Source organism: Musca autumnalis, unplaced genomic scaffold (assembly GCF_047663935.1).
Source record: "Musca autumnalis isolate F117 unplaced genomic scaffold, ASM4766393v1 scaffold_5, whole genome shotgun sequence".
NCBI classification, from domain to species: Eukaryota; Metazoa; Arthropoda; class Insecta; order Diptera; family Muscidae; genus Musca; species Musca autumnalis.
In genome coordinates this window covers 51,431,221-51,569,138 of record NW_027412088.1, presented here as the reverse complement: position 1 = coordinate 51,569,138, position 137,918 = coordinate 51,431,221, and the positions used below count along the sequence as shown (strand labels likewise).

At 37.4% G+C, this 137,918-nt stretch overlaps 4 protein-coding genes across 7 annotated transcripts; 1 reads left to right on the top strand and 3 right to left on the bottom strand.

Annotated features, from left to right (window-relative positions):
* Positions 1-17,037: 17,037 nt before the first annotated feature.
* Positions 17,038-114,725, bottom strand: Ugt50B3 (UDP-glycosyltransferase family 50 member B3). Of its 4 annotated transcripts, none has more exons than XM_073989652.1 (8): positions 114,184-114,725; positions 104,762-104,862; positions 39,748-39,888; positions 34,348-34,531; positions 26,597-26,893; positions 25,869-26,533; positions 17,861-17,983; positions 17,038-17,774 (listed from the first exon to the last, which is right to left on the bottom strand). In XM_073989652.1, exons 3-8 carry the CDS (start codon positions 39,885-39,887, stop codon positions 17,633-17,635), a joined length of 1,551 nt encoding a protein of 516 aa, XP_073845753.1. In that variant the 5' UTR covers position 39,888; positions 104,762-104,862; positions 114,184-114,725; the 3' UTR covers positions 17,038-17,632. The 4 variants fall into 4 exon arrangements, with proteins under 4 accessions (XP_073845753.1, XP_073845754.1, XP_073845751.1 ...); XM_073989653.1 differs by having other exon boundaries at positions 114,367-114,622; XM_073989650.1 differs by having other exon boundaries at positions 25,869-26,893; positions 114,184-114,562.
* A 4,955-nt stretch (positions 114,726-119,680) lies between these two features.
* On the bottom strand, positions 119,681-123,113 carry Yeti (yeti). The gene is made up of 2 exons (XM_073989251.1): positions 122,093-123,113; positions 119,681-120,207 (listed from the first exon to the last, which is right to left on the bottom strand). The coding sequence occupies exons 1-2, from the start codon at positions 123,010-123,012 to the stop codon at positions 120,114-120,116; spliced, it is 1,014 nt and encodes a 337-aa protein (XP_073845352.1). The 5' UTR covers positions 123,013-123,113; the 3' UTR covers positions 119,681-120,113.
* A 6,295-nt stretch (positions 123,114-129,408) lies between these two features.
* On the top strand, positions 129,409-133,401 carry LOC141405473 (transmembrane protein 170B). The gene is made up of 2 exons (XM_073989852.1): positions 129,409-129,775; positions 129,839-133,401. Exon 2 carries the CDS (start codon positions 130,333-130,335, stop codon positions 130,717-130,719), a length of 387 nt encoding a protein of 128 aa, XP_073845953.1. The 5' UTR covers positions 129,409-129,775; positions 129,839-130,332; the 3' UTR covers positions 130,720-133,401.
* Positions 133,402-133,788: 387 nt separating this feature from the next.
* Positions 133,789-134,792, bottom strand: mms4 (Methyl methanesulfonate sensitivity 4). The gene has a single exon (XM_073989851.1). It carries the CDS (start codon positions 134,722-134,724, stop codon positions 133,795-133,797), a length of 930 nt encoding a protein of 309 aa, XP_073845952.1. The 5' UTR covers positions 134,725-134,792; the 3' UTR covers positions 133,789-133,794.
* Positions 134,793-137,918: the final 3,126 nt, after the last annotated feature.

Sequence of the window (137,918 nt, the reverse complement as noted above, 5' to 3'; positions counted from 1 at the left end):
TGCTCCTATATACCCTTTCTAAAAGAAAGGGTGCTCCTATATACCCTTTCTAAAAGAAAGGGTGCTCCTATATACCCTTTCTAAAAGAAAGGGTGCTCCTATATACCCTTTCTAAAAGAAAGGGTGCTCCTATATACCCTTTCTAAAAGAAAGGGTGCTCCTATATACCCTTTCTAAAAGAAAGGGTGCTCCTATATACCCTTTCTAAAAGAAAGGGTGCTCCTATATACCCTTTCTAAAAGAAAGGGTGCTCCTATATACCCTTTCTAAAAGAAAGGGTGCTCCTATATACCCTTTCTAAAAGAAAGGGTGCTCCTATATACCCTTTCTAAAAGAAAGGGTGCTCCTATATACCCTTTCTAAAAGAAAGGGTGCTCCTATATACCCTTTCTAAAAGAAAGGGTGCTCCTATATACCCTTTCTAAAAGAAAGGGTGCTCCTATATACCCTTTCTAAAAGAAATGGTGCTCCTATATACCCTTTCTAAAAGAAAGGGTGCTCCTATATACCCTTTCTAAAAGAAAGGGTGCTCCTATATACCCTTTCTAAAAGAAAGGGTGCTCCTATATACCCTTTCTAAAAGAAAGGGTGCTCCTATATACCCTTTCTAAAAGAAAGGGTGCTCCTATATACCCTTTCTAAAAGAAAGGGTGCTCCTATATACCCTTTCTAAAAGAAAGGGTGCTCCTATATACCCTTTCTAAAAGAAAGGGTGCTCCTATATACCCTTTCTAAAAGAAAGGGTGCTCCTATATACCCTTTCTAAAAGAAAGGGTGCTCCTATATACCCTTTCTAAAAGAAAGGGTGCTCCTATATACCCTTTCTAAAAGAAAGGGTGCTCCTATATGGTAAAATTCAAATTTCCTTTACAATTCCATCGAGAAAAAATTTAAAAAAATTTTTACAAGCACATTCACGATTTTTGTTACATGGGTTCAGAAAAAAATCGTGGTTTCAAATATGTTCGCGTTCACAAAATTGGATGCTGCGCCCAAAAGTTATGGGGGGTTTTATTCCCTTATAAAGAAAAAATATTTAAAAATGCCCTTTGTGTTGTAATACCAAAATGTATATATAAATCGGTAACAACATTTAATATCTATTCGTAGACGCCTAAATATTAGCTAAATTTATTTTCATTTTCGCGGAAAATCAAAAAATAATGGAGGAATATTGGAGTAAATTTTATTTATTCTTACTCAGAGTCCATAAAAATCTCTAAAAAATAAATTAAAAATACGTACAGAATCTAGACAATGTGCAGAAAAATGTGATACCAAAATTTTATTGATTAGGATTTTAAATTGCATATTGCAGCTACAACAAAAGACAAAAGTTTATTGTTGGAACATTATTTCAAGAATATATTTTTTGGTTTAATACGAAAAATTTGAGAACATTTTTTGGAGTTATTCTACTATTTCGCTAAATTTCCTAACAAAACCTGAATTTCTTTGCTAAACCCTCTTCAAGGAAAATAGTTTATCATCGAGAAAGTATATTTGCATAGTGTGATAAGCAATAGAATTAGAAAATAAAGAGTGATATAGATATTACAATCAAAGAAAAAACATAAAAGTTAAAAACCGTATAACGCGCGAAATAGTTAAAATCAGTTGAGGCGCATGTGCTTTTCGCATAGAGCGAGTGCATCTCTGTCAATATGTTTGCATTTTTCCATGTTTCATTCAGCGGCCAAAGTGTGCCATCAGTTGCATCTTACTACACCAAAATGCTTCATGTGGGTAAAAATAACGCGATGTTCATATGATTATAAGGCGCATCCGATTTCAGTGACCCCCTGTTAAAAATACGTCAATAAGACAAATTTTATGCAGATTCGTCAAGAACCGCGGATGTGCTACCTGATTCTATTTTTGGTTAAATACGAATACTACTCCCGAATCTCTGAAATTCATGACACACCTTTTTGACAAATATTATAATCGTGTATAAAGGATTCCATTTATGTAAAAAAATTTAAGGGCAATCGCGGTTAAGTATGCGGATTAGTCAAAATAAAATTTTGCTTATTTTCCTATTTTCAGGGTATCTATATCAGCGGTTTTAGTGGATGGATTCGATCGCGGTAGGGCTCATTGAATCCGGCGCGGAAAAAAACTAAAATCACGCGGTGTTCAAGGGTACCTGAGTCACAGTTGTAAATTTTTAAGCCAAAAAATAGGTTTTTAAAGAAAAATTACGCACCAAAAATTCGACTTTGGACTCCTATTACTAGGGAGCTGTGGGGAGCACACTCATGAGATATACATCAAACGACGTGGAATCACGAGTTCTACAATCCAATAAACAGATTAGGTCATTATCTGGTTGCGCCCTCCAATTATAAGAAAAATTCAAAAAACCCCGATTTCAAAACTTCAAAATGTCAGCATCGATTTTAGGGGGATGCACTGTATATATCGAGAAGTCACACATTAGAATCATGTTGCCCAAGGGGTATTCTTCAATTCTTTCTTTGAGCTCAGGTCTGAATTTTCCCTGGTTTGACCAGAAATCAAGAAAAAACACAAAAAAGCTTGCTAACTTCAACACATTTTTACCCATTTTTTTATATTACCACCAACGCAGCTTCCACGAAAATTATTTGTTATGGTCCATATTATGAGATCGTGGCTAAAACACTTCAGTTAATATAAATATATTCATATTTTATAAAATATATTAACAGATCGCGACTTATTAAATGCTGAACCTCAACTTCAACGATTGTAAAACATTTTTGAATATTACCATATACCCTTTCTAAAAGAAAGGGTGCTCCTATATACCCTTTCTAAAAGAAAGGGTGCTCCTATATACCCTTTCTAAAAGAAAGGGTGCTCCTATATACCCTTTCTAAAAGAAAGGGTGCTCCTATATACCCTTTCTAAAAGAAAGGGTGCTCCTATATACCCTTTCTAAAAGAAAGGGTGCTCCTATATACCCTTTCTAAAAGAAAGGGTGCTCCTATATACCCTTTCTAAAAGAAAGGGTGCTCCTATATACCCTTTCTAAAAGAAAGGGTGCTCCTATATACCCTTTCTAAAAGAAAGGGTGCTCCTATATACCCTTTCTAAAAGAAAGGGTGCTCCTATATACCCTTTCTAAAACATAGGGTGCTCCTATAAACCCTTTCTAAAAGAAAGGGTGCTCCTATAAACCCTTTCTAAAAGAGAGGGTGCTCCTATAGACCTTTTCTAAACGAAAGGGTGCTCCTATAGACCTTTTCTAAAAGAAAGGGTGCACCTATAGACCCATTCTAAAAGAAAGGGTGCTCCTATAGACCCATTTTAAAAGAAAGGGTGCTCCTATAGACCCATTTTAAAAGAAAGGGTGCTCCTATAGACCCATTCTAAAAGAAAGGGTGCTCCTATAGACCCTTTGTGAAAGAAAGGGTGCTCCTATAGACCCTTTGTGAAAGAAAGGGCGCTCCTTTAGACCCTTTATGAAAGAAAGGCTGCGCCTATAGACACTTTCTAAAAGGAAGGGTGCTCGTATAGACCATTTCTGAAATAAAGGGTGCTCGTATAGACCATTTCTGAAATAAAGGGTGCTCGTATAGACCATTTCTGAAATAAAGGGTGCTCGTATAGACCATTTCTGAAATAAAGGGTGCTCGTATAGACCATTTCTGAAATAAAGGGTGCTCCTATCGACCCTTTCAGAAAGAAAGGGTGCGTTTAAAGACCCTTTCTGAAAGGAAGGAAGCGTCTACAGACCCTTTCTAAAAGAAAGGGTACTCCTATAGACCCTTTCTAAAAGAAAGGGTGCTCCTATAGACCCTTTCTAAAAGAAAGGGTGCTCCTATAGATCCTTTCTAAAAGCAAGGGTGCTCCTATAGACCCTTTCTAAAAGAAAGGGTGCTCCTATAGACCCTTTCTAAAAAAAATGGTGCTCCTATAGACCCTTTCTAAAACAAGGGTGTTCCTATAGACCCTTTCTAAAAGAAAGGGTGCTCCTATAGACCTTTCTAAAAGAAAGGGTGCTCCTATAGACCCTTTCTAAAAGAAAGGGTGCTCCTATCGACCCTTTCAGAAAGAAAGGGTGCGTCTATAGACCCTTCCTGAAAGGAAGGGTGCGTCTATAGACCCTTTCTAAATGAAAGGGTGCTCCTATAGACCTACAGACCCTTTCCAAAATTAAGGGTGCTCCTATAGACCCTTTCTAAAATAAAGGGTGCTCCTATAGATCCTTTATAAAAGAAAGGGTGCTCCTATAAACCCTTTCACAACGAAAGGGTGCTCCTATAGACCCTTTCTAAAAGAAAGGGTGCTCCTATAAACCCTTTCTAAAAGAAAGGGTGCTCCTATAAACCCTTTCTAAAAGAAAGGGTGCTCCTATAGACCCTTTCTAAAAGAAAGGGTGCTCCTATAAACCCTTTCTAAAAGAAAGGGTGCTCCTATATACCCTTTCTAAAAGAAAGGGTGCTCCTATATACCCTTTCTAAAAGAAAGGGTGCTCCTATATACCCTTTCTAAAAGAAAGGGTGCTCCTATATACCCTTTCACAACGAAAGGGTGCTCCTATATACCCTTTCAAAACGAAAGGGTGCTCCTATATACCCTTTCACAACGAAAGGGTGCTCCTATAGACCCTTTCTAAAAGAAAGGGTGCTCCTATAGACCCTTTCTAAAAGAAAGGGTGCTCCTATAAACCCTTTCTAAAAGAAAGGGTGCTCCTATAAACCCTTTCTAAAAGAAAGGGTGCTCATATAAACCCTTTCTAAAAGAGAGGGTGCTCCTATAGACCTTTTCTAAAAGAAAGGGTGCTCCTATAGACCTTTTCTAAAAGAAAGGGTGCACCTATAGACCCATTCTAAAAGAAAGGGTGCTCCTATAGACCCATTCTAAAAGAAAGGGTGCTCCTATATACCCTTTCACAACGAAAGGGTGCTCCTATAGACCCTTTCACAACGAAAGGGTGCTCCTATAGACCCTTTCTAAAAGAAAGGGTGCTCCTATAAACCCTTTCTAAAAGAAAGGGTGCTCCTATAAACCCTTTCTAAAAGAGAGGGTGCTCCTATAGACCTTTTCTAAACGAAAGGGTGCTCCTATAGACCTTTTCTAAAAGAAAGGGTGCACCTATAGACCCATTCTAAAAGAAAGGGTGCTCCTATAGACCCATTCTAAAAGAAAGGGTGCTCCTATAGACCCTTTGTGAAAGAAAGGGTGCACCTATAGACCCTTTGTGAAAGAAAGGGCGCTCCTTTAGACCCTTTATGAAAGAAAGGCTGCGCCTATAGACACTTTCTGAAAGAAAGGGTGCTCGTATAGACCATTTCTGAAATAAAGGGTGCTCGTATAGACCATTTCTGAAATAAAGGGTGCTCGTATAGACCATTTCTGAAATAAAGGGTGCTCCTATCGACCCTTTCAGAAAGAAAGGGTGCGTTTAAAGACCCTTTCTGAAAGGAAGGAAGCGTCTATAGACCCTTTCTAAAAGAAAGGGTACTCCTATAGACCCTTTCTAAAAGAAAGGGTGCTCCTATAGACCCTTTCTAAAAGAAAGGGTGCTCCTATAGACCCTTTCTAAAAGCAAGGGTGCTCCTATAGACCCTTTCTAAAAGAAAGGGTGCTCCTATAGACCCTTTCTAAAAAAAAGGGTGCTCCTATAGACCCTTTCTAAAACAAGGGTGTTCCTATAGACCCTTTCTAAAAGAAAGGGTGCTCCTATAGACCTTTCTAAAAGAAAGGGTGCTCCTATAGACCCATTCTAAAAGAAAGGGTGCTCCTATAGACCCATTCTAAAAGAAAGGGTGCTCCTATCGACCCTTTCAGAAAGAAAGGGTGCGTCTATAGACCCTTCCTGAAAGGAAGGGTGCGTCTATAGACCCTTTCTAAATGAAAGGGTGCTCCTATAGACCTACAAACCCTTTCCAAAATTAAGGGTGCTCCTATAGACCCTTTCTAAAATAAAGGGTGCTCCTATAGATCCTTTATAAAAGAAAGGGTGCTCCTATAAACCCTTTCTAAAAGAGAGGGTGCTCCTATATACCATTTCTAAAAGAAAGGGTGCTCCTATATACCCTTTCACAACGAAAGGGTGCTCCTATAGACCCTTTCTAAAAGAAAGGGTGCTCCTATAAACCCTTTCTAAAAGAAAGGGTGCTCCTATAAACCCTTTCTAAAAGAAAGGGTGCTCCTATAGACCCTTTCTAAAAGAAAGGGTGCTCCTATAAACCCTTTCTAAAAGAAAGGGTGCTCCTATAGACCCTTTCTAAAAGAAAGGGTGCTCCTATAAACCCTTTCTAAAAGAAAGGGTGCTCCTATAAACCCTTTCTAAAAGAGAGGGTGCTCCTATAGACCTTTTCTAAACGAAAGGGTGCTCCTATAGACCTTTTCTAAAAGAAAGGGTGCTCCTATAGACCCATTCTAAAAGAAAGGGTGCTCCTATAGACCCATTCTAAAAGAAAGGGTGCTCCTATAGACCCTTTGTGAAAGAAAGGGCGCTCCTTTAGACCCTTTATGAAAGAAAGGCTGCGCCTATAGACCCTTTATGAAAGAAAGGCTGCGCCTATAGACACTTTCTGAAAGAAAGGGTGCTCGTATAGACCATTTCTGAAATAAAGGGTGCTCCTATCGACCCTTTCAGAAATAAAGGGTGCGTTTATAGACCCTTTCTGAAAGGAAGGAAGCGTCTATAGACCCTTTCTGAAAGGAAGGAAGCGTCTATAGACCCTTTCTAAAAGAAAGGGTACTCCTATAGACCCTTTCTAAAAGAAAGGGTGCTCCTATAGACCCTTTCTAAAAGAAAGGGTGCTCCTATAGACCCTTTCTAAAAGCAAGGGTGCTCCTATAGACCCTTTCTAAAAGAAAGGGTGCTCCTATAGACCCTTTCTAAAAAAAAGGGTGCTCCTATAGACCCTTTCTAAAACAAGGGTGTTCCTATAGACCCTTTCTAAAAGAAAGGGTGCTCCTATAGACCTTTCTAAAAGAAAGGGTGCTCCTATAGACCCTTTCTAAAAGAAAGGGTGGTCCTATCGACCCTTTCAGAAAGAAAGGGTGCGTCTATAGACCCTTCCTGAAAGGAAGGCTGCGTCTATAGACCCTTTCTAAATGAAAGGGTGCTCCTATAGACCTACAGACCCTTTCCAAAATTAAGGTTGCTCCTATAGACCCTTTCTAAAATAAAGGGTGCTCCTATAGATCCTTTATAAAAGAAAGGGTGCTCCTATAAACCCTTTCTAAAAGAGAGGGTGCTCCTATATACCCTTTCTAAAAGAAAGGGTGCTCCTATATACCCTTTCACAACGAAAGGGTGCTCCTATAGACCCTTTCTAAAAGAAAGGGTGCTCCTATAAACCCTTTCTAAAAGAAAGGGTGCTCCTATAAACCCTTTCTAAAAGAAAGGGTGCTCCTATAGACCCTTTCTAAAAGAAAGGGTGCTCCTATAAACCCTTTCTAAAAGAGAGGGTGCTCCTATAGACCTTTTTTAAACGAAAGGGTGCTCCTATAGACCTTTTCTAAAAGAAAGGGTGCTCCTATAGACCCATTCTAAAAGAAAGGGTGCTCCTATAGACCCATTCTAAAAGAAAGGGTACTCCTATAGACCCATTCTAAAAGAAAGGGTGCTCCTATAGACCCTTTGTGAAAGAAAGGGCGCTCCTTTAGACCCTTTATGAAAGAAAGGCTGCGCCTATAGACACTTTCTGAAAGAAAGGGTGCTCGTATAGACCATTTCTGAAATTAAGGGTGCTCCTATCGACCCTTTCAGAAAGAAAGGGTGCGTTTATAGACCCTTTCTGAAAGGAAGGAAGCGTCTATAGACCCTTTCTAAAAGAAAGGGTACTCCTATAGACCCTTTCTAAAAGAAAGGGTGCTCCTATAGACCCTTTCTAAAAAAAGGGTGTTCCTATAGACCCTTTCTAAAAGAAAGGGTGCTCCTATAGACCCTTTCTAAAAGAAAGGGTGCTCCTATAGACCCTTTCTAAAAGAAAGGGTGCTCCTATCGACCCTTTCAGAAAGAAAGGGTGCGTCTATAGACCCTTCCTGAAAGGAAGGGTGCGTCGATAGACCCTTTCTAAAAGAAAGGGTGCGTCGATAGACCCTTTCTAAAAGAAAGGGTGCTCCTATAGACCTACAGACCATTTCCAAAATTAAGGGTGCTCCTATAGACCCTTTCTAAAATAAAGGGTGCTCCTATAGACCCTTTATAAAAGAAAGGGTGCTCCTATAAACCCTTTCTAAAAGAGAGGGTGCTCCTATATACCCTTTCTAAACGAAAGGGTGCTCCTATATACCCTTTCACAACGAAAGGGTGCTCCTATAGACCCTTTCTAAAAGAAAGGGTGCTCCTATAGACCTTTTCTAAAAGAAAGGGTGCTCCTATAGACCCTTTCTAAAAGAAAGGGTGCTCCTATAAACCCATTTTAAAAGAAAGGGTGCTCCTATAAACCTTTCTTAAAGAAAGGGTGCTCCTATAGACCTTTTCTAAAAGAAAGGTGCTCCTATAGACCTTTTCTAAAAGAAAGGGTGCTCCTATAGACCCATTCTAAAAGAAAAGGGTGCTCCTTTTTTTTTTTTTTTTTTTTTTTTTTGGTCGGGGAAAAAATCATCGAAAGACTCTGGCTACCTGGTTTATGGTTTCGCCAGGTGTGCGAGACTTTAACACGCTAAAATAACCCCTTTACTCTGATCCACCATCCCTGCGGTACCGCCGTACAGGCATTTCGTCGCAGGGGGGAATGTTCTATAGAACACTGCTATTTGTTATTCTTCTTCGAATATCGTCTTGCCTCCGTAATTCCAATATTATTGTCTTTACGTACTCACATACATACTCCCAATTGCTTAAAGACACCATCATAATTTCGATTATGTTTTCTACACATATTTCACTACCAACTTGCCGCTCTAAATTTGTCCTCTCTTCTCTGAATCGCGGGCACAAAAAGAAAGCGTGGTGTGGGTCTTCTACATGTTCCACGCAGCAGGGACAATCAGGGGAGCAGTCAAGTCCAAAACGGTATAAATAGGACCTGAAACAGCCATGTCCGGAGAGAAATTGGGTGAGATAGAAGTTGAGATCTCCATGTCGCCTATTTGACCAAGTCTCCACATTTCGTATCAGCGAATACGTCCATCTTCCTTTTGTTGAAGCTGACCACTTGCTTTGCCATTCGATAGTGCTACGTCTTCTTGCGACGTCGGGATTTATATCGGTTTCCTGCGAATTCCGTAAATTGAATAATAATTCAGCTTCTCTTGCTAAGACATCAATAGGTATCATACCAGCGATAACATAGGCTGCATCGTCAGACACAGTCCTATAAGCGCAGCATACCCGTAGTGCTGCTAGTCTATAAACTGAACCAATCTTTGCATAGTACGTTGCGTACTTCATGGATTGTGCCCATATTGGTGCTGCATAGAGAATAATATTTTTTATAACTCCTGCTAGTATTTTTCTTCTTAGGTATCCAGGTCCCCTTGTGTTTGGCATAATACGACACAGCGCTCTACATGTTTTTTCAGCTTTTTCCTTTACGTAATCTAAATGATTCTTAAAGGACAGGCGATTGTCTATCATAACGCCTAGATATTTAAGGCTTTCCGCTGTTGTGATTATACAGTCTCCAATTTTAATATTTATTCTTTCTACAACTCTACGACTTGTGATTAAGACAGCTTCCGTTTTTTTGATCGGCTCATGCCAGGCCTTTTGAAAACAGCCATGATTTAACCAAATGTATGCTGACTTCTGAGACTGTTCTTGCCTCTTCGATTGTTTTTGCAACTACAACTAGCGCAATATCATCCGCAAACCCAATGATATTAGCTTTCTCTGGAAGTTGTAGCCTTAAAACGCCATCGTACATTACATTCCATAGTAGCGGTCCAAGAACAGAACCTTGTGGTACTCCTCCTGTTATTTTGTACTCCTTCATACCTTCTTCAGTCTCATACATCAGGATTCTGTTGCGGAAGTAGTCCTGGAGTATAGCAAGAAGGTATGCCGGGACATTTAACCGTCGAAGAGCGTTTAAAATATTCTCCCAATTAGCTGTGTTGAAAGCATTTTTAACATCTAGTGTTATAACCACACAATATTCTTTCGTCCCTTTTTTCCAGCTTTGACCATGTACTGCTACCTTTGCGATGTCGGTTACCATTTTTATAGCATCAATCGTAGATCTCTTTTTTCTGAAGCCAAATTGACTTTCTGACAAACCTTCTGCGCGCTCGATGCACTCTTCGAGTCTATCGCGGATAATACTCTCAAGGAGTTTTCCGCATGTATCGATCATACATAGTGGGCGGTATGATGAGGGGTTTTCCAGAGGCTTGCCTTTTTTAGGCAGTAGCACTAACCTTTGCCTCTTCCATATCGATGGAAAAGATCCATATTCCAAACATGCGTTAAGCATTCTGAGCATCTGTTCACCACAGCATTCCACAATCTCCTTTAGGACATAGTTGGGAATTCCATCTAGGCCAGGCGCTTTAGAGTCATCGAATTTCGAGACTGCACGATTTATCTCCGCTGGTGTAACCCGGGGGTAAACAAAATGGCCACCAGGGTCCCATGTTTGCCATGATGTTGCCGCTTGGTGAGGAAAGAGGTGGTTCACAATGTTATTTAGTGTGCTAGCATCCGTAGGAGTGCTTGAGCCGAAGCATTTCAATTTCTTAGTTACAATTTTGTACGCTAGTCCAAACGGCTGGTTTTCTAAATCATCGCAAATAGAGAGAAAACATGCTCTTTTGCTTCTTTGTATGGCTTTTTTAAGGGCTTTCTTCTTCATCTTGAGATCTTGTCTATGAACTTCATTGTCTTCTCTATCACGAGTTCTTACAAAACGTCTTCTAGCACGAAGGCACTCTTTGCGTAGGTCGGCTATTTCAGCGTTCCACCAATGTACTGGGGCTTTGTTGACTCCTCGCTTCCTTTTTTGCATCGATGCATTGCATGCTTGTGTTGCCCGAAGAATGAGCTCTTCTGCCATATTTTCGGGAGTTCCTTGTAGATCTGTACCTTCCATACATATGGTGAATATATCTTTATCAAACGACCCTCTTTTCCAACCAGATATTTCAGGCGTTCGAACCGATCTTCTTGATGTTGTGGTCTCATTTTGGGTAATGAGTATTGCATTATGATCACTATAGGTGAATATGTCACTGACTTGCCAGTTAAATTGGGTATAATTGTTTGTACTGACAAACGCGATGTCGATTATGGAACTAGCGCCATTTCTGCTGAATGTTGGATTACTACCAGTGTTTAAAAGCTCCACGTCTAGTTGAGCAAACGATTCCAATAGTATTCGACCCCTTTCGTTTGTTCTTGGGCAGCCCCATTCTGTAGCCCAAGCATTAAAGTCGCCTGCTATCAAAATTGGCCTTCTGGATGCAGCATCATTTGCTAGATTGGTAATAATACTTTTGTACACTTCAATATCATATCTCGGGGGTATGTAACTGCTGTAGATTGTTAATCCGGCGACAGTAGCGCGTACAAATCCGGGTTCAGAATTCAAAACATTTTGTGCTGGTCTGTGTATAGACCAGATCGAGGTTGTGCCAGACGTATCACATAACCAATTTGGTGAGCTGATGTTCTTGTATGGCTCGCTAATAATTGCTACATCCACCTCTTGTTCTCGAACTGTCTGTTTTAATAAATCTTGAGCAGCTTCACAATGATTTAAATTAATTTGTAATAATTTCATAGAGATCATCTAAGTTGGCGTAGAGCTTCCTTGTATCTCGGGCACACAGTCGATCCAGTGATGTGACTACGGTCTAGTGGATCCTTACATAGCATGCACTTCGGAGGGTTTTTACAAGTAGCAACCCTGTGACCAGCTTCTCCACAGCAAATGCAGCGACCTGAATTGTCGTTCGGGTTTTTACATCTAGCTGCCGTGTGTCCAAAGTCTAGGCATTTATAACACCTTCTTGGTATCAACTTTTCACGTATTCGACAGTCCGCCCATCCAATCCGTACTATTCTTTTCTCTAAAAGAATATTAGCAAGCGGGGAGCTTAAGAAAACTGTAGCAGTTTGTGTACCTCTGTAGGCCTTTCTTAAAGACTTTATTGCATGTGGTTGAAATTCTTTGAACTCGTCCGAAATGCCGCTAATAGCTTGTAGAATATCCTCTTTAGTAGACACGCCATCTATATCTTTAATTTCTATCGGTACTTCCTGGGTTAAGGCACGCACTTCAGCAGCTGGGCCTAACACATTTTCAATGGCTTCCCTAAACTCATTTGTGTTCTGGTGGGCTGGTTTATTTAGCTCTAACAATAGCTCACCCTTCTCTGTCTTTCTAATTGCTTTCACATTTTGACCTAGGACAGCCAGCTTTGATTCACTCTTCACTTGCTTCAGAATGTCTGAATATGAGGAATCTCCACATGTTTTTATTATTAATGCATCTGGTTTATTGGACTTCCTTTTCTTTCTTGACCTTGGTTGGACTTTATTCCAATCAGCTGCCTTGTGTATGGTGTCAGATCTTCCCACGTTCTCATTGGTCACTTCTTCCGCTGTTTTTATTTCCTGCTTATTAGTTTTCGGTGGGACTTCTTTCTTCTTTTTTGTCTTATTCTCTTTAGGGCTCTGAGTTTTTGGACCTCTTTTCAACGCAGGTGTTGTTGGCGTACTTGGTTGTTTTGGTTTAATCCATGCTTCTGTTTGGGTCTGCTTATTGTCTACCTGACCCATTTTACGTATGTCAGCTTCTTTGTTCAGATCGTCAGCTACTTTTAAATATATCGCCTGTATCTCTCTCATCATGGACTGAATATCCTTGTGGATGTTATTTTTCGATTTAACGAAATCATCCAACTGGGCTATTTTTCTTCCGAGCCTCTTGAGATTTTCGCTTCCAGAAAATTTATTTTTAGGCATGCCTTCATCTGCATTGTTAGATGTCGCCATCACAATTACCGAAGTTCTTCCTAATGGGGAATCTACACCTCCCATATTTTCAACTCGTAGACCCGAGCATCTTCCCAGTGGGGTTTCTTCAACCTCTATGTTTGTTCTTTTGGTTTCTTGGTTTTCTTCGTTCATTTTAGGTTTCGTGGTCCCAACTCAAAGCCGCTATCTCCGCTCGCAAAATGTGCAGTCACGTTAAGATCCCATGGGTCCCTATTTCTAGGTCCATGCGAGGGTTGACGGAAGACCCTCATGAGATCTCCCGTTCAGAGCCAGATCCGTGTTAATCGGGAATGTACATCCGAACCTACACTGCCAACTTAATGGGACGAGCATTGAACGTACTTTGAGACTTGCCAGGTTTTAACGGGACGGAGGCAGCTGTGGCATTAGCCTGAAAGCCATTTCTGTAAGGTTCCACCCCGACATACTCAGGTTCCAGAATACCACAGCCGTCAGCCCAGGGTTCATCAATTCCAAATCGTAGTCCAGTAATGCCATAATCAAGATCGCGCTGGCTTGATCTTGATGCCTTTCGGCTGGATTCCATTTTCTTCCATGTATAGGGTTTGACTGGGGATAACCACGGAGTCGTCACCTCCTTTCCAAACCTCTCTTGAGGCGGTCCCCTACGGTGGAATACATAATTGTGGGCGGTATTCACTCGCCCCGACACAGGGTTTCTCAGAGCACTTGCACCATTTTGGTACGCTCTCCACACCTGCCAAAACTAGGGTCCGCGGGGTCGTTACTCCCGTTATCCTCTCCTGAGGATACCCCGTTATCCTCTCCTGAGGATACCCTTGCGGGTGCTCCTATAGACCCATTCTAAAAGAAAGGGTGCTCCTATAGACCCTTTGTGAAAGAAAGGGCGCTCATTTAGACCCTTTGTGAAAGAAAGGGCGCTCCTTTAGACCCTTTATGAAAGAAAGGCTGCGTCTATAGACCCTTTCTGAAAGGAAGGAAGCGTCTATAGACCCTTTCTAAAAGAAAGGGTACTCCTATAGACCCTTTCTAAAAGAAAGGGTGCTCCCATAGACCCTTTCTAAAAGAAAGGGTGCTCCTATAGACCCTTTCTAAAAGAAAGGGTGCTCCTATAGACACTTTCTAAAAGAAAGGGTGCTCCTATAGACCCTTTCTAAAAAAAGGGTGCTCCTATAGACCCTTTCTAAAAAAAGGGTGCTCCTATAGACCCTTTCTAAAAGAAAGGGTGCTCCTTTAGACACTTTCTAAAAGAAAGGGTGCTCCTATAGACACTTTCTAAAAGAAAGGGTGCTCCTATAGACACTTTCTAAAAGAAAGGGTGCTCCTATAGACACTTTCTAAAAGAAAGGGTGCTCCTATAGACACTTTCTAAAAGAAAGGGTGCTCCTATAGACCCTTTCTGCTCCTATAGGCCTTTTCTGAATGAAAAGGTCGGTCAAAAAACCTCAAAATACCGAACTGGGAACCCCAAAAGTGTTGACAGTTTTAAGTGGAGATGTTTTGTGATTACTAGGAACCTCAAGTGTCAAGTTACAGGTAGTTCGGTGAAAAATTTTAGCTAAAATCCTCGAAAAAACAAAAATCGGGAGGTTATATGTGGACTGCACCAAATCATGGACCTATGTTGACAGTTTTCGGTGGAGATATTTTGTGATTATTAGGAACCTCAACTGTCAAATTACAGGTAGTTCGGTTAAAAATGTTAGCTAAAATCCTCAAAATACCGAAAGTCGGGAGGTACCGTTATATGGGGGCTATACCAAAACATGGACATATGTTGACGGATTTTGGTGAAGATGTTTTTTGACAACTGGGAACGTCAAATGTTCAATTGTAGATAGTACCAAAACATGGACCTATGTTGACAGTTTTCGGTGGAGATATTTTGTGATTACTATGAACCTCAACTGTCAAATTACAGGTAGTTCGGTGAACATTTTTAGCTAAAATCCTCAAAATACCAAAAATTGGGAGGTACTGTTATATGGGGGCTATGTCAAAACATGGACCTATGTTGAAGGTTTTTAGTGGAGATGTTTTTTTTTATTACTAGGAACCTTAACTTCCCGAAAATCGGGAAGTACCGTTATATGAGGGCTATACTAAAACATGGACCTATGTTGACGGATTTTGTTGGAGATGTTTTTTGACAACTGGGAACCTTAAATGTTCAATTGTAGATAGTTTGGTCGAACAGTGTAGTTGAAATCCTCAAAAAACCGAAAATCGGGGACCTATGTTGACAGTTTTCGGTGGAGATATTTTGTGATTACTAGGAACCTCAACTGTCAAATTACAGGTAGTTCGGTCAAAAAGTGTAGCTAAAATCCTCAAAATGCCAAAAATCGGGAGGTACCGTTATATGGGGTCTATACCAAAACATGGAACTATGTTGACAGTTTTCGGTGGAGATATTTTGTGATTATTAGGAACCTCAACTGTCAAACTACATGTAGTTGGGTGAATTTTTTTAGCTAAAATCCTCAAAATATCAAAAATCGGGAGGTACCTTTATATGGGGGGCTTTACCAAAACATGGACCTATGTTGACAGTTTTAAGTGGAGATATTTTGTGACCACCGGGAACCACAAGCGTGAAATTACACGTAGTTCGGTCAAAAATTGTAGCTAAAATACAAAAAATCGGGAGGTACCGTTCTAAGGGGGCTATATCGAAACGTGGACCTATACCAACGAATTTTAGTCGGAAATGGGGACAATATGAAGGCGTGGACCTGTGCAGACAAATTTCTGGGTAACAGTTTTATATCACCAACGAAGACTTAATACCAAATTGCAGACATTTTGGTGGAATATTAAAGTCACAACCTTCAAAATACCGAAAATCGGGTGGTACCTTTCCATGGGGGCTATATGAAGGCGTGGACCTATACCTGACAATTTAAAGGGGAAGTTTGAGTATCGCCAATGAAGTCTAAATAGCCATTTCGGAGGAATTGAGGCCACAGCCTTCAAAATTCCGAAAATCGGGAGGTACCGTTCAATGGGGACTATATGAAGGCGTGGACCTTTACAGACAAATTTAGAGGAGGGAAGTTGTATACCCCCAACAAAGACTAAATACCAAATTTCAGCCATTTCGGGAGGAATATTGAGGCCACAACCTTCAAAATACCGAAAATCGGGAGGTACCGTTCTATAGGGGATATATTAAGGCGTGGACCTACACCGACAAAATTCTGGGGGAAGTTGTATACCCCCAACGAAGACTAAGTATCAAATTTCAGCCATTTCGGTGTGATAATGAAGGTAAAACCTTCAAAATACCGAAAATCGGGTTGTACCGTTCTATGGGGGCTATATGAAGGCGTGGACCGATATATCCCATTTGCAATAGCAAACATCCTAGGAGTTATATAAACTTCTATAACAAATTACAAAGCTCTATTTTAAAAATTGTGAAAGATGTTTTACACTTTTTGTGCAAATGAAAAGCACCTCCCCATATTCAGCTTCTGATTTCAACAGACGGACGGACAGATGGACACGGTTATATCGACTTAGAATTTTACCCTGATCAAGAATATATATACTTTATAGGGTCTCCGATAAATATTTCGATGTGTTACAAAATGACAAATTTAATTATACACTCCATAATATGGTGGAGGGTATAAAACATGCTAAAATCCGATGTCTACTGATGACTGACATAAATGAGCGGCCACACTGGCAAGGAACCGATTATTTGAGCAAAACTGATCGTGTGTACCCCGCTTAAAGAAAACTTGAAAATCGACGAATAATCGATTTTCTGCCGTTATCAAAAAAGTTTTAGTACAACTGAAATAATCGCCAGACCAAAAAATCCCAATCCGATTTTCAATTTTTTTTAGAAATCGTTTTTCAGCCACAATAATGAACTGGTAAAGATCGTTGAATTTTGGTAAAAATGCGCCTTTGATTCCGTACAAATTACTATGGAAACAAAGATCGTAGGTTGGCACGTGTTAACCTCAACCGATCGCCAAAAATTTCATATATAAGGTCTTTGGATCAAATGGAAAAAATTTGGGGGTAAAAATCAAAAAAAATATTTGTTTTTGGGTCACTCTAATGAGCATAGTAGTAGGACTCCATTGTCTCTATTCTGTCTTGCACATTGAATTATATTCAAAACAAATGTAAAAAACATTTACTTTTTAAAAACATTACATTTATTGTTATTATTATTTTAAAAGAAACTTAATTATTTAATTACATTAATCAAGTTGCGATCGAATTATTTGACTTTGGTTTATTGTTTATTTGCATATGTGTGCGTGTCAGTGTGTGTCTCTCTCTCTCTTAAGAAACTAAAATATATTCGTCGTTCTGCCTCTATTTCTATATATTTTAGAAGCAACTAAACTATGGTAAATAATCATGACTTATAAAATAATTATTTAAACAAAATACATATTTACAAAATTATATTGTAAATTTCCTTATAAACTAAACATACAAAAATATATAGAACATATATTTTTTAGCTTTAAATAGAGGACATCAAACAAACAGTACAATTATTTAAAGACTCACATCAAAAAGCACATAATTTAACCATATTTAGAAAATAACAATATCACCCATTTACATTACAAAAAAGAAATAAAAGAACTCCAAATTATTTTTTTTACTAAAAAATACATACATACAAAATTGGTATTAAATAAAACTAAAAACTAGCTTCAAGCAGTGTTTCGTTATAAAATTTTATAGTTCTTCAATTAAGTCGTATTAAAATTAAAATATTTATAACTTCTTTGCTTTTGTGGGGGTATGCAGCGATCGTATCACATCGAAACGCAAGAATATGCGTTTAACAAGGAAATATATCAGATATAGGGAGACCAAGTACAAAACAGCAACATCAATTAGATAATATTGTAACCAACTGTAGGAGTCGAAGAGAAGAAATTATATTAATTAGTATTAATTAGTGGCAATTTGTTTTTTTTTTTTTTAATTTTCCACACTTACTTCAAATTACGCGCCGGTGATTGCAAATGATATGCTCCCTTGTGGCGTAATACATATTCTGTCCAGTATACAGATGTTTCCAAGGGTGTGGTGCGTTGATCCAATAATAAACGTTGACGGATTCTAAAAAGAACGGAAGATATGCGAGATATTTAGTTTATTTGTAGCAAACAAAAAATTAAATAATAAATAATAACGCCTGAAAGTATGCTTCACTACATGTCAAGAAAATATTGTAATTATGGATCTTCTTTCACTGTGATATTGTTTGTACAGTACAATTTCTGTTATAAATAAGGTTGCCGTATTTCGGATATTGGGCTAAAATCTTTTTATAGAAATTTGGGCATTTTGTGCTTTGAAGGCATATTTTCTTTTTTGAAAGCTATGAATTAATATATAGAAATAAAATGAATCTCTCCTACGTTCAATTTGTATACCCAAACCTACACTGCTGTAAAAGGTATTAAGTCTTCGTGCATGTGTACCCAGCAAAAAAGTTTGGAAGTAGTGCAATGCAGAGTTATGATTTCACAACATCTTTCGATGGAGTCCACACGGAGTTATGAATAATGCGTGTCTAAAATTCTAAGAATTTGTTTAAAAAAGTAGAGAAATACAAATTAAAGTTGCGAACATTGCCGTATTTCACGAGACGGAAACTAGTTTTGGAGTGAAGTTGGTGTTAATTTCGAAATCTGAGTTGGAGTGTGAAGACAATATGTATGAAAACCCTTTGGATTATGAAGCAAAATCAATAAAATGCAGAGCAGAGGAAGTGAACTCAGTCACGATTAAATTTAATGGAGAGTTTTTATAATTTGTGTTACTGTAATAAAATTCTTAATAATCTTGTTTTACACCAATAATTAATGCATTTTATTTATTTTGGGATACTTTGCTTGCATTTTTATAGCATCTTTAGACTGCATTTAAATTCAATCCAAAACACTGCATCAAATCCAGTGATTTGGATCGAAAATGGCCGGTTTATTGCCATCTTTACCTCATTCTAGCCTGGCCGTCTTCTGGGGTTATCTATGTTGATTTCGTTAGTATTGGTTATCAACAGTTTGGAAAATGATCTTTCCATAACATGATCAAGCTACTTTGCTCGTCTATACAGGAAGATATGCCTGTAGCATAGCCTTCAGTTCGATGTTTTTGATAGAATTTTTGGACATTATTCTGGCTCCTAGATATCTCGATTTGTGTCATTCCTGCTTTTTCATTTCTTATTGAAAAGACTTGTCTTTCCACTCCTTATCTCCATGTGCAAATATTGGACCAAATCATAATAGCCAGTTAGTATGGACATAACCCCAATAAAAATTATACTGTCGTAATATGAGCCCAAAAATGGACATTTGCTAAAATTGTTGAAATTTTTGTTATGTTCCAGTACTGCAAGAATCTACTAATTTCCACTACTTTTTTAAATAACATAAAGGAAAAAATGTTATCGTAGTAAAAAATTGTAGCTTCTTGCAGGTTCTGGAACAGAGCAGTAGTGTGAGAGATACCAGGTTGGCAATCACACCTTTCGATAGATATCGTGCCATTAGGCACTTAAGTTACTCCATATTTTACATTAGGCAATTTTCCTTGTGGCAATTGTCAGTTTGTCGACGAGAGAGGGTGTTGAGAGGCAAAGGGTTACCATATGCTTCACCTCTCTCTCCACCAAACTAACAATTGCCGCAAGGAAAATTGCCTAAAATAAATATGGACTTATTCACCGAGATTTTTTAGAGCATTTAGACTATTATGTCAGGAAGCATGGACTTTCCTACGAAAAACATTATGTCGCCGTAAACAGGCGGAAAAAATACTTTCGGCAAAAATTTGTAAACGATCCTTGACTGCACTTAAGCTAAAATGTTAAAGATTTTCTAATATAGTGCTTCTTGCAACTTTATGTACATTTGGAAGACATTTTACGATGTGAAAGTCAGATACTCAATTCGTACGTTTTCGAGCTGATCAGTCATTTGAGTTGAGCCACAGGAAGTATGGACTTGCTCCCGGAAAAAAATTTTTACGGTCGTGAAAGGGACCACCAGCGCAAAAAATTCATGATGATCCAAGAAGAGTTCCTAAATTGCACTTGTGCAAAAAATTTAAATTTGGTGTGAGATGTACCTGAAGGAGTACGAGTATATAGTCCATATTTAAAACTAATTTATGCCTGGATGAAAAATGGCAATGTGCAAAATTTGGACCAAATCGGTTATTTCCTTTGAGAGTAATCGCACGCATCATTTTAGCGAACAGTTTTGAATTTTTGTGGGGAGTTACCCGAAGAAGTAAACTAATATGGCCCACCTCCAAAATGTAACTAAGTTTGGTTAACAAACAAAAAACAGGCTGTAAAAATTTCAAACCAAATCGGCTGACCCGTTCGGGAGATGAACACTGGGCAAACGGGCGGATCGGTAAGGATAATTATCTGAAAAGAAATTCTTCAAAATCTACTTGGGGTCCAAACATATTTGGTCTGTTCCAGATCTGCAAGAATATACTAATTATACCCTCAGCATTTATGCTAACGAGGGTATATACACTTTCATACGGGCAAAATGTGCCTCATCGAAATAATGGTTTTAGACCCCAAGAATGTTTGGACGAAATGTGTTTCAGACAATTTGGAGTCGATTGAGCAATGTCCATCCGCCTGTCTGTCCGTCTGTCTGTCTGTCTGGCTGGCTGGAGCGCACGATAACTCTCGAACGGATGAACCGATTCGGTTCAAATTTTGGCTTTCGTAATATTTTGCCAAAACTTAGTTTAGGTTCGAAGATGGGCTATATCGGTCCAATCCTTCCGGTACCTCCCCCACAAATGTTCAGGAAGTAACCGATTTGGTCGGTACTTTGCCTATCGTAAAATGTGTACCAAACTTAGACAATGTTTCAATATAGACTTAATCGGCCCACTCCTTCGGGTACCTCCCACACAAAATTTCGGAAAAGTTCAGTTTAGGGCCATCTCTCGAATCGCTCTGATATTTGTTTTAGCAACTTGTATTCACTGCCCTCCATACGACGGTACAAGTTTAATTAGGGGCCAGTCCATACTTCCTGAGAAAATAGCCTGAAAGTTGCAAAAAACCCCTATGACACCGTGTGAGGTGGTTGGAGCGCAAGGTAACTCTAGAACGGATCTGCCGATTCGGTCCAAAATTTGGCCTTAGTAATATTTTGTCCAAACATAGTTTAAGTTTGAAGATAAGCCTTATCGGTCCACTCCTAAAAGTTCACCCCATAAAAGTTCAAAAATGTTCGGAAAATTTGTTCATACGGTAACTCTTGAAGGGAGTGGCCGAATTGGTTCATACTTTACACATCCTAATATATCTACTAGATATAGATCAGGTTCCGGTACCTCCTACACAAAATTTCGGATAAGTTCACTTTAAGACCTGCTATCGAATCACTTTGATTTTTGTTGAAGCAACTTGCATTCGCTGCCTCAATTACGATGGTAAAAGTTTTTTCAGGGGTAAGTCCATACTTCTTGAGCAAACATCCCGAAGGGTGTAAAAACCCCCTATGGCACTATATGTAGTGGCTGGAGATCCACTTTCATAATGGTCAATGGAGATCCATTCCTTTTAGTATCTCCTCCGCAAAACTTTTGAGCTCTAATCCTAATGAAAATTTTTGTCGGTTCACATTCCCAAAATTTTTAAAAACCCCTAAATACATACGTTTTTTGGGAAAAAATTGTTTCAATATATACAGGCTGAGGGTATATCTCTGTCGGCAAAGCCGACTGATACTTTTTAACTTGTTTTTACTATTTTTTCCGATAACATAAAGGAAATAATGCTATCGTAGTAAAAAATAGTAGATTCTTGCAGGTTCTGGAACAGAGCAATTGTTTCAATGAGGTAAATTTTCAATCGTATCAAATTTATCCTAACAATTTAAATCGGTAATAAAGGGTATACCAAATGATTATGTATGTCTACAAATTTTGGCGGATACATTTTTGCAAACACCAACATTCAGCTAATTCCAGCATTCGGTCAGAAAAATTACCTAAATACTTTAACATACCTAACACTGGACGTTTCTGTTATATAGGATTCGTTTCCTAGCCAAAACACTGAACTGGTAAAATTTGTTCATCGATTGGACCATAAATGAGGCCATTAAAGATTTATGGTGAAAATGCACCTTTGGCTCTATACAAATTACCGATCGCCATAAAATGTCATATACGAGCGGAACTAGAAAATTTGCTGGCCTAATAATGAAAAAAGAGTTTTATTGTTTTCTTAAGTAGTCTCCAGCTTGATTTATACCCAAATAAACTCATTGGGTTCCAAGTCAGGCCTGTATGCAGATAACCCATCAATTTCACGTGGTCATGAAATATCAAGTGTTCGTTGGTGGAAGAAATGCACAAGGATGCCTCTATCTCACGGTATATAATATGACACAACGGCCTTTTTGGACGACCCACTACCTTCGTTTTTCGAGAGTTTCGGCCACGATTGACCACACATCTTTTCACGATGTGCGGGAATCAAATAAACTCATTGGGTTCCAAGTCAGGGCTGTATGCAGATCAGTCATCAATTTCACGTGGTCATGAAATATCAAGTGCTCGTTGGTGGAAGAAATGCCCAAGGATGCCTCTATTTCACGGTTTATAACATGACACAACGGCCTATTTGGACGACCCTCACTACCATCGTTTTTTCGCGAGTGTCGGCCACCATTGAATTTATTAAACCAGTTCATAGTGCTATGGGAAGGTCCTTTATAGATATACATAGATTTAATTTGATCCATGCGCTCGTGCCGTGCTTATCCACGCAGAAAGTTGTGAAAAATGATCGGACGAAAATGTCCACAAGTAAATTCCATTTTTTTAAAGGGTTGGATAAAGGGTTGGACTTTTCATAGTCGAACAGCTGGTGTGACACCACTACCTTGGTAATTGTGCCATGGTCGTATGTCAAACTGTCCGGAGTACGTTTACCCTGCGTTTACACATGACAGCACGTAGGCGTCCCGATAACTGCAAAAACAGTTGCAAAATTATGAATGAAAATCATCGATTTCTTTTCGTTTTCTGTTCACATATTTAGTTATTGTACATGTTCTTTTGTTTTCAACACATTTCAATTATTATATCACTTATTTTTGCAAAAATGTCAAAAATTTTTTAATTCTGTGAAATAAAATGATGGGCAACTGGGAGCCAGCCGACAAATGTATCTATGTGTTAGTAAATCAGAGTTGTATTTCAAGACAAATTGTGTGATGTAAACGCTTAGTTAGGCTAGAAACTGATAAAATTTCCAAAAAAAAATGTATAATGTTTTTGGATCAAATAGAACAAAAATTAGGGATATTTTTTTTTTCTGGAGAAGTTCAGTTTTTTCAAAATACCTCAAAAATATACAAAACGTCGAGCGAACATTAGAAATATCTATATGGACTCAGACTTTTGCAAGAATATACGTATCTATGTACTTTATAGCGTCACCCAAACATGTCCCAATGCGTTCGAAACGGAAAACAAACATAAGATGTTCGCGGGCACAGACAAATTCTGAGAGGTGCTAACATATTCACTTATACGCTATATACGGAGCCGAAACCATAGCGATATTTAAACGAAAGTTGTATCAAGTGGTTGATATAAATTCGGAACGAAATGTCGGAGCGAAATCGGATCGATTCCCGGAAGAAAATCCTTGGGAAATTCGGAATACGAATTTTTTCCTCCGAACTTTCGTACAGATTTCTGAACGATTTCGGAATAATGTCGTATGAAAATCTGAGGTACCTTCCGAATTTTCGTATAGATTTCTGAACGAGTTTGGAATAATTTCGTATGAATATCGAAGGAAAAACTCTTTCTCTGATGCCTCATTTTTATGTATCAATTTTTCTTTGTTATGTATCTAATGATTTTCACTGTTGTTTTAATTTTGTAGTTATAGTAGAACAATGTAAACTTTGTGTACGAATATGTTGAGTCTATCAACACTAGCTTGAATTATTATATGTTGCATTTATATTTAAAATATTTAAAAATTGTATATGCGAATTTTATAACCAACCATATTGTTTTTCGACAACAAACTAAAATGTTGCTTGTTAGATAGTATATACAAAAGGTGGTTGTTGAGCGAAGGGAAATTTGTTTCCGACATATCGATCCGAATTCCTACCGAAACCGGATAAAAAACATTAGCATATTTAAAGGGAAAATTAATTCCGATATTCTCTCCGAAATCGGAACGAAATCTGAACGAATTCCCCTACGAACAAGTAAGAAAGTATCAGTCAGCTGTGCTGTCCCTCAGCAAAAAAAAAAACACACACAACAATTATGCCGTATATAAAATACGTTGGTTTTGTATATAACGAGTTTGCTTTAAAATCTGTATGTACCGTATGTGGGGCTATACCAAATCATTGACATATACCAAACATTTTTAGTAACCAAACTTCTTCACGAAAGTCTCGAAATATTAAATTACAATGAACTAAGTTTGGAAGAAATTGTTGAAAAATTTTTAGAGTTATCTTGCGCGATAGCCATTTGAGTATGTACTGGCAGGGTTTTGGAGCTTGGACCATTATCTCAGGAAGTATTGACTTACTCCGGAAAAAGATTGTACCGTTTTAAATGAGGCCGCTAGAATAACCTACTGAAAAAAGAATCTAAACGATGCGAGAGGAGCTCTTAAACTTCACTTTTTTTTGGATTTTGTGTTGGAGGTACCCGAAAGAGTGGACCATAACCTATATTCCAACCTGATACATGACTGGATGAAATAATATTATGTGCAAGGTCTGCACGAATAAGAAACTCCCTGCGAGAATTATCTTGCGGATTTGCCATTTCGGGTGGTGCCGTCAGGGTTTCTTGGAACATTTTGCCCAATATCTCAGGAAGTATGCACTTGCGCAAGAAAAAATTGTACCGTCGTAAAGGGAGCCACATGGACAACTTACTGAAACAAATTTCAAAACGATCCGTGAGTAGCTGTTAAACTTCACTTTATCCTAATTTTGTGTGGGAGGTACCCGAAGGAGTAGACCAATATAGTCCATATTCGAACCAAATCTATATATGGAAGGAATAATACGATGTGCAAAGTTTGGACCAAATCGATTTCTCCCTTCGAAAGTCATCGTTCACACCATTCTACAGACAAATTTTGAACTTTTGTGGGGGAGGTACCCGAAGGAGTGGACCGATAAGGCCCATATTCGAACTCAAACTAAGTTTGGATAAAATATTAAGATACCCAAAATTTGGTTCGAATCGGTTGATCCGTTCGAGAGTTATCGTGCGCACCAGACAGACAGACCGACAGACGGAAGAACATTTCTAAAACGACTCAAAATTGTCTGAAACGGATATCGTCCAAACATACTTGGGGTCTAAAACCGTTATTTCGATGAGGCACATTTTTGGCCGTATCAAAGTGTACATACCCTTTAAGCCTAAAGGCTGAGGGTGTACAAATCGTATAGAAATCGGAACGAAATCTGAACGATTTTGCTTACGAAATTGTTCCGATGTGTCGGACATCCGACATTTGGTTTGATGGGTATAAACAAAACAACAGCAACTCTGTTTGTAATTTGTGTAATAATTCATATGAAAGACACGAACCAACAAACAAACAAAATCCAATTCATCCCTAAAAGTATGCTAACTTTACAGTCCGTAAAGTTCAATGCAGAACACTTTTGTCACTGCACCATAATTATTCGTTATAACAGTTACACAAACCACAAAGGTAATAGGTGTGTTCATTAACCCAAAAGTGTGTACAAATTTTTACCTACAAACTTTTACAAAATGCTGTTCGATAACAAACTTGTTCAACAAAAGAGAAATGAGAAGTAGTTAGTTGCAAGTACTGGCAAGAACTTGCAAATACTTTTTATCGAACAGGCCTATTCATACAGTCTCCGGGCAATAACATTGTTGCCAACTGAAATCACATCAACTAACTTTAACTACCTACCTTGCTGCATTCCGGTACTGAGGATCATGTATGACCTTCATAATCGACTTGTATAGCTGGCCAGCTGATAATGTTGCCAAATCCAATTTTATGGCATAACCATCTACCTCAGCTTTAGCAGAATTTACATCATGATCACAAAATACAGGCATTGTAACGACCGGTACCCCGTGATACACTGTCTCGTACATGCTCAACAGGCCACCATGTGTTACAAAGGCACGTAGCTTAGGATGGCCCAAAATGTCCTGTTGTGGCAGCCAACGGCTGATTTTTACATTTTCCGTGAGGCCATCAATTTCGCCGGCACTACCTTCATATTTCCACAAAACATGATAGGGCAAGCGGGCAAAAGTATGTACCAATAAATTGCGTAACGTTTTGGGCATATTTGCTGCCTTAACCGACGAACCCATGGAAACATAAATGAAACCCGACTCTCCAGCTGAGGCAATGAAATCTTCCAAATCTTTGGGTAAGGGTTTCGCAGGTTTGCAATGGATACACGCCACCTCGGCAACATTGGGGTTAAGTGTGCGTGGATAGGAGACCACAGCATGGCCATTTTGTAAAATGAAACTGACATTTTTGGAGATTTCACAGGGATGGGGTATTTGATGGCCCAGACGTTGTTTCATGACACGATAAACACAGGCCATGACAAACTGGAAGGGAACAGAAAGCCGAATTACAAAAACACTGACTTGAATAACATAGCTCGAACTTACCTGATGCATTAAATCTGTAAATATTTGTGCACCCGTATTTACCGCCCTCTCCAGCAGATTCATATTATCCGTAAATGTGGTATAGAAATTTGGTGTAACTGCATATGACCCAGGATTACCTGATATCGACAGACTTCCCGTATAGAAACCCACCGTATTTATATACATAAAGGGTATTTTGTATTGATACACCATACCCAAAGCACACTCCGGATAGGCGCCATCCAATATGGCCAAATCGAAATTACGATTCATCAGTGCTTGGGTTTCGGCATCTTCCAACATTGCATCGCAAGACTAAAATGAAAAAAACAAAAACAAATTGAACCACGTATGTATTTTCCAATTTCAGCAACTAGGCGAAAAATTGCAATTGACCATTAAAACAACAAACAACCTTGAACCGGCGTAAAACGCATTATGAACAACGAACTGTTGTTGTTGTTGCTGTTATTCGCAGTAAGCAGTTTAAACGTGTTTAGACAAGTTGTTGCCTAAACTTTTCGTTGTTTAGCTATAAATGTAACTGCTATCAGTCATATTTGGGTGGTAGTGAGCCATGATAAAACAAATATCTCATGTATAGGAATTGGAATTCCCCAGGAACATAAATAACTATTCGGAGTATTTTAAGGTTTCGAACGTATTCTAAGGCTGGATGAACACGTATCTGCAGTGGAATGGTGGTACGGTTTGTGGCGTAGATTTGATGTACAATTTCATCATTCATCCAATAATAGTCATTCTTATTTTTATACCCTCAGCATTTATGCTAACGAGGGTATATACAGTTTCATACGGGCAAAATGTGCCTCATCAAATAATGGTTTTAGACCCCAAATATGTTTGCACGAAATCCGTTTTAGACAATTTGGAGTTGATTTAGCCATGTCTGTCCATCTGTCTAGCTGGCTGGAGCTCACGATAACTCTAGAACGGATCAACCGATTCGGTCCAAAATTTGGCTTTCGTAATATTTTGTCCCCCCGCCGGGGATATCTGGACATCCTAAACCAGTTTTAGGCGGCGAGAACTGCTTTTAGACTCCGGGAGTCAGGGCGTTGGCGTGGTTCACACTTTGGACACTCGAATGTCCTAAAACTAGTTGATAGTCGACTTGAGTTAGGTGAAAATGGCTGCATAAGCGATTATATGCCTACCTCATTCAAGTTTGAATCCTTAACAGTTATCTTCCCAAGCAGAGCCGCATGGGCTGAGTGCATATCTCCTCTGGACGGTCTGGCAATTTACACAGACGGGTCCAAGATGGAAGAAGTTACTGGCGCTGGCGTCAATTGCGAGAATCCTCTAATTAAAAACTCATATAAGCTTGACGATAATTGTAGTGTTTTTCAGGCGGAGATTCTGAAGGATATACACAATATCGTAAAGCTATGTTGGGTTCAGGGTCACAGCAACATCATGGGAAACGAGGTAGTAGATGAACTGGCTCAAGGTGGCTCTAGGTCCATCGACTTATCAGTTGATTTGTCACTACATCGGCAAACTTTGGGAGATCTTCAATGAGAAAGCACATCAAAGATGTCAACTGGTTGTAGGGTATCTAAGACAATCTGCTTTGTAGGTGCCCCATGTTGCAAACAAGGAGATACCGTACACTATGCAGATATGAGATAAACACTCTAACCTTCCTGTCTAACATAGATCCCATCGTTCTACTCAACTTTGCTAGACATCTAGCATGGCTTGGCAAAGGTCCTTAACAACCCTTAATAATCAGACTCTTTTCACTTTTCCAGATAATTACTTGGCGTCAATCTCTACATCTCCCACACTCATCATCATCATATCATCAAGCTGCATCAACACTCTATCATCTCCTTCATCTTAAATCATCTCAACAACACACTTCCATCATCTTTAAATCATCATCGTTAAATAGCGTACACAGGATGAACACAATGGACCAACGGTCTCCGAGTGAAGCAGTCACCTATTGTAATAGAGGGCTACACATCCTTAAACCTAATCTAACCAAGTTTTAGTTCGAAGATGGGTTATATCGGCGCACTCCTTCCGGTACTTCCCCCACAAAAGTTCGAATATGTTCGGAAAATTGTGCGCACGATAAATCTTGAACCGATTTGGCCCATACTTTGCACATCGTGAAATTTCTACCAGATTTAGATGAGGTTTCAATGTGGACTCAATTGGTCCTTCGGGTACCACCCACACAAAATTTCGGAAAAATTCAAGCTCTCGAATCGCTTTGAGTTTTGTTGTAACAACTTGTACGCACTGTCCCCCAGGTTTCATCAGGGGTAAGTCCATACTTCCTGAGAAAAAAGCCCAAAGGTGCAAAAAAACTCCCATGACACCGGGTTTAGCGGCTGGAGCTCAAGATAACTCTCGAACGCATCTGACGATTCGATCCACAATTTGACCTTCGTAATACTTTTTCCAAACTTAGTTTAAGTTCGAAGATAAGACATATCGGTCTACTCCTTCAGTTACCTCCCCCACAAAAGTTCAAAAATGTTCGGAAAAATTGTGCGCACGGAAAAATTGTGCGCAGCCTTCAGGTACCTCCCCCACAAAAGTTAAAAATGTTCGGAAAAATTGTGCGCAAGACAACTGTTAAAGGAGAATGCTCGATTTGCTCCATACTTTACGCATCCTAATATATCTACCAGATATAGATCAGGTTCGAATATGAACTATATTTGTCCACTCCATCGCGTACCTCCCACACAAAATTTCGGATAGTTCACTTTAAGACCTGCTCTCGAATCACTTTTTTTGAAGCAACTTGCGTTCGCTACTTTAATTACAACCGTAAAAGTTTTTTTTAGGAGCAAGTCCATACTTATAGAAAAACAGACCGAAAGGTGTAAATGTAGTGGCTGGAGAGCACGATAACTCTCGATCTGATCAACCGATTTGGTCCAAAAATTTGGCCATCGTCATATTTTGACCAAACATAGTTTCAGTTCAAAGATGGACAATACCGGTCCACACTTTCCGGTAATTCACCCCAATATTAAAAAAAGTTTACAAAACTTGTAACCAATTTGGTCCAAACTTTGGATCTCCCAATACTCTATCCATACTTACATATACATATAGGTCCTCTCCTTAGGGTACCTCCCCCACAAAAGTTTAAAGATCCTTTGGAAATGTATAACAAATCCATGCTTCCTGGCATACTGGTCCAAAAGTTATACGATGGCCCCTGAAATGACTAGTGGGCGCGACCATTCCTTTAAGTACCTCCTCCGCAACACTTTTGAACTTTAATCCTAATACCTACCCAAGGTAATGCTTAGAATTCTAATGATTGTCAATGAAGCGTAGCTTTCACGGCGTCAATGTGTCCGCCTGAGCGGACCATACTGGTCCAAAAGTTATACGATGGCCCCTGAAATGACTAGTGGGCGCGACCATTCCTTTAAGTACCTCCTCCGCAACACTTTTGAACTTTAATCCTAATACCTACCCAAGGTAATGCTTAGAATTCTAATGATTGTCAATGAAGCGTAGCTTTCACGGCGTCAATGTGTCCGCCTGAGCATTACTTTTCCCCTGTCAGCCTTTGTTTATATTTTTCAAGGCCATTGGCAAAGGCCTGGCATTTTGAAGTTGACGAACTCCGCAAATATTTGAAAGAAGAGACGAATCCAAGTACCTGTATAAAGGCCTCAGTACATAAGAAGCCGGCTGACGTTCATGCTCCGCTTCATTTCTGACATAATAAAAACACAAGAATAAAGAAGAAAATTGCCGGCGTGGCTTATTATGTACCGAAGCCTTAACAGCACTTGGGCTGCAGATTAAGAAACTTTGTTGACCACATATGTATAACGCGATAGATCAATCTGTAATGCAAAACGCTGGGAGCATATTCAGACCTGTCAGAACGCTGCCCTGAGAAATGACGCAGGATACCATCTTATGTTTTCAGTGGATACGAACATTTTTCCGGTACGTCAGCATAATAATGAGCTTTCGTGGCAGTACCGGATTGGGCAGAATTGAACAGTAATCGCACAGATACAATCGCTGATGCCATAAAAATATTCGTGCGAATGACGTCCTCGGAATACATCACCCATTTATCGCAGTTGAAGAGCGTCAGCTGTCTCGATAGACCGGAGTACCATTGGCTCAAGCATGTTCTGGGTGGTGCAGGCGTCTCAATTCCTATAAGGCATGAACTTACAACGACGTACGAAACGTCTGCCCGACTTGCGGTACAGACAGACCTAATAAATAAACTCCCGAAGCCTCGTGGCTGGAGCACGTGGCAGTAGCCAAATTTTTAGACCTGGAGAAAGAGCAGAGTCGGATTACACCGACCCGAACACGGACTAAACCGAACCATAACACATACTGCCACAAAAACCACAATCTGTTCTAAAATCGTTTTGACATTTTCTACTAGGGTAGTTCTTGTGGTCCAGTTTCATATGATGTTGACCCGAAATCCCTAAAAATCAAACGACCCTAGCTGACCAACTAAAACTGGCTTATTGTTGTTTTAGCAATGTGGATGCCACCCAAGCCTGTCTAATAGATTCTCATTCTTACCTTTGGATTTCTATCTCTGGATCATGAAGATCTCTCCTAAAATGTCTGAGTGGAGGAAGCCTGTCCACTAGATTGTGACAGGGATGCTCATGGCAGCTTTCTGGCAGGTTTGAATATTCTTCCACCGCATACCACTGACAGTTGGATACCACACTGAAGCCGCAAAGCTTACAGCAGAGCGGTCAATTGCTTTATAAGAGATCAACATGATTTCTTTGTCAGCACCCCAAGTGCTGCCGGTCAGCGACTTGAGGACCTTGTTCACACTTCTGATTTTTTAACTGTAGCTTGCCGTTTAAAAATGATATCGAAGGTTACAACCAATATATTGTGGTAGTTAGTGGTCGGAATCAGGACAAAATCGACCAATATGTTCACAGAGAAATCTTATTTCAGCAGTGATGGTGGTGAACTGTCTTGCTGTAGATGTAGCAGCGGATATTTTCATATTCCTCAGGTTTAAGAGCTTTACTAAGTCAGCTGTGTAGATTTTTAGCCTATCACATATGTATGTCATCGACAATAGGACCCCACGTCAAGATCATCCGCATATATTACGATCTCTATGCTAACTGGAAGGTGTGGAATTTTAGAAAGGTAGAGGTTAAACAGTACCGAATATATCAACCCCTCTTGGGAAACTCCCTGTTTCACTCGACGTGTCTTCGACTTCTTATCCTTATGTGTGGATATGGCGTGTAATGCTGTGTGGTACTGCGGTACCGGAATGGGCCTGTACCCTTCCGGGGAAATGGGCCTGTACCCTTCACCTCCACTGAAATCTTTGCCTGGCTTCAGTAGCGGGTCCACCCTGCCAACTTTCCAAGCTGCTGGTACAATATGGTGGCTAACAATAAATTGAGGAGGATAGTTGTCAAATACTCAACTCCGGGTTCATCCAGTTGCTGAAGCATTACCATTAAGATTCCGTGAGACAAAGATTATAGAAAAATATGGTGATACCTCCTGGACTGATAGGGTTATTATACGACGTAGCACAATTGGAAAGTAATTTAACCGTTGCCCACAGTTTACGTACTGCTGTACCAATGTTGTTGATATTTCTTCGAGTAGTCTAGCCACATTTTCTGCTTATGCTCCGTCGTCTCTGCTGTGAAGTTTGGTCTAAATTTGGATATTCGACTAGCAGGAGGAGTGTCTTCGTTTACTGTGCAAAATACGGATGCTCGGTCAGCGCTCTATTTCTCTGCACATTGCCTAGGACGAAATGTTATATGTTATGATGGGCACTAGCCACCAGACGATTATTGCCCTCCAAAGCGCACTTATATGAGGCATATAACGCAGAGCATCCCACACTTTACTGATACCCTGTACATTCCATGTGGGGGTCATTGAGTCAAGCTCAATCTAGATAGGTCTGTACTGGACAGACTGCTGTATAAGGAAGATAAGACCTCTTACTCCGTTTATTGGATTATTCTTCGGGGAGTCTCCTATTCTGATTACGAATTAGTGGGGACACGCTGTGAGATGTAGCAGTAGTCCTGGAGGCGTCTAAGATCAATGCAGCCTCGTTGACATTGACATATGGTGGATGTGGATCTGGCAAATGAAACAGATCCATGTCATGGAGTTCTTTTCTATCCCGGCATGGAGCAAAAAAGCTAGGAGAAGGCATTCCGATTCATATTACCGCTCCCATGGTGAACAAATCCACGAATACAAACACATAATTGTTGAGGTGATAGTCCCTGGTCGAAAATTATTCCCAGTCAATCGACTGCGTTCGAGAGTTTCTACGACACGTGGTGCCGTAGGAGTTTTTTGTACCGTTCAGGCTATTTTCTCAGGATGTATGGAAATCCCCCTGATGAAAATTGTGCCGTCGTAGATGGGGCAGTGAATACAAGTTGTTACAACAAATATCAAAGCGATTTCAGAGCTGGTCCTAAACTGAACTTTTCCGAAATTTTGTGTGGGAGGTAACCGAAAGAGTAGACCGATTGAGTCCATATCACGATGTGCAAAGTATGGACCAAATCGATCACTCCCTTCAAGAGTTATCGTGTGCACAAATTTTCCGAACATTTTCGATCTTTTGTGGGGAAGGTACTGGAAGGAGTGGACCGTTATAACCCATCTTCCAAATTTTGGACCGAATCGGTTAATCCGTTCGAGAGTATCGTGAGCACTAGCCAGCCAGCCAGCCAGACAGACGGACGGGCATTGCTAAATCGACTCCAAATTGTCGGAAACGGATTTCGTTCAAACATACTTGGGGTCTAAAACCATTATTTCGATGAGGCATATTTTGCCGTATGAAAGTGTACATACCCTCGTATAAAAATACCTTTGAACTGATGAAAGAGTAATCTTCTTAGTGAACATAGACTGGTCTAGAGGGAATACAATACCCTGTCGTTTCTGCCCTCCATGCTCTATGTGTTTCATTATCCAACAACTTTCTTTATTTATAATTTTTTGTTCATCTCTTTCTTTCATCATCTTTTTAATCGCGTAATTTAATTAACAAATATTACCCAATAATTAATGAAACGAAACTGTGTTGGGACTGTCTATTGATTGAACGCTAAATGTGAATTTGAGGCAATATCTCTCAGGTGTTAAATGCATATAATTCCCGCTTCGGGGAATAGCATTTTATATGTTTGCCATTTTACAAATAAATGCTTTATATTAACTGGAAAAATTTGTCACAGTGGCATTTTTTTAAATGCACTCAAAAGAGCTTTATTTTTATGTCTATAATTTTAATTTAAGGATGTTTGGATGTAGAAATTATTGTCCACAATTTTGAAGTGTTTTCTGAAGCCACCAACAATTGTTTTTTATTCCTGAGTGTAGTGCGGTTTAAGTATGATTAGCTTTTAATTATACACCTGCATTGAAAAAAAAAATAAATGAATTTCAAAATTTCTGTCATATTTCCATTACAAACAAATGGCATTGTTTCTATGAAAAACCTGGCCAGGCACACGTGTAATTAAGAACAAGATTTCCTTTTCGCTAAACGTTTTCCCCTTTATTATTCTATTGAGTTTGTATATAAATACATATACTATATGTAAAAATAAATGTCATTTCATTCATTCATTCCTCGCATTTGCCAAAGTCATTCATTCACGTAAGCACTCTAATGACCATTTCAAGATTTTTTTAATTTTGTAGTTTTTTTGCTCGTGCTTTTTCATTTTTTTTGTCATCATCATACTACTCACCTGGAATGCATAACGTATACCATCCCAAACTGATATTGGCATTTCACCCGACATACGTGCTCCAACCAAATCCCAGTTGGTATAATTTTGTATATACTCAACGAGACCAGAAGGTGTTACCTCGTGCAGGCCATCTATGTGGAAATCTGAGGGAAATCCATTAAGGAAAGTAATGTTGTGACCCCTGTAAATTACACAGAAAGAGAGGAGGAGATGAAGATGGTTTTGGAGAGTTTAACATGAAAAACAATTTTATGAAACAGTTATAACATAATAAAAAAAAATAACAACAACGTAATAAATCTTATTAAATATGCCACTCGTGTACCTTAGAAATAGACACAGTCACACAAACAAAGACCAAATGTTAAGAAGATAATTGCTTAATTATGACATTTTGGTGTTAACTTAACAAACAAAACAGGGCAATGGCCAGTTGGTCGCATGCCGCCAGTAGTACACAGTTAAGGTGACTCATTAAGATGTCATGTGGTCTAGTGTGGGTTAGAGAGTATGACAAGTGAACTTTTCATATTGATAATCTAACTAAGCTACTTTTAAGGGATTTACATATGTAAAATTAGGAATATTTTGTGCGGAAATGGATTACTATTATTAAAAGAAATAATAAATAATCCAAAAATCAGTCCAATGTATGATAAATCGCATCACCATTACTACATAATCGCCATAGAATACTGGGACATTAGGCGGCCGGCGGACACCTGCTTACAAAAAGATGAAAAACGTTATCTCTTGTCACGTGCCATTTTCAATAACAATAACGTAAACAATAAATTTTATATTTTTATTATTTTTAAAATTCCATAATTTTTTTCAATATTCAAATCCACACACATTTTGATTTATTTCCTCGACACCTTTCATGATTTGATAATGGATATTTTGAATTGCATCGTTTCACAATGGACGATGTTTTATTAAAAGAATGAGCGAACGTCCCTTTGAAAGACATTCCAATTAAAACAATTGTCATACAGACAGACAAGAACTTTTTATATTTATTTGATTGAATTATTAGTGTGTGTGTTTTTCTTTTGAATTGTTTATATTCACCTTAAAATATGTAACCGATAAATTGTTTGTTTTTTCTTTAAAACAATGGGGAAAATAAAAAATTGTGTTTGTGTCTTAAGTCTTTTGTTTCTAAGGCATTTGTAGGAAATTAAATGATCAATGTTTTTATACCCTCAGCATTTATGCTAACGAGGGTATATACATTTTCGTACGGGCAAAATGTGCCTCATCGAAATAATGGTTTTAGACCCCAAGTATGTTTGGACGAAATATGTTTCAGACAATTTAGAGTCGATTGAGCAATGTCCGTCCGTCTGTCTGTCTGTCTGGCTGGCTGGAGCGCACGATAACTTTCGAACGGATAAACAGATTCGGTTCAAATTTTGTCTTTCCCAATATTTTACCCAAACTTAGTTTAAGTTCGAAGATGGGCTATATCGGTCCACTTCTTCCGGTACCTCCCCCACAAAAGTTCGAAAATGTTCGGAAAATTTGTGCGCACGATAACTCTTGAAGGGAGTAACCTATTTGGTCCATACTTTGCCCATCGTGAAACGTGTACGAGACTTAAATAAGGTTTCAATATGGAATCAATCGGTCCACTCCTTCGGGTACCTCCCACACAAAATTTGGAAAAAGTTCAGTTTAGGACCTGCTCTCGAATCGCTTTGATTTTTATTGTAACAACTTGTATTCACTGCCCCACATACAACGGTACAAGTTTCATCAGGGGCAAGTCCATACTTCCTGAGAAAATAGCCTGAAAGATGCAAAAAAACCCTATGACACCGTGTGTAGTGATCGGAGCGCCAGATAACTCTCGAACGGATCGGCCGATTCGGTCCAAAATTTGGCCTTCGTAATATTTTGTCCAAACTTAGTTTAAGTTTGAAGATAAGCCATATACGTCTACTCCTTCAGGTACCTCCCCCACAAAAGTTTACAAATGTTCGGAAAAATTATGCGCATGATAACTCTTGCAGAGAATGACCGATGTGGTCCATACATTGGCCATCCTAATATATCTATCAGATATAGATCAGGTTCGAATATGGACTATATTTGTCCACTCCTTCGGGTACCTGCCACACAAATTTCGGATAAGTTCACTTTAAGACCTGCTCTCGAATCACTTTGATTTTTGTTGAAGCAACTTGGATTCCCTGCCTCAATTACGACAGTAAAAGTTATTTCAAGGGCAAGTCCATACTTTTTGAGAAAACAGCCCGAATGTTGTAAAAACCCCTATGGCACCGTATTTAGTGGCTGGAGAGCTCGAACCGCATATTGCGTTCGTCCACACTTTGGGTATCGTAACATTTCTTCGAATGTTAAATGAATATTTAAAGGTGGTGCTTATAGGTCCACTACTTTCGGTACCTCCCCCAGAAAAGTTCGAAAATATTCACTACAATGGTACGCGCGATATCTCTTAAACGTAGGAACCGATTTGTTCCAAACCTTTGATCTCTAAATATTTTGTTTATGTTCAAATGTGGGCTCTATCGGTCCAATCATTGGTACCAATGTTCAACATTTTTGTGTGGTTAAGGGTATTTTCGAGGATCCTTTGGAAATTTTTTCAGAAGTTTTTCATAGTGGCCCTGTTTATAACGATATTATGTTATTCTTAGGCAAGTATGGTACAAAAGTCTTATCTATAGATATCCCCCGCAAATTTGTGAGCTTTAATCTAATCCATATTTTTGTCGGTTAATACGCCCAACATTTTGAAAAGCCCCATAAATGCATAATTTTTTTTGAAAAAAAAAACTGTTTCAATCCACACATGCTAAGGGTATATCAAGCTTTTTGTAGAAAATTAACTTTTGTTGAAACTGAGGTATGGGGTATTGTAACTCGCGATCAGTTTTACTATACCATAACTTTTGACCGCATTTCGGCAAAATAAACTGTTTTAGCCCGATTCACCGAGGGGTTTCTTAAAATAATAATTTGAGCGGAAGCTGTGGTCGTACTAATGTAAAAAAATCGGAAAAAATCGTTGAAATAAACGAGTTTTATTATGTTATTTTCCAATTAGTGGTTTTACAACACAATGTAGAGCTTAATGCTCAAAGGAAAAGTTAAAGAGCACACTTCAGAGTTGAAGTTTCTAATGTATGATTTTTTAATATATCCACTGTATCTACCTCAAACGGATGCTGACATTTTGAAACCTGAAAAATGGGGTTTTTTGAATTTCTGCTCTAATCGGGACGCGCAGCAGGATTTCCCTAAAAGCTTATTATTGGATTGTAGTACTCGCGATTTCGCATTTTTTAATGTATAACATGAGGGTGTAGCCCTCACAGGATCACAGTAATCTGCGCCTAAACACGAAATTTTTGTGCGTAAATTTTTCACAAAAACCTATTTTTTTGGTTTAAAATTTACAAACGTCATTGGATTTTCGTGGAAACCCGCGTAAATTTAGTTTTTTTACGTTCTGAATCTAACAAGCCACGACGCGTAAAAATCCACCCACTAGATCGGCGGATATGATACCCCTCAAATTTCGAAAACTTGCAAAAAATTATTTTGAAAATATCGCATATTAAAACGCGTTTTGGATGTGTCAGTTCTACTTAAATAAATAGATCGATACGCGTGTTTAAACTGCGCGAAAACAGATATTTCAAAACTATCGCTAATTCAGAGATATAATAGATTTTTTCTAAAAATTAAGTGCGATGCTACATCCACGGTTCTTGATGGATCGCATTGAAACGGCATAGAAGGATGTATTTTTTAATGGTGATTATTGAAATCGGATGCGCATAAAATGTAAATGAACTTCGCGGAAATTATGAGCATTTTACTGTATTTTGCACCCTTAAATGCAGCAGATGCTACATCGTGGCCGCCAAATAGAATTTGACAAACTGTACATCAAATAAAAGGGATTGATTCGCTGTGTTGGAAAATCGGATGCGCATCATGTCATTTTCATAATTACGCGGTTTATATGCGTCTCAAATGTTGTAATATTCAATATAACATTATTTTAACGTTATGCCACAATTGGAATTCCTTGTGGTTTAATATAAGGTTCTAATAATATTATCCAATAGGAAAACTATAAGCGAAAAATTTGTTACAACGGAATATCCTCATTATTGCGTGAAATTTTGACGAAAATGCCGAAGAACTCAAACATTTTTTCTCCAAATTTTCCTATAAAACCATAAAAAAATAAAATTAGAATAATATGATTTCAATTTTTTCGTAATATTTTCTTCGTATTTTTGCAAATAACATGAATACTATAGCTCCAACTTTCACAACTTAGGTTTCATTTTATTCCTCGTAATGTCTGGATGCTGTTATATTTTTTTTATATATTTTTCGTAACTATGAGCGCTATTTCTTCGAAAATATGTTTGTAAATACATGAAATTTGTTAACAAATTTGATTTTTCGCGAATCCATTGAGACTTTGCGATTATTTTTTGCATCATCGCAAAGGTTACGAATTCAGTTAATGATAATGGGATATAACAGCTAATTATATTAAGCCGCGTTTTTTTTAGAATTTTTTCTTATTATCATAATTAAAACGGTCATATCTTTTGCGCGCAACGATCAAAGTTAGTAACGAAAACAGATTTGGAATGCTGATTTTTTTCTTAATCTATGTACCAAAAATCATTGATGTAGTATCAAAAAATATTTTAGATTTTTTTGAAATGGAAAAGACAATTTTAGACATTTTTCCTGATATCTCTGTCGGCAAAGCCGACTGATATTTTGTTACTTGTTTTATATTGATATTTTATATTTTACATTTTATTTTTATAATTTTTATTTTATAATTTATATTTTATAATTTATATTTCATATTTTATAACATATCTTTTATATTTTATCTTTCATATTTTAAATATTTTAATTTTATGTTTGTTTTGTTTATTGTTGAAGATTCAATCTCATTTGATTGCTTAAGGTGGAGTATTCCCCCAATGGCTTAACTTCATTTATTACCCTCTGTTACAGAGAGTAATGTTTTTCAAAACGAACTGACAGTGTTGCAAAATTTTACTGATCGCTACCAATATCATGATTTCATCCCGGCGAAAGGGAATTCTCAATTGGCTTTTTCAGCTATAATCATGATATTGGTAGCGATCAGTAAAATTTTGCAAAACTGTCAGTTCGTTTTGAAAAACATTACTCTCTGTAACAGAGGGTAATAAATGAAGTTAAGCCATTGGGGTTATACTCCAGCTTAAGCAATCAAATTTTATATTTTATACTTTATATTTTGTATTTTATATATTATATTTTATATTTATTATTTATATTTTTTATTCTTAAAAGGTATATTTATAATATTCTTTTTCGTATAACTATTGTACTTACCTTTCTATCAGACCTTTGGCTAATTCCCAAAAGGGAATTTTGTGAGATTTGGTGCCACCCATTGTCACCATTAAAATTTCCGCAGAGAAACAACTCCCCACGCATATTAGAAATATTGAAGAAAAAATTAACTTATTCATTCTGCAAAGAAATCAATGAAAAAATATCAAAATATTAAAAAATTTATAAATTAAAATAAAATAATACGCCTTTAATACAATTTTCAATTACACAAAACAATGACAAGATATTCAAAAAAATTGCATAATGACCTCTTGAAAAATCGAGAAACGACAAGAAAAACTGAAAAATTCACACAAAACTTGTTTTCTTCTCCAACTTGATCATTGACCAGTCAAAGAATGATTTTAAAAGTTCCACTCTAGAGCATATTTTTTCTGTGAAAAACAAATTTTCTTTTATCGCTCGAAATCAATCTGAATTTTTGCCACACCATGCAGAGCAAAATAGAAAAAAGCGAACAAACAACGTTTTTAGTTAAATTGACCATGACCAATGTGATGGCGGTTGTTGCCACCACCACTACTGGTTTTGGCTCCATTAAACGAGAATTATAACCAAAAAACAACAAAATCAACTTGTTGTTATCAAATGGAAATTTTGTTGGTGTTGTTTACAATATTTTGGTAAATTGTTGTTTTTTTTTATTTTTGGCTTAATTTCAGTTTAAATGCATCCAAAAAATGCTAGTAGCAACAATAATAATTATATGTTGTTGTTGTTGTTGCTGCTGTTTTCTTTTTTGAAGCTATGAATGTGCAACATGTTCGTTACGTTTCAATTCGGCAGTTCAAGGGAGTCCATGTCTGTCTGTCTGCCTACATATGTATATGTACATATGTATGTATGTTCAACATCAAGTTGTAACTTTTCATATAAATCAAAAAACAATCAAGCAAACAACCTGCCACTAAATCATCACAGTGGGATGGTAATTCACAAATTGTAAAGTTGTCTTTAATTTTATTTAACAGGTTTAAAGAACTTTTAGGACAACTCAAAGGTTTATAATGGCAAAATGGGAACAGTAGACAGGAATTTGTTGTTGTTTTTTTAAGTGCAGAAGTTTATAAAGACATCAATGAAAATTTGAAAATGTTGGGATAATCTAAACTGAGTTGACACCCTTGGTGACAAATGTTTTTCCTTGCCTCTTCAAGAATGTCCATGGAAAAATATGTATGATATGACACAGTAAGTAGTCTCTAATAGATACCTTCTACTTTTTCGATCAAATCTTTCTCCCTTCCAATCATTTCATGTATTCAGTTCAAAAGAAATTATTCAATAACTCATTGCGCATATTCGTTTTATTTTTATTTTGTTCGTTTTTATTGATACTCAAAAATGATATGCTATGAGTGGCCTACCTACCCCAGCTGTGTGAACATAGTTTTGTAAAAGATTGCAAAACATTGTCTGCACGTCCATAATTACCACATATTTGGCTAATCGAAATTATAACTGACCATTGCTAATGTATTGGCATACATATTTACATACTCGTATGTACATATGTATATACAAACACAATGTATAATACACAGATTCGACTGACAATTCGGCGTTAACACACAAGACCAATCAGTTGGAGGAAAATAAAGAAGGGAGACATAATATCCGCATTGGTGGATATCATTATCCAGATTGTTGGATCAAATTAGTAGACCATCATTCGATCAATTAGTAGACCATTGATAGACAAAATTATCCACATTGGTGGATAACGTTATCCACATTGGTAAATAACATTATCCACATTGGTGAATAAAATTATCTCCATTGGTGGATAAAATTATCCGCATTTGAGAATTAGATTGTCAACATAAATGGATAAAATTATTCACATTGGTGGATAAAATTATCCGCATTGGTGGATAACTTTATCAATATCGGTTGAGAACATAATCTACTTTGGTGGATAATCCACTTTGATAAATAATATTATCCACATACCACGGTGGTGGGTTCTTTTTTACCGGATTGACATTGGCGAATAACGATATCCACATTGGTGGAAAACATTATCCACATCTGTGGATAACATTATCCACATTGGTGAATAAAATTATCCCCATTGGTGGATAAAATTATCCGCATTTGAGAATTAGATTATTAACATAAGTGGATAAAATTATTCATATTGGTGGATAAAATTATCCACATTGGTGCCTAACTTTATCAATATCGTTTGAGAACATTATCCACTTTGATAGATAGCATTATCCACATCCCACGGCGGTGGGCTATTTTTTACCGGATTGACATTGGTGAATAACGTTATCCACATTGGTGGATAACATTATCCACTTTGGCGAATAAAATTATCTCCATTGGTGGATAAAATTATCCGAATTTGAGAATTAGATTATCCATAAAAGTGGATAAAATTATTCACATTGGTGGATAAAATTATCCACATTGGTGGGTAACTTTATCAACATCGGTGGAGAACATTATCCACTTTTGTGGATAATCCACCGCCGCGACCGTGGTAACATTAGCCACATACCACACTTCAACAGCGTTCTGGCCAGCGGCTGCCACCTCAGTGTTCACTTGATGGTATTGATATCGTTTTTTTTTTTTTTGTTTTGTTGGCAGCAACATAACACCACTTTTGAACGTCATAGGCGACTAGTTGTGGGGGACTTTCTGAGAGTTCACTAATCACCGCTACCAAGATCTGTCCAAGCCTTCTGATATTCGGTTAGCAAAAATCACGTTCCGAGACATCATCGCTCCTACAGCCGCTCGTCATGTACTTGATGGTCGAATACCCGAAGTGAGAACAAATTTCCCAGTAGAGGCGACGGCATTAGCAAATGAACGTAATGAGCTGCTTCGTCGGGCCAAGCCCAGAATCAGGGAGATGACACCGGAAGTTAACAGCTTGGTCGGTGAGCATAGGCGGTACAAGTGGCTAAATCATCTGAAGAGTTGCAACATTGGAGCCGGAATAAGTGAATTGTGGACAAGGGTTAAGTCAAGGATTAAGTCACTCTCGAAGCCTGGACGGAGGCCACATTAATCGACAGTTTCTCGAGCACCCTGTGAGTGACAGGGCGAAGAGAAGAGAACTAGGTTGAGTACCACCACAATTTACAATGGATGATGTTGCGAATGCCATCTGGAACGCTAAATCATCTAAAGCGTTTTGCCCTGATTGAATATCCATGGTAATGCTGAAACAGCTAGATGAGCCGGGAGTCGGGAATCTCACCAAAGCCACCCGAAATCTAGAAAATGGACAGGCTTGTCCAGCTACTGAAGCCAGGCAATGATATCAGCAAAGGTGAAGACGCAAATACCCTTAAGGCTTTACTCTTTCCCAGCGCCAGAAAAAGGTATCCAGTTGCCTCTCATCAGCATGGGTTCCGTAAGCGGTACGACAACAGCGCTGTACGCCATCTGTACACATATTAATCGAGGACTCGACCGTGCGATAGAACAGTGATGGTGGCGCTTGACTTATTAAAAGCCTTTGATGCTGTCAAGCTATCCACACTGTTTGAGGACATTGAGCAGATTACCCTCCGACCAATTTTGAAACTTTAGATAATAAATTATATGTGTGGACGCCAGTCGTGCTTCGAATTTTTGAACAAGAAATCCAACCCCGAAGGGTGCCTCTCCTGCATGCCATCCCCGACAGACGGCATTTAGATCGTTTCAAATCCGGATGATTGTGCGATCATGACGTCGGGTACCTTCCCTGATGTCATTTGTGAAAGGCTCAACAACTATTTGACTGATATTACCACCTTTTTCCATGCGAGTAATATGTAAATATCCGCCACTAAATCCACGGTCACTCTGTTCACCACATGAACTACAGAGGGGACACTGAGTTAAATGTCATGGTCGATGGTAGCCGAATTCCGAGCACCAACTACGCCAAGATTCTAGGGGTGACATTCGACAGCATGTTCCAAACTACAACACTTGGGGCGCAAATAAAGTAATCTTGTTGACCACATACATATAATGAGAGGAGACAACAATTCTTCCAGTACAGCAACACAATGGCATGCTGTACTTGCTCGGGTGTTACTGTGAGAGCCATCCTAAACACCATATGGTACATAGGTTGATCTTCATGATCCAGAAATAGGTACAGCGTTACATGAGAGAACCCCAGGGCCAACAAGCCTATCTAGTAGGTTTAAATATTATTCACACAGACTCAGTCGCAGATGCCATAAACAACAATCGTGTAAAGCCGGATGATGTGCGTCAGCTGGCACGACAAACCAGAGTAGTTTTGACTCTTAATTCCTATAGGACAAGGATCGTTGTCGCACGACACTCTACATCTTTTCAACTGACCTGCTAAACGTACTCAACTAACTCCATTGGTTTTGTGGTTACAACCTATCGTAGCAGCCACATTCCTAAAGTATTCGATTTGGTCCGAACTTTGTACATAGTAATATTTTCTCCAAACATAGGCCAATCCTTCGAATACTTTGATTAATTATATTGATTAATTGCAATTTAAGGGCTTTTCCGCTTTGAATAATAATAGTTATGAAGACTCTATTTACAGCGATAAATTGTTTTTTTTTTCATGGCCAAGGGAATGCTTCCCGACATAATAGCCAAGTTTTCGGAGGCCAACTAAAATGGCTGGTAAACACAATAATTATTGAAAGGAGTGTCTGACATTTGTCCAGCCTTTGTACATTGTACACGAAAAAATGCAGCAAACAAATATATGTTTGAATCCAAATATATATATTTGTTTGCAACAGTTCCTAACATAACATATGTTTGGATGCAAACATATTTTTGTTTGCACCCAACATATATATTTGTTTGCTAGATTTTTTCTTTGTGTAATAATTCTCTCAAAACATAAATCGATATTGGAAAACTCATTGAAGTATATTTTAAGTCCACTTCTTAGATAGTGTTGAAATTTTAATAGCGGATAGTCCCGATAATCACAACTTCAACAATATGTTTTTTGTACCCTCAGCATTTATGCTAACGAGGGTATATACACTTTCATACGGGCAAAATGTGCCTCATCGAAATAATGGTTTTAGACCCCAAGCATGTTTGGACGAAATGTGTTTCAGACAATTTGGAGTCGATTTAGCAATGTCCGTCTGTCTGTCTGGCTGGCTGGAGCGAACGATAACTCTCGAACGGACCAACCGATTTGGTCCAAAATTTGGCCTTCGTAATATTTTGTCCTAACTTAGTTTAATGGCCTGTTTCACTAAGACGATTCGAATCCAAATTCGTTCGAACTACTAACAATTTTTTGACTCATTTGTGTTTTCAATCAAATTATTTTTTTACAATAACAGGAGTTTGGTCGTAGTTCGAACGAGTTTTAATTCCTATCGCCTTAGCGAAATAGGTCATAAGTTCGAAGATTAGCCATATCAGTCCACTCCCTTAGGTATCTCCTCCATAAAAGTTCGAAAATATTCTGAAAAATTGTGCACCCGATAACTCTTGAAGGGAGTAACCGATTTGATCCATACCCTACACATCGTGAAATTTTTACGGGAGAGTATCGGTCCACTCTTTCGGGTACCTTCCACACAAAATTTCCAAAAGTTCAGTTTAGGGCCTGCTCTCGGATCGCTATGATTCTTTTTGCAAACACTTATAATCACTGTCTCCATTACGACGCTACAAATTTTTTCAAGGCAAATCCATACTTCCTGAGAAAATTACCCGAAAGCTGAAAATGCTCTACGGTACCATGTGTAGTGCCTGGGGCACGATAACTCTCGACCGATTCGGTCCAAAATTTGGCCTTCGTACTATTATATTTAGTTTAAGTTTGCAGATGGACAATATCGGTCCACTTCTTCAGGTACCTCCCCCACAAAAGTTCAAAACTTTTTGCTAAAACTGTGCGCGAGATAACTCTGGAAGGCAATAACCGAGTTGGTTCACACTTTGCACATCGTAAAATTTCTACCTGACATAGATGAGGTTCCAATGTGGGCTCTATAGGTCCACTCCTTCGGTTACCTCCCACACAAAATTTCGGAAAATTGCAGTTAAAGACCTGCTCTCAAATCACTTTGTTTCATTTTGCAAGAACTTGTGTTCGCTGCTCCCTTTACGATGGTATAAGGTTTTTCAGGCGCAAGTTCATACTACATGATAATGATAGCCTGAATCCTGCAAAAGGCCCTATTCGATCCAAAATATTCCATCTTAATAGTTCTCCAAACTAAGTTTAAGTTCAAAGAAGAGCCATATCGGTCCACTCCTTCTGGTAACGTCCCCTCAAAGGTGAAAAAAAAATTACTAGAACCACGTACCACGCACGATTATCTTGAACGGATCAGCCATTTGGTCCAAACTTTGGATCTCCTAATGTTTTGTCCAAATTTACTTTAACTTCAAAAATAGTCCACATCGGTCTTCACCTTAGGGTACCTCTCCTTCAAAAGTTCAGCATTCTGTTCAAAGATCCTTTGCTTCTCTTTGTGGTCCCATTTACAGAGTTATTATGTTTTTTCGTCGGAAAGTCCATGCTTCCTGCCATAGTGGTCCAAAAGCTCTATATTATACGGAGACCAACTGAAATGACTGATGGGCGAAATGTTTATCGAAAATAATTGACTTCCAAAATCGGATCCACAAAATGGACTGTGTCGATTAGGGATAAGCAGTGGAATGTAATAATCGGTTTTTCGATTATACGGTTTTCGTGAAAAACTTAAAACTCGATTTTCGGTTAGTCGATTATTTGAGAGTGTACTAAAAGTCGACTTTCGATTATTCGTTAACCGCCGAAAACCGGTTATAATCGAATATAATCGACCATTTTCGTTGATGCGATGCATGATGTATTTATATATGAATAAAAAAGTACCGTCCACTACGTGGTTTTAGCACACGCAATATTTAACTACGACTAATAGTCGACCACGATTAATAGTCGACTACGAATAATAGTTGACTCCGCCTTTGGAAAGTCGATTAAGAAAAATCGATTATCCGGTTTTCGCACAGCCAATAGTCGACTACGACTTTTAGAAATTTTGCAGCTAATAATCGATTAATCGATTAACCGAAATCGATTTTACGTATCCCTAGTGTCGATCCATTCCTTCAGGTATCTCCTCCGCAATACTTTTGAGATCTAATCCAAACAGATATTTTTTCGGCAAGTTCATATGTCCTAAAAGTGCCATAAAGTCTGAAAACTCCCTAATACATAATTATTGAGGGAAAGGATGTTGGTTACGTAGCCGGTATTCGATTCGATATTGTTAATAGATAAACGTTTCAATGCACACAGGTTGAGGGCATGTCACTGTCGGCAAAGCCGACTGATACCTTTTTTACTTGTTTAATCTAGACGAAGCCTAAACTTCCTGAAATATTCCAATATGTAAACTTCTCGCACAAAATTTCAATTAAATTTAGGCATTTTACTAAAGGTCGTCATTGTGTTCCATATTATAACGCTATAAATTTATTCTCCATAATTCTCTCGATATTGGCCGAAAGTTCCTAAAACCCTGCCGAACACAGTCTAGTTCATTGGAATTATTTGGCCCACTGTTTTTGGTATTTATTCCACTAACGACTGATCGAAAACATCAATAATTTGTTATGAACTGTCAGTCCATTGAAGCCGTTCCTTCCCATTTTAACCCTACTAAATTTGAAGTATGTTGGATTACGAATTATCGGGATTCTACTGTATCCGGAAAAGAGATGCGACACAGTAGAAATTGTTACTATATGCCAGTAATCATTTCACAATACAATGACCTCTCTTTCTATCGCTCTCTCTCTCTCTCGTTACACGAAACACCCCTGGTGAATATGATACAAAAAAGCATTCATTTCTAGCATGCCCCTTTATTCTAAATCAATGTTAAGTTTTGAAATCCAATTGAAAATCAAAATTAAAAATTCTAAAACAAAATATTATGCATTTTTTGCGAAAATAACATAAAACGGAAATCTAATGAAATCGTAATTCTACAACACGTTTTCATTACAATAGCATTATCTATAACTAATACGAGTAAAACACTTTAAAACTCATGTTAATTCACAGCCCTTTTCCAATGTTTGAAAATTTTCCAAACATTAACATTTTAGAATGATAATCAATATAATAGCAAAATATCCAAACAACAAATAAAAAAAATTTTCGAATTGTTGAGGGGAGGAAAATTAAAATAACAACAACAAATAATGAAAAAAACAATTAAAAACACATTTAGAAAGCTTCATTGAGCGTTATGGCCAATGGATAAGTAAGTAAATAAATTGTAAAATAATAATAAAAAAACAAAACAAATAAATAAATGAGTGTAGGGTACACAATTAAATTCCCTCCGCTGCCGTAGTGGTTTTTTGATTATTATCGGAATTTTTTATGCCATGCTTCTTTGGTTTTTTTTTTATTTTAAATTCAAGTTCAAGGTTTCCATTAATGAATGACATAAATTCCCGTTGTTTTTTTGAAAGAAAATCTTTCTTCGATCTTTTGAAGCAAGACATCAAATAAAAAAACATTTGTTTCAAATCAAAGAAATGAGAAGTGTAAAGGGAAAAAGTAATAATTTTACCTTAGTACATAATTAAATTAATAACCTCAAGACAACTAAGAACAAAATTAAACAATGTTATATAATTTGTAGGTAGAAAATATATGTATGTATGCCTATGCATGTTGTATATGGATGTTTCCGCATATACATATTTTGCCTTTGGCTTAATTTAATTGAAATATGAATCCGAAATAGATCCATGTGTCATCATTGTTATGCCTAGGGCAGATCAATCTTTTTGCTAAATATTTTGAATGATGGATATGTAAATAATACCAGTTTCGAATAAGCAATAAGAAATATGTTTTATTACGTATGGCACAAGAACTTCCGTAAATGTATTAGAAGATTGTCTCTGAAGTCTTTCTTTGGCCTAACACAATATTGATACCCAACTATTTTTTACAATCTTACGGGTTATTTTCTTAAAAAGAGCCCATGCAATGACTCAAAAATAAAATAAATAATTATATAAATATGTAAAGCACCCCATACACTATCAAATTTTGATGTCAACATTTGTAGTAGTATGTGTACATTTTTCAAAATATGAGAATGTCTGTGTGTATTTTATGGATTGAGGAAAATCAAAATAGTTTTGATTTTCAAAATGAAACCCAATCAATCCAATTAATATGGTTTATTTTCAAAATTGTCAAAAGGAAATATTGAATAAAGAAAACATAGTGTTTGGAAAGAAATAAAAAAAATTAAGTTCATTCGTTTTTTGAGGAAAATTTGAAGATTTCGCTTGCAGATTGAAGGCTGATTGAATGCTTTGCTACACACTTATCAAGCACACACGTACAGAAGGAGTTCATCGGATGGACAAGCCAATTTGATAGTGTATGGCCCGCTTAAAACATTTGACATTTCAGTATACAAAATTATCCTTCATTGATATGAGAAAAGTCTCTCTTGTCCCTTCTGGAATGTTTGTGGAACAATTATTATTAAATTATTATTCCTCTCAATAGATATCGTGACTACCAGTCATTTATGTTTGTCATCATAAATCAGGAGACATGGACTTGCCCACGAAAAACATATTATCGCTGTAAACAAAGACACAACGAGTACCTTCGGTAATAATTTCCAAAGAAACCTCCAATAGACACTAAACCGCACTTAAACAAACATGTTGAACATTTGTTTGGGTGGTACCCCAAGGAGTGGACCTATTTTGGCCCACTTTTGAACATAAACTAAGTTTAGACACAGTATGCAAAGTGTGGCTCGAGAGTTGTCGTGCGCACCAGCCACTACACTTGCTGGTCGTATGTGGTTTTTACAGCTTTCGGGTCATTTTCTCAAGAAGTATGGGCTTGTCACTCAAAAAACTTGTACCATAGTCCGAAGTCCGAAACTGCACTTTTATCATGGTCCATATTATAACCTGATCTATGTATCGTAGAAGTATCACGATGTGCATACTGTTACTGCCTTCGAGAGCTATCGTCTAGGGAAAAGTTTTGAACTGTTGTGGTGGAGGTACCCAAGGAGTGGACCGATATGACCCATCATAGAACTTGATTTAAGTTTGCTCAAAATATTACGAATGCCAAATTTTGGATTGTTGGAGAATTATGGTGCGCTACATCCACTACACATGGTGCCTTAGCGAGTTTTGCAGCTTTCGGGCCATTTTCTCCCCTGAAAAAAACTTGCACCATCGTAATGGGGGCAGCGAATACCAGTGGTTACAATAAAAACCAGAACGATTCGAGAGAAGGTCTTAAATTGCTCTTTTCCGAAATTGTGTGTGATAGGTACCCGGAGGAATGGACCGATATAGTTTATATGTGCAAAGTATGGACCAAATCGGTTAGTCCCTTCGAGAGTTATTGTGGGAGGGAGGGAGTGTACCGATATGACCCATTTTCGAATTTAAACTAAGCGGGGGCAACAGTGGTGCAGTTATAAACAAGTCCACCTTGCACTCACAAGATGTGCGGTTCAATCCCCGACCAGTACATCAAAATTTTCGGCGTTAGCAAATTCCCTCAGCCATTGATGGCTTACATTTCCCGAGTAATTCAGCCATCCAAAACTTCTCTACAAGTGCTGTTCGACCTCAGCGATAATACGTAGGTCCCATATCATTCAGCCATTATGAATCGCCATGCACTCATTAATATGAAGAAACTCGCCAACATAGTTCATTCTGGAACTGGATCCAATTTTGGAAGCAAATCCTGTCGATAGTTATAGTCCAGTTTAGTTTGCATTTTAGGGTCTTTTTAGCTTTGGTGTCATGGACTACCTTCGATAACAATTTCAAAGTAATCCTCGAACAGCCCTTAAATTGCATTTAAGTGAAAATTTTTAAGTTTAGCGAGGCAGGTACCCGAAAATTTTGCCCGATATATGTAGGCCTTCTGGGACTTGATGTACGTTTGTAAGAAATTTTACTTATTAGAGTGTATAAACGCATGGTAAAAGCAACAGAAGCCGATGGTTTGACACCTAGTTAGCACCATTTAGCTGTGTAAACGCAAACCACAAAAAAGGAGATAGCACTGTATGCTAGAACTCCAAGGATATAAGTCTCCTCGCTATTTCTCTTAATATCGTATCCAGCCTTCTTGCAGAAATTTGTCGATACAGATATAGCCCCCATAGCCCCAATGGAACGGTACTTCCCGATTTTGAGGAATTTTCAAGCCACTCCATTATTTGGTGGTTGTGTGGGTTCAAATTTTCGGCTTTCCTTTTTCACTTGCAAGAAATCTTCCATCATTCAGCTCAACTCCAACAAGAATATCTATATAAATAAAAATCAAATGTCGTTCGTTGGTAATGGCTTCAGTTGAGAACGGCTGAACCGATTTGGATAATTCTTTTTTTGAAATGTTCGTCATAAACCAACTTAGGTTTTTATGCAAATAAAATTTGACCATGCCCACTTTTACGCCCTCTTTTTTCGATTTTCAATTTTAATATTTTCTACTAAACTGATTTTCTTGAAATTGTCAGGGAATGTACAGGGATGGGATGTGATAACCCGATTTCCATGAAATTTGCAGAAAAGCACAATTTTTGCCGTTGATATGTATATTTTATGAATTTCGGAGGAGATGGGGTACATTCAGCGTTGCCGACAGTTTTTGAGCGGAAATCGTCAAAAAAATCGTCAAATCGTCAACAAAATTTGGAAAATCGTCAAAAAATCGTCAACATGGTCCAAAACTCGGTTTGGCTACCGTTTAATGCGATTTTTCGCTGATATTTTTGTGAATGAGACTGACAACATAAAATATTCAACACTCAGCAATAAATCTAACCCAATATCACTTAAATACCGCTAAAAGAACAGCTCTCAGAAGATGATGGTTTTTCTATGGTTATCGTTTTTGCAGTAATGCAGCATGGTAGAGCTGGGTACACATTGTCATTTTGAATGACAGCTAAGCTCAAATATCGCTTGCTTGACAGTGTGACCGTCCACGTTTGTCGGTACACGTACATTTTTTTGTGGGCAGTCGTAAAGTCGAAACATGTCATGTCACATAGTTGTGGGTGTGTGGGTTCGAATCGTCGTCGGCTTTCCTTTTTCACTTGCATTATTGATTGATAATCAAGCTCGATTCGAACGAGAAATTAATTAAAAATTAATATTAAAAATGATCTTCGACTAAAAAAGGCAAAATTTTCAAATAAATCTAAAATCAGTTGAGCCAGGCTGGGGTTTAAACCCACGACCTTGAAAAACACAGGAAAAAAAGTGTTGTCACGGCGTGTTATCGTTCAGAGCCAAATTCATTACTTTCAAAGGCAGTGCTAATCGTTTGTCATAAAAGCACAACTAAAATGGGAAAACCCCCATTGTTGTTTTGTAAAAAACAAAACAAAAGTGCATTTGAAAAAAGAAAAGTTCGAGGACAGCGAAGCCGCTCCACATCCCATATGTCTGAGGAGACTTTACCAAAGTCAAAACATGTCATGTCACATAGTGGTGGGTGTGTGGGTTCGAATCGTCGTCAGCTTTTCTTTTTCACTTGCATTATTGATTGATCATCAAGATCGATTCCAACGAGAAATTAATTAAAAACATAAAAATTTTCATTCAAAACTGGCTGACAGCTTAAAGAGGTCATTAGTAGGAAGTTATGCCTATGTGCCTAAATATAGCTAATCCGTCTAGAAATTGCTATAAGACATTAAAACAGATCAAAAATCGAGATTGGAACATTGTTTTCCTTGAAATCTTTCGTAAAATTTGTGTCAAAATGTAGTTATCGCCTTTTATTTCATGCATTTGTGGCTTACGTGAAAAATCGTCATTTTGGACCACAAAATCGTCAAATCGTCATTTTTCAATTTTTGACCAAAAAATCGTCAAAATGACGATAAATCGTCAAATTCGGCAACACTGGGTACATTCCCACGCCTTTCTTTTAAACGCTATATCTTTAAGCCAAACTTATGATTATATCGGTTTCAGCATACATTTTGGGAGACAGTGGGGTTGTGTGGACCCAATGTACCCAAAATACCGGACCAACCAACCACACGTCAATTTTCACAGTAAATGATGAAAAGAGTTGTGAGTAAGATCGAGTTGGGCTGCGTATCTTATCATTTCATAAAAAGGGAAGAGTTTTTTTTACCAATTTCCATCGAAACATCCTGCACATATTTGACCTTTTCGTTTTTATGTGATATTTTATCTTGCAGATATGTACGGATTTTCTTTGATTCAGAATGTCAGAATATAATATAGGGTCACTTTGTGGGAATATGGACCGAAAAGACCCCATTTATGAGGGTTAATTTTTTTAATAAAAATATTGCTCGCATTCTAGTCAGTAAAGTTGACAAAGACACCATACACCTAAGGTGCAAGAATTCCAAGTGACCTTAAGTCAAATATTTCCAAAACTGTAGAAATGGTAGAAGCTTTAACCTCTATTTTAGTTTCTTGGTTTTTTGGCAAAATTGATGCCGATATTTCCTTGGTATGTTATGAGAACATTTTATTTTCTAAAATGATGTTTTGTATGACAATTTTCCAAAAAAAACACACATGAAGTACGCATTTAACCCTTAAATGTGTTTATAATTTTGCATATTTCTGGAGTTTAGGTAAGATATAGAGTTTTGGTGTATTCTAGGACCTGTAGTATGGATGGCGAACAAATTAGTAGAATATTTTGATCTGATACGTTCACATTTTATAGGAGAAGAGACCAAAAAGACCCCTTGAATGACCGTCTTAGGGTTCAAAAATATTAAAAAACAAGTAAAATAGTATCAGTCTGCTTTGCCGGCAGAAATATACCCTCAGCCAATGTGAATTGAAACTTTCATCTACGGTCAGATCGAATGGTCTTTTCATGATTTTGTGGCTTTTTTTTGCACTTTGAACTTGCCGACGAAAATATGGATTAATATTAAAGTTCAAAAGTGTTGCAGAGGAGGTACTTAAAGGAATGGAGCGATATAGTCCATTATGGAAGTGGATCTTATTTTGGGAGTCATATCTTTTCGATAGATATCGCTCCCGCTGGTCATTTCAGTGGGTCATCGTATAACTTATGGACCAGTATGCCAGGAAGCATGAACTTGTCCACGGAAAACATAATACCGTTGTAAGCAGGACAACAACGAACAGCATCGTCATACATTTCCAAAGGATCTTCGAACATACCTTAAACTGCACTTAGACACAAATGTTGAACTTTTGTAGAGGAGGTACCCTAAGGTACCTCCATTTTAGTAGTTAAACTAAATTTAGACAAAATATTAGGAGATCCAAAGTTTGGACCAAATTTGTTCAAGAGATATCGTGCATATCATTTAAGTGACATTTTTTAAATATTTGGGAGAAGTACCGGAAGTTGTGGACCGGTATTGCCTATCTTCGAAGTGAAAGTATGACAAGATAATCAAAGTGATTCGATAGCCGGTCTGAAAGTGAACTTATCCGTAATTTTGTGTGATAGGTACCCGAAGGAGTGGACAAACATAGTCCATATTCGAACCTGATCTATAACTGGTAGATATATTAGGATGTGTAAAGTATGTACTAAACCCGTCACTCCCTTCAGGAGTTATCGTGCGAACAATTTTTCCGAAAACTTTTTAACTTTTGTGGGGGAGGTACCGGTAGGAGTGGACCGATATGGTTTATGTTCGAACTTAAACTATGTTTGGACAAAATATTACGAATGCCAAATTTTGGACCAAATCGGTTGATCCGTTCGGGAGTTGTCATGCGCTGCAACTACTACACACGGTGTCATAGGGTTTTTTTGCAACTTTCAGGCTATTTTCTCAGGATGTATGGACTTGCCCCTAATGAGACATGTACCGTCATAAATTGTCTGAAAGGAATTTCATCCAAACATACTTGGGGTCTAAAACCTTTATTTTGATGAGGCACATTTTGCCCGTATAAAAGTGTATATGGTAAATTTCAAATTTCCTTTACAATTCCATTGAAAAAAATTAAAAATTTTTTTCCGAGCACATCCGTGATTTTTGGTACAGAACCATGTTGCCCAAGGGGTATTCTTTAGTTCTTCCTTTGAGCACAGGTTTGAATTTTGCGTGGTTTGGACAGAAATCAAGAAAATACACAAAAAAACTTGTTTACTTCAACACATTTTTCCCATTTTTATACCCTCAGCCTTTAGGCTAAAGAAGGTATTTACACTTTGATACGACCAAAAATGTGCCTCATCGAAATAATGGTTTTAGACCCCAAGTATGTTTTTACGATATCCGTTTTAGACAATTTTGAGTCGATCTAGCAATGTCCGTCTGTCTGTCTGGCTGGCTGGTGCGCACGATAACTCTCGAACGGATCAATCGATTCGGTTCAAATTTTGGTTATCGAAATATTTTGTCCAGATTTAATTTAAGTTCGAAAATGGGCCATATCGGTCCACTCCTACTGGTACCTCCCCCACAAAAGTTCAAAAATTTTCGGAAAAATTGTCCGCACGATAACTCTTGAAGGGAGTAACCGATTTGGTCCATACTTTGTATATCGTAAACATACTACAAGAGGAAGATGAGGTTTCAATATGGCCATAATCGGCCGACTCCTTCGAGTACCTCCCACACAAAATTTCGGAAAAGTTCAGTTTAGGGCCATCTCTCGAATCACTGTGATTTTTGTTTTAGCAACTTGTATTAACTGCCCTCCATACGACGGTACAAGTTTCATTAAGGGCAGTCCATAATTCCTGAGAAAATAGCCTGAAAGTTGTAAAAAACCCCTATGACACCGTGTGAGGTGGTTGGAGCGCAAAATAACTCTAGAACGGATCTGCCGATTCGGTTCAAAATTTGGCCTTAGTAATATTTTGTCCAAACATAGTCTAAGTTTGAAGATAAGCCACTCCGGTCCACTCCTTCAGGTGCCTCCCCCACAAAAGTTCAAAAATGTTCGGAAAAATTGTTCGTACGGTATCTCTTGAAGGGAGTGGCCGAATTGGTCTATACTTTACACATCCTAATATATCTAACAGATATAGATCAGTTTCAAATATGGACTATATTTGTCCACTCCATACGGTACCTCCCACACAAAATTTCGTATAAGTTCACTTTAGGACCTGATATCAAATCACTTTGATTTTTGTTGAAGCAACTTGCGTTCGCTGCCTCAATTACGATGGTAAAAGTTTTTTAGGGACAAGTCCATACTTCTTGAGCAAACAGCCCGAAGAGTGTAAAAACCCCCTATGGCACCATATGTTGTGGCTGGAGATCCACTTCCATAACGGTCAATGTCGATCCATTCCTTTTAGTATCTCCTCCGCAAAACTTTTGATTTTAATCCTAATCAACATTTTTGTCGGTTCAAACGCCCAACATTTTTAAAACCCCCTAAATACATACGTATTTTGGGAAAAAAATTGTTTCAATATACACAGGCTGAGGGTATATCTCTGTCGGCAAAGCCGACTCATACTTTTTTAATTGTTTTAAACATAAGTGGCATTTTATCGATTATTTTCCCTTATGCCAACTGACTAATTTTACAAGGCGATGAGCGCCTGAGTAGTAGTAGTATTGTCCAACGCCAGATAACTTTTTGACTGATAATGAACTAACTTTTTTTGCCTATTTGTAGTCAGTTTAAAACACAATGTGAAAAAAAACAAATTTTTTTCTGTGTGTTTTTTATTTTTGACTTTTCATATTTTCTCTCTCCCTCTCTTTGTCTCTCTCTTTTTTGTTAGAGAGAAGAAGAGGCAAATTTGTATATTTCCTTTGTGTTCCTTTTTAATTCCAGAATAATATGAGTAATATGTACGAATATGATCAGTCCATCAACACTGTATTCTATAACTGGATTCTGCATTTATACAAAGAATATTAAGAAAAAGCAAGAGTGAATTATTTATACATTTGTGCCTTATTTTTTCAAAAACACAAATACTTTGCAGAAGGTACATGTTTTTGTTTTCAGAGTGGTTAACTTAACTTTTTGACTAACTTTATATTGGTCGAAAAGTTATCTAGACATGGACAATAGCCGAAAATTTTTTCTGTTCAAAGTGGTTAGTCAGTTTAAAAATTATCGATCTATTATCAATCATTTTATCAACTGGTTAATAAAAGTCCGACAGGGATATTTAATCATTTATTGTTCTAGTTTGTAGTTTGTGTGATAGTATCGTTTTTGAAACGCTATATTTGTCAAAATATATGTAAATAGCAATATATCTGAAGTCATCACTTCATTGCAGTTTACAGTTAACGGCCTAGGCCAAGACCTAATTTTTGAAATAAGATTTACGCATCGCATCATCCCTTCAATCATAAAAAAACTGCATTTATAATAAATTATTACCTAATGACAACAGCTTATCTCTCATTATAAAATGATATGTTCACACCTTGTCATTGATATTTGATGTGGGAGTAACAAAATTGTTACCTTCAATGAAAGAAATAACAACGCGATAAAGACAGGCGAACAACCAACCACAAGCTCATTATTCATTTCTAATGTTATCGTTTAATTACACATTAAATGCTATGAATTTGTGAAACACACACACCACAATGTAAATTATTGTTGCCCACAAAGGCAATTGCATGTGGATTTTGTTTATGTTACAAGAAATAACATAAATAATACGGCAAAATTAACTTTAAATAAATTATTTAAAATTGTAGGATAATCATAAACCATGGCATGATTAATTATCATCAATCATTTTATGTCTAAAAGTATTCATGAGTATGAAGTCTTCTTGTTTCTACAAAAAAAAATTAATAAAAACAAAACAATAAAACCTTTGTCATTTAAAATTAACCTCGAGTTTAAGTAACATATATTTTTTTGTTAATTTATCTAAACGCACTTTATGATGTCAGTGTATTTTGTGCTTGTGGAATTATGAAATAATGTCATTATTTTCGGCATGAAACAAACAATTATTTTAAAACGTTAGATTGTCATATTTTTAATGCCGTTGCTAACCTCAAAATTCCTTTAGACTTACCAAAGCAAGAGAGGCACTCAACAAAAAAAAAAAAACATAAAACATATACCACGTGTTTAGAACTAATTAAAGTAACGTTAAATGGTAGCCTGTGTTTATGACCCTCCTCAACTTGGACATGCATAAAATGTATGTAATTGAAGACGTTTAAGAAAAATACTTACAAAGTTAACTTTTTGGTTTTATGCCTAGGCCAAATGCCACGCGTTTGGGGGGTTTTAAGTAGTGCTATTAGGGGATGTCTAAACAAAACTGAACAAATTACAAATTTAGAAAAACTATAACTTGTTTTGGATCAAAGGTTAGTAGGGATTCTTCTTTGTCCGTAAAAAATTTTAGCATTACTACTAAAGCTTATACTACAACAAATAAATGGATTTTTAATACGAAGTGTTATTTTTTTTTTTTTTTTTTTTTTTTGTATTCAAAGAAAACATTACATTTCTGAGATGAATGATCGGATATTTATTTTTAATAAAGAGAACGGTACGAGGGGTACTAAAAAACCTCCTGGCCTAGGCAACTCGCAGTGTCGCCAGGTGTCATTTGACATTTTTTTTTGGAAAGTTTGACAGTTTTTAGCCTAAGCGTACTCAGTTCAGTTTGACATATGACCATTTGTTGGGTTGTTTACAGTGACTTGAAAAAATTACTTTGCGAAAAAAATGGAATTTGCTTGTGAACATATTCGTCCCAAAATTTTTCACAACTTTCGACGTGGATAATTACGGCAAGAGTGCATCGATCAAACTAAATCTTTGTATGTCGATAAAGGACCATCCTATAGGACTATGAAAAACTGGTTCAATGAATTCAATCGTGCCGCACCCTCGCTAAAAAACGAAGGTCGTCCAAAAACGGCCGTTGTGTCAGAAAAAAATTAAGCCGTGTGTGAATGGATAATCCAAGATCGCCATGTTATATACCGTGAGATAGAGACATCCTTGGGCATTAATTTCACCAACTAACATTCGATATAGCATGAACACCTGGCCGGAAAAATGGATTTTTCTCGCTAGATTCAGCAAAATTGGCAAAACGCACAAAAAAGGCTCCAGTGGATTAGTGCAAAGAAATTGTGCATAAAAACAATCGCGGTGCTTCAAACGGCATTTATAAGATCGTCACAGATGACGAATCTTGGATATACGCTTAGAAGCCCGAAACAAAACAGGAATCGGCCGTTTGGGTCTTCGAAAGCGAGCCAAATCCAACCAGAGTTGTTCATGGAAATAGAACTTCGAAGCAAATGTCCGCCTGTTTCTTCGGCAATACTGACCGTGTGGCGACTCTACGGCTTGAGAAATGTAGGACGGTAAATTCTGAGCATTATACTACAATTTTTTTGCCTGAAGTCTCCTGAGAAATTCGAAAAACGAACAAAAGAAGACGAAACGTTCTGTACCATGACAATGCGAGCTCTCACACATCGATTCAAACCAGCGCCTGTTTGACCACACAAAACGTGGAATTGATGGGTCATACACCGTACAGCCCCGACTAGGGATCCAATGACTTCATTTGATTCCAGCACATCAAGAAAAGAAGGAGTGGTCAACGATTTTCGTCGCCAGAAGGTGTTGTAAAAGCGATCAAAAACCATGTTTTGGAGGTGTCTCAATCAAGCCACTGTAAACAACCCAACACATGGTCATATGTCAATCTGACCTGAGTACGCTTAGGCTAAAAACTTTCAAACTTTCCAAAAAATTTCAAATGACACCTAGCGACACTGCGAGTTGCCTAGGTCAGAAGGTTTTTTAGTACCCCTCGTATCCCGTTATTAATGTAAAACAATAGCAGCGAAACCACCACGAGTACGCTTAGAGGTTCATATCCTTTTCATGAAATTTTTGCATAGCTAAATCGCAAAGTGACTGGCCTATGTTCTCGATGGAGTCACGAATTCCATCTTTAAGGGTTGAATCGATGCCACCAAAGGAAGAAGTCGCAAGGTGTTAAATCGCAAAATATATAACAAGGTCTCGAAACTTTTCCCGTAAAAGGGAAAAGATTTCGTTGCTTGTTGAAAGTAAAATTTGTCCAGATACTTTCTATAATACCGTCCAACACCGACCATAAATTTAATTAATCATTTATCGATAGCCACAGTGCTCTTGAACCAACTTTAAATGAAAGGAGCTTACTTTTTAATTAATTTCTCGTTGGGAGGAAAGCCGACGATTCGAACCCACGGCGTGTTAGCGTTCAGAGCCAAACTCTTTACTTTCAAAGGCAGCGTTTGTCATGAAAGCACAACTAAAATGGGAAAATCCCCATTGTTGTTGTAAAAAACAAAACAAAATGCATTTGAAAGAAGAAAAGTTCGAGGACAGCGAAGCCGCTCCACATCCGATATGTCTGAAGAGCCTTTACCGAAGTCGAAACATGCATGTCACATAGTGGTGGGTGTCTGGGTTCGAATCGTCGGCTTTCCTTTTTCAGATGTATTTTTGATCAGTAAGCTCGATTCCAACGAGAAATTAATTAAAAGTTAATACTAAAAATTATCTTCGCCTAAAAAGGCAAAATTTTCAAAGAAAGGAGCTTACACCTGGGAAGTTTTTGCAGATTCTGAAACTTATATGTTCATAGATGAGAAAAATAAAAAAAACAAAAAAATCGCCGGAGCGCTTTATAAATAAATCGCGGTCAAAGTTCACATTTATAAGGTTTTTTTAGGTTTTCACGGTTTTGCTGGGAAACCTCAAGCCCTATCAAGACGGAACTAAGGAAAATGTTGTAGCAGTGAAAATTCTGTACAACATTGACCTTTAAGATATTTTCGTAGGTTTTACCATTTTTGAGATATAGATGTTCAAATTGGGACAATGCACTGACTGTATCGCTTCCCAGGTGTATGCTCCTTTCATTTAAAGTTGGTTCAAGAGCAGCGTGTAGAGCAATCAATTCACCCTAACTGTTGATCCAAACTCATATTTAACAAGCAAAAAGTCGTTAAGTTATACTCTCCACTACTTAGTTTCCTTTCACAATTTTAGGTGGAAACATTTTTCGACCATGGACCCCAAAACCCTAAATTATCTAATATAATCAATAAAATGTGTTCAGCCAGGTTAAAGGTACCACCCGGGTCGAACTATTTTACAATTTTGGTGGAAAAGTTTAATAGCTGCAGGGAACCTCAAAAGTCAAATTACGGGTAGTTCTGTCAAACAATGAGGTACTGTTATATGGGAGTTATACCAAAACATGAAACTATCTTAACGATTTTTAGTGAAGAATGTTCGTGACCACTGAAAACTTGAAATGTCAAATTACAGCTCGTTAGACTTCTGGTGGAGAAGTTTCGTGACCACAGAGAACCTCAAATGTCAAATTACAGCTAGTTCGGTTAAAAATTGTAGCTAAAATCCTCAAAGTGCCGAAAATCGTGAGGTACCGTTATATGGGGGATGTACCAAAACATGGACCTGTGTTGACGATTTTTCATGAAGAAGTTTATTGACCATTGAGGACCTCAAATGTCAAATCAACTAACTACAAGGTGGCGCGAAAGTAATCCTCCTATCAGAAAATGCTATAATTTTTGCGATTGGCCCTAATGTCAGTTCTGTTTTGACATTTGTGTAGTAAACACATGCGAAATACACGGTAATAAACAATGTTACGCTACACTGCTCCAGAACGCGGAATATTGGTGACTATTTATTTGACCAATAATCGGTCGGTGACTTTGGCACAACGTGAATTTCGTCGCAGACGTTTTGCCGCTCGCCTCGAAGAGACTGGCACAACACGAGATGCTGCCAGGCATGGCAGACCCCGGAGTATCCGTTCTGCAGAGAATATTGCTGCTGCAGGTGAGAATGTCATGGAAGCGTCGTCGACATAGACCAGACGACGTGCCACGCTAATGGGAATCAATTGACGGTCTTTACAGCGAATTTTGGTACAAGATTTGAAGATGTTTCCGTACAAAGTCCAGACTGTTAGATGCTGACCGCCAATCGCGTCTAACATACGATCAAGCCATCCTTAATCACCACCAAGAGGAAGATGATTTTTCATCAAAAATAATCATGAGTGATGGGGCGCTCCAGACTTCTTTTTGTGGGGCTTTTTTAAGTCGCGGGTTTATGTCAACAATCCTCAGACTCTTTCAGCTCTTAAGACAATATCCGCCAAGAATGTGAGGACCTATCGCCGGAAGTTTTGGCCAAAGTGATGGAAAATGCCATGAAAAGGGCTCAAATGACAATAAACTTTGGCGGCGGCCATTTATCTGATATCATATTCTCGACTTGATGTAAAAAAAATTAAAAGACCAAATAAAAATAATCCACAAGAAAAATCAAACTTTTTCATTTTTTTTTTTTTAATTACAGCCAAAAAACATCGGAAGATTACTTTTGCGCCACCTTGTATATGGGGTCTGTACCAAAGCATGGACCTATATTGACGGAGAAGTTTCGTGGCCATTGGCCACAGCTAGTTCAGTAAAAAATTGTAGCTAAAATCCTCAAAATGCCGAAAATCGGGAGGTATCGGTACCGTTTTATGGGGGCTATACAAAAACGTGGACCGATATAGCCCATCATCGAACTTGAATTGCCTCCAAACAAAAGACTCATCTTGTATGTATTGAAAAGAGTGGGCGTGGTCAGCAGTTTAATATATAACCTATTTAAAAAAGTGGGCGTGGTCCGGTATTTTGTCTCCAAATATGTACCTAGGGTAGACACAACCCAACTGCATCCCAAAATTTATGATGAAACGATATAATCTTAAGTTTGGCTTATACATATAGCGTTTAAAAGAAAAGCGTGGGGAAGGTACCACACCTTACTCCGAAATTCATAAAATATACATAACAACGGCAAACATTGAGCTTTTGGTGCAAATTTGATGGAAATCGGTTCAGTAGTACTGGAGCACGGTGTGCGTTAACCAAATTTAAATGGAAGGTGCTTACACCTGGGAAGTTTTTTTCAGATTCTGAAACTACAATGCGAAACTACAGTCAGTGCATTGTCTCAAATTGAACTTCTATAACTCAACATTTTCTTTAGGCCTATTTACATAGGACTCACGGTTTCCAAGCAAAATCGTGAAAACCTAAAGAACCCCTAAAAATGTGAACTTAAATCGCGATTTATTTGAAAATCCCTCCGGCGATTTTTTTGTTTCTTAATATTTTTCATCTACGAGCATTGTGGTTTCAGAATCTGCAAAAACTTCCCAGGTGTAAGCACCTTCCATTTAAAATTAGTTAAAGCGCACCGTGGGAGATATAACATATTTGGCCAAAAACACACATTTCCAGATTATACATTGCGCTTGTGTGAGTATAAAAAATCCGAGCAACCAACATTAGTATTACACTAACAACCCAACGTTCTTCTCATCGACTGATTTGCAAAATGTAAACAACACGCCAACCTAACGAAGCCACACGAAGATGTTTACTCTATACCAGGGACGTACGCAGGATTTAATTTGGGGGGGGGATAACTTTACCAAAAATCATGAAAATTAAAAAAGGTTGTGTATCGTTACGTAAAACTATTTCAAAGCTTTTTTTAGTTGATTTTATGTATATGCAATATTGCCACAAAGTATATAAGTCAATAGAAAGAGATCACAGTATTTTAGATACAAGATTAAAAACAGTCCTTGGATGTTAACGTTCGGTATAGTCCCCATACAAAAGTTTTTCACCAAATTCTCCAATAGAATTGAAGCTATAACTAACAAGTAAAAAAGTATCAGTCGGCTTTGCCGACAGAGATATACCCTCATCCTGTATGAAGGTACCCTAAAGAGAAGATCGATATGGACCATTTTGAAAGTTAAACTACATTTGGATAAAATATTAGGAGATCTTTGGATCCCCTTGGACCAAATCGGCATGTCCGTTTTAGAGATATAGTGCGTACCATTTTAGTGACATTTTTTAAACTTTTGTGGGGGAGGTACAAGAAGGAGTGGTCCGATATGGCTCACCTTCGTACTTAAACCAAGTTTGGACAAAATATTACGAAGGCCAAACCTTGGACCGAATCGGCTGATCCGTTCGAAACTTACCGTCCGCTCAGCTACTGATGTGGTAGGGGTTTTTTCGGGTCATTTCGGGTCATTTTCTCAGGAACTATAGACTTGCCCCTAAAAAACTTGTTCCGTCGTATTGGGGATAACGAATACAAACTGCTACAACAGAAATCAAAGGGATTCGAGAGCAGCTCTTAAACTTCACTATTCTGAAGTTTAAGGGGAGGTACCCGAAGGAGTTGACATATATAGTCCATATTCGATCCTAATCTATGTATCGTAGAAATTTTACGATGTGCACAGTATGGATCAACTCGGTTACTACCTTCGAGAGTTACCGTGCACACCATTTTAGCGAAAAGCTTAGGACTTTTGTAAGGGAGGTACCAGAAGGAGTGGATCTATTTTCTCAGGAAGTATGGACTTGCCCCTGATGAAACATGTACTGTCGTATAGGGAACAGTGAATACAAGTTGTTACAACAAAAATCAAAGCGATTCGAGAGTAGGCCCTAAACTGAACTTTTCCGAAATTTTGTGTGGGAGTTACCCGAAGGAGTGGACCGATTGAGTCCATATTGGAACCACATCTAAGTTTGGTAGAAATTTCACGATGTGCAAAGTACGGACCAAACTGGTTACTCCCTTCAGGAGTTATCGTGAGCACAAATTTTCCGAACAATTTCGAACTTTTGTGGGGGAGGTACCGGAAGGAGTGGACTGATATAACCTATCTTCGAACTTAAACTAAGTTTAAATATTAAGAAAGCCAAATTTTGGACCGAATCGGTTGATCCGTTTGAGAGTTATCGTGCGCTCCAGCCAGACAGACAGACATACAGACGGACGGACATGGCTCAATCAACTCCAAATTGTCTAAAACAGAAGGCAAACTTATAAAAATTCATAACTTTTGTTTTCTGGAAAACAAGTAAAAAAGTACCAGTCGGGATTGCCGGCAGAGTTGAGAGCCTGTGTAAGTTGAAAATTTTATATATAGACAGATCGAATACGGCCAAGATAACCAAATTTTTTTCTAAAATGTATAGCCAGGAAGTTTCAGAATTTCGTGTCCTTTTAGGGCGTATAAACTTTCCAACAATAATATCGAAACATTTGGGGTATACAACTTCACGTTGGTTGGCGCTGCGAATAAATGTTTATGTTGTGCTCAAAAATTTGACTTCAATGAAAGCGCAAAAGTTTTGCGCTTTTGTACACTGAAAGAATCGACTGACTGGAAGTGGACCTACTTTTGGAAGTCATTCCGTTTGATAGTTATGGTGTCAAGCCGTCAATTTAGTTGGTCGCCGTAAGATTTAGAGCTTTTGGACCAATCCTGGCATAACCATGGACTTACCACACTTATGTTGAACTTTTGTGAGGTATGTATCCAAAGATGCTGTCCCAAATAGAAGTTATTTTAGGATGTTCAAAGTTTCGGTCAAATCGGATAATTGAAATTTTGTGTTGGAGGTACCTGAAAGAGTGAATCGATATAATCCATATGCGAACCTAAATATCTCTCGAAAAAATCGATTTGGACTCAAGAGTGAGAGAGGCTCAAGAGTGGACCGATTTGACTTAAAATTTGGACCGAATCTGTTGATTTGTTCGAATGTTAAAATGCGCTCGAGCCAGACAGACGGATGAACTGGGATAAATTTACTCCAAATCTTTTGACGCGGGTTTCGTCAAAACATATGATTAGTATAACAACATTACATTGATGAGGTTCATTTTTATCGTTAGCCTAACTGCTGAGGGTACAATGTCACGGTCTTCTTGAACCAACGTTAAATGAAAGGAGCTTACAACTGGGAAGTGTTTGCAGTATTCATAGATGAGAAAAATAAAAATAAACAAGTAAAAAGTCGTTAAGTTCTGCAGGGCCGAACTTTTTATACCCTCCACCATAAAATAGTCTTAATTAAAATGGAATAATTAGGGTCCTTTTACAATTTTAGGTGGAACAACTTTTCGACAATGGTTAGACTCCTACTGCCTCCCACTATTGCTTAAATTACACTGTGGACAGAAATGTTGGGACAGAGATAATTCCTTTTGGAGATGAAAGCCCTTGGTGTGTGTATATTAAAAACCCCGAAGGACAGATGCGCCGTGATTCGAACTTCCGCGTTATGGCGTGATGAAGTTTTTGCAAGAGACCCTGTAAGCCATCATGAATTAGCATTATATCTTTGTTTGTTGTTTTTGTAGAGCACTTAAGCAACAGTGAACAAAGATATAACGCTAATTCCTGATGGCCACAGGGTCTCTAACAAAAATTTCATCACGCCATAACGCGGAAGTTCGACTCACGGCGGATCTGTCCTTCGGGGTTCATAATATACTCACCAATGCCTTTCTTCCCCAAGAGCAATTTTCCGTGCCCCAGACTTTCACCTCCATTTTGTTGCACAGTGTTATCTGATCTAATCTAAAAAAATGTGCTCAGCCAGGGGAAAGGTACCACCTACGGGGCTATATCAAAGAGTCAACCTATCTTTAAATTTTTTGACGGAAAAGTTTTATAGCTGCAGGGAACTTCAAGAGTCAAATTGAGGGTAGTTTCATCAAAACAATGTAGACCCTCAAAAATGGACCCATGTTGACGAATTTTAGTGAAGAACTTTCGTGACCACTGAAAATTCCCGAAAATCTGGAGGTACAGTTATATGGGGGGATATACCAAAACATGGACCTATATTGACGATTATTTTTGAATAGACAAAATTGTACCTAAAATTCTCAAAATACCGATCATTACAGCTAGTTCGGTTAAAAATTGCAGCTAAAATTCTCAAAATACCGTAAATGGGGAGATTCCGTTATATGGGGGCTATACCAAAACATGGACCTATGTAGACGATGTTTCGTTGGAGATGTTTTATGACCACTGAGAACTTCAAATGTCAAATTGCAGATATTTCGGTTACAAATTGTGGTTAAAATTCTCAAAATACCGAAAATCGGGAGGTACCGTTATATGGGGGCTATACCAAAACATGGACCTATGTTGACGATGCTTGGTGGAGATGTTTCATGACCACTGAGAACCTCAAATGGCAAATTGGAGATATTTCGGTTACACATTGTGGTTAAAATTCTCAAAATACCGAAAATCGGGAGGTACCGTTATATGGGGGCTATGCCAAAACATGGACCTATGTTGACGATGTTTCGTTGAAGATGTTTCATGACCAATGAGAACCTCAAATGTCAAATTGCAGATAGTTCGGTTAAAAATTGTGGTTAAAATTCTCAAAATACCGAAAATCGGGAGGTACCGTTATATGGGGGCTATACCAAAACATGAACCTATGTTGACGATGTTTGGTGGAGATATTTCATGACCACTGAGAACCTCAAATGTCAAATTGGAGATATTTCGGTTACACATTGTGGTTAAAATTCTCAAAATACCCAAAATCGGGAGGTACCGTTATATGGGGGCTATGCCAAAACATGGACCTATGTTGACGATGTTTCGTTGAAGATGTTTCATGACCAATGAGAACCTCAAATGTCAAATTGCAGATAGTTCGGTTAAAAATTGTGGCTAAAATTCTCAAAATACCGAAAATCGGGAGGTACCGTTATATGGGGGTTATACCAAAACATGAACCTATGTTGACGATGTTTGGTGGAGATGTTTCATGACCACTGAGAACCTCAAATGTCAAATTGCAGATATTTCGGTTACAAATTGTGGTTAAAATTCTCAAAATACCGAAAATCGGGAGGTACCGTTATATGGGGGCTATACCAAAACATGGACCTATGTTGACGATGCTTGGTGGAGATGTTTCATGACCACTGAGAACCTCAAATGGCAAATTACAGCTAGTTCGGTTAAACATTTTAGCTAAAATTCTCTAAATACCGAAAATCGGGAGGTACCGTTATATGGGGGCTATACCAAAACATGGACCTATGTTGACGATGTTTCGTGGAGATATTTCATGACCACTGAGAACCTCAAATGTCATATTGCAGATAGTTCGGTTAAACATTGTGGCTAAAATTCTCCAAATACCGAAAATCGGGAGGTACCGTTATATGGGGACTATACCAAAACATAGACCTATGCCCATATCCTTTGGGATATAAGTTTGTTGATCACTAGGAACCCTAAATCCCAAATTATATCCAATTCGGTCTGCAAATGTGGCGAAGAACGTCAAAATACCTCAAATCCGGAGGTACCGTTATATGGGGGCTATACCAAAAAGTGGACCGATATAGCCCATCTTCGAACTTGACCTGCCTATGGAAAAAAGACCCTCGGGTGCAAAATTTCAGCACTCTATCTCAATTATTGCGGACGCTAGAGTGATTACAACAGACGGACAGACGGACAGACAGACGGACAGACGGACATGGCTAGATCGTCTTAGAATTTTATCCTGATCAAGAATATATATACTTTATAGGGTCGCAAATGATTAGTTCAATGTGTTACAAACAGAATGACAAACTTAATATACCCTCCATACTATGGTGGAGGGTATAAAAATCGCCGCAGGTATTTTTAAATAAATCGCGGCCAAAGTTCACATTTTTAGGTTTATTTTAGGTTTATTTAATCACTTTTTGATGCACAACAACAAGTTGATATAAAATAGGAATACAAAATTTTGATTAAGGCAATAAAACAATTTTTTAAATGGTTTTCAAGATATACTCCAAGAAGAACCCTTGATATGTCGTACATATTGTCCAATAGACGTTTAATTTTATGTACTTATAATACTGTGCAACATTTTTAAGGTGATCTTGTGCAAACAATTCGAACTGAGGTTTTTTTGAAAGTACAGACCCATACGACAAGAAACCCTAGTTGGGTTTTGTTGTGTCAAATCCAGCTCGGATTTTATGTCCCCATCTAAACATGGTTAAATATTGAGTTTTTAAAGAAATTCGGGGCTATATATTTGGAGAAATAATGAACTCGAAAAACTACATTTATTGCCTCAAATTTCAAAATATATGCAAAAATACCACAATTTGTATACATTTCGCACCGTATCTCCGTTATTTTTTCTGAATATTTTCTTTTGGAAAAATATTCCATGGGATGTAATACACAACTCTTCAGAACATGTCGTTGTTGTAAAATGCCTCTATCTCGATGTTTTCAGTAAATTTTTCTACGACGATTTAATAAAAATATCAATAATGTAGTGAAATCCGAAAAGCGAGAATAAACTGTTGGTGTGAACTGTCTTTGAAATACGTGTTATAAAAGATATGACGCAAAATACCGCTGAAACAACATGAAGTAAGCATTTTAGAGTTTCAGAATGTTCTAAAGAATTGTTGAGAACTTCATTTGGAAGAATTTTGCAACAGGTTACTTGGTTTAACTCCCAATAGTTTAGCCGATACTGACCAGAATTTCAGCAATTATGTAAAATTTTCTATATTTTATAGATTTTGACGCCCTAGATGGAGTATTTCTTATGTGGTTTCTTCAAAACCACTTTAATGTCAGTTTGTTGTCTGTTGTTTACAGTGACTTGAAAAAATCACTTTGCAAAAAAATGGAATTTACTTGTGAACATTTGTGTCCAATAATTTTTCACAACTTCGACGTGTATAATCACGGTAAGAGTGCATCAATCAAATTAAATCTTTGCATATCGATAAAGGACCTTCTATAAGACTATGAAAAACTGGTCTAATGAATTCAATCGCGGCCGAAACTCGCCAAGAAAAAAACCAAAATAGAGAGGGTCGCCCGAAATCGGCCTTTGTGCCAGAAAAAAATATGCCGTGCGCGAACTAATAATGCGAGATCGCCATGTTATATAGCATAAGATAGAGGCATCTTTGGGCATTTCTTCCACCTACTAACATTTGATACTACATGAACAGCTGGCCGCAAATATGGATTTTTCTCGCTAGATCAAGGAAAATTGGACAATCGCTCAAAAAAAGGATTGGTTCAAAGAAATTGTGCATAAAATCGATCGCGGTGCTTCAAACGACGTTTATAAGATCGTCACAGATAACGAATCTAGGATCTATGCTCAGGAGCCCGAAACAAAGCAGGAATCGGCCATTTGGGTCTTCGAAGGCGAGCTAAATCCAACGAAAGTTGTTCATGTAAGAAGCACTTGGAAGCAAAAGGTCGCCTGTTTCGGCAGCAAAAGTGACCGTATGTCGACTTGAGAAATATAGGATAGGTGCCACCGTGGTGCAATGGTAGGCACACCCGCCTTGCACACACAAGGGCGTGGGTTCGATTCCCCGGTCAGGCAACATCAAAACACTTTTCGACGGTGGCAAAATACCCCTCAGTAATGTTGGCGACATTTTCTGAGTATTTCAGCCATGTAAAACTTCTCTACAAAAGTGGTGTCTTAGACACGCCGTTCGGACTCGGCGATAAACTGTAGGTCCCATATCATTAAGCTAATATGAATCGGGGTGCATTCATTGATATGAGAGAAGTCTCCCTTGTCCCTTATGGGATGTTTGTGGAACAATTATTATTATTACACTACAACTTGTTTGCCTGAAGTCTTCTGAGAAATTCGTAAAATTATGTGGACTGTCACGCATCGATTCAAACCAGTAGGACTATTCTGTAACTTTTCACAACTTTCGATATTGTTTAAATTTCTTTTGTTTTTGTAACAACAATAAAACAAGCAAATGAAAAAATAAACAATGAGTAAAGTTGTTAAAAAGTTACAGAATAGGCCTACTGCCCCCCTATTCAGTATTACATACTTATTTGGTGAAAGATAAGCGGAATATGGCAAAAATCTCCCGACACTCCCATTTTCTCTACACACATCAATTCATTGTTTACCAATCACATCAGCTAACAAAGACATTTATTTAAAATAAAAACATATTTCTAGTTTAGTTTCTTCTTAGAGCTTTTTACTAATTTCTATAAAAGCCACAAATATGCAAACAAATTTACATTTTTTGCCTATTACACAAAAGCACAAAAGAGACAAACGAAAGCATTAATAAAATATTTAAACTTTTTACAAAAAAATATAAGAAAATATCAAATTTATTTTGTGCAAAATTAATACAATTCGCCAAAAAAACCACATGTTTGTTTGTATAAATACCTACATATGTATGAAAAGGCATACATATAAAGAGATAAACAAATGTTCATATATACACACACATTTCTTTGATTTGGCGTTTAAAACATTTTAACACCTGACAACGACAATTTGCATATTTTTGTGACACACAAAAGACGTTACTCTTCTATCGCGGCTACAATAAATTTAGCACAGCTCCACAACACGCAGTGAAAGTGATCTACCCAAAGAAATTGAGAGTGGTTACGTCGTAGACGTCCATCCAACGGTATTTGTTGGTATTAACACCACCATCACCAAAAAGCAATGACGTTTTATTTGTCATTTGTATAACTTTATTACAGTTTAGGGTTTCAATATCAGCCGAGCAACCATCCGATCGACCGGCGCATAATTGTCACGCGTGCTTGATTTTTGTTTTTGTTGACAAACAACGTCAAGTATTTTTTACATTTTCCCAACCACCGATATTGAAATTGCTTGCCTGCAGCTAACTAACTATCAATAACTCCCACAATTGTTATCTTGTGCATCCACTTTTCAAAAGCTTGGCGGCAGCATGTGAATGACTTGCCGGTTAGTCATCCGCATAAGTACATTCCCCTTGTGGCAGTAGTTGTCTGAATGTTCGTTGGTATTGTAAAGAGAAGCAGTATAATAATGCTAATAATGACATTGTTTTTACCTGTATATCTCAGAGGGTATCTGGAGAGGATTTTTTCCACATAATAAAGTGCAATCTAATTGGGGTTTAAAATCAATGCTATGACGCCTCTTCCTTATCGACGCCTCTTCCCTCGAACGTCGTAATGATCACATATTTTTTTTTCATAATTTTCAGAGACTGTGGTTGGTATTATGTAGGTGCTGGGTTTAGATGTTGTCTTGTTGGGGGGACAACGATTCAGAATTCAACCTATTAGCTACAACTCCCATTTCTTATTATCACAGAAATACTTGCATGTGTGAACAAACTTAGATCAAGTTCGAGCATATAATATATCAGCCTCCGGGCAGTCCGGCAGTTCGAGTGGGAAATGTGTGCACTTCAGAGGCAGATCTGATCTTCGCCGCCTCCAGCACTACTACGATTGGAGATATGTTGCTGCGTGAAAACAACACCCTGGGTGTCTCCAAATTCGTAGTCATCGCAATATGAGACACCCCATCGCAGTATCCCCAACAACAACAAACGCAGCACCTAACATCACTTATTGGTGTGAAACGCTCCAGAATGTTTTGTTCCTGCAATTCAGTTGCAACGATCTCCGTAACAATTTTAGCGAAATTGTAGACTTTATGAGTCAGAGAAACGTTATAGTCACCGCGATCAAGGAAACAAAGCTCATCGTCAACTGAGAGGTCGAACAAAAACGGTGGAGGAGGACAGTCTGTTCAGTACAGACCTATCTGGCTTGAGTTTGACTCTAGTGACCCATATATGGAATGTATTGGGTTAGCAGTAACTGTCGGAACTGTCAATAGAGAGTTCCTAAATATGTATGTACATCAGGGATACAATTTGTTTACAACCTCGTATCACTGTATCATATTTTGATGAGTTTTTACATAAGATTTGATAAAATCATAATTATAACGTGATTCGATAAAAATCTCTCGTACAAAGTCAATTGAAAATGTTTCAATATGAGCTTTTTTGGCAAACTTTTGAAGTCACTATAAGTAGATATAACCAAAATTTCTCATCATATCATTAAATAAATACCATTTTATATCATATATAATTTTATTTCATATATCATATCAATTTTTATACCTTCAGCATTTATGCTAACGAGGGTATATACACTTTCATACGGGCAAAATGTGCCTCATCGAAATAACAGTTTTAGACCCCAAGTATGTTTGGACGGAATCCGTTTCAGACAATTTGGAGTTGATTTAGCCATGTCCATCCGTCTGCCTGTCTGTCTGGCTGGAGCTCACGATAACTCCCGAACGGATCAACCGATTTGGTCTGAAATTTATCCTTCGTAATATTTTGTTCAAACTTAGTTTAAGTTCGAAGATGGATTATATCGGTCCACTCTTTCCGGTACCTCCCCCCCCACAAAAGTTCGAAAATGTTCGGAAAATTTGTGCGCACGATAACCCTTGAAGGGAGTAACCGATTTGGTCCATACTTTACACATCGTGAAATTTCTACCAGATTTAGATAAGGTTAAAATATGGGCCCAATCGGTCCAGTTTAGGACCTGCTCTCGAGTCGCTTTGATTTTTGCTGTATCAACTTGTATTCACTGCCCCCCCATATAACGGTACAAGTTTCATCAAGGGGAAGTCCATACTTCCTGAGAAAATAGCCTGAAAGTTGCAAAAACCCCCTTATGGCACCTTGTGTAGTGGTTGGAACGCTAGATAACACTCGAACGGATCTGCCGATTAGTTCCAAAATTTGACCTTCGTAATATTTTTTCCAAACTTAGTTTTAGTTAGAAGATAAACCATATCGGTCCTCTCCTCCAAGCACCTTCCCCACAAAAGTTCAAAAATGTTCGCAAAAATTGTGCTCACGATAACTCTTGAAGCGAGTGTCCGATGCGATCCATACTTTGCACATCCTAATATATCTACCAGATATTTATCTACTCCTTCTGGTACCTCCCACACAAAATTTCGGATAAGTTCACTTTAAGACTTGCTCTCGAATCACTTTGATTTTTACTGAAGCGACTTGCATTCGCTACCTCCATTACGGCGGTAAAAGTTTTTTCAGGGCCAAGTCCATAATTCTTGAGAAAACAGCCCGGAGGGTGCAAAAACCCCTTATGTCACCATATGTGGCGGCCGGAGAGCACGATATCTCTGAACTGTTCAACCGATTTGGTCCAACATTTGGCCTTCGTCATATTTTGTCCAAACTTAGTTTCATCAGGCAATACCGGTTCACAAAGTCCGGAACTTCTCCCCAATATTTAAAAAATGTCACTCTTGAACGGGGTAACCAATTTGGTCCAAACTTTGGATCTCCTAATATTTTGTCAAAATTTAGTTTAACTACTAAAATGACCCATATTGGTTCTCCCTAAGAGTGCCTCCCCCACAAAAGTTCAACATTTGTGTCTTAGTGCAGTTAATCCCTAATCCACATTTTTGTCGGCAAGTTCAAATGTCCAAAAAGAGCCACAAAATTCTAAAGATACCCGAAATGCATTAGATCTGTCTGTAGAGGAAATATTCTATTCACCTTGGCTGAGGGTATATCTCTGTCGGCAAAGCTGACTGACACTTTTTTAACATTTTTCCACAACATCCCATACGGGACAAGGAAGACTTCTCTCATATCAATGAGTGCACCCCGATTCATATTTAGCTCAATGATATGGGACCTACTGTTTATCGCCGAGTCCGAACGGCGTGTCTTAAGACACCACTTGTGGAGAAGTTTTTCAAGGCTGAAATACTCAAGAAATGTCCCCAACATTACTGAGGGGTATTTTGCCATCGTTGAAAATTGTTGATGTTTCCTGGCCGGGGAATCGAACCCACGACCTTCTGCGTGCAAGGCGGGCGTGCATACCATTGCACCACGGTGGCACTGACACTTTTTTACTTGTTTCAATATTATAATGCAATACAAGTTATTATAGACAATAATAGGCAAAAGATTATTCATTCGTGCAACAGGAAATTTTTTTTTTGAAAAAATAATTTTTTTCCTTTCATAGTATTTTTTCAAATTTTTTTCAAAATGGGTTGTGCGTGGCCTTTTTTAATATTTAAATGGAATAAACGTTATTTTTGTCATTAATAGGCAAAAGTTCATTCTGTTTTTACAGGAAATCATTTTCGGGAAAAAACGTCTAAAAGTCATAACCCTAATGTACAGACTAAACTTTGGCATTCCGTACTAGGCAATATGCAGAGGGATACAGCGCTGGATGAGCAAATTGATAGCTCCACATTTTGCACGGTGAGCAAAGACCCTCGATCGAGAATAAAAGGAGATCAGTCCATCGTGGCATGATAAATCACGTGTACTAGCAACTTTTCATTTCGCATGACTCTAACAACTTCCTATCATCATCTCCGTTAAAAGACCCGACTTGTTAACCTGTGTTGAAACTAAGAAAACAAACCAAAAATAGCCCAAAATATTGGAAGATGTGGGCGTGGGGTGCTCCTAAAAACGATAATTTTTCTCCATTTTGGAAAATATATGAACATTTTGCAAATATCTGTAGAAAGAAATGGCTATTTATCGGAAACTATAATAGACAACATTGTTTTTTTAGGTGGGATTGTTGTATTTAAAAAACGTTTTTATGAATTAACGTGGCGTTTACACATAGAGAGCTATTTTATATTTCCTCAGGTAAAAATTTTAGTGAAATTACAATTTTAGTGGACTGGAATTTTTGAGGTACAACCTGGAACAATGTTCTGTTCGCAGAATAATGCCTGACTTTCGGCCAAAGTATTCTTTTGTACCCTTTTTTAAATTTATTGAAATTAAATGGGTTAACATGTGCCTTTTTGGAGATTGGCTGTAACTTGGCAATTGGAGCTCCCAATGGTACAGAAACTTACTCACCAAAAATGTTGGACATAGGTCAAGGTTTTGATATATCCTCCATATAGCGGAGCAATCCGATTTCAGGTATTTTAAGTATTTTATCGTCATTTTCAGCCTGAATTGGCTGAAACTTGGCATTTGGAGTTCCCAATGGTACAGAAACTTCTCCATCACAAATTGTTGACCTAAGTCCAGGTTTTAGTATAATCCCTATATAAAGGTACCACACGATTGGCTGCAATTTGGTTACGAGGTTCTTAGTGGTCAAAAAATTTAATCTTTATAAATACAAATCAAATGTCGTTCGTTGGTAATGGTACCAGTTGAGAACGGCTGGACCGATTTGGATAATTCTTTTTGTGAAATGTTCGCCATAACCCAACTTAGGTTTTTATGCAAAGAAAATTTGACCACGCCCATTTTTTCAATTTTCAATTTTTATCTTTTCTACAAAAACTACTAAACCGATTTTTCTGAAATTATCAGGGAATGTACAGGGATAGCCCCCGGTAAAAATGGGCTACAAATTTTCTTGAACTTCGGAGGGAACGGGGTACTTCTGCTACACCCTATTTCTTTGAAAATGATATATTTATGTACAATAATTTCGAATGTATCGGTTTGGAAATTAATTTAAGCGGCAATTGTGGTTGTGTCTCCGACCTTTACTACTTTTTTTAGGACGCAAAGACTTGACCACGCCCACTTTTTAAAATATGTTACATCTACAAAACTACTGAACCGATTTTCCTGAAATTTTCAGGGAATGTAGAGGATGTATATTTTCTAGAATATAGAAGGGGCGGGGTACTTTCCTTTTGCCATATTTAAAAAAACGCCATATCTCTATGAATAAAAATCAAATGCCGTCATAACCCAATTTAGGTTTTTATGGAAAGGAAATTTTACTTTTTATACCCTCAGCATTTATGCTAACGAGGGTATATACAATTTCATTCGGGCAAAATGTGACTCATCGAAATAATGGTTTTTGACCCCAAGTGCAATGGTATGCACACCCCGTGGTGCAATGATATGCACACCCGCCTTGCATACTGAAGGTCGTGGATTCGATTTCCCGGCCAAGCAACATCAAACAATTTTCAACGGTGGCAAAATACCCCTCAGTAATGTTGGCGACATTTCCTGAGTATTTCAGCCATGTAAAACTTCTCTACAAGTGGTGTCTTAAGACACGCCGTTCGGACTCGGCGATAAACAATAGGTCCCATATCATTGAGCTAATATAAATCGGGGTGCACTCATTGATATGAGAGAAGTCTCCCTTGTCCCATCTGGGATGTTTGTGTAACAATTATTAGACCCCAAGTATGTTTGGACGAAATGTGTTTCAGACAATTTGGAGTCGATTTAGCCATGTCCATCCGTCTGTCTGGCTGGTGCGCATGATAACTCTCGAACGGATGAACAGATTTGGTCCAAAATTTGGCTTTCGCAATATTTTGTCCAAACTTAGTTTAAGTTCGAATATGGGTTATATCTGTCCACTCCTTCATGTACCTCCCACACAAAAGTTCGGAAAATTTTTGCGCACGATAACTCTTGAAGCGAGTAACCGATTTGGTCCATACTTTGCACATCGTGAAATTTCTACCAAACTTAGATAATTTTCCAATATGGACTCAATCGGTCCACGCCTTCGGGTACCTCTCACACAAAATATCGGAAAAGTTCAGTTTAGGACCTGCTCTCAAATCGTTTTGATTTTGTTAAAACAACCTGTATTCACGGCCCCCCATACGACGGTACATGTTTCATCAGAGGCATGTTCATACTTCCTGAGCAAATAGGCTGAAAGGTGCAAAAACCCCCATGACACCGTGTGTAGTGGTTGGAGCGCAAAATAACTCTCGGATTCGGTCCAAAATTTGGCCTTTGTAATATGTTGTCCAAACTAAGTTTAAGTTCGATGATAAGCTATATCGGTCCACTCCTTAAGGTACCTCCCCCACAAACGTTCAAAAATGTTCGGAAAAATTGTTAGCACGATAACTCTTGAAGGGAGTGACCGATTTGGTCCATACTTTACACATTCTAATATGTCTACCAGATATAGATCAAGTTTGCATATGAACTATATTTGTCTACTCCTTCGGGTACCTCTCACTTTGCTTTCTGTTGAAGCAGCTTGCATACGCTGCCTCCTTTACGTCGGCAAGAGTTTTTTCAAAGGCAAGTCCATACTTCTTGAGAAAATAGCCTGAATGGTGCAAAAAAAACCCCTATGACACCGTGTGTAGTGGTTGGAGCGCAAGATAACTCTCAAACGGATCAACCGATTTGGTCCAAACTTTCGATCTCCTAATATTTTGTCCACATTTAGTTCAAATTCTAAAATGGTGTTCTCCTTAGGGTACCTCCCCCACAAAAGTTCAACATTTATGTCTAAGTGCAGTTTAGGGTCTGTTCGAAGATCCTTGGAAAATGTATACCGATGCTGTCCATAGTGGTCCCGTTTACAGCCAAATTATGTTTTCCATGGGCAAGTCCATGCTTCCTGGCATACTGATCAAAAAGATGTACTATGATCCACTAAAGTAATTAGTAGTCGCGATATATCAATCGAAAATATCACTGTCTAACACGAAAATTATTAACCATATTCTGGCACCGCAGTGTGATAGAACACCAAAAATGAGAAGACACGTTCCTCGCCGTTTTTCCCTATCTCATTAACTTTCGCGGTTATAGGCCTCCAAAGGTTTGAGGCTTTGATGTAGAAAGGGCCCTTTAGTCAGGACTATATCTCCCAAACCGTTAGAAAATTTGAATTTAGTTTGGAGGCAAAGTTGTAGCTCTTGTAGCTTGAAGAATCGTTCCTAGAATCTTCATTTGTTCTACAAACTTGTTTGTTGAAATCTAAGGTAGATTTTTGTAGTTGACTGTATCCTTAATTTTTGGGCGGTTGCGTATCTTTGAACAAGACTCGGAGAAAAAAGTATAAAAATTGGATATTTTCAAAAGATTTTTGCTATTTTTACCATTAAGAACCGTTCATAGACATTTCGCATATTCCAGAAAGTTGTTTATTGAAGCCTTCGCTACACTATTGTGGTTGGTTGTTTTCTTGAATTTTGAACGGTTTAATATCTATGGAGCACAAGCCGAGAAAAGAAGATAAAAATCGCAATTGTTTTGCTATTTTGACCATTAAGACCTGTTCCTTCAGGGTTCGTATATTCTAGAAAGATATTTACTGAGATCTAAGGTACATTTTTGTAGTTGGTTGTTTGCTTCAAATTTGATCGGTTTGATAGCTGTATAACAAAACTTGAGAAAAATTTTAACAGAAATTTGACCATGGCGATTTTACCTTGCAGATGAAGTTTGATGGGTTATATGTGTTCACAATTTTTGTTCTTTAAGACAATTGCTACAACTTTGCCTCTGAGATAAATTTAAATTTCCTAATGGTTTGGAAGATATAGTCCTGACTAAATGACCCTTTTTACATCAAAGCCTCAAACCTTTGGAGGCCTGTAACAGCGAAAGTTGATGAGATAGGGAAAAACGGCGTGAAACGTGTCTTCTCATTTTTAGTGTTCTATCACATTGTGGAGTCAGAATATGGTTAATAAAACATGACTCAAAAAATTACACACAGTGTATTTGACCCCCAAAATAAGATCAACTTCCATAAAGGACTATGTCGGTCCATTCCTTCAAGTACCTCCTCCGCAAGATTTTTAACTTTAATCCTAATCCACATTTTTGTCGGCAAGTTCAAATGTCCAAAAAGAGCCACAAAATTATGTACGTAGATGAAAGTTTCGATTCATATAGGCTGAGGGTATATCTCTGTCGGCAAAGCCGGCTGATACTTTTTTACTTGTTTAATTGGCCGATTCGGTATAAATCGCCGTAAGCTATTTCCAAATGTTCTTTAATATATATGGGGCTTTCTGAGTGAAATTTTTAAGTTTTGATGCTGTTCATCAGCAAAACATTTCAGTATATTTTAGATTTTTTGACGAATCATTTTCAAAATCGAAAAATGAAGAAATGTTAATAAATATAACTTTCAACTGGTATAAAAAGCCCACTGTGCAAAATATGTTTCTATTTTTATTGGATAGCTGATAAAAAAAACAAACAATAATACGAAAAATGTTTTTTTTTTATTAAAGATGTTATGAGTATTTCTTTGCATAAAGTTTTTACACAGTGGTGCAATGGTATGCACACGCACGCTTAATGTCGTGGGTTCGATTCCCGGTCCAGGGAATTTTCAACGGTGGCAAAATACCCATCACTAATGTTCATTTGTTAAGTTACAAAGTTAAATCAAAAGACTTAAGGCACAAACACCTACCATTCAGTAAATCATGAAACAAAGTTTATCTCTTAAGTCTTTTGTTCAAAGTTGGTTGACCCAGAAAAAAACTCATTATTTTTACTAATTTTCTGATGTAATAAAGAATTTTATTAATAGCACATCGTAAATCTTTGTAAGGTTTAGAAAAAAAGTATTTAAGGTTTTGTAATGTCATTAAAATAAATTTGAAAATTAGTATTAACATATTTTGTTGATTCGAAATAATTTTGGGATTTGGTATATGAAACAGCAACGTTCACAGGAATTCATTTGGGTGAATGGGAAGTATCCACTACAGCTAAAATGTGTTTTTTTTTTAAACAAAAACTTAAGAAATGTATGACAAATTTTTATTTGACGAGCGGGAAAGCAGCTGCTCAAAAATATCATTTTTGTAAAAAAATAAATGAGTTTTATTACAACCAATAAGAACAAATTTTTGTTGGAACTTCTCACAAGGATGAGACTTCTTTCAATATCAAAGAGTGTTGCCCGATTTTACATTTAACTCAATGATATGAGCCTTTCTTCTTTGACTTGCTGAGTTCGAACGGCATGTTACATGTCGGTCAAGACCAACAAGGTAAACATTGAAAGTGTTTTCTCCACATTTTTTTCTCAAACACCAACTATTTTCAAATTGTGGCTCCATTATATCTATAAAATCGTTTTTTTTATAAAACTTTAAAAAAACTCTCCCTTATCAAAATGAGAAAGTTGTGAACATAAATCTTGCATATAGCAAATATAAACCCCTTCACCTTTGTGTTATAGTTTTAACAGCCCATTTTAAAATAATATAATTAAAAAATATTGCAAACCTTTGCTATAATAAACCATATGTTTCTTTAATTAACCAAATTCCACAACTCTCTTCCGGAATTATAAAATTCACAGAAAAAAAGTTTATTTCCTAAGTCTTTCGTTAAAGAAAATAAAAACAACAAACAATAATTAAAATTAACAGTAATATATTAAAAACAATAGCGTGATACATTATCCCTTTTTTGTTGTTGTAATAAATAAACTACACCCCAAAATGAATAAAAGAAACAAAAACTAAACATCAAACAAAAAATTATCTGTCTATTCCTTCCCGCCAGTCAATAATGCACGCAGCTCAAATGGGCAATTTTGGCCACAACTTGGTCATGTGTTAAATAATGGTAAACATTTGGGGGGATCATGGTGTGTGTGTGTGATGGAGGTAATCACAAATAATTTCTATTGTTTAATTGAAAAAAAAAACAACAACACAGCCCCAAGAAATGCTTACTCCTCTTCAGGCAAACTCTGTTTTGGTTATGTGAATGAAACACTTGTTAAGTCGTGAGTAAAGTTAACGAGTTACTCACACCCGGCTCTGCAACTCTGTCTTAGCCTTGTTTTGCTTTGTTAAGCTTTCTTTAACTATTTTTCTTTTTATTGTTTAACAGTTTTGTTTCCTCTTTTTTCTAAGAAAAAAAAACGAAATATTTTCAATTGGCTTTTGCACATTTCTTTCTTGGGTTATATACACACATACATATTTATGTAAGTATGTGTGTGCGTCTTGGGTTATGTTGTAATATTTGTGTATTGATGTTGTTGTTTATTTTTTATATTGTTACCAGTTAGCGGTTATTAACCACTTTCGATTTCAAATTAAACATCACTGGCTTTGGACATTGTTTTGGTTTTATTTATTTTTGCTTTTATTTTGCTTTACCGGCTAGAGAAATGTATTTCTTTTGGGAGTTTGCAGTTGATTTTATCTTTAATAATATCAGGGGAATGGGTCAAATTCTTTTTGTTATAATTTTCAAAACCTATAAATCCATTTTTTGTCCCTTAGCATTATCACAAGGCATGCCTTGCTTGTCATTCCCCTTTTCTACAAAAACACAATAAACTGGAATTTTTTTAATACGACATACTTATCACTCCATGAGTGTGTGGTGTTGATGGTGTGTCGTCGTTTGGTCACATGTATTCACACAAGGCTATAATGCACTTTTTTGGCACAGCCTAAGTGTAATGCAATCCACTGGCCACCCCAAAAAAAGTTGTCGCAAAACAAGAAATAAAAACCAGAAAGCCCAAGAAATTTTTTGTGGCTGTGACTAACATTTTTTTGTAACGAACAGAGGAAAATGGAAAGGAAAATAAAATAAAAAAAATAGTTTTGGGGAATTCCCTTTCAGTTTTAAGTTAAGTGATTATATAAACTGGTATATAAACTGGTAGTTAAGGAGATCTTACAGTAATTTAGTATGTAATGAAAATGTTAAGCATTTTATTTGTTGTTATTAACTAGCAGACTCCGGTCCGCGTTGCTGGCCCTTCGTAATGAGTTTTAATGACAACTTTTTAGGGACTTTATGCTTGACAATTCAAAAATAGGTATTTTCTATATCACTTCTTCGGTTCATTGGCAAACCGAGGAAGATTTTTAAATTTATAAACAGATTTTGTCTGTAACCTTTCTTTTTCTTACGGACTTTGTCGAATTTTTTCGCCCATTGATGCTGTTAAGGATTTATTATCGTCCGTGTCCCCTGTATTTATCCAAAAGCGATCTAATTATAGGAGTTAAAAAAATGGTTAGGTCGAATTTTCCCGCTTATTGAGACTCACCATTTAAGGAAATTTGTAAATATATCGTTTTTCTTGATCGGGGGCGCAACCACCGTCGTTTAAAATATTAGTTTGCAAGCCGATGCCCTCATAAGTTTAGCAAATATAGCGATTATAAAACAATGGACCCCCGAAATTCTTCTACAAATATATAGCATTTTGGACCACGCGACATTCTTGAACATTTTGTGATAATTGCATGAAATAAGGTTTAGTAGTTTTGGAGAGTAGGCGTGGTCCGATATTTTGGTTCCAAATATGTACCTAGGGTATACACAACCCTATTGCCTCCGAAAATTTATGCTGAAACCGATATAATCCTAAGTATGGCTTATACATATAGCGTTTAAAAGAAAGGCGTGGCGAAGGTACCCCACCTCCTCCGCAATTCATAAAATATACATGACGTAGGGGATGGAAGATACCAAGGAACGGTCCTGACCGGCTTTAACATGGTAAAGCCCAGGATTTATCTTGGTCCCTCTTTCATCTCAAGTGGACTCTGACTTCCCCGTGGTGTCACCTGGGGAACTGCCTTTAACACCCGTTAGAGGTAGTGAGCTAACATGTGCCGCGCGTTCTCCCATAAGAACGCTAACAACTTGGGTTTGGGCGTCGGGTTAGTAACCCTCCCCTAGAAAAAAACAGCCTACTATGAAAAAACGAAAGAAAAGAAAAACAAACCCCTCTAAAGTTGACGAACCCCGCAAACGTTTTAAGGATCATGATCTGCGAATCTGCACCTGGAATGTTCGCACTCTTTATAGAGAAGGTGCAGTTTACGCATTGGCAGATGTACTTGAAAAGTACAAGGCCGACATTACTGCCATACAAGAAATACGATGGATTGGGAAAGACGTCACAACAACACCTAAAGGTGACGCACTGTATTAAAGCTGCCATGACAAAAAAGCATGAGTTAGGCTGCGGATTTGTAGTTGGTCGGAGGTTAAAACATCTGGTCTCCAGCTTCACCCCAGTGAATGAAGGACTCGCTGCAATTCGATTAAAAGCAACATTTTTCAACATCAGCTTTATTTGCGCTCCCACTGAAGACAAGGACGAATAGACCAAAGATATATTTTACGAGCGCTTAGAAGAAACTTATGACCGTTGCTCTGCCCCTGACATTAAAATTATTCTAGGCGATTTTAATGCCAACATTGGAAAGGAGAATATCTTTGGCCCAACAGTCGAGAAATTCAGTCTCCACAGTGAAACATCTGACAATGGTATGAGGCTGATAGACTTTGCAGCTGCCAGAAACATGGTAGTTAGCAGTACCAGATTTAAAAATCTCGATATTCATAAGGGCACCTGGCTGTCGCCAGATCAAAAAACAAGAAACCAAATTGATCACGTTGTGATAGATGGAAGACATTCATCCAGCGTGTTGGATGTACGATCGTTCCGAGGTGCAAACATTGATTCGGACCACTACCTTGTTGCAGCAAAGGTACGTACCAGATTAAACGTAGCCAACAAAGTGCGAACAGACCCAACACGGAAGTTGGACATCGGTAAGCTGCAATCACAACAGATAGCCACAGCATATTCCACTCAACGAGCCCAATTGCTTAATCAAAGCACTCCTCATCCCGATAACATATCAGCACAATGGCAAAGCATTGTCGTGTTGCCACCGAAGAGGGCGGCATATAGGGCTACTTTACAATCCGTAGCAACGCGTAGCGCACGAGAGAGATACAGGGAGAAAAGGACAGAGGAGAAACGTCTTTTCCGCAGGAAAAAGAGAGAGACGGAAAAGCGGGAGTGTGAAAAAATCGAGCATCAAACTGATGGCTTTGGTACAGGCACATCCTCCTGTAGAGACCAGCAAGGTAATTTGGTAACATTTTTCAAATCTGTTGGTATCCAATAGCAGCGAAGACGACGAAGATACCACAGTCCCAATCCCAGAAGATGGTATTGAATGTATACCGCCCAGCCAAGATGAGGTAAGGACAGGAATTAATCGGCTGAAAAATAATAAGGCAGCAGGGGCTGATGGCCTACCAACCGAGCTGTTTAAAAACGGTGGCGACACGCTGATATGGTGTATGCATCAGCTAGTTAGCTCCATCTGGCAGGAGAACGCGTACCCGATGATTGGAACCTGAGCATCCTATGTCCCGTCCATAAGAAAGGAGATAAGACTTTATGCTCCAACTATAGGGGCATAAGTCTTCTCCCTATCGTCTACAAGATAGTGTCAGGGATATGGTGCGAACGACTAAATCCCAAGGTCAACGAAATAATTAGACCATACCAATGCGGCTTTAGACCTGGAAAGTCCACCATTGACCAGATATTTACCCTGCGGCAAATCCTGGAGAAGATCCAAGAGATGCAGATCGACACCTACCACCTTTTTGTCGATTATAAAGCAGCCTTCGACAGCCCGCTACTTTCAAAGGTATTCCAAGCAATGTCTAAATTTGGTATCCCCGCAAAGATCATTCGGCTTTGTAAAATGACTCTAACTGACACAAGATCTTCAGTTAAAATAGGAAAGAACCTCTCCGAAGAGTTTTGTACCAAAAGAGGTTTCAGGCAAGGAGACAGCCTTTCGTGTGATCTTTTCAACATCCTGCTAGAAAAGGTTATATGGGAGACAAACGTCAAAAGAAGTGGCACAATCTACACCAAGAGCCACATGTTACTTGCTTATGATGATGATATAGACATCATGGACGATCAGCAAAAGTAGTAACCGATACGTTTATGAAGGTCGAAGGAGAATCTGCTAAAGTGGGTCTGGCGGTAAACGGTGAGAAGACCAAGTTGATGGTGTCAACGCGCAATGCGTCCATTGAGCTCGGACCAACTGTTGAAGTTGGTTCCTATAATTTTGAGGTAGTAAAATACTTCGTATACCTCAGCACTGCCGCAAATACAACAAACGACATCAGTTGTGAAATAAAAAGAAGAATTGTATTGGCCAACAGATGCTACTTTTGCTTAAGTAAGCACTTTAAAAACAAAGCCACAACTCATCAAACAAAAATAACGCTTTACAAAACACTGATACTACCCGTGCTGATGTATGGTTCCGAAGCCTGGGTACTTGCGCAACCAGATAAGGCAGTGCTTGGCGTGTTTAAGAGCAAAATTCTTCGAAAGATCTACGGACCGATCTGCGTTGACGGTGAATATCGACGTCGTGTGAACCACGAGCTGTATCTGCTATACAACGACATCAATATAGGTAAACGTATCGAGATGCAGCGATTGCGTTGGCTCGGCCATATCATAAGAATGAGCGATGATAAACCCGCTAAAAAGGAGTATAAATTCAAGCCACATGGCGGTGCACGCAGAATTGGCAGGCCAAAGAATAGATGGCGCAAACAAGTGGATGAAGAGATGACAAGGCGCGGTATTCCAAAAAGCGAAGCACTAAACAGAGAGAATCGGAGATCTTTTCTTAGTTCGGTCTATGGAACAAATGTTCTGTAATGGGCCAGCTAAGAAGAAGAAGTGCTTTTTTAATATCACATAGGGGAGGTACCCCGCCCCCTTCAATAAAATATGTATCCTGTTTCCGGGGGCCATCCCTGGACATTCCCTAAAATTCCCATTTCAGGAAAATCGGTTCAGTAGTTTTTGTAGAAAACATTTAAATTGAAAATTGAAAAAAAGTGTGCCTGGTAAAATTTTCTTTCCATAAAAACCTAAGTTGGGTTATGACGGCATTTGATTTTTATTTATAAAGATATGGCGTTTTTTTTAATATGGCAAAGAGAAGCACCCCGCCCCCTTCGAAATTCAACAAAATATTCATCCTATATTCACAGATCCCTGTATATTCCCTGAAAATTTCAGCAAAATAGGTTCAGTAGTCTTGTTGATGTAACATATTTTAAAAAGTGGGTGTGGTCAAGTCTTTGGTTCCCAAATAAGTAGGTAAGGTCGGAGACACAACACAAAACAACGCAAATTAATGGCAAATTAATTAATAAATTCGTAATTATTTTAAATATAGCCTTTTTAAAGAAATAGGGTATAGGGGAATTACCCCGACCCTTCCGAAATTCAACAAGATATGTGGCCTATTTTCACCGGGGGCCATCCCTGTACATTCCATGACAATTTCAGGAAAATCAGTTCAGTAGTTTTTGTAGAAAAGGTTAAAATTGAAAATTGAAAAAAGTGGGCGTGGTCAAATTTCCTTTGCAAAAAAACCTAAGTTCGGTTATGGCGAAAATTTCAAAAAAGAATTATCCCAATCGGTCCAGCCGTTCTCAACTGATGCAATTACCAACGAAAGCCGATTTTTATTTGTAAAGATTTATTGTGGGTGCAGAGTATCGTGTTTTCAAGTTTCCGGTTAGGTTACATAAAATTTGTGTACAATGATTTAATCCCTAAGGGTAATTACCAACTAGAATTTTGGAAATATTTCAGCCATGTATTAATAATTTAATTATTATTTTTTATTATTTATTTTTCAAATATATTACCATTTGTATGTAAGTCAAGCTTTATTTCATATTTGTTGTTTTCAAATTTAAAAACAACAAGTTTAAAGTGGGATGTAGTTAAAATTGATTACTTTAGGGGATGGCAGAGAAGACTAGTTTCGTCCAACGCCACTTGGACTCATCAGTTCTCTTAGTTCTTTGTATTGAAACAAAGAACCCTTCCCCAATTTTATGACGACTCGAGCTCAATATTAAGTGTGACTGATGAATTCTTTCAAATGCGAATTCAACCGAAACACCTAAAAACTCTCGTAGACGCATATACAAATGGTAAGTAAAAACACATCTCAACAAAACTGCCAAAGTAAATCTAAATATATTATTTACGTTAAAAAATATATTTTTTACCCTATTTTTTATGATTATTTATTAATGTTTTTCAATTTTTGAAGTTACAAAGCAAACTCAAAAGACAAAAGACACAAACACGTGTCAACCACCGGTCATTAAAATAAACAAAGTTTGTCTCTTAAGTCTTTTGTTCATAGTTGGTTCACCCAGAAAAAAGCTCATTATTTTATGTATTGTTTTTTATACCCTCCACCATAGTATGGAGGGTATATTAAGTTTGTTTTTCTGTTTGTAACACATCGAACTAATCATTTTCGACCATATATATATTGTTGATCAGTATAAAATTCTAAGACGATCTAGCCATGTCCGTCTGACCGTCTGTTGTAATCACTCTAGCGTTCGCAATAATTGAGCTAGAGCGCTATATTTTTGCACCTGAGTGTCTTTTTTCCATAGGCAGGTCCAGTTCGAAGATGGGCTATATCGGACCACTTTTTGGTATATCCCCCATATAACGGCACCTTCCCATTTGCGGTATTTTTGACCCAACTATCTGTAATTCGAAAAACTGTCCACATAGATTTTCGGTTTTTTGGATTTTAGCTACAGTTTTTGATGCAAGTATCTGCAATTCGACATTTGGGTTTCCCAGTGGTCACAAAACTTCTCCACCAAAAACATAAGTCAATACTTTGATTTAGCCCCATATAAGGGTCCCGACCGATTGAATGCATTTTTTATGATTTTTTTTACCTTATTTAGGTATAAGTGGTCACGGAATATCTCATCCTAAAATTGTGGACTGGAAAGAAAATAATTATTCCGTTTTACTTCACAATATTTTATGGTGGAGGGTATAAAACGTTCGGCCCGGCCGAAATTAACACGTGTTTACTTGTTTTTTTTTTTTTTTTGGATGAGGTGAAGAGTTTTGTTTGTAGCACATCGCACAGTGGTTCAGAATCGTCTACGATATTGCCCCCTAAAAGTTCCAGTCCACCAAATTTGGAATTTCAGTAAAATTTATTATCTTAAGAAAAATAAAATAGTTTATTACGTGTAAATGTTCTGGAAATTTATTAACACGTTTCTTAAATGCAAAGATCCTACCTAACAATATCTGTTAAAGTTTCCGAGAAATAAATATTTCTTTCTCCAGAAATGTGCAAAAATGAGGTATTTTGAAAAGTAGGAAAAAATTTCGTTTTTAGGAGCACTCCACGTGACCTAATATGTTAGTTTCCATTTCAATATGTTTACTATCTAATCCCACTTAGAAATTAACAATCGGTGACAACAAAAATTAGGGGGTTTTGGCCAGGAAAATCGATGAATCATTGTGTGCCGTCACTTTTTACCCTCAGCCTTTAGGCTAAAGGGGGTATATACAATTTGATACGATGAAAATGTGCCTCATTGAAATAATTAATTTTAAACCCCAAGTATGTTTAGGCGAAATCCGTTTCAGACAATTTAGAGTCGACAAGATGAGGTCTGTCTGTTTGGCTGGCTGGAACGCACGACAACTATCGAACGAACGGTCCTATATTTTGCCTTAGTAATATTTTGTGCAAAGTTCAAAACTTTTCGCTAAAATTAATTAATTATAACAATTTTAATGGTAAAAGTGTCAAAAGAGCAAACCGACGAAAATGAGTTCCACATACACATTTTTCCAAAATGTACGGGAACGGAAAAATGACAGAAACGTCAAAAAAACTGGAACAAATGTCAAAGTCGGCGTGTGAGCCAACCAGAAGCTAGCAAACATGTTGCTGTTGTCGTGTAAAAGTTTCTAAAGGGAAAGCTATTCAGTGCCATTTTTTGTTCAAAGAGAAGTGAACATTTTGCAACTTTTTTGGTGTACGGGAACGCATTTTGGGGAATAATATGCAAAATGTGTAAAAACTTTTTAGTTCTGCAACGAAGCTCTTATTATGTCTTACAACCTCGAATTATGTGCGAATATCGACTACTTTGGACCACTCTTTCGTGTACATCCCACACAAAGTTTGGAAAATTTTTTTCCAAAAAATGTATAACAGTCCCGTCCTTCGGATATTGTGTTTATTATTTTTTGTTAGGAAGGTAGGATTATTGTCTTTAAGAACCGTTTCAATAAATTACCGTAGCGTTTACACGAAGTCAACTATTTTATTTTTCCTCGAGTACAAAATTTTAGTGAAATTCCAACTTTAGTGGACTAAAACTTTTAGGGAACAGCTTGAAACAAATAAACCTTTTCACAGAATGATACCCGAGAGTATCATATGTCAGTCCATATATACTTTAGTACCCGTCCCGTTCCATCCGTTCAACACTTTTTTAATTTTATTGAAATCAATTTTAAGATAAATGGACATTTTTTTTAATATATGAGTTTTTATAAAAGTTGTATGAGTTTTATGAAAACCCATTGAATATTTTTTGGAAAAAATATTTTAAACTTTTTTTGAAAAAAAAAATTGACAATTTTTTTTTTTTGGAATAAAAATTTGAAATTTAAAAAAAATTATAACAGTCCCGTCCTTCGGGTATTGTGTTCATTATTTTTTGTTAGGTAGGTAGGATTGTTGTCTTTAAGTCCGTTTATTTTATTATTCCTCAGGTACTAAATTTTAGTGAAATTCCAAAATTTAGTGGACTAGAACTTATCCCAGAGAGTGTCCTCTTTCAGCCCATATATACTTTTGTATCTGTTCCGTCCGTTTAACCCCTTTTTAATTTTATTGAAATCAATTTTTACATAAATGGAAATTTTTTTTAATATATGAGTTTTTATAAGAGTTGTATGAGTTTTGTGAAAACCCAATGAGTATTTTTTAATTTTCGGAAAACAAAATTAAATTTTTTGGAACTTTTTTTTTGTTAGAACATATGATAAACTCAAAAACACTCATATTTATATGCAAACAAGTGAGCAAAGGCTATAGTCGGGATGGGGCCGACCATGTGATACCCTACACCACTACCCCTGTGCATATGCTTTTCACTGGTAAACATTTCTTTTAGGGAATATAATCCGACTACCACCAAAAATAATATGCCTCTTTCTCTCTGGGACCCCCATAAGCAACCAAAATTTCGTGACCATCCGATCAAAATTACGACCTGTAGCTTGATTGCAAAAAATGGAAGAATTGGATGCATTACCGACTAATGTGGTATCTCCCTTGTTTGGCCACCTTCGCCAACCAGCTTTACATCAATGTAAAGGTAATATTTTCTTCTTCCATTGACAGGTTTTGCCGTTGGAATACCACTACTAGAAGCCGATATATTCACAAAGAATAAAACTTTGAATTTGTCTCCAAATGAGTTTCCCCCAAATATTATCCGACTATCACCAAAATCAATAGGCTTCTTCCTCTGTGGGGCCCCCATCTACCCCCAAAATTTTGTCACTATCCGATCAAAATTCCAACTTGTAGCGTGATTACAAAAAATGGAAAAATTGGGTTTATTACATAATTTTGCAATATCTCGGTTTGCTCACTTACACCAACATACTTTGCATCAATATAAACGAGATCTTTTCTTCTTCCATTGACGGGTATTTCTTTTGGAATACTCCAACCAGAAGCGGAGATATTCGCATAAGAAAAAAACGTTGACTTTCCTCCACATAAGCTTTTCGCTTATTCGGACTCCTGAATATTATCCGACCATCACCAAACTAAATTGGCTTCTTCCTCTGTGGGACCCGCATCCACGATCCGATCAAAATTGCGACCTGTAGCGTGATTACAAACAAATCAGAAAATGGCATGCATTACCGACTATTGCGATATCTCCGTTGTTTGAGCAGCTACGACAACCTACTTTACATAGTTTTAAAGGCGATATTTGCTACATTCATTGCCAGGTTTTGGTTTTGATATACCTCTTAAAGAAACAGAGATATTGGCTTTGAAATAAAACGTAGACTTTTTCTCCAAATAAGTTTTTGCCCATTCCGACCCCTAAATATTATCCGACCATCATTAAAATAAGTAGGCTTCTTCCTCTGTGGGACCCCCATTAAACCCCCAAAATTTCGTGACGATCCGATCAAAATTGCGACCTGTAGCGTGATTACAAAAAAATCGGAAAATGGGATGCATTATCGACTATTGCCATATCTCTGCTATTTGACCACCTACGACTTTACATCGTTGTAAAGGTGATATTTTCTACTTTCCTTGCCTAGTTTTGTTTTTGATATACCTCTTAAGGAAACAGAGATATTGGCTTTGAAATAAAATGTTGACTTTTCTTCAAATAAGTGTTTGCCCATTCCGACCCCTAAATATTATCGGACCATCACCAAAATCAATAGGCTTTTTCATCTGTGAGACCCCTATTAACCCTCAAATTTGCGTGACGATCCGATCAAAATTGCGACCTGTAGCGTGATTTCCAAAAAAATGGATAAATGGGATGTATTAACGACTATTGCGATATCTCCGTCATTTGGTTACCTACGCCGACCTAGTGTGCATCATTGTAAAGACGGGATCTCCTACTTTCATAGTCAGGCTTTGCTTTTGGAAAGTTTACAACTTCAGCTGTGATATTCGTCAATATAATTAAAATCGCAAAAATGAAAATTGGTGTTTTATTTGCTACTATTGTGATATCTTCGTTGTTTGATCACCTACGAGCACCTACTTTACATCATTAGCAAAGTGATATTTTCTACTTTAATTGTCAGATTTTGCTTTTGGTATACCCCATATAGAAGCTGAGATATTCGCTTTGGAAAAAAACGTTGTATTTTTATCCACCTAAGTTTTTTACCCTTTCCGACCCCTAAATTTTATCCGACCATCACCAAAATCGATAGGCTTCTTCCCCTCCGGGACCCCCATCAACGTGCAAAATTTCGTGACGATCCGATCAAAATTGCGACCTGTAGCGTGATTACAAGGTTTAGATGGACAGACGGACAGACGGACGGACGGACGGACTGACGGACGGACACACATAGCCAGATCGACTCAGCTCGTCGAGACATTCATTTTGATATATATAAGTATGGGTCTACGACCATTATTTCGATGCGTTACAAACTTTTTGGGCAAAACCAACTTATAATACCCTCCCCACATAGTGGTGTAGGGTATAAATATGAAAAACACTCAAATTTTTAACTTTGACCTTGAGTTGCTTTGCCAATACTAGATCGAATTCGAATGTTTTTAATATATAGGGAATCTGATTTTGTTATCTGTTATGAAAATATCTCTATACGTTCAAAAGTTACAGAGTTTTGACCAAGAAAAAACGATTTTGGACCACTGTGCGCCGTAATTTTTATTTTTATTTTTTTGGCGAGTCCATACTTCCTGGGATAATGCCACAATATCTCCATAAAACCTGCCGGCTTATGTAAACATTTTTCTCTTTCATTTCTATGCGTACACTGTAAATAGATCTCGTCACGTGCTACTGTCTTAAGTCTTTTGTTTCAAAAAAACAGTAGCGGCAAAATAGACATTTCTTAAAGATTAAATCTTCAAAGCGGCTTAACAAATGTACAATAAAGTACCCAACATTAACATTTAGTGATAAAAAGACCTACATGTAAGCATAAAAAGCCAATTATGTTGTTTGAAACAAAATACATATGCCTATGGGCTATAAAGATTTAAACAATAGCATCTTTGTAATTGAGATAATATCTCACAACACTTCCTTATATCAAATGATGTAGCACACAATTCGGGAATTACACATAAAAAACGTAATTGTTTAAAGTTCTGATAAAACTTCTCAGTTGGGGGAAAATATTCTCAATAACTGATGAAAGATGTCATGCATTCGAACATTCTACATTCAATTCTAAAACATATAGTTCCAAAACACTAAAAGCTGTCAAAGCATAATTTAAATTATCACATACTTCTTTTCTGCGCTTACCTTAGAAATGTCACTTTTATTCTGTTCTGTTCTTCACAATTATTTTAGGCTCTTCCAAAAAGCTATTCTAGACGACTAATTTCTAAAATTCAAAATGCATTATATTTATATTTCTTTTCAGTTCATTTCAGATACAATTCCCTAATGGCTTCTTAAGTAATGCTGATCTCTATAAAATTGTCTATGGCGTTGTAGAAGTATTAAAAAAAGTTATGATTTTACCAAAGTTTAATTAGGCTAATCAACTTTTTTGATAATAATATTTTTTTCAAGTTACGACAGCTAAAATAAAAACTAAACAAAATATTTTATATATTTCTTAGGTTTAAAAACGATTGCCTATTGCCTTAGAACGTTATAAAGTTCCAAGCAAAAGCAAAGTTCAATCATTGTTGGAAAAATAAATATTAAAAAAAAATATATATAAACACCTTAAGAGGGAGAGAGAGAAAGAGAGATGGACATTTAAAAGATAGCTTTAAAGATAACAACTATAGATCTAAATCCCACACTACCAACTCAGAGGTAGTGTGGTATTCCATTGTCTACTGAAAGGTTTGTGCGTTAATACGGACAAATTGGTACATTAGCAGATTATTGTCAAACTCAATTCCAAGGATTTTTTTAATCATTCTTCAGCAACAAACACAACATCTAACACCACATGTTGTTGTTCAGGCTCCCGGAAAAGTATCATTCCTGCAGTTCAATTGCAATAGTCTTTGCAACAAAGTCAGCGAAATTTTAGACTTTATTTGTCCAAGGAACATCATGGTCGCCGCGATCCAGGAGACAAAGCTCACAGTCACCTGTAACTTGCAACATTTCAATGTTTACAATTTTTTGCGTAAGGATTGTACAAGAAGTGGAGGAAGAGGATTTGCCTTCCTTATACATCAGTCTGTCCAGTACAGACCTATGCATCTCATTTGAACTTGTCTCTAGTTACCCATAAAGTGCCAGACTGCCAAGGTTAAGTTGCTTAATGTGTACATACCGTCGATGAATACTGATTATGCCCTGCATATGCCCGACATTAGTTTACTTTAGAGGGCAATAACCGTGCTAAGGACCTTTAATCCTTTGGCATTCAGCCCTTGGCAATGACCAAAAGAGTACATCGTTGACGAGTAAATTGATTGCTTCACATTCATCGAGGATAAGTGTAGATTCACACAGCTCGCCAGACATCACCATTGTAGCACCCGGTCTGACAAATGCCCTGGCAACCCGTTATTTCCCTTGACTCACACCATTTTACGATCATCGTCTTCGTTAACAGATGACACGACTTCATGATCTCCGACCACCATACTTTTCTGAACCAAGGTAAAGCTGATTGGCAAGGATTCAGAGAATTTACCAAGCATCGCTTCAGAGTGATGCCTGCCTATTCCTCCATTTGCTCGGGTAGCTGAGAGAATTTTCCGGAAGATCATCACAGCTACAGCCGCTCGACAGGCAAGTTAGCGAGCATAAGTGGAGAAGTGGCTAGGCCAACTGAAGCAATGAAACATTGGTACAGGATTATTATCTTTCCCCGCTAATTTTTCCAAGCCCATAACCTTGGCTGTGGTTTCGCTAGATAGTAGATAAGGTCAGTAGGAATCTCAAAGCCGGGAAGGATAATAGAACTACGGTCACTTTAAAAGTCGTGACAGTGGCAGATCCGAAGAGATGTGAATGGTATTTAACCGGCAGTTTATAGTTATAGGGCAAAGAGAAGCCTGCTACTCTGTATAAGAGCCCCCTCAGGCGAGGATATGTCACCACAACCATCAGAAACGCGAAACTATCCTAAGCTTTGGGTCCAAACGAAATCTCAATGATAATGCTTAAATAATTGGATGAATCTGAAGTTAAGTATTTGATAAATATCCTCCTCAATTTATTGAAGATGACAGGGTGGTCCTCCTACTGAAGCCAGACAATGATGCCAGCAGAGGTGAATCATATAGGTCAATCTCCCTCCTGTCGCCGGTGGCAAAGTGCTGGCTCTTGACCTATCGAAGGCCTTCTATACTGTCAACCATGCTAAGCTGTTCGAGGACATAGACATAGAAGACTTTCCTCTAGCCGTGTTCGAAACTTAGGATAATTAACTATATGTGAATTCAGGGTGAAAAAGAAAGTTTCCCGCGGTTATATCTCCTTTTTAGAAATGCCGCAACGCTACAAACGTCATAGAGATCTTAATGTAAGCGGATAATTGTACACTCTTGGCGTTGGATCGTATCGTCAGTGACACCTCTGATAGCTTAAATATCTACATAACTTACATAGTGCGCTTCTTCCATCTGAGGAATATGAAAATAGCTGCTGCTGAAATGAGGTTCTCCTTGAACATATTACTTCGACCAATTAACTACCCCAAAATATTGGGTTTAACATTCGACAGCATGTTTTAGTCTTCCGTGTAAGCCACAGCTATTTGCGACAAGATCAGACAAAGAAACCTCATCGACCTCTTACAAAACAATACGACGTTCTATGGTAAGCTATGCGGAATCAGTGTGGTTTCCAAAGTTTAGCAATGAAAGAATATTCAAATATGCCTGAATTCCGACCTGATGACTGCAACAGGGTGCCTCCTCATGACACCAATGGACCATCAACATGAGGAGACGAAGATTTTACTGGTACATCACAACAACAAGATGTTGTCGATGTAGTACGTATTTGGGTATTGCCTGCCACAATCTAGTGGAGAGGCTTATCTGACACTGACACGTCAGAAGAGATCTTTGTGATCTAGAAAGGGTGTTCCAAAGGAACATCTTGATTATTGGTATTTTGAGCTTTTGGGGCATTTAGGCGTGGATTTTAAGGAATATTTCAAGGGTTCTCCTCAACTGTTTATGCGTGGGTTTCTAAGGAATTTATCAAGGGTCATGCTTTGATCTCTTGTATAGGCAAACGATTGCCAATACTCGTATAAGACTTTAATGAGTTTTCAGTTGCCTTCGGTTGCCTATACAAGACCACAAGAGTTCTTCTGCCGCATATAGAAGACCTCCAGAAGTCTTCAATTGCCAATGTAAGACTTTAAGGAGTTTTCAGTTGCCTACAGAAGACACCAAAAGCTCATCTGTTGATATGGAAGACATCAAGAAGTCTTCTGTTGCCTTAAGAAGACCTCAAGAGGCCTTCTCTTGCCTTTAGAGGACCTCAAGAGGTATTCTGTTGCCTCTAGAAGACCTCAGGAGGTCCTATGTTGCCTTAAGAGGGCTTCTGTTGCCTACTGAAGACCTCAAGAAGTCTGCTGTTGCCGATAGAAAACCTCAAGAAGTCCTCTGCTGCCTGTAGAAGACCTGTTGCCTATTGAAGAGCTCAAGAAGTCTTCTGTTGTATAGGACCCCAAGAGGTCTTCTTAGCGGTTTTAAGGAACATTTCAAGGGTCATACTTAGCTCTCCAAGCGTGGATTTTAAGAAACATATCAAGAGTCATGCTCTCTAAGCGAGGATTTTTAAGGAATACTTCAAGAGCTCAAGAAGTCTTCTGTTGCTATATAGGACCCCAAGAGGTCTTCTTAGCGGTTACAAACATTTCAAGGGCCATGTTTAGCTCTCTAATCTTGGATTTTTAAGAAACATTTCAAGGACCGTTCCTAGCTCTAAAAGCGTGGATTTTTAAGGAACATTTCAAGGGTCATACTTAGCTCTCCAAGCGTGGATTTTAAGAAACATATCAAGAGTCATGCTCTCTAAGCGAGGATTTTCAAAGAATACTTCAAGGCTTTGCTCAGCCATTTAGACGTGGATTTTTAAGGAATACTTCAAGGCTTTGCTCAGCCATTTAGACGTGGATTTTTAAGGAATATTTCAAGGCTTATGATCAGCTATTTAGGCGTGGATTTTTAAGGAATATTTCAAGGCTTATGCTCAGTTATTTTGGCGTAAATTTTTAAGGAATATTTCAGCTATTTAGGCGTGGATTTTTAAGGAATATTTCAAGGCTTATGCTCAGCTATTTATGCGTGGATTTTTAAGAAATATTTCAAGGCTTATGCTCAGCTATTTAGGCGTGGATTTTTAAGAAATATTTCAAAGCTTATGCTCAGCTATTTACGCGTGGATTTTTAAGGAATATTCCAAGGCTTATGTCCAGCTATTTAGGCGTTGGTTTTTTAGGAATATTTCAAGGCTTAAGCTCAGCTATTTAGGCGTGGATTTTTAAGGAATATTCCAAGGCTTATGTCCAGCTATTTAGGCGTTGGTTTTTTAGGAATATTTCAAGGCTTAAGCTCAGCTATTTAGGCGTGGATTTTTAAGGAATATTCTAAGGCTTATGTCCAGCTATTTAGGCGTTGGTTTTTTAGGAATATTTCAAGGCTTAAGCTCAGCTATTTAGGCGTGGATTTATAGGAAAATTTCAAGACGTATGTCCAGCTATTTAGGCGTGGATTTATAGGAAAATTTCAAGACGTATGTCCAGCTATTTAGGCGTGGATTTTTAGTTAATATATCGAGGCTTAAGCTCAGCTATTTAGGCGTGGATTTATAGGAAAATTTCAAGACGTATGTCCAGCTATTTAGGCGTGGATTTTTAGTTAATATATCGAGGCTCTTTAAGAGTGAATTTTTAAGGAATATTTCAAGGCTTATGCTCAGCTATTTAGGCGTTGATTTTTAAAGAATATTTCAAGGCCTATGCTCAGCTATATAGGCGTGGATTTTTAGGGAATATTTCAGGGCTTATGCTCAGTTATTAAGGCGTGGATTTTTAATAAATATTTCATGGCATATGCTCAGCTATTTAGGCGTGACGTTTTAAGGATTGATTTTTAAGGAATATTTCAGGGCTTGTGCTCAGCTATTTAGGGGTGGATTTTTAAGGTATTTTTCAAGGCTTATGCTCAGCTATTTAGGCGTGGATTTTTAAGGTATTTTTCAAGGCTTATGCTCAGCTATTTAGGCGTGGATTTTTAAGGTATTTTTCAAGGCTTATGCTCAGCTATTTAGGCGTGGATTTTTAAGGAATATTTCAAGGCTTATGCTCAGCTATTTAGGCGTGGATTTTTAAGGAATATTTCAAGGCTTATGCTCAGCTATTTAATCGTGGATTTTTAAGGAATATTTCAAGGCTTATGCTCAGCTATTTAGGCGTGGATTTTTAAGGAATATTTCAGGGCTTATGCTCAGCTATATAGGCGTGGATTTTTAAGAACATTTTCAAGGCTTATGCTCAGCTATTTGGGCGTGGATTTTTAAGGAATATTTCAAGGCTTATGCTCAGCTATTTAGGCGTGGATTTTTAAGGAATATTTCAAGGCTTATGCTCAGCTATTTAATCGTGGATTTTTAAGGAATATTTCAAGGCTTATGCTCAGCTATTTAGGCGTGGATTTTTAAGGAATATTTCAGGGCTTATGCTCAGCTATATAGGCGTGGATTTTTAAGAACATTTTTAAGGCTTATGCTCAGCTATTTAGGCGTGGATTTTTAAGGTATTTTTCAAGGCTTATGCTCAGCTATTTAGGCGTGGATTTTTAAGGTATTTTTAAAGGCTTATGCTCAGCTATTTAGGCGAGGATTTTTAAGATATTTTTCAAGGCTTATGCTCAGCTATTTAGTCGTGGATTTTTAAGGTATTTTTCAAGGCTTATGCTTAGCTATTTAGGCGTGGATTTTTAAGGTATTTTTCAAGGCTTATGCTCAGCTATTTAGGCGTGGATTTTTAGGGAATATTTCAAGGCTTATGCTCAGCTATTTAGGCGTGGATTTTTAAGGAATATTTCAAGGCTTATGCCCAGCTATTAAGGCGTGGATTTTTAAGGAATATTTCAAGGCTTATGCTCAGCTATTTAGGAGTGGATTTTTTAGGAATATTTCAAGGCTTATGCTCAGCTATTTAGGCGTGGATTTTTAAGGAATATTTCAAGGCTTATGCTCAGCTATTTAGGCGTGGATTTTTAAGGAATATTTCAAGCCTTATGCTCAGCTATTTAGGCGTGGATTTTTAAGGAATATTTCAAGCCTTATGCTCAGCTATTTAGGCGTGGATTTTTAAGGTATTTTTCAAGGCTTATGCTCAGCTATTTAGGCGTGGATTTTTAAGGTATTTTTAAAGGCTTATGCTCAGCTATTTAGGCGAGGATTTTTAAGATATTTTTCAAGGCTTATGCTCAGCTATTTAGTCGTGGATTTTTAAGGTATTTTTCAAGGCTTATGCTTAGCTATTTAGGCGTGGATTTTTAAGGTATTTTTCAAGGCTTATGCTCAGCTATTTAGGCGTGGATTTTTAGGGAATATTTCAAGGCTTATGCTCAGCTATTTAGGCGTGGATTTTTAAGGAATATTTCAAGGCTTATGCCCAGCTATTAAGGCGTGGATTTTTAAGGAATATTTCAAGGCTTATGCTCAGCTATTTAGGAGTGGATTTTTTAGGAATATTTCAAGGCTTATGCTCAGCTATTTAGGCGTGGATTTTTAAGGAATATTTCAAGGCTTATGCTCAGCTATTTAGGCGTGGATTTTTAAGGAATATTTCAAGGCTTATGCCCAGCTATTAAGGCGTGGATTTTTAAGGAATATTTCAAGACTTATGCTCAGCTATTTAGGAGTGGATTTTTTAGGAATATTTCAAGGCTTATGCTTAGCTATTTAATCGTGAATTTTTAGGGAATATTTCAGGACTTATCCTCAGCCATTTAGGCGAGGATTTTTAAGATATTTTTCAAGGCTTATGCTCAGCTATTTAGGCGAGGATTTTTAACCCAGATATGCCCATTGCTTGATCGTGATCATTTTAAAAGTATTTTTATATTATTTTAGAAGCAAATGTGAAATAATAACAGTATGTTTATATGTTTTTAAAAATTCTTTGAAAAAAGTGGTTTTTGAGGCCACTTTTGGACACAGGGTTTTATCTTATAACTGGGAGTTATGGGACACAAAACATTTGACATATAGTCCAAAGACACCTTTTCGGCATCTAGTTAACGTTTTTTCGTAGTAGGCTCCACATCGTGTATGTTTTCGTTATAAAACTACCCAATAATTAATCGGTCATAACGCAAATCATTGTAAAAACTAAGCGATAGGTGGTAACTTCGATGAACTAGACCTCAAAACTCAAAAATAGTAGCTCAAAATAATGGAATCACATAATATCCCAAGAGCTACAGATGTGTATTGAGTATATCACCAAAATAAACGGTACTTTGATAAACATAAGATATCAAATTAGCAAGAATTTTGTGTGTCCTATATATAGGACGTTGGGCATATCTGGGTTAAGATATTTTTCAAGGCTTATGCTCAGCTATTTAGGCATGGATTTTTAAGGTATTTTTCAAGGCTTATGCTTAGCTATTTAGGCGTGGATTTTTAAGGTATTTTTCAAGGCTTATGCTTAGCTATTTAGGCGTGGATTTTTAAGGTATATTTCAAGGCTTATGCTCAGCTATTTAGGCGTGGATTTTTAAGGAATATTTCAAGGCTTATGCTCAGCTATTTAGGCGTGGATTTTTAAGGAATATTCTAGGCTTATGCCCAGCTATTAAGGCGTGGATTTTTAAGGAATATTTCAAGGCTTATGCTCAGCTATTTAGGCGTGGATTTTTAAGGAATATTTCAAGGCTTATGCTCAGCTATTTAGGCGTGGATTTTTAAGGAATATTTCAAGGCTTATGCTCAGCTATTTAGGCGTGGATTTTTAAGGAATATTTCAAGCCTTATGCTCAGCTATTTAGGCATGGATTTTTAGGGAATATTTCAAGGCTTATGCTCAGCTATTTAGGCGTGGATTTTTAAGGAATATTTCAAGCCTTATGCTCAGCTATTTAGGCGTGATTTTTAAGGAATATTTCAAGCCTTATGCTCAGCTATTTAGGCGTGATTTTTAAGGAATATTTCAAGCCTTATGCTCAGCTATTTAGGCGTGGATTTTTAAGGAATATTTCAAGGCTTATGCTCAGCTATTTGGGCGTGGATATTTAAGGTATTTTTCAAGGCTTATGCTCAGCTATTTAGGCGTGGATTTTTAAGGAATATTTCAAGGCTTATGCTCAGCTATTTAGGCGTGGTTTTTTTAAGGTATTTTTCAAGGCTTATGCTCAGCTATTTAGGCGTGGATTTTTAAGGAATATTTCAAGGCTTATGCTCAGCTATTTAGGCGTGGTTTTTTTAAGGAATATTTCAAGGCTTATGCTCAGCTATTTAGGCGTGGTTTTTTTAAGGAATATTTCAAGGCTTATCTTCAGCTATGTAGGCGTGGATTTTTAAGGAATATTTCAAGGGTTATGCTCAGCTATTTAGGCGTGGATTTTTAAGGAATATTTCAAGGCTTATGCTCAGCTATTTAGGCGTGGATTTTTAAGGAATATTTCAAGGCCTATGCTCAGCTATTTAGGCGTGGATTTTTAAGGAATATTTCAGGACTTATCCTCAGTCATTTAGGTGTGGATTTTTAAGGAATATTTCAAGGCCTATGCTCAGCTATTTAGGCGTGGATTTTTAAGGAATATTTCAGGACTTATCCTCAGCCATTTAGGTGTGGATTTTTAAGAAATATTTCAAGGCCTATGCTCAGCTATTTAAGCGTGGATTTTTAAGGTATTTTTCAAGGCTTATGCTCAACTATTTAGGCGTGGATTTTTAAGGTATTTTTCAAGGCTTATGCTCAGCTATTTAGGCGTGGATTTTTAAGGTATTTTTCAAGGCTTATGCTCAGCTATTTAGGCGTGGATTTTTAAGGTATTTTTCAAGGCTTATGCTCAGCTATTTAGGCGTGGATTTTTAAGGTATTTTTCAAGGCTTATGCTCAGCTATTTAGGCGTGGATTTTTAAGGCATTTTTCAAGGCTTGTGCTCAGCTATTTAGGCGTGGATTTTTAAGGTATTTTTCAAGGCTTATGCTCAGCTATTTAGGCGTGGATTTTTAAGGTATTTTTCAAGGCTTATGCTCAACTATTTAGGCGTGGATTTTTAAGGTATTTTTCAAGGCTTATGCTCAGCCATTTAGGCGTGGATTTTTAAGGTATTTTTCAAGGCTTATGCTCAGCTATTTAGGCGTGGATTTTTAAGGTATTTTTCAAGGCTTATGCTCAGCTATTTAGGCGTGGATTTTTAAGGCATTTTTCAAGGCTTATGCTCAGCTATTTAGGCGTGGATTTTTAAGGCATTTTTCAAGGCTTGTGCTCAGCTATTTAGGCGTGGATTTTTAAGGTATTTTTCAAGGCTTATGCTCAGCTATTTAGGCGTGGATTTTTAAGGTATTTTTCAAGGCTTATGCTCAACTATTTAGGCGTGGATTTTTAAGGTATTTTTCAAGGCTTATGCTCAGCTATTTAGGCGTGGATTTTTAAGGTATTTTTCAAGGCTTATGCTCAACTATTAAGGCGTGGATTTTTAAGGTATTTTTCAAGGCTTATGCTCAGCTATTTAGGCGTGGATTTTTAAGGTATTTTTCAAGGCTTATGCTCAGTTATTTAGGCGTGGATTTTTAAGGTATTTTTCAAGGCTTATGCTCAGCTATTTAGGCGTGGATTTTTAAGGTATTTTTCAAGGCTTATGCTCAGCTATTTAAGCGTGGATTTTTAAGGTATTTTTCAAGGCTTATGCTCAGCTATTTAGGCGTGGATTTTTAAGGTATTTTTCAAGGCTTATGCTCAGCTATTTAAGCGTGGATTTTTAAGGTATTTTTCAAGGCTTATGCTCAGCTATTTAAGCGTGGATTTTTAAGGTATTTTTCAAGGCTTATGCTCAGCTATTTAGGCGTGGATTTTTAAGGTATTTTTCAAGGCTTATGCTCAGCTATTTAGGCGTGGATTTTTAAGGTATTTTTCAAGGCTTATGCTCAGCTATTTAGGCGTGGATTTTTAAGGTATTTTTCAAGGCTTATGCTCAGCTATTTAGGCGTGGATTTTTAAGGTATTTTTCAAGGCTTATGCTCAGCTATTTAGGCGTGGATTTTTAAGGAATATTTCAAGGGTTATGCTCAGCTATTTAGGCGTGGATTTTTAAGGTATTTTTTAAGGCTTATGCTCAGCTATTTAGGCGTGGATTTTTAAGGAATATTTCAAGGGTTATGCTCAGCTATTTAGGCGTGGATTTTTAAGGTATTTTTCAAGGCTTATGCTCAGCTATTTAGGCGTGGATTTTTAAGGTATTTTTCAAGGCTTATGCTCAGCTATTTAGGCGTGGATTTTTAAGGTATTTTTCAAGGCTTATGCTCAGCTATTTAGGCGTGGATTTCTAAGGTATTTTTTAAGGCTTATGCTCAGCTATTTAGGCGTGGATTTTTAAGGAATATTTCAAGGGTTATGCTCAGCTATTTAGGCGTGGATTTTTAAGGTATTTTTCAAGGCTTATGCTCAGCTATTTAGGCGTGGATTTTTAAGGTATTTTTCAAGGCTTATGCTCAGCTATTTAGGCGTGGATTTTTAAGGTATTTTTTAAGGCTTATGCTCAGCTATTTAGGCGTGGATTTTTAAGGTATTTTTTAAGGCTTATGCTCAGCTATTTAGGCGTGGATTTTTAAGGTATTTTTTAAGGCTTATGCTCAGCTATTTAGGCGTGGATTTTTAAGGTATTTTTTAAGGCTTATGCTCAGCTATTTAGGCGTGGATTTTTAAGGTATTTTTTAAGGCTTATGCTCAGCTATTTAGGCGTGGATTTTTAAGGTATTTTTTAAGGCTTATGCTCAGTTATTTAGGCGTGGATTTTTAAGAAAAATTTTAGGCGTGGATTTTAAGGTATTTTTTAAGGCTTATGCTCAGCTATTTAGGCGTGGATTTTTAAGAAAAATTTTAGGCGTGGATTTTAAGGTATTTTTTAAGGCTTATGCTCAGCTATTTAGGCGTGGATTTTTAAGAAAAATTTTAGGCGTGGATTTTAAGGTATTTTTCAAAGCTTATGCTCAGCTATTTAGGCGTGGATTGTTGTTGTTAATTTCTTCATGGTATTCAAAAGAATATTAGTGTTTCATTAAAACTTCACTTGTAAATGGAAAATTATAATACGGCCGCCCTTCCAAAAATAACACACCACAAATTACATTTAATGATGGCCGTTATTTTCGGTTTGGTCTCGGCTTGAAATTTAAAGCTATTAAATTTAAAAGAAAAAAGTGTTTTTTCTTTCTCTCTTTCACGTTCTGGAGATGATGGTGAAATGGAAATATTCCAAGACATGAAAATTATTATTGCATTGGGTATTGTTTTGGAAACATGTTAATATTTAGGTCATGCAACAACAAGTGGAAAGTGATTACATGGCTTAATAAGTCTTCTTTCTGAAATTGATGGAAATAAAAAGGGAATAATTAGAGTAATTCTCCCAAACATTGGAAACGTTACTGGATCTTAAAAGGGGGGCAAAATTTGTGTCTACAAAGTTCGGTAAATCTTGCCTTTCTTACATCAAGGGGAAAGATGAGGGCAAAAGGCAATCGAAAGTCGAAAGTTGATGGAAAGGTGAGGGCTAAAGGCTATCGATTAGTTTTATACACATGAAAATTGATTTCCCTGTGCTATTTCTATTGTAGATCCAGATGACTTAATAGTGATAGATCCCTCCCACCATATTATAGTTGTTGTATGAATATATGTCATTATTAAATACATAAGAATAATTTGTTTATCAATCATAAAATACTAATTTGCGATATTGTGTGAAAAATTCTTCTTTCAATAATAAAATAATTGCCTAATAAAGGCAATACTCGAAAATAAATTAAGAAATAAAACAAAAGAAAACAAAAACAATATTCCTCCTACCTTATCTCCGGTTGCAAATCGTTGACAAAAGATGGTGTTGATCGAGATGACGGCGATGATGTTGATGTTTTTTTATATAAAGGTGTTTATGACGCTGACAACTATAAACAACGAAAATGTGTAACCGTTAAAACGTGGAATTGTAAATAAAATTTAAATATTTTTTTTGTAACAAATTAATGAATTGACCGATAAAAGGCAACGTTAGTTAGATTGCAATATACAAATATTTTTTTTTCTTTTATTTTATTTTTTTCGATTTCCTACGCTTTTGGGGAATATTAAACGTTTTCCAATGCAATTGCTGGCCCCAGCAAAAAAAAAAAAAAAAAAAAACAAAAAAAAACGAAACGAGCACGCACTTGTGACGTTGTTAACAACAATAACAACAAAGCAAGACAACTACGACAATCACGGTGATTAAATTTAATGGAACGGCCACATATCTACAACAACAAAGACAACAACGAAAAACATCAACAAATGCAGTATATCACGTTGTAACCGATCGTCGTCGCTGTTGTGGTAGTATGTTCGGATTCATTGAATTTGGCCAAATTACATTAAAGAAAACGTTTTAGTATTTGTTATGTTTTTTTTTCAATTTTTTGTTTGGTGTTCGTTATACACTTTCGGTTGCAGGTTACAATCAGTACCACCAGCACCACCAATACCAATAACAACGTAACGCAAGTTAGCGAGTAATGGTAGCTTGAAATGCAACAACAGCGGTGGTGCTACTTTTTGTAAATTTCTGGTAATTTTTAGTCACTAACTTTCGGTTTGGAAAATTACACAAGGCTACAGACTTGTATACAAATTCAGCATATTGCGAAGCAAATGTTTAAAGGATCGCATGCTGCGAAACACGTGCAGTGCCTGCAAAGGAGGGATTTATTTTTAAGATTTTAAGTTAAGATTTTCTTTAGGATAAGATTTTCTTTCCATGAAAACTCCAAAACACAAAGCACAAAACATACATATATACTATATCAAATTGGGCGCCATTTATATATGAGCGCAAACATAGGTCAAACATGAGTCATGGATATGATTATGTGAGGCATGTGAGCAAGTCAATTCAAATAAGTAACAAGTAAACTATATCATATTGATGGAGAAGTTTTGTGACCACTGGGAACCTCAAATGTCGAATTGCTGATATTTGGGTCAAAAATTGTAGCTAAAATAAAAAAACGAAAATCGGGAGGTGCCGTTACATGAGGGCTCTACCAAAACATGAACCTATGCTGACAGTTTTTAGTGGAGATATTTTGCGATTACTAGGAACCTGAACAGTCAAATTACAGGTAGTTCGCACCGTATATATGGGGGCTATACCTAAACATGGACCTATATTGACGGTTTTTGGTGGAGATGTTTTGTGACCACTCGGAACCTCAAATGTTCAATTGCAGATAGTTTGGTCAAAAAATGTAGTTATAATTCACAAAAACCGAAAATCGGGAGGTACTGTTATATGGGGGCTATATGAAGACGTGGGTGATAGTTTTGCAGCATCAACGAAGATTAAATAAAAATATCAGATATTTTGGTAAGATGATGTGGCTAAAGCCTTCAAAATACCGAAAATCGGGAGGTATAGCTATAGGGGGCTATATCAAAACGTGGACCTATACTGACAAATTTCTGAGGGAAAGTTTTGTATTCACGAATAACACTAACTACCAATTTTCAACCACCGAATATCGGTTGTTGTTGTTGTAGCAACACATATATGTTCGTTTATTATTTCAGTTATCAAGTTCCTCTGTGTCCAGACTCAAGAATTCTGCAACCTGGACTGGTTGCGTCCATAAAGAATGAGGAGACAGGTGAGTGGGGTTAGCTGGGCAGTTGAATAAATGCAGAGTATCGTGTGATCCCAATCCACATGCTGGGCATATGTTGGGTATCGTGGCGTCAATTCTGGCCCAATACGAATTGAGGCGGCTGCATCGTCCGGATCTTAACTTAGCTAAAACCCCTCGTGTTTGCCTTGGCAGCTGGCGTTCTTGGCGATTGATGGGGGATGGTTTCCAAGTACGGCATTCACACTGTATCTTCGTACTGCTTGTGCAACCATGTTGGTGTGAATGCCTGCCTGATAGGCTCGTTGATCTAGCGGTTCTCTTTTATACCTTTGGACCTCTCCCTCTTGATCATGAAGGTCTCTCCTGACGTGCCTGGGTGGGGGGAGCCTGCCCATTAAATCGTGACAGGGATGCTCACTGCGGTAACACCCAAGCAGGTACTGCATCGACAACATCTTATTGTGCTGACGCATCGGTAAAACCTTCGCCTCCTCATGAAGATGGTCCACTGGTGTCATGAGGAGGCACCCGATTGCAGTCCTCAGGGCGGCATTCTGGCAGGTTTGAATCTTCTTCCACTGCGATGCGCTAACCTTTGCAGACCACGCTGGCGCCGCATAGCTTACCACTGACCGGCCTATTGTATTGTAGGTGGTCAACAAGGTTTCTTTATCAGCACCCCTGAGAACCTTGTTCATACTTCTGATCTTATTGCAAATAGCTGTGCATGCACGGACGACTTGAACATGCTATCGAACGTTACAACCAGTATTTTAGGGTAGTTACTGGTCGGAATCAGTGCACCATCGACCAATATGTTCAGTGGGCCTCATCTCAGCCGTTCATGTGGTGAACAGCGTGGCTGTGGATTTAGCGGCGGATATTTTCATATTCCTCAGATGGAAGAACTGCACTAGGTCAGCTATGTAGACATTTAACCTATCACATATGTCATCGACTATAGGACCCGACGCCAAGATCGTACAATCATCCGCATACATCACCATCTCTATGCCGTCTGGAGGGTGTGGAATTTCAGAAAGATAGAGGTTAAACAGTTCCGGAGATATCACCCCTCCTTGAGGAACTCCCTGTTTCACTCTACGGGTTTTGGACTTATTGTTTCTGAATTCTACAAACGACTGGCGTCCACACATATAGTTGATTACCCAATGTTTAAAACATGGCTGGAGATTAGTTTTCTCTATATCCTCGAACAGCTTGGCATGGTTGACGGTATCGAAGGCCTTCGATAGGTCAAGAGCCACCATGACTGTTCGGTCGCACGGCATTTTCTGGTTCAGTCCTCTACTGATATGTGTGGATATGGCGTCTAATGCTGTTGTAGTACTATGCATTTTCCGAACACTTATTAATACTCAACTCCAGGTTCATCCAGCTGCTTAAGCATTACCATCGATATTCGGTGCGGGCCCAACGCTTTGGATGATTTAGCGTTTCGGATGACATCTGCAACATCGCTCATCGTAAATTGTGGTGGTACCTCCTCGGCTGGAAGAGCTCTTCTTATACGGCGTAGCACACTTCTCTTCGCCCTATCACTCTCGGGGTGCTCTATGAACTGCCGGTTAAAATAACACGCGCACCTCATTGGGTCAGTTACTGTCACGCCGTTGAAAGTAACAGCCGTTCTGCCATCCTTCTTTTCCGGACTCGAGAGTGATTTAACCGTTGCCCACAATTTACTTATTCCTGCACCAATGTTGCATTGCTTCAGATGGTCTAGCCACTTTTTCCGCTTATGTTCGCCTACTAGCCTGTTAACTTCAAGAGTAAGTTCTCTAATCTTGGGTCTTCGGGGTTCGTACGACGAAGCTCATCACGTACATTTGCTAGTCCCGTCGGCTCTGCTGGGACATTTGGTCTTATTTCGGGTATTCGACCAGCAGGTAGTTAGCGAGCAGCTGCTTTAGTGATGATGTCTCGGAAAGTTATCTCAGCTACCCGAGGATCTGAGGGGGTGGGCAATTGTATGAAGCGGTGATTGGTAAATTCTCTGAAACTTTGCAAATCAGCTTTCCCATGGTTCAGGAAAGTACGGGGTTCAGAGGTTATGAAGTCGGGTGGTCTGTTTACGGAGACGATGATAGGGAGGTGGTCCGAACTAAGGGAAATGACGGATTGCCAGGATACGTCATTTATCAGACTTGGTGCCACAATGGTGATATCTGGCGAGCTGTGGCAGTTTCCTCTAATCCTCGTAAGAGCGTCTTTATTCACGGCGCAAAACGTGGATCTATCGATTTGCTCTGCCAGCGCTGTACCCCTCTGGTCATTACCTAGGACGGAGTGATAAAGCTCATGATGAGCATTGAAGTCCCCTAGCACAAGACGGTTATTGCCCTCTAAAAGCAAACTAATATTGGGAATATAACGCAGGGTACAGCTATTCATCGGCAGTATGTACTCATTAAGCAGCTCTACCTCGGCAGTACCACACTTTACTGCTACCCCCATACACTCCATGTATGGGTCACTAGAGCTTAGCTCAAGCAAGATAGGTCTGTACTGGACAGACTGGTGTATTAGGAAGGCAAGTCCTCCTCCTCCGCTTCTTGTGCGATATTTCCGCAAAACGTTGTAACCATCACAACGTAAGCTACAGGTGGCGGTGAGCTTTGTTTCCTGGATCGCGGCGACCATGATGTTTTTCCGACTCATAAAGTCCACAATTTCACTGACCTTATTGCGCAGACCGTTGCAATTGAATTGCAGGAATGATGCATTTCCGGGCCGTTGAACAACAACATGTGGTGTTTGTTGCATTTGTTGTTGTTATTGGGGAGACTGCGGGGGCGTCTCGTATTCCGACGACGACGTAGAAGACGCACTGGGTGATGTGCTGACGCAGCAAGCAGCAACATACCTGTCGCTGTAATCCCGGGTGCTACTAAGGCCAGAGCACCCACAAAAATGCACCCATTCCATACATCCATTACATCTCACCATTGTTGATCTGGCAAACGGAACAGATCCATACTGGCCCGGGGTTCATTTTTATCCCGGCACGGACCAGAAGAGCTCGGAGCAGGCATTCCGGGATAAATTGCCGCTCCCATGGTGAAAAAATACACGACCTGTACCAACAAATTTAGAGGGGAAAGTTGAATACCCCCAACGAAGAATACAAAATTTCAGCCATTTCAATAGATTGTTGTGGCCATAACCTTCAAAATACCGAAAATCGGGAGGTACCGTTCTATGGGGGCTACATGAAGGCGTGGACCTATACCGACAAATTTCTGGGAGAAAGTTTCGTACCCCGAACGAAGACTAAATACCAAATTTCAGCACTTTCGGAGGAATATTGAGGCCACAACCCTCTAAGTACCGAAAATCGGGAGTTACCGTTCTATGGTGACTATATGAAGGCGTGGACCCATACCAACAAAATTCTGGAGGAAAGTTTTGCAGCATCAACAAAGATTAAATACCACATTTCAGATATTTCGGTAAGATTGTATGTCTAAAACCTTCAAAATAGCGAAAATCGGGAGGTATAGTTATATGGGGGCTATATCAAAACGTGGACTTATACTGAAAATTTTCTGAGGGAAAGTTTTGTATTCACAAATAACACTAATTACCAACTAATTACCGAAAATCGGAAGGTACCGTTCTATGGGGGCCATATCAAAACGTGGACCTATATCAACAAATTTCAGGTGGAAAGTTGTATATCCGCCAACGAAGACTAAATACCAACTATAAGTAATTTCAGTAAGAAAAAGTGGCTAAAATTCTTCAAATACGGTAAATCGGGAGGTACCTTTCTATGGGAGCTATATCAAAACGTGGACCTATACTGACAAATTTCTGCGTGAATAGTTTGCAGCTCCAACAAAGACTAAGTACCAAATTGAACGCATTTCGGTGTGATATTGAAGCTAAAACCTTCAAAATACCGAAAATCGGATGGCACTGTTCTATGGGGGCTATATCAAATTACAACTTCTATACCAAATTACAAAGCTCTAGCTTAAAAATTGAGAGCTGTATCTTGATATCAACAGACTGACGGACATGGTTATATCGACTTAGAAACTGTATAGGGCCTCCGATGAATATTTGGATGTGTTACAAACGGAATGACAAATTTAAATATACCCTCCATATTATGGTGGAGGGTATAAGAAATGGCTCCCAAAATAAGATCCCCATAAGATCTACCGATGCCTTTCTTCAGATACCTCATCCGCAACACTTTTGAGCTTTAATCCAAATATGTATTTTTGTCAGCAAGTTCATGAGTCCAAAGATGGCCCTAATACATAATTATTGGGGGAAAAGAAATTCAATTCGATATTGTCAATAGATGAACGTTACAATTCACAAAGAGTGAGGGTGTATATTTGTTGGCCAAAAGATATACCTGGGTCTACAGGTACTATGTGAACAAAATCGTATATATCGGACCTCCTAACAACATACGTAAGATAAGTCATGGAGGGCTACATTTCAAAATCAGGACCTGGATTGTTTTCTGGAGGATTTCATATAGATATATATTTTTATACCCTACACCACTATATGGAAAGGGTATTATAAGTTTGTTTTGGTAAAAATGCATGTAACACCGCGAAATATTCGTCGGTGACCCCCAATGTGGTATACCAATCTTCATATCTCGGCGAGATAAAGCGATTTGGAAATGTGTGTCCGTCCGTCCGTCTGTCCATTATAAATTGTAATCAAACTCCAGGCCGCAATTTTGGATTGATCGTCACGAAATTTGGTATGGAGGTCGGTTTCACATCAGAATAGATCGCTATTTTAATTGGTGATGATCGTGAACTATTTAGCGGGTGAAATGGACCAAAAACATAATTTTTATCCGATGTTGTATATGCCCTGTAGGTCGCAATAATAGTCAGATCGCCTCGAAATTTTAAATAAGGTAAGAGTATATGACAATGAAGTAGCTTGCAATTTGAGATGGCGATCAGATAATATAATGGACCAAAACTTTTGTGTGAAAATCGTGAAAAATTGTAGTATAAAGATTATATATTTATTCCTGGAAGAGACATTCCGGGCAAGTAAGCTATACTTGGAAGAGGAACGCTTGACCTTTCTATTGATGTCAATTGTGTTGGTGTACATGTTCAGATAACAGAGTTACAGCCTAATATACCCTGTTATTTGTTTGTAGTGTAATGATAAATACACTAGAGGTGGCAATTATAGTTCAATAATGACGAAATTTTGCATGAGGTGAGAGTTCAGGTCGAAGAAGAGGCCCACAATTTTGGATGATGATCTGATATTATTTAGCGGGTGAAATGGACCATTACATTTGTATGAAAGATACAAAAAAAATATGTTTGTTCTATTTTTTTTTCCTGGAGCGCATATACCGGCAAAGTAGACTACATATGAAAATAGAACTACTGATCTTCCCCCCCCCCCCCCCCCCCCCCCCCCCCCCCCGATTAAAATTGCAATAAAGTGTCTGCTAAATAACGGGCCTGCTGCTTAATATATAATGGGTTATGTGTAGCGAACCACATTTTCCCATTGTTGCATATTACATGGTGCCCTAACGTTTTCATTGTCCAATTAGATTTTTTTACATACATTGCAGCATGATTCGCTTTGCCACCTTCTTTCAAAACGATTCCCCAGCCAGGCAAAATCAAATTTTAAAACGGTTTTAATACGCGATGAGTTAATACATATATGTAGTAGTGTAGGGTATCACATGGTGGGCCAGTCCGACTATAGCCCTCTCTTACTTGTTTTTATACCCTCAGCCTTTAGGCTATGAAGGGTGTATACACTTTCATACGGGCAAAATGTGCCTCATCGAAATAATGGTTTTAGACCCCAAGTATGTTTGGACGAAATGTGTTTCAGACAATTTGGAGTCGATTGAGCAATGTCCGTCCGTCTGTCTGTCTGTCTGGCTGGCTGGAGCGCACGATAACTCTCGAAGGGATGAACCGATTCGGTTCAAATTTTGGCTTTCGTAATATTTTGTCCAAACTTAGTTTAAGTTCGAAGATGAGCTATATCGGTCCACTCCTTCCGGTACCTCCCCCACAAAAGTTCGAAAATGTTCGGAAAATTTGTACGCACGATAACTCTTGAAGGGTGTAACCGATTTGGTCCATACTTTGCCCATCGTGGAGCGTGTACCAGACTTAGATCAGGTTTTAATATGGACTCAATCGGTCCACTCCGTCGGGTACCTCCCACACAAAATTTTGGAAAAGTTCAGTTTAGGAACATCTCTCGAATCGCTTTGATTTTTGCTTTAGCAACTTGTATTCACTGCCCTCCATACGACGGTATAAGTTTCATCAGGGGCAAGTCCATACTTCCTGAGAAAATAGCCTGAAAGTTGCAAAAAACCCCTATGACACCGTGTGAGGAGGTTGGAGGGCAAAATAACTCTCGAACAGGTCTGCCGATTCGGTCCAAAGTTTGGCCTTAGTAATATTTTGTCCAAACATAGTTTAAGTTCGAAGATAAGCCATATCGGTCCACTCCTTCAGGTACCTCCCCCACAAAAGTTCAAAAATGTTCGGAAAAATTGTGCGTACGATAACTCTTGAAGAGAGTGGCCGAATTGGTCCATACTTTACACATCCTAATATATCTAGCAGATATAGATCAGGTTCAAATATGGACTATATTTGTCCACTCCATCCGGTACCTCCCACTCAAAATTTCGGATACATGTTCACTTTAAGACCTGCTTTCGAATCACTTTGATTTTTGTTGAAGCAACTTGCATTGCTGCCTCAATTGCGATGGTAAAAGTTGTTTCAGGGGCAAGTTCATACTTCTTGAGCAAACATCCCTGAAGTTCTAAAAAACCATATATAGTGGCTGGAGATCCATTCTTTTTAGTATCTCCTCCGCAAAACTTTTGATATTAAATCCTAATCAACATTTTTGTCAGTTCAAACGCCCAAAATTCTTAAAACTCCCTAAATACATGCGTTTTTTGGAAAAAAATTGTTTCAATATACACAGGCTGAGGGTATATCTCTGTCGGCAAAGCCGACTGATACTTTTTTACTTGTTAAATATGTAGTTTTATAGTACGTTTATATATAACCGGATTTAACAAGCCCACTGGGTTTCAAATGTCAATTCCATTGCTTATATTTCAAATACATCCTCATAAAGAAGGTTAACCCTGCAAAAGGCTATAATATAAACATGGCCTTATACAAATTCGAAAATTGGTTATATGCACTTAACACAAATTTTTATTTTCTTCAAGGATCTGCAGTAGGCTGTAGCACTGTGTAATTTTTCTTATTTTTTATTTAATTTGTTATTGCAGTCTTTGTTAGCAATCTTTAAAAAACGTCACAATATTCGACTCTTCAATCCAAAAAAAAAAACCAAAAACAATTTAATTTGGATTAAGAAGAAAACCGAAGAGTCATTAGCGGCAAATCGCGCACAGCGAAACAAAAACGGCGGCTGTTATTGGTTTTGTTTTTATTTTTGTCGATAGTTTAGCAAACGGGGTTTATGTTTTGGCTTTTTTATTTTAATTTACGAAACTAAGTTATCAAAAAAAAACTTTCACCCAGCAAAAGGAAAACTTGCAAAACGAACAAACTTTACTTTTTATCCAAATTCAAACAGCTGGAAAACGGCACAGCACCCAAGTAATAAGTTGTAAATTTTTGTAATAAACTTTTTTTAAATAACAATTATTTAAATTTTTTATTGTTTTATTATCACTTCATTAGCGTCGTAATCATTTAATTAAATAACACTTTTATTTAATTTTCCATTTTCTCTCACTTGTTGATTTTCCGTTATTATTTCTTTTGTTTCCTTCACTATATCCTCATTAACTTTATTTCTTAATTTGGCATATTTTTCCTTTTTTATTATTATTATTTTTTATTGTTTCGTTTTTTTATGGAATTTATATTTCAATATTTTTTTCTTTCTACCGTTCACTGGTAGTTTCTCTCTGTAAAGACGTTTAGCAACTGAGTGCCGAATGCCGTTATGAGCTTCCACTAAGTCTGTCTTAACATTTTGTTATGCTTTTGGCTTTGGCGTTTTTTGCCACATTTGTTATGTCTTTTAGCAGCCGCCAACATGGTCGGCAGTTAATTCATTCGTTTGCGAGAAGTCGCAACATCTCCGACACTGCTGTTGTCGCCACAATCGTGTAATTGCATTGCATATGTACGTACATAGCTTCCCCTGTTACATACACTGTTAACTTCTAAATCGGGACTTATGTATGTTAGCTGGTTTTCTTGTTGTTGTTGTTGTGTGTCCATTCCATTCATTCGTTCATTCATAGTAGTATTTAGTAGTTTTTTTTAATGGGCTGCACTTAAAATTCCAATAGCTCATCTGTATGCTGCAATTTTGAATTAACCCATTTTGAGCCGAAAGACAGGGTTGATTACAACGATCAAGAACAGCGTTAGGTTCGCCCGGACCGAACTTTTTATATCCTCCATTACGAATTGGCGGCTATATTAAAACGAGTATCTATACCCAATATTCTCTATGGGGGGCTATATCAAAACGTGGGCCTATACTAACAATTTTCTGGCCAAAAGTTTTGCAGCTCCAAAGAAAACTTAATACCAAATTTCAGCAATTTCATTATAATAATTAAGGTAAAACCTTCAGAATATCAAAAATCGGGAATCACTGTTCTATGGGGGTTTGGACCTATAATGACAAATTTCTGGGAGAAAGTTTTGCAGTTCCAAAAAAGACTTAATACCAAATTTCAGACATTTCGGTGGGATAGTAAGGCCAGAACGTTCAAAATACCGAAAATCGGGAGGTATAGTTATATGAGGACAATATCAAAACTTGGACCTGTGCTGACAAATTTCTGGCAGAAAGCTTTGCAGTTCCAAAGAAGACTTAGTACCAAATTTCAGACATTTCGGTGGGATATTAAGGCCACAACCTTCAGAATACCGAAAATCGGGAGGTATAGTTATATGAGGACTATATCAAAACGTGGACCTGTGCTGACAAATTTCTGGCAGAAAGCTTTGCAGTTCCAAAGAAGACTTAGTACCAAATTTCAGACATTTCGGTGGGATATTAAGGCCACAACCTTCAAAATACCGAAAATCAGGAGGTGTAGTTATATGGGGGACTATATCAAAACGTGGACCTGTGCTGACAAATTTTTGGCAGAAAGCTTTGCAGTTCCAAAGAAGACTTAGTACCAAATTTCAGACATTTCGGTGGGATATTAAGGCCACAACCTTCAAAATACCGAAAATCGGGAGGTATATTTATATGGGAGCTAAATCAAAACGTGGACCTATACTGACAAATTTCTGGGGGAAAATTTTATGGCTCCAACGAAGACTAAATACAAAATTTCAGACATTTCGCTAAGATAATGTGGCTAAAACCTTCAAAATACAGAAAATCGCGAGGTACAGTTATATGGGGGCCATATCAAAACGTGGACCTATACCGACAAATTTCTGTGGGAAAGTGTTGTAGGCGCGAAAAAAACTAATTAATAATTTGTACCCACTTCATTGTAATAATGAGGCTAAAACCTTCAAAATACTGAAAATCGGGAGTTACAGTTCTATGGGGGCTAGAACAAACCGTGGACCTATACAGGTAATTTTCAGGGACAATAATAGTCTCCAGTTTCAAAGAAGACTATATACCAAATTTCAGCCATTTCAGTGGGATATTAAGGACACAATTTTCAAAATACCGGGGCCAACAAATTTTAGTTGGAAATTTTTATATCCCCCAAGGAACACTACCCAGCCAAAAATTTTTGCCGATGGCTCTGATATCAGATTTTTTCCGAGATTTCCTAACCTATTTTTCCGATTATTTTCCGAGTTCTCTGCACATTCTCTGAAGGTAAATTTTGATTCGTTTTCTTTCCGATTAATATCCGAGTACTCTGCATATACTCTAAAGGGAAATTTTAATTAATTTTTTTCCCGATTAGTTTCCGAATATATCGCGAGAATATCGAATTGAACATCCCATTTTTTCGAAATTCTGAAAAAGTATCCAAAAGTAATCCGATTTTCAGCCCATTTTCGAATGTTCCTTTAGAGTTTTGTCCGAATTGTGAAGAATATCGAAAATTCAGTCAAAATTTCCCATTTTTCATTCGAGTTTTTAAACGATTTCGTTTAGAATTCGAAAAGAAACTCGAATCTTCCTTCCGATTTTTTTTTTTTTTTTTTTTTTTTTTTTTTTGACAAAACTTTCCGAATTCGTGGGTACCTTCACACAATTTTGTTCTGAATTCGGCATCAGAATCGGAAATATGTTCAGAGTTTCGTTCCTAATTCGGAAAGAAACTCGAATCTTCCTTCCGATTTTTTTTTTTTTTTTTTTTTTGACGAGACTTTCCGAATTCGTGGGCACCTTCACAGAATTTTGTTCCGAATTCGAATTCGGCATCAGAATTGGAAATTTGTTCAGAGTTTCGTTCCTAATTCGGAAAAAAACTCGAATCTTCCCTCCGATTTTTTTTTTTTTTTTTTTTTTTTTTTTTTTGACAAAACTTTCCGATTTCGTGGGTACCTTCACACAATTTTATTCTGAATTCGAATTCGGCATCAGAATCGGAAATATGTTCAGAGTTTCGTTCCTAATTCGGAAAGAAACTCGAATCTTCCTTCCGATTTTTATTTCATTTTATTTTTTTTTTTTTTTTTTTTTGACAAGACTTTCCGAATTCGTGGGCACCTTCACAGAATTTTGTTCCGAATTCGAATTCGGCATCGGAATTGGAAATTTGTTCAGAGTTTCGTTCCTAAGTCTGAAACAAATCGGAAAAATTGATAGCTGGGTAAATACCAAATGTCCGTGTGCTCTGCTCATTCTCTGAAGGCAAATTTTGATGCGTTTTCTTTCCGATTAAATTCCGAGGACTCTGCATATACTCTGAAGGGAAATTTTAATTACATTGCTTGATTAGTTTCCGAATATATCGCGAGAATATCGAATCGAACATCTGAATTTTTTCGAAATTCTGAAAAAGTATCCGAAAGTCATCCGATTTTCTGCCCATTTTCGAATGTCCCTTTAGAGTTTTGCCCGAAATTGTGCAGAATATCGAAATTCCCTCAAAATTTCCCATTTTTTCATTCGAGTTTTTAAACGATTTCGTTTGGAATTCGTAAAGAAACTCGAATGTTCCTTCCGATTTTTTTTACATCCGATTTTTTCCGAGTTCTTGGGCATCTTCATACAATTTTGTTCCGAATTCGAATTCGGCATCAAGAATCGGAAATTTGTGCAGAGTTTCGTTCCTAATTCGGAAACAAATCGGAAAAATTGTTAGCTGGGTAAATACCAAATTTCAGTTATTTCTGTGGGTAATGAGGCTAAAATCTTCAAAATAACGAAAATCGAGAGGTACGTTCTATGGGGGTTAAATCAAAACGTGGACCGATATAACCGATTTTCTGTACCAAACATCATAGGAGTACTAAAAACTTGAATACCAAATTATAAAGCTGGAAGGTATAAAAATAGAAATAAAAAGTATGTATGTCCAACCGTCGTCCCCGAACATACACGGAAACCACTCTTCGTTTCGTTTAGAAGCACCTTTTTACCATTTTATTGTATATAAATTTCCGGGGGAAGTTCATATTTCCCCATACTTCGTTCTCGAGATATGGGTCTTGACATGTCAGAAAAATCTTTCCCGAGTTATGGGTTTTTGATATTTCTGAATAGTTTTACTTTATCACCATAACTCCTAACGGATGTAAGACCAAACCTGAATGCTGAGCTTTATGACCGTTCAGACCTGGGTCATAGGCCCAATTTAGAACGAGATAGTGATCCGGATCTTTCAATTAAACGAGATTGCCCAACTCTACTAAAATAGCGCATTAACCGTTATCCAAAGTTTTCTACTGCCGGTTTCTATGTTGAAACACTTCAGATGCTTTAGGCACTTGTTCTGCTTATGTTGGCCGACTAGTCTATGGACTTCCAATGTCAGTTCTCTTACTCTGGTGTCACTAGGGATTTCACGACACAGCTATCACTTTGGCAGTGATGATGTCTCGAAAATTTCTCTCTGCCACCTGATTTTCAAAGGAATTGGTCAGTTCTTCAAACCATTATTTAATGAAAAGTACGACTTTCAAATTTTATGAAATCGGGAGATATAGTTATAAAGGTTAATACAGAAGAAGTATAAAACTATCAAAAACTAGACAATTGCATTTCCAAGCTCATTCTTAAGAAAATCAGTGCAGAATCCTTCCTGGCAGCAATCGCTTGAGCAAGTATATTCACATCATGTGGAATACAGGAAACTCAAGTGAGACGTATCAGCCAAATTGTTACAACAAAGATGTAGAAGAATTTAAGGTTTCCGTGTGTTGTTTGATGGTTCCAATGCATAACTTATTCATTGGCTGTCTGAACGAAAGTCTGTATCTCCAAAACAAAAAACTTAAGAAACAAACTACGCACTCTACATTTTGTTTAATTTCCCACATCTTATAACCCGAGATGGACCGTGAGAAACTATGTCATATACGACATACCCACATACATATTTGACAATCATCTTTATATATGCAATTCTGAATCGAAGTTGAGGAAAATGAGTTGTGATGGATGATTAACGCAGCATTTCCCTTTTTCTTGTGACATTTCGACGAGCCATTCATTTGGACTATTATTTCTAACTCCATGTTCTTGCACTTAGTACTCCCCTTGTGGTATGAGGAGTTTCCTTCCTCAACTTACGATTGAGGAACCACTACCTACCTAAGGTGAGTTTATGATATCATGTACTATCAATGGCAAGCAAAGCTTTCACATTTGTTGTGGAGCGACAATAGTTTGTTGACGAATGTACATGAAACGGATGCCCATAATTAATGCCTAGGAAGACTAATAAATGAATTAGTTCTTTTGAAGAAAGATTATTGGGTTTATGACATGATACTACTTTTATACCTTTTCATACAGGTAGATACCCAAAAAATCGTCGTACAGACCATGCCTGCTTATGACAAGCTTACAAAAAACCGTTTTTAGACGTCTTATTCGTACTTATTTAAGGTCTTGCAAAGTATCCTATTAACATGCAAAAACAAGAAAAAAATCATTGAAAATTGTTCATTATGCTTTTATTTAATTGTTTATTCATAAAATATAATCATACTTATATATTTATAATAATGCGTTATAATGTATATTTATAATCAAATAAGAATGAACACTTTTATATTTCTATTTTTTTATTTCAAAGGATTTGTTGTGGCATAACTAAAATTATGGAATACAATTTGTTGTTGTTTATAAAAATAAAAAAAATATGTGTAAATGTGTTTTATACATACATAGTAAGTATAAGTTGTACAATTATGTAGTGAAAATAATGCTAATTTTATTGTTTTTGTTTAATAATTTCTTTGATGCATCATTAAATATGTATATTGTTGTTATGTAAATATGTATTACGGACTATAGTGTAGTTGCTTATACCTGAACTGTTTGTTGTTGTTGATTTCAACCTGATTTTCAAATATCAAATAAGCTTAGAGAGGACGACGCGAAGATTGTCGTAGACTTTTTTCAATTTCAAATTGTCTTAAATCGGTACGTTGCAAGAAATCTTGACGTTCCAAATACCTGGAAAAAGGGAAATAAATATACAAATTAATAAATTTAGAAAATAAATGGAGGGATGCAGTTACAAAAGAAAAAAATTAAAGTAAAATACTTTTGAAAAAATATATATTTTTTTATTTTTTTTCGTGCTTTGAGTTCAGTATCAATTAAAGTCCAAATGCATGAAGTAGTGAATGCCTTCACAGATGGCATCTGAGGGATCCGTCAGGAGGTTAAATAAACATCGATCAGAGAGCATATTTTGAGAAGCATGTCACATCTTATATTGTGTGTCAGAAGAAAGTCTGAAAGTCTAATTATTTCTACCCTGTCCCTCCCCACCCTTCTTATTTATTTCAGGGTCTCCGAGTGGAGTGACTGACATCACAGCAGCTGTGCATCCTCAAACCAAACCAAGTCTGGATGGCATACTTGGAAGACACCAAGTTTGTATTGACACGTTATTTCTAAATTTCCCTTTCCATGGTGACGTGCAAAGAAAATAACCTTCAAAGAATCTTCAAATTATGAACAGTGGGAATATGTCTTCCTTCGACCAGGAACTGAATAAGGCCACAATAAACTTTGACATTATATTCCCCGGCATTTCTACAGGTATTAAATCCCCGTTTGCCAACACAATAACTAAGAAATGATGTATGCACCGGATTGAGTCGAAGGAATTTTCGACCAGCGGCCGTAAACCTCAACATTTAAGAGTTGGTGTCCGTATACTTTTTATCATGGAGGCGGCAATATATGCCCGAAATTCCTGCTCGGATCTCTTTGGGTTAGTGCCGGAATACAGAAGATTTGTTCCGTTTGCCATATCCGCATCCCACTTATGTCAACATCGATGAAATGTAATGAATGTGGGAAATGGGTGCACTTCCGAGACTGCTCTTTGCCGCATGAAGGACTACGGCGATAGGAGTTCTGTAGTTGTTGTTGTATGTTTGATATGTTAAGTTGGCATGCGCAGGCCGAAGCGCTTTTTGTTTCGGGTCAGTCAGGTACAAAGTACCCTTTGTCGTGTGATTGACGATAGGAGTTATGTTGATGGTTGTTGCGCCATATGATCTACCAGCGTGCCTCCAACAGCGTCGTCAGAATACTAGACACCCCCGTGATATCCCCAACAGAAATAAATGCAGCATCTTACACACATTTTTTGTTCAGAGTCCCGGAAATGCAGCTTTCCTGCAATTCAATTGCAACGGTCTCCGCAATAAGTTAGCGAAATCTTAGACTCTATGAGGCGGGGGACATTATGGTCTCCGCGATCCAGGAAAAAAATCTTACCTGTAACTTGTACTGTTGCGATGATTATAACTTTTTACGAAAGAATCGTACAAGAAGCGGAGGACAAAACAAAACAAAAAAGAATCTACGGCAGCGAATTTTTCGTACCGAATTGACCCGAAACCAAATAGTGTTTCAACCGGCATATACTGCTACAACAACAACAAGCAGCGGAGAAGGAGGACTTGCCTTAGGAATCGCAGGGCCGCAGCTAAACCCCAACATTTTCTTAAACAAATTGCAATATTTCCCCAATAGCCGGAACTTTGAAGCCCTATATATCAAGTATGGGCTTCCCTTAGATAAAATAGGACAATAAGGGCCAACCTGTGCTAAAAATGTCAGAAGAATAGGGAAGTCGTACGTAAACGTTATTTATGTCTCTTTCTAAAAGATTGGAGGCATGCAATAAGGGTCTATAAATAGAATATCTTCTGTGAAAAGTTTTGCACAGATCGTCTATTAGTTGGGGAACAATCTATAGTCCCCCACCGGCTAGTTTGGATCTAATGTAAGCTCTGTTCCTTTACATTAAAAATCTTCAATTTATTCTACTTTATACACAAAAAAAAAACAGATCTAATTTTTTGTTTCCAGTACTCACCCATCTTTGCCTTTATTGAACGTCTGCAGCTCTTCTTCAATGCCCTCTTCTGTCTTATAACTCTTCCAATCCATTTGTGATTTTTCCAAAACGGATAATTTCTTTTTCTTGCCAATTTGATTAAGTAACGAACCAATTCCACCAGATGTTCCGGGGCCTGCTGGCCGTTTTATACCCGCGCCCGGCATTATACGGCCAAAGGGTTGCATTTTAGGGGCTGATGTTACAGCAGCTTTATTTTCCTTAATACTTGAAGCATCGACTTCTTTTTGTATGCGCACCTCTTCACCCGCAAAATCTAAAATTTCTGTAACTGTAATCTTTTTCTTCGGTGGTTCTTCTTTGGTTGATGGCGTATTAATTGTTTCTTTTGACTTATCATCATCTCCACCTTTGCTGTTGTTGTTTGATTTTGTTTGATCTTTATTAGTGGCATTTGAGGAACTTGCTTTCTCCACTGTTGTTGTAGAGCCATTGGTTTGCGTTGTTTTTGCAGCAACAGGATTAACATCCTTCAAAAAATCTGCCCACAATGCACTTGTTCTTGATTTGTCTTCTTCATCTGATTCCAGTGTATCTTTTTCAATTACTTTTTTACCATTTGTCAGATCTCCATCTGTTTGTCTGGTACATCTCCGAGAACTTTGATTGGTATCATAATTTTCCGACTCGTCATCATCATCGTCATCCGAATTGTCGTCCTTTTTAGCATTTTTCCTTTTACTTTTTGTTTTTGTTAATTTTTTACTTCTTACATTTTTGGCTTTCGATTTCGATTCATCGGCTGCTGTTTCATTGTCTTCTTCAACGGAATCTTGTCCATTGGATTCTTCTTCGCTAACAGACTCACCACCGGCATCTGGACGGAAATCTTCATCACTTTCATCAGAATCGGAGGCATAATCTTTATCTTTTTCCATATTGAAATTGTCTATCTATTGCAATCCCTTCACAGGCACGCGAAAAATCTATTCTCCGGCTTAAAAACCAATGCAGTGTTGCCACATTGGTTGTCTGGTAAGTGTGGCCATCTTGTGAGAGAAAGTAGGAGGTGATTCACACGATGGCAATAAGTTGAACGAACCATATATGCATTTGCTTATGTCATGTTCACACGAGAGTTTCAATTACGTTGTTCGCCTGTCGAACGACGTACACGAATTAACCCGTTTCCACGACACTATTCGTAATTAACAGTAACAGGAAATGTTGTTTATCCTTCATTTTTATTTCCTTGTTTTCACGAAAATTTGAACCGAAAACACATAAAATATACATTAAATGAATAGGAAGAGCAATAGACTTTTCTTCAAATGTATCTTCTATATTTAACTACACACATTTCATTCATTTTTTCCATAAATTCTGAATAATTTTGTATTTTCAATATATTTTTATATGTTTCTACTTTTAAAATTAAAGATAGAAAGAGAGACCTGTCAAAACAATGTTTGTGTATACAGACTTTCAGTTATTTGTTTCCTTTTTGTTTCAGAGTTTTTACGCGATTTTGAACTAATGGACAAGAAATGTGTGTGGAATTAGGAAGGAAACACAACCACCTTCTTTCTGCATCTATACAAAATGTTTAGTTCATTAACTTCCACTCATATTTTTCCTTCTTTCTAAAAAATTTTGTGTTTTCAACAAATTTTTCAATTTTGAATTTATACATGTCATAATTAATTTTTTCGATAAATTCTCTCATTTGTTAGGGATGGGACATACTTATTCGTCGTTCAGAGAGTATTTCTAATCGAACAAAGTAGCCAAATCGTCGTTCGTTCATAGAATTTTGTGTGGGGAAATAAGTAATTTATTCATAGTTATGGGTCGAACCATGGTAGAAGAAGAAAGGTAGGCCAAAGCTACCTTTCAAATAAATTTTTTTCTTGCACTGTTCCTAAAATGTCAATGTAGGGTTGATATTTTTTCCGTTTGAAATGACGTTAATGTAATTGTCATATCAAACCAAACAAATGTTTGAAATTCAATTTTAATAAAAAACGTAATAATTTGGACATATTTTGTTACATTTGAAATTAAAAGAAAAATGGGACGTTGCGTTTTATGTAAAAAAATAGTTTCTAACCAAACCGGGCATTTTTTTAAAATACGAAGTGACTTCAAAAGAAAGTTGAAGTGGTCAGAGGTTTGTGGATTAGAATTTAGAAAAATATGACCGCATTTGTGAAGACCACTTTTTGCCAAGAGACATAATTGTCCGAAAGACGAGATCTTCATTGATGCCAAGCGCTATACCTTTTGTTATTACAAAAATATTTCAAAGCAAGTAAAGCTTTGGAATCCGGATGGCCAAGACGACATTGAAATTCAAATAGAGTAATGGCGCAATATTTAGATTTTTGGTCTATATAATTGAATGTATATTCCCTCGTTTTAGAATGGAAGATGAGCATATGGAAACAGAGTAAGTTCAACAGAAGTAGTTGCATGCGGAATGCGATGCGAACAATATTGTAAAACACAAAAGTTTAAGCAAGATGTATCACTATACAATATGTTTTAAATTTGGTGCTAATAATATGTATGTATTATTATTATTGCTCACTTGTTTTGGGTTAATATTTGTAATGTCCCCTTGTTCAACGAAGGTTCGGTCTTGGAAGTTTAATAAGTTTCATTGTCGCCCAAGTGTACTATAACAATGACTTATGTATTTTCGCTTTCCTTTGTAGCTAGGGACACAGAAGTTCTAGATGGCACTGGAAATGTGCAGATTGATTCCACGCAGTGGCTTAATTGCACTCAGTCCCCTGCGCTATTCAAACAAAAGCACATGAAAAATACAAAGAGGAAGAAGACGGAAATACTCTTACGGATGATGACCTGGAAAACGTAGAGGGATATGTTATTCGCAATCTTAATCTTGAAGAGTACGTAAGTCAAGAAAACTCATTTACTTGGGTGGATCAGCTTTCCAAAGGGTCCCTCAAGAGACCGTCAAGGGATTTTCTATAAAAACTTACTTACTTACTTTTTAAAATGCCGAATTTATTTCCGTATTAGGCATCCTAATACGCAATTACAAAAAGAAAAAATAAACAAAAAAATATGTGCCCAAAAAATGTCAAAAATTAAACAATAATTAGGAAATCTTTGCATTTAAAATATGTATATTTATTTGTACATGAACATGTTTAAATACATTAAACATCTGTTATAATTTAATTTATTCTTATGATCTTATAATTATAATAAAAACATTATAAAATAGTACATAAACGTTTGTATGTTTGAACATTGTTATTAGCTATAATTTGTCCATAGTTGTCAAAAAACTTATCTAAAAAATTTGTCGATATAGGTTCAAATTTAAAATATTTAATGGTTGAATTAAACATTTTTGTCCGATAACTTTTCACAACCTTCAATGTGGATTACCCCGCCAAGAGTGCATGGCGTTGAAGCACACGATATTGCACTGCGAAAAACTGCTTTAAATAATTTAATCGTCGCCGACGCTAGCTCAAAAACGAACGATCGCGGTGCTTCAGACGTTTATATAGTCTTCACAGGTGACAAATCATCGCTCGTAGCAAATGGTCGTATGTTTCTTCGACAACACTGGCCATGTAGCGACTATTCCGCTTGAGCAATTCTGGGTGGAACACCACAATTTGTTTGCCTAAAGCCTTGGGAGGAATTCGAAAAACGAACAGGAGAAGGCTAAACATTGTGCATCATGCCAAATCTCTCACACATCGATTCAAACCAACTTCGTATTGTACATCGTACATCCCTTACTTGTCACCCAACGACTTATTTTTATTCCCGAGAACTCAATGGTTTTCGTCGCCAGAAGACGATGTTGAAGCGTTCAAAAACCATGTATACAGTATATTCCTCATATCATTCGAATATACGGGTCTTTGAAGGGGCAAGACATTTTATCAAGGAATATTCATGGTATACATGATCCGGGAATTGCCCTGGACTGCCAGTTTATTCAATTGTTGCTTTCTGTCAATAAGCAGCTTTGATGGTGAATGATGAGGTGTTTTGTTTCAGGAGTGTCTTAAACATTTACGTGAAATTTGTTTTTTGTCTGGAGGTATTGATACTTTAATGTTTAGACATTCATGTTTTGCTGTTGTTGGTGTCGATTTTGTTGTTCTGCGGGTATGGGTATTATTTTTAATGTTGACGCATCAGTTTAGATAGAATCGTTTGCCTTGTTTTTTGTATTTCTTAGGACTCTGTTTCTCAGCTTACGGTTTGAGGGACAGACAGGCAATGTTGCTGTGTTCGTATGCAACAAAATTATCATCGCTGTTCGTTCTTATATTACTCAGAATACTTTTGGCCTCTTCCCGTACTTTATAAAGTGGTAAAAGTCGTAAAAGTTGTAAAAGTCGTAAAAGATTTCCATATAAATTTTGTGTACGGGAACGCAAAATGTGTAAAAGTGGTAAAAATTGTAAAAACTTTTTAGTTCTGGAACAGAGCTTTTGAATGTTTATTTTTTCATTGTTTCTTATAGTGCGGTTACACTACAGTTTTTTGCCGGGTTAACCAACTTTATGAGGATTTATTGCTTAATCTGGTCAAATCTGACCAGATTTGCCATACAAAAATTAAATCCTCTCACGACTGGGTTTATTTTAAATCCGGCACAAATCCACCAAAAATACAGTGTTGTATTCGGTATTTGTGCAAAAAAATCCAACTCTACTTAAAAAGTACCAAAAGTTGCAACTGTTTTTGCAACAGAGTTTGTCGTGTTTTACACGTTTACGATTGGTTGCATGAGATTTTATGGAGTTAATAAATCTAAAGTTATTTGAAAATCATTAAATTATTTATTTGTTTACATTAGACACATTTTTAACAAAAAGTATGCTTGATACCATGATACAAAAATGTATCCCTGTGTGTAAGATATACCAATATGAGCAAAGAGGGGACGATATCTTATACGAGAAATTGCAAAAGTGTAAAACACTACTTTATTAGTTATTTTGTATGTATACGTAAACAAACATCAGTTTATATCCTCGAAAAGCTAAGTGTAACCAGCAAAGATTAACCCACTGGATCTATTAAACCCAGTGGGTTAACCTTCAATAGTGTAACCGGGGTATTAGTCTGTGTTTAGACACACAAATTTCTCGGGAAAGTAAATTGAGTTTTTTGGGAGAGAGCGGAGAGGAAAGAGCTCCTCAATACTCTTTCCAACCCCCTATTGCCTAAAACTGAATTTACTTTCCCGAGAAAATTGTGTGTCTAAACACAGACTTAGGGCCATTATTACATGTGTTCTTTTACTATCTGATGGATTTAAAAACGCAAAATAAACCAATTTGGAGGCATTAAAAATATAATTTTTACATTGAAAGCTAATTCCAAAAAACTCCCCCTTGAAATTCAATCATCACTTTTAACTTTAACTTAACCGGAACGCTATAATTCTGTTCGGTAAATCCAAACTATAACAAAAGAATACTTATAATAATGGGGGTTAGAGTGTAAGTAGATGGGAACTTTTTTCTCCGCCATAACTCTATACGTAGCCGGGAAGTGAAATGCAACATTAACTTCATCTGGAATGAGTTTTACGACATAAGTTCTAAGCAAAATTTATCAATTTCTCCATCGTTTTTTTCGACTGGTTAAGGGTTGTTTACACCATCTATCAATGTCGTATGAGATGCCAAATTTTCTACCTGCGAATGTTGTACACATAGTGTAACCACTATGAAAATTTTCATCTATCAAAATGATTTGGCAACTCATATGTAAATTTTTCATTTAGGGAGCGCTCTATTTGATACGGCATTATCGTATGTAAACATAAATTTATCAGCTGTTTTCTGACATTCTCAAACAAAAAATGAAAAACAAAATCTTTTAAAAAAGAAAATGGAAAGGTATGTATATTTAAATATTCAGTGAAGTAAATAAATGGCGTTTATAATGTTACTTTCAGATTGATTGGTCGAAAGAAGCAGTCTTTGAAATGATTGTTTGGTGGCAAAAACATGAATGCCTCTACTCTACTCTACTCCAAACACCAATTCTACCATTTCAGTTTTCTTCAACCAAAATTAAAATTTGCGCAAAATTGCAACTCAACAATAAATGTAAATAATGACAAAAACAGCTGTTTTTATATTTTTAGGTTATGTCATACGAAAATAACACGTGCAGGTATGAACGCACAAATTGAAAGTTGTATGGATGACGCCAATTTTGACAAACATAGAGAATGTCGAATGGGTGAAAGAAATGGCAGCTCATATGACATTGATAGATGGTGTAAACAGCCCTTTAACAACCTTTTCCACGGCATACGGAATCTTCTTTTCACAACCTTTTCCGCGCGATATGGTTTTGGAATGTGGATTAGTTTGTTCCATAATTTCTCTAATACTTTTTGCTACGGCAACATGAACGATTTTCTCCACTGCATATGGTTCTGTATTATTCTTCATAATCCCTTTGATATGATTGGTTTCCTGTTCTATCCATGCCTTTTTTCTTTCTTTAGAATGGAAGCGTTGAGGTATCGAGTTTTTGGTCTGCACTGGTCGATTCTGTTAGTTATTCATCATTGTTATGTTGATGGGCATATCCAAATATAACATTGAGTATGACACACGAACATACACGATACAAATAATCTATTTTTCCCTTAAAGATGTTTTTTTCCATAAAAACCAACAATTATTTCTTGGAAGAAAATAAGTCACAAAACAAAAATAAAAACAATTTTGATGTACATAATGCTTGGTTTACATTTACGAAGTCCACTCGATTTCAACTGTCAATTCCATTGGTTAAATGTCAAATGAAATCCAATGGATTTCAGATGAGATTTCATTTGACGTTTGAGCTATGGAATTGACAGTTGAAATCGAGTGGATTTCGTAAATGTAAACCAAGCATATGTCACACATATGTCATCTAAGACTATTTTGACACAATAAGAATATCTACAGAGTTGCATTTTGTACGAGTTTTTCGATTTAAATCTACCTCTTTACTTATACCATGGAACAGAGCTATAATGTGTGTCTTTTTACTTACTAAATGTTGCTGAAACATTTTTTTCAGCAACTTTTCCTTTATACAACTGTCAAAATTTGCAACATTAGTAATAATTATTACTAATTATCACGTAAAAAGACACAGCTATAAATTGTATGTAAATATGTATGTATGTATATGTAAATTACATATTTAAATTAAATACTTTTTTAAATGCAAGTGTAAAGCGAACATAATAGAATGAACCGATTTATCATAGTGAATAAATGAACTAGATGCTAGGGAAATAGTTCTTACAGATCATTTTATTGAAACGTTTCATTGAACGGAACGAATTCTCCAGGAAAATAAGGAAAAATAAAACAACTATCAATAGAAAATAGAAATTAAAATTAGCTGGTGAAACGAAAGTAAAAAATTAACAAAAGAAACGCGAAACGAATAACCCATCAAACGAAAAAACACACAGAAATAAAGTGTCAAATTATAATAAAAGCAAAATAGTAAATCAATAGCTAACAAACAACAACTAAAAAGCAATAATAACAAATTAGTCAATCAAAATATTTATTTAGGAGGAAATTAATATTTCTACGAGGGGCTATGACAAATAAATATCAAGGCCCGTTTCTACAAAGGACGAAAGACCATATAAAATTGGTTGGCATTTAGGTATGAATATTGAATAGAATAATTAACCATTCTTTCTATTCATTATTTCCCATCCTCTTTTAGGTCCAATATTAGTTGTAATAATGCAAAAAAGTTACTCTATACAACAACAACAGCTCATCATAATAAGGCAAAATATCAACTGTGGTCTTATCAAATTAAGAAGTCGAAAACAATAACGGCCTCATTGCGACAAGATAGCACTACAAGACGGGTGCAAGTAAGAAATATTTGATTAGAGACGAAAGGCACATTGGAGAATCAGTCATAGGCAACAATATTACGCTGCATCTACTAGCTATTGTGATATTCTAAAAGAAAACAAAAACACTACACATTAACTATTTGAATAACCATCAGGGAACAGCATCACAATTATACGACAATTGTTAAAGCCATCTGTACTCCGTATACTTGCTGCTGCTTCACTTACTTTATCCCTGTCATCGTCCACATCTCTAAGCGCCAAACTGTTGTCATTATTTTTTACTTCCGGTGAGGCTGGACACTACTCCAGTGTTGGCGGCGGCGGCAGCAGCAGATTCTCGGCATTTGTCATGTCGGCCATTGACGATGATGAATTGGACACAATTGCCGATGTTATGGGACTGCGATCACAGAGCCGTCTCGATAATTTCCGTGAAATGTGGTATCACATTTTCCTCTGGGCTCTATTTTCATCAATATTTATACACACATGTGCCGCCCTAGTAGCCTTTGTAACGCTGCGCAAACATAAATTTGGACGTTTCTTTTCGATATTAATTTTAGTTATGGGCTTCCTATCGCCAGCAATGAGTGGTATTATAAGTAGTGCGGTTATAGCATTTGTACATCGTGCCTCTAGCCTACCCATGTCACCGATATATGCAATGGTATGGGGTGTGGGGCAAACTGTGGTCTCAGCGTGTCTGGGTTTTACGCGAATATTGGCTACATTGTAAAAAAAATACAACAAAAAATCTGCAATTCTACATTTATAAGTGTCCACAGTATACAAAAGTCACCTGTGTAAAATATTCTACACCACAGGGAATTTGAGAACTTACAACTTTCAGTCATTAATTCACGCTCTTGAAAACATACGGGTTTCCGGAACCAGTTTTCCTGGTATAAGTCCGAAAACGTAGTTATCATACGGAGAAAAATAGCAATCTGTTCAAAATAAGATACATACGTTGTTTTCAGTAAAGATAAATTTGGACGACAAAGAATGTAGTATGGGGGCTCATCTAGTATCGTTCAGAAATATTCAGTGGAAAAGGAAATTGGGGGAAAATGTTCCTAATGCAAGGCGCACACAATTCCACACATATATTCCTGCAGATTCTTACGAAATTGTGTGAAGATTTCGGCTATGCTAATTTTGCTTTTTTGGAAGTCGAATCAAGCTGTAAGACCCAATGTTGAACGCCATAGTGTAGGTATACGTGTTATTTGGTCGGTGGAAATTGACATTAAATATTCTCCCCGAGGTTCCCAGGCAAGATCGATAAATTCTCCAAAATGGCCACCAACAACTTGTGCCACCCAATTCGTTTCATTCTCTTGACTTTGTTGCCACACATGGAAACCACCCTGATAGCTGTGACCTAATATGGCTTTTCCATCACTACGGAATTTACCGCCAAAGAATCCAAGCGAGCTGCCACCAACTTCACCCAAACGCACCCTCTCCATCCAAATGCCACTTTCGTCTGAGGGTTGCCAAAGTATAAGCGTTTTATCAATAGAAGCAGAGAGCGAGCTTAGCGTATTGTTTGGTGACTTGTGCCAATGTACTCCATATACCCAATTGTCATGGCCATATATAACATATTCCAAGCATATGGCATACCATGAATTGGAAGAGACTTGTACAATTTTCTCCTCTACTCGTATCTCTCTCCAGTAGTACAAAAGATTGAAAATATCCACCTTGTGGCTGTTTTCTTGCTCTGCTCGTGAACTGGCCAAAAGTAAATCATCCCTTTACACGATATTCATGACCCCTTACTTTATTTTTAATGGTTGGGATTTAGAGCAACCGCAGACTTATCATTAGCAGAGAAATCCAATAAAATTTGTTCGGACTTTGGTAGTAAGGAAAGTCCTTGCCAGTATGTATTTAGTTGAATAGATTATTTGCATTCTTGCAAAGTTCCGACATCTGTATGAATTGACCAAAGTTTTATTGTGGAATCGGCAGCAGCAGTTGCCAATATCCATTCTCAAATTTTCCTTTAAAGACAATCAACAGCATTTACACCACTCTCAAGGCCTTTGAGTTCAAAACTTTTAACATCTTCCGGGGTGCTGTATGCCATAGAATGGCGAAATTATAATCCGAACTTGTTGCCGCGCTTTGTATGTGTTTGCCAAAGAGCTTCCTAACCTTTCAGGCCTATTCCCAGACCTGCAAAGATCTGCAAATTTTGACATTTTACCATTTTTTATTTTTTAAGAGTTTTTTTTTTTTGTTTTCTTTATACCAAGCTTTATACATTTTAGAACTTTAGCCAATTTCTCTAGACACAAGATTTCATGAATGTGGTGTAGGATATTAAATTTTGTCGGCATTAGCCGACTTAGGTCATTTCTATCCTTCTTCTTTATGTTTAAAACTTTTGTAAAAAAATCTTATTGTTTTGTTTGCTTCATCCTTACTCTTCTAGCTTAAGTAGTAAAACAAATCACATGTTCGTTCAGTAAATTATTTTTTAAATTTTAAAATTTCTAATATGTTTAGAAACAAGATTTATAGAAAGTAACTACCCAGCAAACCAATCGTACCGATATCTTAACGAAATCGGAACAAAATTCGGACGATACGTCCGATGTCTGATCCGAAATCGTAACGATATCTTAACGAAAGTTGTATGAAGTGGTTGACATAATTTCGGAACGAAATGTCGGAGCGACATCGTATCGATTTCGATCCGATTTCGTAACGAAATCTGAATAAAATCCTTGGGAAATTCGGATAGGAAATTTCTTTCCGACATTCGTGCCGAAATCGGAACGAAATCGGTACAAAATCTGAACAATTTCCGCTCCGAAAAATCGTTTAGAAATCGGAACGAAATCTGAACGACGTTGCTTCCGAAATTGTTCAGACGTGTCGGACATCCGACATTTGGTTTGCTGGGTAATAACAGTATGTATGGTCATTTCAAATGCCCATACAAACTGAATTTTTAAATTATCAGCAATGATAGGTTTTTATTGTAACCTTTTCCCAAAGAATTCTCCCAATTTGTGATACATTTTGGATTAAATTGTATTAAAATTGAACAAAAACATTTATAGTTGTTTCCCAAGAACGAACAATAAAAAAATATATATAACAAAAAATATCCATCGACATTTAATTATAAATCATAATCCTAAACACATATACATACATATGTAGCGAAAACAAAAGCCAAAAATAGTAAATATCGATTAAGAATTCAAGACGAAATGTAAACCATTAGAACCATAATATCAAAACATGGATCTTTAATCACGAATATCGCCTCTCTCTAAACATAGCCACAATCATCAATTTTATTGATGCATATACATATAACAACTAATTAGAATTCTAAAATTATATCAATAATAATAAATACAACAAGTGAAAATAAAAATTAGAGTAAATTCAATATAGCTATGTGTTTCAATTGTTCAAAAGAAATGTTGAGATTGAAGAAGTAGTTTTTAAGACCGGCAGATCAATAAGGAAAAGGGAGTTCAAAGCCAAGACTTCGTTTGACATTCCTGTGAAAGAGATAAGGTTTGACTTCTCAGGAAGAACTTGCGCCTTTTTAATACAGTCAAACCTCGATTATCCGTAAACTTCCATTACCATTCTATACCAATTGCCTTGAAAATTCTTATGATACGGGGTTATAAATAATTCTACCAAATTTAAATGAAAAAAAAAATCACATTATTAATGTTCTCCAAGTTAAATCCCATTACCGTGATAGTTACATTGGTCTCTAACAAAAACCCCACGCCTTGGAATTCTTTAAAAAAAAATCGATGTATTTTAATTAAATTAATGTATTTGGATCCGTAGAATTATAAAGCATATACAATTTAAAGGCCAAAACATTACCAATACGACGATCTGTCTGCAATGCCTTCGGACCGGAACGTTTTATTTTCAAATCACCAATTTCTTTAACAGCGTCAGGATTATTTTTCAAATCGGCCATCAATTGCTTGGGACATGGATAACGTTCTATGATGGTCTCAGCCACTTCCAGAGTGACCAATGGCAAACGATTTAAATGTTGTTGCCACAAACGACCAAACCCATTGGTACCCTCGACTCGAACACATTGTTTCTTATCATTAGCCAGGAATTTCTTAAAACTTTCCATTGTTTCGGATTTTTGTTGTTTGTACGGAGCCTCAGCAATGGCCTTATTTAAACGTTTCAACTCACCAACCAAACCTTTAGCATAATTGGCAATTTCCAGAACATGCAATTGATGCATCACCTGAAGTTCCAGCAAAGCATTGGTTTCAGATGTGGAATGTTTTTGATCAGGACGGCCTAAATATGCAACAATAAATTGGATATTAGCATATCGGGTTGTTAAATTCTCAGCTATTTGTCCAAGATTTTGGTATTTTATCAATTGTTGCAATTCTTCTTGGGAAAGTAGTTTTATGACTTGTTTTTCTCGTTGCCACTCTTCGGACAAAGCATTCGACTGCTCAAATGCCAAAGTTAATTGGCCCACACTTCGCTCCCATATTATGGTTTCCTTGAGTGGCAGATTTCGTATTTCATACTTCAGATCTCCAGCTCCCATAGCATTGTTCAACTCAGCTATTAACTCACGGCCATATGGAGCAGACATAATGTGACAATCAATTACCAAGCGCACATACTTCTGACATTCTCCGGGTTTCATCCGTTTCAATTGATCACGAATATTTTTCTTGCGTAATTTTTCGGTTTTGTTATCCATTTCTTTTTTTAAATTTATTCAATTTCCTTTGGTTTGCAAGCAAACTGTTCATTTGGCGCGAAAATACAAAACGTAGGGTTGCCATATCAGAAATACTATAAGGCTCGCATGACAGATATTTGGAAGAAATAAGGTGAAGGGACAATACATTGGCAGTTGATCAATTCAAATTAAAAAGAAATACATATAAGAACCTTTTAGCCTCTATCTTGCTTTTGAAAATATAAACTAAGGAGAACAAAAGTGACAACGGGATTCAAATGTGGATTTTGCATTGCTTTGGTTATTTATGGTCTGTTCCTTTACTTTTGAAAGTGGTAAAACCGGCAAAAGTAGCAAAAGTTGTAAACTGTTCCCATATGGATTGTATGGTGTATGAAGTAAAGGAACGCTTTTCGAGTAAAAAGTGGTAAAACTTGAAGATTCTTGCACGTAAAGGAACAGAGCTTTAATATTCTCCATACTGGTGACGGCTTGAGTTTTCGTCGGCAAGGCATCCCTAAACACATCTTCAAAAAAATGTAAACAAAAATATATGACGCCGTCAATGTATGGGTGTTTACTATGAAATCTCCTTGAACAGCTGTTTAATAGTACGTTTATATAAAGGGTGTTTTTTTTTAAGTTGTAAAAGGGAACACAAAAAATTAAATTTTGATGAAACTTTTTTTTTTATTTGTTTCAGTATACTCTGACAAATCATCATGAATAGACTCACGCTTGAACAACGCTACGAAATTATCCAAATTTACTTTAAAAATCAGTCGTCGATTCGCGCAACTTATAGACGACTTCGTCATTTGTTTTATCGCAAAATTGTGTTCAGCGATGAGGCGCATTTTTGGCTTAACGGGTTTGTTAATAAGCAAAATTGCCGCATATGGAGTGAGACCAATCCACAAGAGACCCTACAGACTCCATTACATCCAGAAAAATGCACCGTATGGTGCGGTCTTATTTCTTCAAAAATGAGGCCGGAGCTCGCGTTACGGTCAATGGAGATCGTTACCGCACCATGATCAATGATTTTTTGTTTGAAAATATGGATGACATTGATCCGGAGGAGATGTGGTTTCAACAGGATGGCGCTACGTGCCATATGGCGAACGCAACCATCGACTTATTGAAATCAAAATTTGGCGATAAGTTGATTTCGAGAAGTGGACCTGTCAATTGGCCTCCAAGGTCGTGCGATTTGACACCTCTCGATTATTTCCTGTGGGGCTACGTGAAGTCACTGGTTTATGCTGATAAACCAGCAAAAATTGATGCCTTGGAGGCCAGCATTGTTCGTGTTATTCGTGACATACGGCCAGCAGTGCTCGAAAAAGTGGCCAAAAATTGGACGTCCAGAATGCACTTCGTCAAGAACAGCCGCGGTGCCCATATGCCCGAAATCATTTCCAAATGTTAATGTCACGTATTGATCTTTCGAATAAAAAAAAATTTTGATTACAATTTAATTTTTTGTGTTATTTTTTACAATTTCAAGTTCTATCGAGCTTAAAAAACACCCTTTATAACCGGATTTAACAAACCCACGGTTTCAAATGTCAATTCCATAGCACAAACGTCAAATAAATCCTCATAAAGTAGGTTAATATCCCATTTATGCTTGGTATAGCAAGTCCAGTCGATTTAAGTTGTCATTTGCATACAATATATGTCAAATAAATCGAGATAATGCCCTTAATCATCGTTGAATTGCATAGTCTAAACCTAGTTTAACCCGACAAAAAGCTCTAGAGCAAACGTCATTTCAAACACTGCGATCCCATAGTCCCGGTCCACACTAGCGTGAATTTCATTAAAAAATTTCATGAAATTAGGCGTTCTTAAATCGAATTCCCCACTACAGCAATTTTATGATTTTACTCTGCTATGGAAGTCGATCTAGAGACGCATAATTTCATGCAATTTTTTCAATGAAATCACTCTAGTGTGGACCGGGACATAGATATTTCTCGTTCCTTTTATTAAAAGATTAATAGTGCGGTTGCACTACAGTTTTTTGTCGGGTTAACCCACTTTGAGAGGTTTTATTTGACGTTTGCGCTATGAAATTGACATTTTAAATCCAAAACCACTGGGTTAAGTGTAACTTTTGTTTCCGAAATTTGCATCTGTCCGAAGGCCGACTATTTAGAGAAAAAAATTGAAAATTTAGGAGAAAATTTTGTTCCCGTTCCCGAGATTTGCACCTGTCCATAGGAGAAAGTCTTAAATCACCGGCCGAAGGCCGGCAATTTAGAGAAAAAATTGAAAATTTAGGAGAAAACGTTGTTCCCGTTCCCGAGATTTTCCGGAACTTTCGAGGCCTATATCGCGGGAAGTATACATTTCCGGGTCAAAAATTATACATCGTTGGAATCAGAATAGAATGGGCTATATGTGGGGAGAATTCCGACTTTTTCCGCCAGGTGCCTCTAAAGCAATGTCGTGCTTTGATATTGTTAAAGTTACGAAGTTTTTCGGCAATTCACACACACACGACCCGAACGTAACGAAAGAGCACACAAATGTTTTGATTTGTTTTTGTTTTGCAGCATGCGTGCATACAACGTTACTAACACACTGTCAAAAGTTGCAAATATTGAGAAATTTGTGTGCCCTCTTCTTGGTCGGCTATGCTCTAAAGCGGGGTACACACGATCAGTTTTGACTGTCAGTTTTGCTTAAATAATCGGTTGCTTGCCAGTGTGGCCGTTCACTTTTGTCAGTCATCAGGCAACAACAAAATATTTTGTGGTTGCTGGACGGTTGGACAGTTATCGATAATTCCGAAAAATCGACAGTCAAAACTGATCGTGTGTACTCCGCTTTAAGGAAATTTGTTCCTTACCCTGCGTTTACACATGACAGGACAGTTGAGTACATGTATTGATTGTCAAACCCCCAAAGCTTGTCTGCGTGACGTAGGCGTCCAGACAAGTACAAAAACAGTTGTAAAATTATGAATGAAAATCATCAATTTCTTTTTGTTTTCCGTTCACATATTTTGTTTTTGTTCATGTTCTTTTGTTTTCAACACATTTCAATTATTATCTCACACATTTTTACAAACAATTTCAAAAATTTGTTAACCCTACTGTCTGTGAAAAACTGATGGATAGATGGGAGACAGCCGACAAATGTATGTAAAGTCCAATTTACATATGTACATTAAATGATTTCGTTTTACGAAATCCTAGAAA

What these genes read in the sequence shown, in the direction of transcription:
- LOC141405473 (XM_073989852.1), top strand. Translation starts at nt 130,333, where the DNA reads ATGTCGGCCATTGACGATGATGAATTGGACACAATTGCCGATGTTATG.
- Yeti (XM_073989251.1), bottom strand. Translation starts at nt 123,012, where the DNA reads ATGGAAAAAGATAAAGATTATGCCTCCGATTCTGATGAAAGTGATGAA. An exon ending in TTCAATAAAGGCAAAGATGG is followed by an intron (nt 120,208 to 122,092) that starts GTGAGTACTGGA and finishes CCCTTTTTCCAG; the next exon opens with GTATTTGGAACGTCAAGATT.
- mms4 (XM_073989851.1), bottom strand. Translation starts at nt 134,724, where the DNA reads ATGGATAACAAAACCGAAAAATTACGCAAGAAAAATATTCGTGATCAA.
- Ugt50B3 (XM_073989650.1), bottom strand. Translation starts at nt 39,887, where the DNA reads ATGAATAAGTTAATTTTTTCTTCAATATTTCTAATATGCGTGGGGAGT. An exon ending in CAGTACCGGAATGCAGCAAG is followed by an intron (nt 17,984 to 25,868) that starts GTAGGTAGTTAA and finishes CGTTCTTTTTAG; the next exon opens with AATCCGTCAACGTTTATTAT. An exon ending in TCACCGGCGCGTAATTTGAA is followed by an intron (nt 17,775 to 17,860) that starts GTAAGTGTGGAA and finishes CGACTCCTACAG; the next exon opens with TTGGTTACAATATTATCTAA.